Below are 144,179 nucleotides of genomic sequence, written 5' to 3'. Positions count from 1 at the left end.
ATACCTGTGGGTCAGAGGGTAGATTCTAGAGCTGTTCCAAATGGGAGTCACAGCCCAAATTTCAGTGGGATCCATACTACTCCCTAAAAGAGACAGGGTCTGCTCAGCAGAGACGGTCACCATGCCCTGAAGGAGGTACAGTTCAAGCAGTGGGTACCAGCAGGTTAAGCAGTGGGTACCCGCAGAATGGGGAATGGGACTGGACCAACCAAGCATCACTGGACACCCAAGCGTCAACACCAGGCCACAGCCCCTTGCCCCCTCTCATGCCATGAGGTTTCGTAAGCCATCTGTCCCCAACAGAGATGGCATCTTGGAGAGTTGTTGAGGTGATGTAGAACTCTGACCATTTTATCTAACAGATAATGGGATTTATTTTAAAAAAAAAAAAAAAGATTCACTTGTTGAATTGGACTCAGGTTAGACTTAAATATAGGAGTTTTCATATACTTGGTAGAATGGGGATAATAATATCATATTAGTTGTAAAGAAAGATACTACGTTTTCTTGCATATATGAGTGTAATAGTGTGAAGTCTGCAACCTTGATGTAAAAGATGTTTTGGGAATTAAAGTGTTGAAAATGCCGAACACGTAAGTACTCAGTAAAAAGTAGATAATCACTATTAGTATAATTTCACCGTCCTCATCATCATTACCACAATAACTCACATAACCCAAAGCAATTCGATTCTCTTGGGCATATTAGAATACCATCTCCCAACATGTTTTTCTAAGAGTTTGTGTTTGTTCCCCTTCAAGGAGCAATTAATGATGGCTGTGTTAACCCTACAACCTTCCCAGGCTCCACCTTTACCCACAGCCCTTCTTCCTTTGCCTTCCACACCTCTAACTCCTCAGTCCAAAGCATCTTGGCTTTCTTCTGGGGAATGTGGTAGTCTACAGCTAGGGCACTTCACTCAGTTAAAGAAAGAAACCAGAGGGCTCCAAGAAAGGGGAGCTAGAGAGAGATGTTCCTTTAAGGTATGTGTGTGTCTGTGTGTGTCATTACCAAGGCTTCCAAAGCGTCAGCAAGTGCAGAAAAAATGATGTTAAATTACTTTTAAGCATTAATGATAGCTGAAACCCAGAAAATCTTTAATCATCTGCAACTACATTGAGCTTAATGTATATATTTCCTTAAATAAATCATTGCATACGTTACCTGGATTATCATGCCCTCCTTTCCACTCCATCATTGAGCATCATAAATTTGTAATCCTTCTCTCTTTTTTTTTATTGCAATATAGTTGATTTACAATGTTGTGTCAGTTTCTGGTGTACAGCAAAGTGATTCAGTTATACAAATATATACATATTCTTTTTTATATTATTTTCCATTATGGTTTATTATAGGATATTGAATATAGTTCCTGAGCTATTCAGTAGGACCTTGTTGTTTATCTAGTTTACATATAGTAGTTTGTATCTGCTGATCCCAAACTCCTAATTTATCCCTCCCCCACCCCCTTACCTCTTTGGTAACCATAAGTTTGTTTTCCATGTCTGTGCAAACTCTTTCTCTTTTGCCTGACCTTTGAAGGTTACCAAATTTCTATTCCCCTTCCCCCCTTACCACCACATTTGCTGGGATGCAGTATAATTCACTTTGGCAGATCCAAAATCACCTATTCCGTATATCCCTCTTAAAGACACTTCCACTTCCTGTGCCTAGGGTTGCCATATGCTCAGGATTTTCCAGTACAACCCCAGTGTGGAATCTCTCTTCCATCAGTCTTGTGAATTCACTCATATTTTCCATACTACCCCAATTTGGGGTTCTGAAAACATGGTCCATACTCACTCCAAAAGAGGCCGGCGCAATTTTCCCATACAAAGAAAAGGGATGGATCTACAGAACCTCATCACAGGTCTCTGCTATTCCCTAGGGTGGATGTTGAAAAGCCCACTTTGTGAACCCAGCTGGTCAGAAAATCAAACCAAGAAACCAGAGTATTTAATTTACTGAGGTGTGAACTGGAGCATAATGAATTACTTGGTGCTTTTTGGTTACCCACAGACAGAGCTGGACTCAGCAGACAAGACATCATCCCTCGCTAGTAGCTCCTCTGTGAGCAATGGAATATTGCACCAGCTGACTTTTCTTTTCCGTCAAATGGGGCCAACACGGCTGTTATAAGACATAATTGCTATTTACAGAGAACCTCAGCATCTTCAGTAAAAGGTGTCAGAGCCGGGTAAAGCTTGTCCAAGACGAGCTACCGCTTTGATTAGTGGAGCCCAAGGAGGAAAACTATACCCATGTCATCTGAGAATTATCCTGCCTGCTGGGAGAAGCAAGGTTTCACTTTACAGAGGACTTGCAGGGATTTTTTTGTTCTCATTTGAATAGTGTTTACAATCCTTGAATTTCACTCCAGGCCTGAGGTTAGAGGATATCCTCCAACACAAAGGGAAATCCAACTCATTAGAACCATAAGGCATTCAAATCATTCTTTCCATGTAGCCAAGCACAGAGTAAGTGCTCAGTAAATATTTACTACATGGCCCAATAAATTACTTTCTTTACTCAAATCTGTCCTGACATCCATGAAACAGGTCCCGAGAACCAGCTTGGCCTGACAGTTTCAAATCACAAAAAGATGAAGAATCCTACGAAATTACATGATTATTTTGAGTTATAGAAAATGTTCATGCTCCATTAAGAATAATTTAGAGAGCCACACATGTACTCCTTCAGGCTGAAGAGGGTGTGCAAACAACAACAAGCTGATACGTGGTTCAGATTGTAGTATTTGTGTCTAGAGACGCTAAGTCATGGGACAGATGTTTAAACAAATCCATCCAAACTTACACATCCTCATGAGTGCAAACCTGAGGAGTCTACCGTCTTCTTCCAACAACAACACCATTGCTCAAAGCATTTAAAAGTTCCTCTTCAGAAACTTTGTATGGAGCCTGAGGCCTAGTCTTTTTAGTATCTGTTACTGTGACAAATCTTCATATTTGGAGGGTAAATTTGATTCTTTTAGACAGGTAAAAGGCATTAGGAACGGATGGGTGATTGAGTATTCTAGGTTTAAAGCCAAAAGGAGAATGTGATTACCATGTAACGAGACAATTTTCTAACGTAGCTGATAAACTGGCCCTAAAAGCAAATCTCAAGGAGCAGGTCCAGAAGTGGTTTCTGAGGGTTGATTTAGTCAGTCTACTGACTTCCAGAGAGCGGACAAAACCAGAACAAAGAACACATCATAAGTGTCATTACACCGAATACCCATGTGTTAGGATTTATCATTTACCATGAGCTTCAGCATAACAGACCCTCCTTCACCCTTCTTAACTCCCCCTGTCCCAGGTCTCAGTACAGGTCTGTGATGTGTACAGCCTCGAAAAGCATCTAGGAAGTATAATATTAATACCATTTTTTGTAACGTTCTACAATTAGTAAAGTATATTTTTAAATACTTAACAATGAAAATGTATCAATAGTCCTCAATTTTGGTGAGTCCCTCTAGCAGCTAAGCAAGTCCCCCCAAACCCACAAGAGCCTCAAGGTAAAGTATGTAATTTAGAGGTAAAGGTGGCAACTCAGTAGCAGGAACAGGGATGTGATCTTTCAGCTAGGTTATGTAGGCGTGAGTGAAACCTCCTTATCCCACACAAATGCTAAGCCAACAGAACAAAAGGGGAAAACAGGAAGTTAAAATACCACAAGAAATGTAAAACCCTAATTCCAGATTATCTTTGTTACTATCATTAGACTCATCTCTTTTTTTTTTTAATATTTATTTATTTATTTATTTGGCTGCACCAGGTCTTACCTGCGGCACGGGGGATCTTCAGTTGCGGCATGCGGGATCTAGTTCCCTGACCATGGATGGAACCCAGGCACCCTGCATTGGGAGCTTGAAGTCTTAACCACTGGACCACCAGGGAAGTCCCGAGTCATCATTTCTTAACAGCTCTTACCTCCCATCCTTTTCACCCAGACATAATTGTGGCATCAAATATCTACAACCTACAAGATACCTGTGAGCAACCAGAAGAACTTCTAGGCCACCAACACTCCCCGAGGACAATTTTGGAACCTATTGGAGGTGAGGATTTAAGTAGTGTTTTCTGGTGGCACCAGGTAGACTGGTGCACATGGGAAAGTCTATGGCACTGGGTTAGTATTACCTTGAAGAGACAAGTCATTCCCCAGTGGTCGTCAAAATACACACCAAGATCAAAATAGTAGCTCTCTTCGTGCATATAGCCGTTTGCACGTGGAATTTAAATGGCATCCATTCCTTTTCCATGAGTGATAGGACATAAATGTCTCCTACTGTGACTAACTGTCCCCGTTTGCCAGAAACTGTTCTGGTTTTAGCACTGGAAGTCTCACATCCCAAGAAATCCCTCAATTCCAGGCAAATTAGAGCAAATCATTGATCACAGGAAATAGGTGCCCATCTGAGGCCATAAGATATATTACACCTGCCCATGAGGAATCGAAGACAGTTCTCCTGACATCATCTGTCAGGTCATCTTGTCTATTTGTCTGGTGCTCACCTCCAAAAACTAATCTTCCCAAGCTTGTGACCTAGCAGGTTAAGAGAAGAAAACGAAGGCAAGTTCTAGGCCCCAACTTCACCGTGATGCCTGGGCCATACCGCACTTGCCACCCTGGGCCTCAGGGCCATCAAGTGTAAGTAAGGAACTTACACATCATAGTTTTCAAACACCAGACAATAATGTGATTTTCATGGGTCATGAAATCAATTTATTGGATTACGAACAGCATTTTTTTTTCTTTTCTGGAACTATTATTTTTTTTAACTTTATCGAAGTAAAGTTGATTTACAAGTTGTGTTAATTTCTTCTGTACAGCAAAGTGACTCAGTTATACATATATATATTCTTTTTCATATTCTTTTCCATTATGGCTTGTCACAGGATATTGAATATAGTTCCCTGTGCTATACCGTAGGACCTTGTTGTTTATCTATCCTATATGTAATAGTTTGCCTCTAGTAATCCCAAACTCCCATTCCTTCCCTCCCCCACCCCCCACCCCCTTGGCAACCACAAGTCTGTCCTCTATGTCTGTGAGTCTGTTTTTGTTTTGTAGATACGTTGATTTGTATCGTATTTTAGATTCCATATATAAGTGATATCATATGGTATTTATCTTTCTCTTTCTGACTTATTCACTTAGTATGATAATCTCTAGGTCCATCCATGTTGCTGCAAATGGCATTATTTCATTCTTTTTGATAGCTGCGTAATATTCCATTGTATATATGTACTACATCTTCTTTATCCATTCATCTGTCAATGGACAGATTGTTTCCATATCTTGGCTATTATAAATACTGCTGCTATAAACCTAGGGGTGCATGTATCTTTCTGAATTATACTTTTGTCTGGGTATATGCCCAGGAGTGGGATTGCTGGATCATATGGCAACTTTATTTTTAGTTTTTTGAGGAATCTCCATACTGTTGTCCATAGTGGCTGCACCAATTTACATTCCCACCAGCAGTGTAAGAGGGTTCCCTTTTCTCCACACCTTCTCCAGCATTTACTTGTAGACTTTTTAATGATGGCCATTCTGACCAGTGTGAGGTGGTACCTCACTGTAGTTTTGATTTGCATTTCTCTAATAATTAACGATGTTGAACATCTTTTGAACATCTTTTCATGTGCCTATTGGCCATCTATATGTCTTCTTTGGAGAAATGTCTATTTAGGTCTTCTGACCATTTTTCGATTGAGTTGTTTGATTTTTTATTGTTGAGTTGTATGAACTGTTTGTATATTTTGTAAATCATTTGCAAATATTTTCTCCCATTCCATAGATTGTCTTTTCATTTTATGGCTTATGGCTTCCTTTGCTGTGCAAAAGCTTGTAAGTTTGATTAGGTCCCATTTGTTTATTTTTTGTTTTTATTTCTGTTGCCTTGGGAGACTGACCTAAGAAAACATCAGTACGAGTTATGTCAGAGAATGTTTTGCCTGTGATCTCTTCTAGGAGTTTTATGGTACGAACAGCACTTTTAATTTTTTTTAATAAAACAGAACAAAACAAGTATTGGATTGGCCAAAAAGTTCATTCGGGTTTTTCCATAAGATGTTACAGAAAAACACGAACAAACTCTTTGGCCAACCCAGTAGAAACTACTAGAGGACATTGCACATGGCAGGGAAGTGTTGTTTGTAAAGCATGTTTCAATTATATATGTCCTTGTCTACCAGATCTCAATGTCGAATTTATTGCTTGATGTGGGTTGCAGGCAAACATTTAAAGCCAACAGATTAGATCATCTCTAACTTTCCTGCTGACTCTAGAATTTTGCAGTCCTACAGAAGTCATTTTTTTTAATGTATATACATATTTTATTGGATCTCATTTTCCTTTTTTTCACAATTCATTTTTTTAATATTATTTTACAACCTACTTTAAAAAAAATATTTTTTTATTTTTGGCTGCATTGGGTCTTCATTGCTGCTCGTGGGCTTTCTCTAGTTGTGGCGAGCGGGGGCTACTCTTCGTTGTGGTGCATGGGCTTCTCATTGCGGCAGCTCCTCTTGTTGCAGAGCATGGGCTCTAGGTGCGCAGGCTTCAGTAGTTGTGGCACATGGGCTCAGTAGTTGTGGCTCACGGGCTTAGTTGCTCTGCGGCATGTGGAATCTTCCCGGACCAGGGCTTGAACCCATGTCCCCTGCATTGGCAGGCGGATCCTTAACCACTGTGCCACCAGGGAAGCCCCAGAAGTCAGTTTTGTAACTGGTTTTTCTCTTTTATTATTGTAAAAGATCCTAGAATAAAAGTTATTGTTGCCCTATTCATAGCACCCAGCACGGGGCCTTACAGTTAGTTCACTCCCAATAAATGTTTCTTATATTCCAGCACATTCAACAAGAACACACTCCAACATGAACTTTGGTGCTATCTTTCATCTCCAACAGAAGCGGAAGTCCCAGAGCTGGGTGATTGTACCAACCAGCAGGAAAATAGCCTCTTGAATATCCTTGCCTTTCAGCTTGAGAGAATTCAGAGAGCTCCATAAATGCCACAACCATGCTGGCAGCAGCCTCTGAAGATGCAGACTTTGACACTGAGATACACTCCTGGTTTCAGGAACAATCTGGTTCAATTTCTGGAGGGATGAACACTCTAGCAAGGGAAGTGGGGTGGGGGAAATGGGGAACAGATACATTCTAGAATCAAAAACAGGTGTGCACTAACTACACATCAGCAATCACTTCTAGGAGCATGAAACGTGACAGGTATCTGCAAACTGCTAAGGAAAAGAACAAGTATAATTTTATGGATTGTCACTTTGCAATAGCAGGATATAGAAAGCATGAAAGTTAGCAATTTTTACATCAGAAATCACAATTAGGGAACCATTTTGTTTTCTAGTCCCCCCTACAAAAAAAAAAAAAGCTGTGCCAGAATTTTTACATAATTAGGGCTTCAAGTAAAAATTTCGGCCTCCTGAAAGAAAAATGTCATTTCCTTTTTTTTTTTTTTTTGCGGTACACAGGCCTCTCACTGCTGTGACCTCTCCCGTTGCGGAGCACAGGCTCCGGACGCGCAGGCTCAGCGGCCATGGCTCACGGGCCCAGCGGCTCCGCGGCATGTGGGATCTTCCCGGACTAGGGCACGAACCCGTGTCCCCTGCATCGGCAGGCGGACTCTCAACCACTGCGCCACTGCGGAAGCTCTGTCATTTCCTTTTAAATCACATTTCTTTCCTCAGTTAATTCTGATGTTAGATGAAAAGATGGAAATAGAGAAGGTCCAGTCTTTAAAAAATTAGGAAGTGATATTTCTTTTCTAAAAAGCAAGAATGGATCAGAAATTAAAACTTAACATTTTACTCTGAAGTCTAAATATAGGCTACCTCAGGAGCACGGCTGGTCATGGGATAGACTCCTCAAATGAGGCGCCTGAGACCCTGGGGCCACGCCCCACACAGGTGAGGGCAGTCCATCTGAGTAAGAGCAATAAAGTAATACGGAGAGTGCTGACTGAGGTTGGGGGTCATCCATGCAGGTAGGGAGGGATGCGCAGTATAGACACAGGTGAGATGCACTGGCTCAGGGTGGCAGTCAGGTGGGCTGAGCTAGTCAGGACTTGTGGTCCTGTCCACAACAAGGCATATGGACAGGACACACATGCTCAGGGTCCCAGGAAAGGCAGCCAGATCTCAGGACGTTTAGAATTGCCACAACTGAGAACTGGCCACTCTTCTTTCTACTGTCTGTCCTTTTGATTATATTCCTCAAATCTAGGCATAAATTAAACAACTTCAAAATTAATCCAACAGATCTACAAAACTGGCACCGAAGTTCCTCATGGTCTGTGATGACGCTAGACTCCAAATTCCCAAGAACCAGCTCATCTCTCCCAGCAGCACACACCTCCAGCCCAAGCAGAATGGTGTCCTTGAGTCACTTATCCAATGGGCCGTGGCTGAAGAGAGAACGGAACCCGTGGGACTGGCGTGGCTCTTTGGCCAGTGGGGCTCAGGACAGGCAAGTTCCCCAAACCTGAGAGACTCCTGCTGCTTCAGGAAATTCGATCCCAGAGGAACAAAGAGACAAATAGCACAGATTCTGGCCCAGGGGAACAATACAGGTAGCCAGTGAAAAAACCAGGGCACAAGAGGGAGGCTTAATTACAGGAAAAAGACAGCAGTAGCGCAGTGTGGGGCGTACAGTGAGGGGAGGACTGGGGACACGGTTGAACAATCGCCTCTTGCAGAGACACAGCCCCAGAGCCCTGCGTGGGGTAGCCAATCAATAAAGATTGGCTGGCTGTTTAATTAACTCAGGAGCTTATTTAGCTAAATCAGATCTGCCTGTGCCTTCAAGGAAATGGCCCTCCCGCATTAGGATCACGTGGGAGCCTGTTTAAAATGCAGATACCAGGCTCCAGAAGAGCCAGAAGGAATCCTGAGCTCTAGGGTTGGGCCCAGGAATCACCCTTTGGGCTGCACTGCTGTGGATGTGGGCCATCTTGATCTACTTCAGAAACTGTTGCATCCTGGATCCTGTTTGCAGGGAACGTCCGGTTAAAATGAATTCTTCTCCAGTTGAACAAAATAGAGGCACTGACAGTCTTCATATACAGGTATCTGGTGTGGTTTGTCCGCTGTTCACTGAGATGTGGTCTATGGGTGGAGGTTCTCTCGCTCCCTGCCTGTACCCTGGACGGGTTTTCCCAGACTCTGTCTTACACACGGGCCCCAGCTGCAGGGCTAGCACTCCCAGTTTCTGCCATAATCCCAACGGCAGGATCTCAGCCCCACCTTCTACCCGTGGTGACTGATAATTAGGTCATCCTTTCCAGACCTGACATCCTGGGCCCAACCAGCCCAGCTCCTACTTGTTCCCTGAAGATGCCCCAAGCCAGAGTGCCAGAAGTGAGCCCTGTGGGTCCACCGATCTCTTAAGTCCCAGCATCTTACACACCTTGCCATATCGACCCAGACCACAGAAATGGCTATTGCCTTCATTTCCCTTACTAGTCTCTTTTCCTCAATCAGACCAATATTTATTGAGTACTTGCTGTATACCAGGCACTGAGTAACCAAAGTGAGAAAGTCCTTGGACTCCCAAGACTTCAGTTCTCCAAATGAGTATTGGTGGTGGTTGTTTTTTTCAATTTTCTGTTTTCATTTTGATAATCTTTTTTTAATTGATATTCTGCCATATAGAGTTTATATTCATAAATATATTCTCATCAAGTGAACGCCAAATGATACTATGTTATGATGAACAATGAAGGATCCAAAATAATTTGAATAATCTAAGTAGTTAGAATGCCAAGTGTTTTGGTGTCCAAACTGAAAGAAAGCTTGTAGTAGTGAGAACCACATTCTCATTCTGTTCATAGAGTCTGTTTTGCACCTGCGAGTTTGTAAAAGTTCATTTATTGTGAATGTAGCCGTAAATGAACAATGAAGAACTTTTCTGTTCCTCACTGTGGCAATAATGCAATTAGACATTCACTTAATGCAGATTTCCAGGATGTGGCAGTGCTAACCTTACCTATGAATGAATGAGATGATTCCACAGAGTTATCAAGTGGCATTTCATTAAAATTGGCATTTCAGGAATGCTCAAAGGGTAGAATTTTAATTAACTATGAGGTCTAATTATCCTGCACTAGCAAATAAGGCCTGGTTAACTGGCATTCTCTGCTTTAGCCTTGAACCCAAAGGCCAAAATAAATACAGAACTGGACCTCAGACCACATGTTTCTACTGTTAAACCCAGCACAACCAGTTAGTTTCAGAACAATAGCAGCATCTGTTATGTTAAACGACCATGGCTTACTTGAATAATATTGGTTTTGCAGATGTGTTTGTGCTTCACTCATACATGGGCTCTTTTTTTGTGATAATAGCTAGTACTTCTGGAGAGCTTACTGCAGGCCAGGCACTGTGCTGAGCACTTTACATGGGTTAGCTTATTTAAGCCTCACAACAACTCTGAGATGGGTCCTATTACCCACATTTTACCAATAAGTCGACTGAGGCACAGAGAGATTGACTTGCCTAAGGTTACCGCCAAGGAAATGGTGGCTCTTGGATTTGAATCCAAGTGGGTCTGGCTCCAGAGCCTGTGTTCTTAACTTCCTGAGTGACGAGAGGTGGGCACAGTAACAGCCAAGTGCCATCCTGGTCCCTGGGGCACAGCTGTGGGACTGAGCTCTTGAAGTCAGCAGTCCTTGTGATGGTCCAGTGGTCCGCCTTCCTGATGGTGACACAAAAGGCAGGCCTGTTTGGAAGTGTGTTCCAGAGCCATTCCTGCAGCCTGGACCCTGCTGCTCTAGCCTTTCATTGATTTTTATGTTCCTAATTCCATGCATCAAATTCCTTTTCTGCTTCAAATATGCAGAGTGGTTCTTGTTTCCTGACAAGAGCTCTGCCTGATACACTTGCATTGATTCATGTAACAACCCTGTGAGGAAAGTACTATTATCCCCTGCTTACAACCTGAGGAAACTGAGGCATAAGGAGGTTCATTAGCTTAGAAAGTAGCAGAGCTGGGTTTCTCACTCAACCTAGCTCCACAAACAATACTCTGAAGGCTACACTGCTTCCTCCATATGCTACTTTAAGTAGTGGGAATTAATGGTGCCTCACTGGACTTGAATTGATTTCCTGACCTGATGTCATTTTCACTCATGATCCAAACTCCCAGAAGAGTCTGATTGGCTCACTTGGGTCTCAGATCCTGCCTCCCTACCACCCTTGATTGACAGTGGGCAGTGGAGGAGGGTAGATCCCCCCAAAAGCGAGTCTGGTGGTGAGACAGATCACCTGCAAGTGATAAATGAGCAGCAGGACCAGTCATGCTGGTATAAACTATAACCATGGTGGCAGCCTTGGAAGCTCCAAAGGGGAATCCCTCCTTAATTTCATGCTCAGAGTTGTGCCCAGCCTTGCTGTGCCAGAAACTCAATTCGTTTGCTTGGAAATGCCAATAAGAAGTCCTCCCTGACTTGCTGTCTTAAATGTCTTAGCTATGTGTGACCTTGAGCCTGGGTACTTCCCTTCTCCGTATTGGGCATTAAAAGGAAACAAGAAAATATGTTTCCTCTTTTCATATCAGGATTTCAAAAACAATTTATTTTGCCACCTCTTTTTAATTTTTAAATAAAATATACTGATGTAATATGAATATTAAAAAGATGTTTGAGGAAAACCCATCACTTTACCAAATTGCTCTACCAAAGCTACTTTATCAAATTATTCCTCCTTTTATTTTTGCAAAGTTAAAATCATATTGTATATGTGATCTGTTTGTCTGCTCTCTTCACTTATCATTATGGCAGGCATTTTCCCGTTTCAAGTTTCATAATCATAATTTTTGCAAAAGCGTATGTCATCATATTGTTGGCCCTAACTTAGTAATTCATTTTCCTTTTGTTAATTCAGGTTGCAAGAGCCCCTGTTAGCACAAAGCCAAAGAAGCTTCCATTTTCTATTAAGAATGGAATTGGGAATTCTATTTGGAGGACATTTACTATAAAAGCTCTACATGACCCCCCGAGAGTGAGGCCAACTCAGCTGGAATAAGCACCCACTGCAGAGGGCTTAGGGGCTTGTGGAAAATTCCAGAAGCTGGAGCTCCATCCTAGAACTGGGACTAAGGTAAGAGGAGAGAGGTGCCCACCTCACGTGCAAAAACAAAACAAAACAACAACCAAAAAGCACAAAAACCTCTACATGACAAATTTGACCCATAATGAGTTATGATTAATATTGCTTATCCTTCGCCTTTTAGTTACTAGCATTTAAACCTTTTACATGAACAAAATTTTTTTTCTTTTTTTTTTGGCCACACTGCATGGCTTGCAGGATTTTAGTTCCCCAACCAGGGATTGAACCCCGGCCTGTGTCAGTGAAAGCAGCAAGTCCTAACCACTGGACTACCAGGGAACTCCGTTTTTTCTTTTAAAATAACTTTAATCATTACTTTTTTGTTATTTTTTTTCATTGAAAAAGGAATAATGCTTGTATTTTTTTAAAAAAAATTGAAACACAGCATATTATCTCAAATCCCCAAACACATATCCTTCATCAAAAGCAGACATTTCTGATAGTTCCTTCCACGTCCTTCCAGAATTTTCCTTTGTATATACATGCATATTGATATGTGCATGTCCCTTTTTCTTGTTTACACGAATGAGGACACACACTATATTGTGCTTGCCGCTTTTACTTGATTTCAGACGGCAGATTGAGCCATCTTGGCATATATAATCTACTTCATTTTTTTTTAAGAGGTAAATCATTTTCCACTATATGAAAGTGGTATAATATATTTAACCATTTCCCCATTGAGAGACATTTTCACAGTTTCTAGATTTTTGTTTTTGTGCTGTATGACAAGTAATGTTGTCACCATAACATTTTTTTGATAGATTCAGGGTAATCAGAAGTCTTAGATTTCCTGGGCAATCTTATTTTAATATAAAAAAATTATTTTAATAAATAATTTATATAGATTCCCGAAAGGCATTTGATAAAACTTAACATTTTATGTCCAATTTTTAAAATTCTCAGTAAAGAAAATAAAGTTTCAAAATTTTCTTATTTACTAAGGAAATAATAGAAGTTTTCCCATTAGAGTCAGGAAAAAGACAAAGACACCCACTCTCCCCATTATGGTTTAGTATTGCTCTAGAATTAGTAGTCATTGAAAAAGAAAGAAATAGAGGTATTAAAACTGGAAATAGGGCTACCCTGGTGGTGCAGTGGTTGGAAGTCCACCTGCCGATGCAGGGGACACGGGTTCGTGCCCCGGTCTGGGAAGATCCCACATGCCGCGAAGTGGCTAGGCCCATGAGCCATGGCCGCTGAGCCTGCGCGTCCGGAGTCTGTGCTCCGCAACGGGAGAGGCCACAACAGTGAGAGGCCCGCGTACCACAAAAAAAAAAAAAAAAAAACTGTAAATAAGGAGGTAAAATTATCCTTATCTGGGATGATGAACTGTAAAACTGGAAAAACACAGAAACAGAAAATCAACAGAAGAACTATTACAGACAAAAGAGCATTCAGTAAGGTGACTCTCATATGCTCTCGGTGACTGGTAAACTGGCACAACCCCCAGAGGTGAGGGGGCGGCAGTTTGGACCATTTCTAGTAGATACATTTATTTTCATGAAATCCTTGATCTATAAATAGATGGATGAGCTTTGTTCTGTAAAGAAAAGCCTATTGATTGACAGGAGGGGGAAAGAAACAACACTGTAGTTTTTTTAGTGTTTTTGTTGTCACTGTTGTGCTTGCTCTTGTTGTGTTTTTTTTTTTTAAGTGTATAATTCAGGAGTTTTTATTCACAAGGTTGTGCAGACATCACCACTATCTAATTCCACCATATTTCTTTTTTTTTTTTATACAGCAGGTTCTTATTAGTCATCGATTTTATACACATCAGTGTATACATGTCAATCTAATCTCCCAATTCATCACACCACCACCACCACCACCCCCGCTGCTTCCCCCGCTTGGTGTCCATACGTTTGTTCTCTACATCTGTGTCTCAATTTCTGCCCTGCAAACTGGTTCATCTGTACCATTTTTCTAGGATCCACATATATGCGTTAATATATGATATTTGTTTTTCTCTTTCTGACTTACTTCACTATGTATGACAGTCTCTAGATCCAACCGTGTCTCTACAAATGACCCAATTTCATTCCTTTTTATGGCTGAGTAATACTCCATTGTATGTAGGTACCACATCTTCTTTATCCATTTGTCTGTCAATGGGCGTTTAGGTTGCTTCCATGTGCTGGCTATTGTAAATAGAGCTGCAGTGAACATTGGGGTGCATGTGTCTTTTTGAATTATGGTTTTCTCTGGGTATATGCCCAGTAATGGGATTGCTGGGTCATATGGTAATTCAATTTTCATTTTTTAAGGAACATCCATACTGTTTTCCATAGTGGCTATATCAATTTACATTCCCACCAACAGTGCAAGAGGGTTCCCTTTTATCCACACCCTCTCCAGCATTTATTGTTTGTAGATTTTCTGATGATGCCCACTCTAACTGGTGAGAGGTAATACCTCATTGTAGTTTTGATTTGCATTTCTCTAATAATTAGTGATGTTGAGCAGCTTTTCATGTGCTTCTTGCCCATCTGTTTATCTTCTTTGGAGAAAAGTCTATTTAGGTCTTCTGCCCATTTCTGGATTGGGTTGTTTGTTTTTTTAATATTGAGCTGCATGAGCTGTATATATTTTGCAGATTAATCCTTTGTCCGTTGATTCATTTGCAAATATTTTCTCCTATTCTGAGGGCTTTCTTTTCATCTTGTTAATGGTTTCCTTTGCTGTGCAAAAGCTTTGAAGTTTCATTAGGTCCCATTTGTTTATTTTGTTTTTATTTCCATTACTCTAGGAGGTGGATCAAAAAAGATCTTGCTGTGATTTATGTCAAAGAGTGTTCCTCCTACGTTTTCCTCTAAGAGTTTTATGATGTCCGGTCTTACATTTAGGTCTCTAATCCATTTTGAGTTTCTTTTTGTGTATGGTGTTAGGGAGTGTTCTAATTTCATTCTTCTACATGTAGCTGTCCAGTTTTCCCAGCACCATTTATTGAAGAGACTGTCTTTTCTCCATTGTATATCCTTGCCTCCTTTGTCATAGATTAGTTGACCATAGGTTCGTGGGTTTATCTCTGGGCTTTCTATCTTGTTCCATTGATCTATATTTCTGTTTTTGTGCCAATACCATATTGTCTTGATTACTGTAGCTTTGTACTATAGTCTAAAGTCAGGGAATCTGATTCCTCCAGCTCCGTTTTTTTCCCTCAAGACTGCTTTGGGTATTTGGGGTCTTTTGTGTCTCCATACAAATTTTAAGATTTTGTGGGCTTCCCTGTTGAAGTGGCTGAGAGTCCACCTGCTGATGCAGGGGACACGGGTTCATGCCCCGGTCTGGGAAGATCCCACATGCCACGGAGCAGCTAGGCCCATGAGCCATGGCCGATGAGCCTGCGCGTCCGGAGCCTGTGCTCCACAATGGGAGAGGCCACAACAGTGAGAGGCCCGCGTACTGCAAAAAAAAAAAAAAAAATTTTTTGTTCTACTTCTGTAAAAAATGCCATTGGTAATTTGATAGGGATTGCATTGAATCTGTAGATTGCTTTGGGTAGTGTAGTCATTTTCATAATATTGATTCTTCCAATCCAAGAACATGGTATATCTCTCCATCTGTTGGTATCACCTTTAATTTCTTTCATCAGTGTCTTATAGTTTTCTGCATACAGGTCTTTTGTCTCCCTAGGAAGGTTTATTCCTAGGCATTTTATTCTTTTTGTTGCAATGGTAAATGGGAGTGTTTCCTTAATTTCTCCTGCAGATTTTTCATCGTTAATATATACGAATGCAAGAGATTCTGTGCATTAATTTCGTATCCTACGACTTTACCAAACTCATTGATTAGCTCTAGTAGTTTTCTGGTGGCACCTTTAGGATTCTCGATGTATAGTATCATGTCATCTGCAAACAGTGACAGTTTTACTTCTTCTTTTCCAATTTGTATTCCTTTTATTTCTTTTTCTTCTCTGAGTGCCGTGGCTGGGACTTCCTAAACTCTGTTGTATAATAGTGGTGTGAGTGGACATCCTTGTCTTTTTCCTGATCTTGGAGGAAATGCTTTCAGTTTTTCACCATTGATAATGATGTTTGCTGTGGGTTTGTCATATATGGACTTTATTATGTTGAAGTAGGTTCCCTGTATGCCCACCTTATGGAGAGTTTTTATCATAAATGGGCGTTGAATTTTGTCAAAAGCTTTTTCTGCATCTATTGAGATGATCATATGGTTTTTATTCTTCAGTTTGTTAATATGGTGTATCACATTGATTAATTTGCGTATATTGAAGAATCCTTGCATCCCTGGGGTAAATCCCACTTGATCATGGTGTATGATCCTTGTAATGTGTTGTTGGATTCTGTTTGCTAGTATTTTGTTGAGGACTTTTGCATCTATATTCATCAGTGATATTGGTCTGTAATTTTCTTTTTTTGTAGTATCTTTATCTGGTTTTGGTATCAGGGTGATGGTGGCCTCATAGGATGAGTTTGGAAGTGTTCCTTCCTCTGCAATTTTTTGGAGGAGTTTGAGAAGGATGGGTGTTAGCTATTCTCTAAATGTTTGATAGAATTCACCTGTGAAGCCATCTGGTCCTGGACTTTTGTTTCTTGGAAGATTTTTAATCACAGTTTCAATTTCATTGTGATTGGTCTGTTCATATTTTCTATTTCTTCCTGATTCAGTCTTGGAAGGTTATACCTTTCTATGAATTCTTCCATTTCTTCCGGGTTGTCCATTTTATTGGCATAGAGCTGCTTGTAGTAGTCTCTTAGGATGCTTTGTATTTCTGCAGTGTCTGTTGTAACGTCTCCTTTTTCATTTCTAATTTTATTGATTTGAATCCTCTCCCTCTTTTTCTTGATGAGTCTGGCTAATGCTTTATCAATTTTGTTTATCTTCTCAAAGAAACAGCTTTTAGTTTTATTGATCTTTGCTATCGTTTTCTTTGTTTCTGTTTCATTTATTTCTGCTCTGATCTTTATGATTTTTTTCCTTCTGCTAACTTTGGGGTTTTGTTTGTTCTTCTTTCTCTAGTTCCTTCAGGTGCAAGGGTAGATTGTTTATTTGAGATTTTTCTTGTTTCCTGAGGTAGGCTTGTATAGCTATAAACTTCCCTCGTAGAATTGCTTTTGCTGCATCCCATAGGTTTTGGATCGTCATGTTTTCATTGTCATTTGTATTTAGGTATTTTTTTATTTCCTCTTTGATTTCTTCAGTGATCTCTTCGTTAATTAGTAACGTATTGTTTAGCCTCCATGTGTTCGTGTTTTTTACGTTTCTTTCCCTGTAATTGATTTCTAATCTCATAGCGTTGTGGTCAGAAAAGATGCTTGATATGATTTCAACTTTCTTAAATTTACTGAGGCTTGATTTGTGACCCAAGATGTGATCTATCCTGGAGAATGTTCCATGTGCACGTGAGAAGAAAGTGTGATCTGCTGTTTTTGAATAGAATGGCCTATAAATATCAATTAAATCTATCTGGCCTATTGTCTCCTTTAAAGCGTGTGTAACGTTATTAATTTTCTGTTTGGATGATCTGTCCATTGGTGTAAGTGAGGTGTTAAAGTCCCCCATTATTATTGTGTTACTGTTGATTTCCTCTTTTATAGCTGTTAGCAGTTGCCTTATGTATTGAGGTGCTCCTATGTTGGGTGCATATATATTTATAATTGTTATATCTTCTTCTTGGATTGATCCCTTGTTCATTATGTAGTGTCCTTCCTTGTCTCTTGTAACATTCCTTATTTTAAAGTCTATTTTATCTGATATGAGTATTGCTACTCCAGCTTTCTTTTGATTTCCATTTGCATGGAATATCTTTTTCCATCAACTCACTTTCCGTCTGTATGTGTCCCTAGTTCTGAAGTCGGTCTCTTGTAGACAGAATTTATATGGGTCTTGTTTTTGTATCCATTCAGCAAGCCGGTGTCTTTTGGTTGGAGCATTTAATCCATTCATGTTTAAGGTTATTATCGATATGTGTGTTCCTATGACCATTTTCTTAATTGTTTTGGGTTTGGTTTTGTAGGTCCTTTTCTTCTCTTGTGTTTCCCACTTAGAGAAATTCCTTTAGCATTTGTTGTAGAGCTGGTTTGGTGGTGCTGGATTCTCTTAGCTTTTGCTTGTCTGTAAAGCTTTTGATTTCTCCATCGAATCTGAATGAGATCCTTGCTGGGTAGAGTAATGTTGGTTGTAGGTTCTTCGCTTTCATCACTTTAAGTATATCATGCCACTCCCTTCTGGCTTGTAGAGTTTCTGCTGAGAAATCAGCTGTTAACCTTATGGGAGTTCCCTTGTATGTTATTTGTTGTTTTTCCCTTGCTGCTTTCAATAATTTTTCTTTGTCTTTAATTTTTGCCAATTTGATTACTATGTGTCTTGGCGTGTTTCTCCTTGGGTTTATTCTATATGGGACTCTCTGCGCTTCCTGGACTTGGGTGGCTATTTCCTTTCCCATGTTAGGGAAGTTTTCAACTATAATCTCTTCAAATATTTTCTTGGGTCCTTTCTCTCTCTCTTCTCCTTCTGGGACCCCTGTAATGCGAATGTTGTTGCGTTTAATGTTGTCCCAGAGGTCTCTTAGGCTGTCTTCATTTCTTTGCATTCTTTTTTCTTTATTCTTTTCTGCAGCAGTGAATTCTACCATTCTGTCTTCCGAGTCACTTATCTGTTCTTCTGCCTCAGTTATTCTGCTATTGATTCCTTCTAGTGCATTTTTCATTTCAGTTATTGTATTGTTCATCTCTGTTTGTTCTTTAATTCTTGTAGGTCTTTGTTAAACATTTCTTGCATCTTCTCGATCTTTGCCTCCATTCTTTTACCGAGGTCCTGGATCATCTTCACTATCATTATTCTGAATTCTTTTTCTGGAAGCTTGCCTATCTCCACTTCGTTTAGTTGTTTTTCTGGGGTTTTATCTTGTTCCTTCATCTGGTACATAGCCCTCTGCCTTTTCATCTTGTCTATCTTTCTGTGAATGTGGTTTTTGTCCCACAGGTTGCAGGATCGTAACTCTTCTTGCTTCTGCTTTCTGCCCTCTGGTGGATGAGTCTCTCCAAGAGGCTTGTGCAAGTTTCCTGATGGGAGGGACTGGTGGTGGGTAGAGCTGGCCTTTGCTCTGATGGGCAGAGCTCAGTAAAACTTTAATCCACTTGTCTGCTGATCGGTGGGGCTGGGTTCCCTCCCTGTTGGTTGTTTGGCCTGAGGCGGCCCAACACTGGAGTCTGCCCAGGGCTCTTTGGTGTGGCTAATGGCGGACTCCGGGAGGGCTCCCGCCAAACAGTACTTCCCAGAACTTCTGCTGCCAGTGTCCTTGTCCTCTGGGTGAGATAGAGCCACCCCCTGCCTCTGCAGAAGACCCTCCAACACCAGCAGGTAGTTCTGGTTCAGTCTCCTGCGGGGTCACTGCTCCTTTCCCTGGGTCCCGATGCACACACTACTTTATGTGTGCCCTCCAAGAGTGGAGTCTCTGTTTCCCCCAGTCCTGTTGAAGTCCTGCAATCAAATCCCACTAGCCTTCAAATTCTGACTCTCTAGGAATTCCTCCTCCTGTTGCCGGACACCCAGGTTGGGAAGCTTGACGTGAGGCTCAGAACCTTCACTCCAGTGGGTGGACTTCTGTGGTATAAGTGTTCTCCAGATTGTGAGTCACCCACCCAGTGGTTATGGGATTTGATTTTACTGTGATTGCACCCCTCTTACCATCTCATCGGGGCTTCTCCTTTGTCTTTGGATATGGGGTATCTTTTTTGGTGAGTTCCAGTGTCTCCCTGTCGATGATTGTTCAGCAGTTAGTTGTGATTCTGGTGTTCTTGCAAGAGGGAGTGAGAGCACATCCTTCTACTCCGCCATCTTGAACCAATCTCTTCTTGTCATGTTTTAATGTTTGGGTTTTTTTTTTTTTGGCTGTGTTGGGTGTTCATTGGTGCGCATGGGCTTTCTCTAGTTGTGGCGAGCAGGGGCTACTCTTTGTTGCAGTGTGCGGGCTTCCCACTGTGGTGGCTTCTCTTGTTGTGGAGCATGGGCTCTAGGTGTGCAGGCTTCAGTAGTTGTGGCACATGGGCTCAGTAGTTGTGGCTCCCAGACTCTAGAGCGCAGGCTCAGTAGTTGTGGCTCACGGGTTTAGTTGCTCCACAGCATGTGGGATCTTACCGGATGAGGGGTCGAACCTGTGTCCCCTGCATTGGCAGGTGGATTCTTAACCACTGCGCCACCAGGGAAGCCCTTTTTTTTAAATTGAGATAATTGAGTGTTTTAGTCTTGAGAGCTTTGAAATGGTCTGACTGTGTCTCTACTCATCGAGTGACTTTACAGGTCAGTATTCTTCAAGTCCTGTGTCCAGGTACCAATTCATATCACTGAATATGGTGAATTCCCCTGGCACATAACCTGGGACCCACCTAGCTTTCCTGAGGATCTTTAGGGATCCAGTCTAATGGAGCAACACTGACCCGAAGAGCTTAATCCAGCAGGAGGGAGAGAGAGAGCCCACGAGGTGGCTGTTCCACTTGTTTGGGCTGCCTCCTCACCCACACTGACTACTGCCAGTGACAACACGGTTCCACTCTGAACCTCATTCACCTCCTTTATCCTCCTCCTCTGAAGTTCACTTCTAATATACTGAGGGGTGCTTGAGTAATTCCAGTGAACGGGAAAATGCAAAGAAATAAGGACATGTGTGCTACCAGCAGAAAATTCTACATTTAAAGTCAGTAACATTTTAACCTTAAAATTACCCAAGACTAAACTGTATTGATCAATTCCCAAACCCTAGTCCATCAAGAGGGGCTTGGCTACTGCCCCTGAATCACTGGGGAGCATCTTTAAATGGAAGAATGTCCCAGCCGCACCCCCAGAAATTCTGATTCACTGGCTCTGGGGTGAGACCTGGTAATCTCTATTTTTAAGATATTCCCCAAGGGACTTCCATGGAGGCGCAGTGGTTAAGAATCCGCCTGCCAATGCAGGGGACACGGGTTCGATCCCTGGTCCGGGAAGATCCCACATGCCGCGGAGCAACTAAGCCCGTGCACCACAACTACTGAGCCTGCGCTCTAGAGCCTGTGAGCCACAACTACTGAGCCTGTGAGCCACAACTACTGAAGCCTGCACACCTAGAGCCCATGCTCTGCAACAAGAGAAGCCACCGCAGTGAGAAGCCTGCACACCGCAATGAAGAGTAGCCTCTGCTCACCGCAACTAGAGAAAACCCGCACGCAGCAACAAAGACCCAACTCAGCCAAAAATCAAAAAAATAGTTATAAGATACTCCCCAAGAGGGACTTCCCTGGTAGTCCAGTGACTAAGACTCCACACTCCCAATGCAGGGGGCCCAGGTTCCATCCCTGGTTAGGGCACTAGATCCCATATGCCGCAACTAAGAATTCGCCTGCCACAAGTAAAGATCCCGCATGCAGCAACGAAGATCCCACGTGCCGCAACTAAGACCTGGCACAGCCAAATAAATACATAAAAATGAATATTAAAGAAAAAAATATATTCCTCAAGATAATTCTGATGGGCAGCCAGGCTTGGCAAACACAGGCATAAATTATTCAGTTATATCCAGATTATTGTGAACCATGTAACAGTCTAATAAATTTGGATGTGACCCTTTGGGCGAGAAAAAAAGTCCCGGGAAAAATTGCCATCATAAAAGAATTAAATTAATCCTCGAGAGTGAGTAAATTAATCCCAGTAAACACATTACAGTCACTGACTGCATTAAGTAAAAATTTTGTCTGCCTAATCAATAATGAAATAAGCAGAGAGAGGACATTTTAAAGCCTGCAGGAGACATTATAATTCAAACAGTAGCCTAGATCTGTTAAATATTTTATAGACAGTCAATTTTATTTCATTCTACTTGAGAAATGCATAAGGGCCTACGTTCCTATTTGGCAACATCAGGTTTTTTGAATTGAATTGGAAGCATACAAGGTTGGTTAAACTGATGTGAATTTCCTCCTCAAGGTGAGTGTTAGCAATCTCTTAACTAAAAACACGAGGGCACGTTTTCTCTCCGGGGTAGGCCACTTCATGTGGTCTTCCGGCTCTGGCTCCCACGCGCAGTTCTGCGAGTCTCTTTTGCTGAGTCTTGGTCCTGTGAAATGTCCGGCTCTCCAGAAAAGGCCACGTCTGTAGATCTTGGGTGCAGGCAGGAGAGAGTTCAGGTCCTTCTCAGTTTCCTCCTGCAGAAAACCTTGCAAAACCTCAGGTTCTTCTCTTTCATCAACTCATCAAGACCACCACAAAAACTATCTGCAGACAGTAGGTGAGTTTATGAAAACGCATCCATGCAGTGTGGATGTTTCTTATGGTTTTTTTTTCTCCCATCCTAAATTGAGTAAGATTTTTTGTAAAGGATAAAAAAATCAAGTCAGCCTAGAAAACCTGGATTTGACAAACTTATGGAGAGATTCATACAAACAAGGAATCTAAATTGAAAATTAGGCGTTTGGGCATCTCAGAAAATTTTGGGACAGGGCAGACCAACTTCACGCGAAAATGTACTAAAGAAACTGGGAGCTGTCCAGAGAAACTGGTTGTCAGAGTTAAGGCCAAGATTTTTCTTCTAAGCGAAACAGCGACTTTGAAACGTTTTCCCCATTTCCCTGACCCATTTCACCACGGGCTCCTTACGCTGGGTTTTTCATTTGGCGTCAAGATGTAGTGAGAACCTCCGCGGGATTTAACTGGCATGCCACAGCAGGCCTCTAGAGGGCGCAGTGCATTAAAGACCTTGGGCTTCCCGGGAGGAAAGGGAAGGGTGTTGGGGATCAAAGATCAAGCCCCCAGACCCGAGGTTCGGCCCCTGAAAGCCACTCTTTTGGAGAGTGTCTCCAGAAGAGAGAAATCTAGGATACAGGAAATTTGAAATCTGTGTGCTTTATTTCAAGACAAAGGAGAAAGAGAAAGACACTTGCATGGGGTGTGTCCTGCCACTGCCCCCAGCCCAGCCCCTTGGAACAGTGATCACGTTCGGTGCAGACTGTCCACTGCTGGCTGAGAACACTGTTGCTTGAAAAGAGTGTCCTTCTATTTTGGGGTGGAAAGAGAAGGGTCTCTGAGCAGGCTCTATCTCAGAGTGGAGCCACAGAGGGGCAGTGACACCGACATGACAGCTGACCTGCCCCGGGAATTGTGCTCGGGACCCGCAGCTGACGATGAGGCAGGGGAAGGGGGAATGGAAAAGAAAGAGCAATTCTTGAGATTCTTCTAAGGAAGAATTTGCAATCAAAGACAAAAAAAGGGAAAAGTTTAAGATGCTAAATCTACAAGGTTTTTCAAAGGGTGTCCTCAAGCATCAGAATCTTCTCTGGAGCTTGTTAAAAATATGGAGCCCAGGGAACACCTGCTGAGCCTTGGGAATGGCCAGGGAGTCTAAATTATTTTTTACAGCCCGAGAAGTTTATTAGAAATGTTTTTACTCAGTTATTAAGTGTTTATAGATTGTGGCACAAATGGACCTACCACCTGCTGATCCTCTCCCCTGTTTTTTAATTGAATTATAGTAGATTTATAATATTGTGTTAGTTTCAGGTGTACAGCAAAGTGATTCAGTTATTTTTTCTGATTATATTCCATTATAGGTTATTACAAGATATTGAGTACTTCCCTGTGCTATACAGTAAATCCTTGTTGCTTTTCTATTTTATATATAATAGTGTGTATCTGTTAATCCCATACTCCTTATTTATCCCTCCCCCGCCTTCCCTCTCCCCTTTGGTAACCATAAGTTTGTTTTCTGTGTCTATGAGTCTGTTTCTGTTTTGTATATAAATTCATTTGTATTATTTTTTAGATTCCACATATAAGTGATATATTATTTGTGTTTCTCTGACTGACCTACTTAGTATGGTATTCTCTAGGTCCATCCATGTTGCTGCAAATGGCAATATTTCATTCTTTTTATGGCTGAGTAATAGTCCATATATACATGTATATATATCACATCTTCCTAAAGCAACCATCTGTTGATAGACACTGGGTTGTTTCCATGTCATGGCTATTGTAAATAGTGCTACTATGAACACTGGGGTGCATGTATCTTTTCAAATTAGAGTTTTTGTTTTTTCCAGATATATACCCAGGAGTAGGATTGCTGGATCATATGGTAGGTCTATTTTTGTTTTTTTAAAGAACCTCCATGCTGTTTTTCATAGTGGCTGCATCAATTTACATTCTCACCAATGGTATATGAGGGTTCCCTTTTCTCCACATCCTCTCCAGCGTTTATTATCTGTAGACTTTTTGATGAAAGCCTTTCTGACCGGTGTGGGTGATACCTCACTGTGGTTTTGATTTGCATTTCTCTGATGATTAGCAATGTTGAGCATCTTTTCATGTGCCTATTGGCCTTCTGTATGTCTTTGGAAAAATGTCTATTTAGGTCTTCTGCCCATTTTTCAATTGGGTTGTTTGTGTTTTTTGATTTTGAGTTGTATGCGCTGTTTACATATGTTGGATATTAACCCCTTGTCAGTCATATTGTTTGCAAATATTTTCTCCTATTCTGTAGGTTGTCTTTTTGTTTTTGGATGGTTTCCTTTGCTATGCAAAAGCTTTTAACTTTGATTAGGTTCCATTTGTTTATTTTTGCTTTTATTTCTTTTGCCTTGGGTGACTGATCTAAGAAAATATTGCTACAATTTATGTCAGAGAATGTTTTGCCTGTGTTCTCTTCTAGGAGTTTTATAGTGTCATGTCTTATATTTAGATCTTTAAGCCATTTTGAGTTTATTCTTGAATGTGGTGTGAAAGAATGTTCAGATTTCATTGATTTACACGTGGCTGTCCAGCTTTCCCAACATCACTTGCTGAAGAGACTGTCTTTCCCATTGTATATTCTTGCCTCCTTTGTCATAGATTAATTGATCCTAGATGTGTGGGTTTATTTGGGGCTCTCTATTCTATTCCATTGATCCATATGTCTGTTTTTGTGCCAATATCACACTGTTTTGATTACTGTATCTTTGTAGTATAGTCCAAAGTCTGGAAGAGTTATACCTCCAGCTTTGTTCTTTTTCCTCAGGATTGCTTTGGCAATTCTAGGTCTTTTGTGGTCTTTGTGATTTTTCTTGTTTCTTGAGGAAGGTCTGTATCACTATGAACTTCCCTCTTAGAACTGCTTTTGCTGCAAAACATAGATTTTGTAAAGTGGTGTTTTCATTTTCATTTGTCTCGAGGTATTTTCTGATTTCTTTGGTTTTACTGCTGACCCGTTGGTTTTTTTTAGTAGCATATTGTTTAGTTTCCACATGTTTGTTTTTTTCTCATTTTTCTTTCTGTGGTTGATTTCCAGTTTCATTCCATTGTGGTCAGAAAAGAAGCTTGAAATAATTTCTACCCTCTTAAATTTGTTGAGGCTTATTTTGTGACCTAGTATGTGGTCTATCCTAGATAATGTTCCATGAGCAATTGAAAAGAATGTGTATTCTGTGTTTTTTGAATGTAGTGTCTTGTAGATATCAATTAATTCCAACTGGTTTATTGTATCTTTTAGGACCTCTGTTGCCTTGTTGATTTTCTATATGGATGATCTGTCCATTGATGTTAGTGGGGTGTTAAAGTCTCCTATTGTTATTGTATCATTGTCAATTTCTGCCTTTATGTCTGTTAGTATTCGTTTTATATATTTAGGTGCTCCTATATTGGGTGCATATATGTTAACGAGTGTAATATCCTCTTCTAGTATTGATTGCTTTATCATTATATAATGCCTTCTTTGTCTTTCTTTATGGCCTTTGTTTTAAAGTCTATTTTGTCTGATATGAGTTTTGCTACTCCCACTTTCTTGTCATTTCCATTTGCATGAAATATATTTTTCTATGCCCTTACTTTCAGTATCTGTGTAACTTTTGCCCTGAAGTGAGTCTCTTATAGGCAGCACATTGTAGGTTCTTGTTTTTTTATCCAATCTGCCATTCTGTGTCTTTTGATTGGAGCATTTAGTCCATTGACATTTAAAGTAATTATTGATAGATATATACTTACTTCCATTTTAATCCTTGTTTTCCAGTTGTTTTTGTAGTTCTTCTTTTTTCATTTCTTCTTCTTTTTGTTTTTCTTTTTGTGATTTGATGATTTTCTTTTGTATACTTGAGTTCCTTTCTTTTTTGGTTTTTGTGAAGCTATTGTATGTTTTTCATTTGTGTTTACCATAGATTTCAAGTATGTTGACCCATAACTATATCTACTTGCTTTAAATGGATAGTCATTTAAGTTCAGACACATTCTAAAAGATCTACATTTTATACTCCCCTCTCCTACATTTTGTGATTTTGACATCCTATTTTACATCTTCATGCTTATCCTTTTACTGTTTATTGTGGTTATAACCTCTTTTATAATTTTAATTATTTTTTAATCTTGGTACTGGCTTATTTAAGTGATCTTCAATCCTTTCATATATTGCCTTTTCTATTGTGATTTTCCCTTTCTTATAGAGTCTTGCTTCTTTCCTTTTTTTTTTTTTTTAGGACTGATTTGTAGGTTTAATGAGATTATATCAACATACTTTATAATCTACAAAGCATAAATTTATATGATAGCTACTTTGTATTGAGCGTCCTCAAATTCTACTACCCTACAATTCTAGGAATAGTAGTGGAAGCTTTACATATATAATTAATAGTATCTCTTAATCCTCAACACAACCCCCCACTGTTGTTATGATTATATTCAATATATAAATCAGTTAATAATCAGCTCAGAGAGGTTGGTTGGATTGGTTTGCTAAGGTCAAACAAATAGAAAGGGGAAGAGAGTCAGGATTCAACTTAATATTACTTCCAAATAGAGGCCTTCCTTTCCTTTTAGCATAGAGCTAGGAAAACATCTTATGTACTTAAGAATAGCGGGTGTGATTAAGAAAAAGGGGAAATGGGGTTGGTGGAGGGTGGGTGGGGGTTGGGGGAAGAACCACTGAATAACCTGCCCCTAGAGCAAAGCTAACAAAGAAAACACCCTGATAAAACTTGTGCCTGCGTTTTACAACAGACCACCTGAAAATCCCTGGACTTCATAATGCATTGTTTTTTTAATGTATCAAATATAAGGTGCAAAGTAAAAAATAGATGTTTTTGAAGCTAGAAGAGCCATCCCAGCCAGATCCCAACTTAGTTATCACGCACATACACAAGTCAAAAATGACATGAAACAGGAAAAACCGGACTTCCTTTGCTTTCAGAAAAGCCAAGAAGCAAAGAAAATTCTTTTTAGAAATTCAGAAAAAAAATTTTTTTCATAGTAGCTAATATGCCTTTCTTAGGCATTAAGACACATTTCTGTTCATAACCTTGATATTGCCATATTTTTACTCTTTATAAAAATCAGGTCTCGCAGTAAAAATGGTATTTTACCACACTAATCTTTAAATTGCATCACTGAAAATGTAATACACACCAATTTCTAACCTCTTGGAACATTCTGCAAAATGGATTTTAGTCACTGGAATGAATAATTGCTCAGAAAAGCAGCACTGCCTGAACTGTGGTATGATTTGGTAGGCAATATTCTTGTTTTCCAGTAAAAACTAGATCTCGTAAGCAGAAACACTGGACTCCTTGTGGTTCCATTGATCGAGAGAACGTTTCTGAGCAGCTTCTAAGCAAACATTTCTTGACAGGTTGATCACAGATCTGGGGTCTTCACTCCTCATAATGACACTGCCAGATACAATCACGTTAGCTCCTGCCTCTGTGCATTTATGGATGGTGTCAGGACCTACTCCACCATCAACCTCATTGTCCAAAGACGGGAACTGGGTCCTCAACTAGTGAACCTTTGGCATCATATCTTCCATGAATTTCTGCCCTCCAAACCCAGCTTCCAGTGTCATAACCAAGGCCATATCTATCTGATGAGCCCATGGTGCCAAATACTCAACTGTAGTTCCTGGTTTGATAGCAAGGCCAACCTTCATTCCATTCTCCCGAATGTCTTTGATCAAAGCCGCCAGGTTCTCAGTAGCCTCGAGATGAAAAGTATATTGATTGGCTCCTGCTACAGCCATTGGTTTTACCCACTGTTCCGGCCTGGGCACCATCATGTGCATGTCAAAGAAAGGGTCCTGGGCTTCCCTGGTGGCGCAGTGGTTGAGAGTCCGCCTGCCGATGCAGGGGACACGGGTTCGTGCCCCGGTCCGGGAAGATCCCACATGCCGCAGAGCGGCTGGGCCCGTGAGCCATGGCCGCTGAGCCTGCACGTCCAGAGCCTGTGCTCCGCAACGGGAGGGGCCACAACAATGAGAGGCCTGCGTACCGCAAAAAAAAAAAAAAAAAAAGAAAGAAAGAAAGGGTCCTGGCCTAGCTGCTTTAGGAGGCTTTCTACCACAGGGTGACCAGAGGTGATGTTGGGAACAAAATGCATCCAGGTGCGGGTAATCGGCCCCTAAACTGTCCAGGTTGCTGTTGAGGATGGACAGGCCAATCTTGCAGCCGGATGCCCTTCTTTCCTATTTAGAGAAGACCCTTCAATATTTCTTTTAGTGTAGATTTAGTATAGCTGAATTCTTTTAGTTTTTGCTTGTCTGAGAAACTCTTTACCTCTCCTTCTATTCTAAATGCTAATCTTGATGGCTAGAATATCCTAGGTTGCAGGTTTTTTGAATATATCATGCCACTCCCTTCTGGCCTGCAAAGTTTCTGCAGAGAAATCAGCTGATAGCCTTATGGGGCTTCCCTTGTAACTGACTCTTTGTTTTTCTCTTGCTGTCTTTAGAATCCTCTCTTTAACATTTGCCATTTTAATTATAATGTGTCTTGGTCTTTTTGGGTTCATCTTGTTTGGGACTCTCTGTGCTTCCTGTACCTGGATATCTGTTTCCTTCTTTAGGTTTGAGGAGTTTTCAGCCATAATTTCTTCAAATACATTTTTTGATCCCCTTCCCTCTCTCTTCTCCTTCTGGAACCCCTATTATGCATAGGTTGGCATGTTTTATATTATCCCATAGATCTTATATGTTGCTTTCTTTCTTTTTTTTTTCATTTGTCTTTCTGTCTGCTGTTCTGATTGGGTGATTTGCATTATCCTATCTTCCAGATCACTTATTCATTCTTCTGTGTCATTTAGTCTGCTATTCATTGCTTCTAGATTGGTTTTTATCTCAGCAATGGAATTGTCTATTTTTTATTGGTTCATGTTTATAGTTTCTAGTTCCTGTTACAGTGATCTGTGTTTCTATTGATAATCTTTCTTAGTTCGGTTAGCATTTTTATTACCACCTTTTTGAACTTGGGGTCTAGTAGACAGATGAGCTCTGTTTCATAATTTGTTCTTTCAGAGGATTTCTCTTGTTCTTTTGATTGGGTGTAGTTCCTCTGCCTTTTCATTTTACTTAACTTTCTCTGTCTCTATGAATTTAAGAGAAACAGTTATCTGCTGTGGTCTTGAAAGGGTGTTTTTATGTGAGAACATCCCTGTGTAGACTACGTATGTCCCGCGTTTTCATGCAAGGGCTGGTTTCAGTATGGACACCAGTCACGTCTTTCCTCAGGGTGTGCTGGCTGTTATCCCCTGGACAGGGGGTGTGGTAGGTGTTGTAGTATCTAGAGCCTGTGCAGGATATGAGATGGGGCTTCCTCTCTTGCCACCCTGGCAGGGGTGGGGTCTGCCCCCCCCCCAGTTGTTGGATTAGAAGCCTGAGGGTTGGGTTCAGTAGGATCCATTGCCTGTGAGTGTGAGCCCTGCCTCAAAGGAGGTGATGCTGAAGCAAGTAAGGACCTATGCACTGCCCACACAGGCAGCTTCAGTTCTGCTCAGAAGCTGCCCAACCCTTTCTCTGTTGTGTTTGTCCCAGATCTAGTGCAAGGCTCTGGTGTGGAGTAGCCTGGGGCTGGGGGTCGGGGCATAGTGGCTGCAGGAACTGAGGTGGCTGTGCTGCCCCCTGGGATCTGGGCTGCCTCTGTGGCAAACTTCTCCCAGGACGCGTCTGCCCCAGACCTAGCGCTAAGCTGTGGTGTGGAGTGGGCGGAGCCAGGGCTCTCCAGCTGGGAGAGAACCCATGCAGACTCCTGAGCACACTGACAATGGCCATCACTGCAGAGGGAGTCTAAATTTTTAACAGGCTCCTGGAGGGACTCTGATATACACTGCAATTTGAGAACTATTGAATTGTACTTGTTCCAGAAAACCTCCTCACAAGCATCTGTATTTCCCTTCTTGCAAATATAACTCTTTGTCCCATCTGCTCTAAATGGCAAACAGTATGCACCATTAGCTTGTAAGAATACTTCACATACGTCTTGGAAAATCTTTTAATCACTTTACTTTCTTTTCTCTGAGCACTTCTTTTTATCTTTGAGCTTTGGAGTGCCAAACTGAGGTCAGTCCTAAATACATTTTTGACCAACATTAACATCAAAAGGACTTCACTGTAATCCAGCTCATCTAAGCCATTTTCACCATTTATCTTCAGCCCAGTATTAGCAAGGAGCTGGTCAGTGGATTGAGAACAGTTTATCACACTGACAAAAGATCAGAGTTCACTGAGCCACCAGACATGTTTGGGGGCCACAGGCACTCAACTTCTCCTGCCTGTTCCCTGGAAAAGGTGGACATGAGGAATCCCTCTAAGTCTTTGGGCAGTGAGGGGGGTCCTGAGTGAGGGGACACTTGCCCCTGACCTAGAGAAAAGCTTTCGCATCTCATGCCTTTTCCTCTGAAGTCTAGTCTGCCTGGGATGGCCATCCCCGCTTGCTGTGCCCATAAACTCCTATCCACCCTTCAAGTCCCAGCTCAGAAATGTGTAGTGATAATAAAAACACTCATCATAAATCAGGTTTCCCTCTTCTGTTCTGTCCTAGCATGCTATAATTTCCCTTTATAGCACTCATCAAATCTGTAATGATATATTTGTGTGAATATTTTATAAGCATATGTGTATCCTGGTTGACCAAAAGCTACATGAGAGCAAAGACTATTTGCCTTCTCACACTTGTACTTATAGCCTATTACCATGCCTGGCACATAGTAGGTACTCAGTTAATATTATTGGATGAATGAATCGATAGGTGTACATTTATTGAGTACTTCCACTGTGTCAGGCCCTGGGCTAAGTGCTCCTGATATATGGTTTGTTTTAATGTTCCCAGCAACCTTCTGAGGTAAGTATTATTATTACCTCTGTTGAATAGACAGGAAGTTGAGGCTCAACGATGTCTTGAGAATTTTTCAGGGTCACACAGCTAGTAAGTAGGAGCACTGGGATTTGATATTAAATTTGTGCACCTCTAGACCTCAGCTCATTTGACATGGTCACCCCCCTGTTACCTTCTTGGACACCCAAATACTAGTTAGTTGTTTCTTTGCTGTTTTTTTCTTATATCATGTCAGCTATTCCTCTATTACCGCACTTACCACGTTACATCATTGGGATTTAAATATGTGTATCTTTGAGCTCCATGAGTGCATGGACTTTATTCAACTAGCAGGCCAATTCCAACCACCTCGTCCATAGCCAGGTGCAATTACAATGCCGGAGAGTAAGTGCCCAGTTAACCCAGGATCAGTCTCTCTCAATACCTTATTGTCCCCTCCTGATAAAGAGAACAGATGCCATTAACGTAGGTTGACAAAGTAACCAAATGAACAAACAGCTCAGAGGCAGACCAACCATATATGGAAACTTGACATATGAGATGGTGGCTTTGGGAAAAGGATGGAGCCAGGACACTTGGTTATCCACATAAAAAGGAGTGAAGGGCTCCCCTGGTGGCGCAGTGGTTAAGAATCCGCCTACCAATGCAGGGGACATGGGTTCGAGCCCTGGTCCGGGAAGATCACGCCACAAAGCAGCTAAGCCTGTGCGCCACAACTACTGAGCCCAAGAGCCACAACTACTAAAGCCCACATGCCTAAAGCCTGTGCTCTGCAACAAGAGAAACCACCACAATAAGAAGCCTGCACACCGCAATGAAGAGTAGCCCCTGCTCACTGCAACTAGAGAAAGCCTGTGCACAGCAACAAAGACCCAATACAGCCAAAAAAAATAAATAAATCAAAAAAAAGAGTAAAATTAGATTTCTATCATACACCATACACAACAATTAATTCTTTTTTTTTTCTTTTTTTTTTGCGATACGCGGACCTCTCACTGTTGTGGCCCCTCCCGTTGCGGAGCACAGGCTCTGGACGCACAGGCTCAGTGGCCATGGCTCACGGGCCCAGCCGCTCTGCGGCATGTGGGATCTTCCCGGACCGGGGCACGAACCCGTGTCCCCTGCATCAGCAGGCGGACTCTCAACCACTGCACCACCAGGGAAGCCCCCAAAATTAATTCTTAATGGATTAATGACTTCCATATGAAAAACGAAACTTACAAACATGTAAAATGAGTAATTGCAGTGGTAATTAGGGAAATAAAAATTAAGACCATGATAAAATAATCATTTTAAAACCATTAAATTTGCCAAAATTAAGAAATCTGATAATAGTGTTGGCAAAGATTTGGGTCACTGCTGGTAGGGGTGTGTGTGTGTGTGTATATATATAATTTTAGAAAAAAGTTTGGCAATATCTAATAAATTGTTATAATTATACTATAGCATATGCAGTAAAAAAAAAAATGATCATGTGCAGTTCCTGTGGAAAACAGCATAACAGTTCCTCAAAACATGGGATTACCATATGATCCAGCAATTCCACTTCTGGGTATATACCCCACGGAAATGAAAGCAGGGACTTGAGCAAATATTTGTACAGCCATGTTCATAGCAGCATTATTCACAAGAGTCAAAGGTGGAAGCAATCCAAGCATGCATCAATGGACGAACAGATGGACAAAATGCTGTGTGTATATATGTATATATACAATGGAATATTATTATCTCTTTTAAGACCATTGGTTAACTGATACCAGCTAGTGCTGGACCTCCAGGATGGTGAAAGTTCTGGAAACTCTGAAAGGGAGGAAAGGCTGAATGAGATGGGATGCTGGTCTAGAAAATGCTCATGGGCTTTTTGGACAGTCTGGTTTAGAAGCACAGCTACACAAGCTTTGCTTGGCTGAAGCACTCTTCTCTTCTCTCCAGGAAGTTCATTCTCTTTGGTTAAGTGAGCCACCTCACGAAGGATCCAGATCCACAGAATCAGCCTGAAAAAGGAAAAGCCAAGTTGGAAGACACCTGAGACCTAACTTCAGGTATTAGCAAACCTGTCTTATAGACATGCATTCGCTGTGGGCCATTCAGAGAGGAAGCTGGGTATTTAGAGGCGACAGGGAAACCGTGTAAGCTTAGATCTGGGCAAGCATCCACGAGGTAGGCTGCCTGTGAGGTCCTGGGCAAGGTCAACCATATCGGCTGTCAGAGGTTCCAGGACTGGAGGCTGGGGAAAAGAGAGAAGATGACAGCTAAGGTCCTCTCTCACTCTGTGACGATAATTCAAATGCATCCAAATGTTAGACACCTCACCCGCCAGTAAAAATGCTCAGTCCTAGAACCACTCGGTCGACATTTATTTTGAGTTGAATTTTCTCTCTAATTGTTCCGTAACCCATTCTGATCTTACCATGAACCATCTTAGCCCTTTGAACATAATCTGTGCTCCTTGGAGAATTAAAACTGCTGCCAAGGCTTAGGTTTTACTACTTATAACGTAAGCCATGCATTTCACTAATAAAAAGCTGCTTAAAGCAGATGCATATATTTTTTTTTCTATGTTCCAGAAAGGTCAGTGTTTGCTACCTCTTCTATAAACGAGTCTACCATCTTTTCAAGGTTTTCTCCCACATGCATTTATAAAGCACTGCCATATTCTGCCAACAAAAGTTCTGGAAGCTCACAAGATACTGAACTTAAAGATTTATATAAACAGCCACAGGCAGGTCTTTTTTGTGTGTGTGTGGTACGCGGGCCTCTCACTGTTGTGGCGTCTCCCGTTGCGGAGCACAGGCTCCGGACGCGCAGGCTCAGCAGCCATGGCTCACGGGCCCAGCCACTCCGCGGCATGTGGGATCTTCCCGGACCAGGGCACGAACCCGTGTCCCCTGCATCGGCAGGCGGACTCTCAACCACTGCGCCACCGGGGAAGCCCCAGGCAAGTCTGTTTTGATACTGTCCAAGACACAGTAATGAAGAGGGGATCACAAATAAGTCAGCTAAGTACAGTCACTTTAAAACCACGAATGGAAACGAGAGGCCACTGCAAGGTTTTGATCAATGCTGATGCCAACTTGAACACCGTGAGAAATGTGATGCCGATGTCTTTTCCATCTGGCAGTTTCTTTTCTTAGCAGTAATTAAATCAGTGAAAATTGAATATAGTCATGAGAGTTGCTCACATTTTTTTAGCAGCAATCATGAAACCCAAACCCCATTGATACACTTTGAAAATCTACAGCTGACGAATTTTTAAATGTCAGGTCCATGCTAGTTTATTTTGCAGGCTACTCCAGGGGAGCCAGGCATCAGCCCAAGTCTTCCCTGCAGGCAGGAGGAAGGCTTCTCCTCCAGAGCTGCAGGCAGAGCCCACTGGGCTCTGTGTCCCTTTCCTGGCACCATCTGGGTGGTGTCACCATGAAATTTTCTGCGTGTGCTGCCAGCACTGGCATCCTGTCAAATCCTGGCCCAATACTTCAAGTGTGTATACGTATAGCTGATTCACTTCATCATACAGCAGAAACTAACACAACATTGTAAACCAATAATACTCCACTAAAGATGTTACAATTAAAAAAAAAGTACTTCAAGCGTGTGCTGAGTCAGAACAGGTGCAGGAATTAAGTAACCGCTTTGTACCCACGTTTACATATTGCAGCTTGTGAGCAAGCTGGCTCAGGTGTGCTTCCTCCTTTCTTTGGCCATTGGTTTCCCCTGCCCAGGATCAGTTGGCTGCCAGGCGTGACCTGAAGGGTTACTGCATCGCTGTCATTTGATGAGTTACTGACAGCATGTTTGAAGTTGTCCTTTCATTCTTGTGAGGCCACTTCTTTCTGTTGTGGAATCACTTCTCCCCTCGGAACATACAAACCTACACCACCTACACGTGCCCCTGAACCTGTGTCTGGAGACCCTCAGGAAAGGGGAGCAATCATGACTTTGGTCTTAGGAGCATCTCACTACCTTTCTCCTCACCCAGAGTGTGAAGCCAGGAAAAGAAGCAGAGGCCACCTTTAGAGACGGAGTAGGGAAAGTAAGGAGCTGACTCAGACGCACAAAGAACTTAGCAGTGAGTAGTGCCGACGTTAGCACCTCGTGCTGAGTGGGCAGTGCCAAATAGGGACCTACTTTTGAAAGTTAATAGTGATTATGAAATAGGGGCTGGCTCTCAGTGTGACACAGAGCCTGAGGCTGCTGCTGACGAGGGAACATCAAAGCAATGTATGGGGAAACCTAGATGCCAGTGAGGTTTGCCCTTAACATACCAAGCTGCCGTGTGACCCCAAAACAGAAAGGTCTGAACCAAGGGCTGGGGTCCACCGAACTGGTCCAGAGGTGGTGCTGAGAGAAGACCTAGATGCCCAACGTCCAGGATGCTTTCATGCCCAAACACAAGGCTGAGGACACGACCTAGAGAGGAAATGGCACAGGTAAGAAACAGAGGCAGGAGGGTGCTGGCAAAGTTAGAGAGTAAGGCGGTCGCATAGATATTCTTAGAAAACAATGTTTAAACAAAACCAAATGTATATTTCTGGACCCTGAAGTGGAAAGGACGATCCTTCCAAAACAAAAATGGGAGTGGGTAAGATCAGGAGGCAAAAGGGCTGTTAAAAGCAGTGACTTGGTCTAGTTTTAGCTAATTATATACTGAGATGAAACAGATCCCACGTCACCATGGGGGGATGGAGCTGGAGCCCCCCACCAGGCTGGCTGTTGGGGGCCTGGTTCTGAAAGCTGGGCCAGTGAGCACGCAGAGCCCCCTGGAGCCGGTGCCGACAGGCCAGGTAGCAGGGGACACGGGGACACGGAAGCCTCTGGACACTGACGTGTGGACAGTCAGCTCTACTTGCCTGGCAGTTTCCGCGCACTACCCCCTCCCCACCTTCACCAGGCTATTATCAAGAGAAAGGAAGGCTGTGTTCAGTGATCCTAGGGAAGGTTTTCCCTTTTCTCATGCAGAAAATAAAAAGGAAAAGCAAGCTGAGTCATCAGGAAAAAGAATTATAACCTGATACTAAGTTCAGTTGAAACTTTTGTGACTGTTCTAAAGAGAACAGATGAGCGACACATGGGAACCACTGGAGAAGGAGGCCAGGAGGGGAACTCAGGTAACCTAGGGACAGGGATGTGAGCATGGCCATGACCCCCTTTTTCCTAGGGAGACAGGAGCAAACTGTGATCTGGGCCTATTGGCACAGAACAGGGCTCTGCAACCTTCCCTGTTCCAAAAACGGTGGGGTGTCTGGTGAGTTCAAGATCCAGCTCTTCCCTCCCTGGCTTGCCCACAGGCAGAGTCCCTTCCCTCTCTCCTTTGCTCCTGCCCACCTGCCCTGGAGCCCCCCTCCTCCCCACTACTTACCCAGCACCCCAGCAGCTCTCAGTGCCCAGCAGCTCACGGATCTGTCCTCTAAGCCCACCATTTAATCATAACAGGTAAATCTCAACACTTTACTAGGTGCCAGGCATGGTTCTAAGTGCTTTTGCATATCTTAACTCCTTTAATCTTCATAAACAACCCTATAAGGTAGGTCTTACTTTTATTCCTCCCTGGGAAGACAGGGGCACAGAGAGGTGGAGTGACTTGCCCAAGGTCACACAGCTAGTGAGCAGCAGAGCTAGGATTTGAACCCTGGAAGTCTGGCACCGACATCTGTGCTCTCAACCACTCCATTATCCTGCCTCTCAATGCCAGCCTGTCCTAGGATGCTGGATGTTAGGTTGTATAAGTTAATTTTTAGGTTAGGCCAGTGAGGCCTCCCGCAAGCATACTTGGCCCTGCTTAACTCCTGAGCCCATTAGAACCAAGGCAGATGACTTCCAGGGTCCTGGCACCCTGCCCAACTCTGGCCAGGCCCCTTCCCCTGTATCCCCAGCAAATCTCTGACCTGGAACCACTCTATACTCCGGCTGACCTTCATTACCGCCTCTACCTAGAAGCCCCAGTTACAGCACACACTTCACAGAGCTGGGTCCTCTCTCTAACAGTGAAATGGCCCAGGGTTTCCACTTTCCCCGCACTGGATTGCTCACTGCTCTTCCTCCTACCAGCTCCTCCCACTCCCCACAAGCCCCTGCTACCCTGCTGAGCCCACCTAAATGGTGAGGGCAGGCACCACCTTTGTGCCATTCTTCTGGCCTCAAAGGTGCAGATCACAGCATTTTGCATGGCTGCTTGACTGGTTAAAAACTTTTAAAAACAAACTAGTAAGTGAAATGCATTTAAGTGACCACGGGAAAGGAGCTCTGTCAAATCCCTGACCTTAGAAAGTCAACCAAGGAGTCTGCTAGACCCTCTCTCCACATGACCTCAGTGTTTAGCATTATCTAACCACACTGACGTGTGGGTGGTGGGACAGAGCCCCCAGCAGTGTGACCCAGGGAAACATGAAGGGGGACCTCGGCATGGTTTGGGGGCCGTGCAGAGTAAAGCAATGAAGAGCAGAGAGGAATGATAAGCAGCTCTGGCTTACACATCAGTATGGTGCTTCTCTAAGGTTTATCACAGGTGTCCATCAAACACTTAAGATGGAGGTGATGGGTGAAATTGATATTTGCTTCTTTGACTCAAGCATTCATTCCCAAGGACATAATCTCAATTCAGAGTTTCCAGGTGAAACTTTGCCAGAAATATTGCCAACTCTGCTGTCCAGGGATTTTGCAAGAATATGGTTAACTTATGGCCACTAAGTGATAATAGAAGATTCTGGGGACTGTCAGGTCAGTTCCAAACAGCTAAGAAACACATAGGTATAAATTAATTAGTAGTATTTTAAGTAACCTAGACTCTAAAACAATATTCTCCAAAGCATGTTCCAATGGATAATTAGAATAAGTGTAGAGAAAAAAATATTCATAGTCAAATAAACTTGGGAAATACAGAGTTAAAGCTAAACAGGCTTTTTGACTACACAGCTTCCCAGGGGCCTTAGCATGTGAGTGAGCACTGCATGTGAGCAGCAAGGGCATCCATCATATGCAGCTTTTCTCACACTTTTTGGTCACCAGCCCCCCTGCCCCCCATTTTCTTCCCCTCATAGGAATGCATGAACTTTGTTGCCCAGAACAGTGCTGCTTTAATGTTAACTGAAAGTAAAATGGTTAGACCACCTTGACCTCTATGAGAAGTGTGTTATTGGAACCCTATTGGAACAGGCAGTGGTCATCAATAGTGGCTAAAATCAATAGATGAAAGGCCCACAGGGAACATTATCATATATGGATCAGGCTGAGGCCAACTGAACCCACCGATGAGTCCTAACACCACAAAAAGAGAGGCACTCCTAGGGGTTAAAACAGGTGTTCCAGCAAAATGGTACGTGTATGTTCACAGCATCACTATTCACAGAAGTCAAAAGGTGGAAACAACCCAAATGTTTATCAACTGAGGAATAGATAAATAAAATTCCACACAATGGAATATTATTTAGCCATAAAAAGGAATGCAGGGGACTTCCCTGGTGGCGCAGTGGTTAGGAATCTGCCTGCCAATGCAAGGGACACAGGTTCAAGCCCTGGTCCAGGAAGATCCCACATGCCACGGAGCAACTAGGCCCGTGTGCCACAACTACTGAGCCTGCGCTCTAGAGCCCGTGAGCCGCAACTGCTGAGCCTGTGTGCCACAGCTACTGAAGCCCGCGCACCTAGAGCCCGTGCTCCGTAACAAGAGAAGCCACCGCAATGAGAAGCCCACGTGCCATAACAAGGAGGAGCCCGCGCTCACCACAACTAGAGAAAGCCCACGCGCAGCAACAAAGACCCAACACAGCCAAAAATTAATTAATTAATTAATTTCAAAAAGGAATGTAGTACTGACACGTGCTACAAACATGCATGAGCCTTGAAAACATTATACTAAGTGAAAGAAGCCAGATACAAAAGGCCACGTATTACATGATTCCATTTATATGAAAAATTCAGAGAGACAAAAAGTAGATTCATGGCTACCAGGGGCTGGGGAGAGGGAGGTGGGGAATGACTACTTAATGGGTACAGAGTTTCTTTTTGAGGTGACGGAAAAGTTCCAGAATTAGATAGTGGTGGTAGTAGCACAACATGGTGAATGTACTAAATACCACTGAATTGTACACTTCAATGTGGCTAAAAGGGTAAATTTGATGTTATGTGTATTTTACCAAATATAAGAGATAGAGAAAGCGAGGCAGGACATACCTCCTGATAGGGTGTAACAGGAAGTTCACAGCACCTCCCATGAGGTAGTCTTGCCAAAAAATCCAACTTGGTTATGCCTCTAGAGCCAACTACCAGTTTACAGGAAAAACAAGGGGAAAGAGGAACATATTCACAACTCCGTGGGGAGGAATTCAGCAAAATCCAAAATGAGGGACAACTAAGGAACAAAAGACCAAGTTTCTTCACAAATAAATGACAAGAAAACAAACAGGAAGGACGAATAGTCAGATTTTAAAAGATTTACAAGACCTAACACCCAAATGCAACGTGCATGTCTGGATCCCAATTTAAACAAATCAACTATTTTTAAAAAGCATTAACGAGATAACCAGGAAAATCTGATGACTGACTGGATTTTTTATGATCTTAAGAAATTACCATTAAATTTGTAGGTGTGATAAGGGTCTTATGGTAAAGCAAAACAGAAAGATTTTATTTTCAGAGCTATGTACTGAGGCATTCACAGACGAAAAGATATGTCTGGGATTTGCTGTAAAGTAATTCAGTGTGAGGAGGGGGAGGAAAATAGTAATAGAGAAGAAACAACATTAGCCATTAATTGATAATTGCTTGAAACTGGGTATTCTATCTAATTTTGTATTAAGTTTGAAAATGTCCATAATAAGAAGTTTTTTAGAAAATAAATTGCCAAGGAGACTTCCCTGGTGGCGCAGTGGCTAAGAATCTGCCTGCCCACACAAAGTAGTGTGTGCATCAGGACCCAGGGGAAGGAGCAGTGAACCCAGGGGAGACTGAACCAGACCTACCTGCCAGTGTTGGAGGGTCTCCTGCAGAGGCAGGGGGTGGCTGTGGCTCACCGAGAGTACAAGGACACTGGCAGCAGAAGTTCTGGCAAGTACTCTTTGGCGGGAGCCCTCCCAGAGTACGCCATTAGCCCCACCAAAGAGCCCAGGCAGGCTCCAGCGTTGGGTTGCCCGAGGCCAAACAACCAACAGGAAGGGAACCGAGCCCCACCCATCAGTAGTCAAGCAGATTAAAGTTTTACTGAGCTCTGCCCACTGGAGCAACAGCCAGCTCTACCCACCACCAGTCTCTCCCATCAGGAAACCTGCACAAGTCTCTTAGAGACACTCAATCCACCAGAAGGAAGAGAGCAGAAGCAAGAAGAACTACAATCCTGCAGCCTGTGGAACAAAAACCACATTCACAGAAAGATAGACAAGATGAAAAGGCAGAGGGCTATGTACCAGATGAAAGAACAAGATAAAACCTCAGAAAAACAACTAAATGAAGTGGAGATAGGCAACCTTCCAGAAAAAGAATTCAGAATAATGATAGTGAAGATGATCCAGGACCTCTGAAAAAGAATGGAGGCAAAGATGGAGAAGATGCAAGAAATGTTTAACAAAGACCTACAAGAATTAAAGAACAAACAGAGATGAACAATACAATAACTGAAATGTAAAATGCACTAGAAGGAATCAATAGCAGAATAACTGAGGCAGAAGAACAGATAAGTGACCTGCAAGACAAAATGGTGGAATTCACTGCTGTGGAACAGACTAAAGAAAAAAGAATGAAAAGAAATGAAGACAACCTAAGAGACCTCTGGGACAACATTAAATGCAACAACATTCGCATTACAGGGGTCCCAGAAGGACAAGAGAGAGAGAAAGGACCCAAGAAAACATTTGAAGAGATTATAGTCGAAAACTTCCCTAACATGTGAAAGAAAATAGCCACCCAAGTCCAGGAAGTGCAGAGAGTCCCATACAGGATAAACCCAAGGAGAAACATGCCGAGACACATAGTAATCAAATTGGCAAAAATTAAAGACAAAGAAAAATTATTGAAAGCAGCAAGGGGAAAACAACAAATAACATACAAGGGAACTCCCATAAGGTTAACAGCTGATTTCTCAGCAGAAACTCTACAAGCCAGAAGGGAGTGGCATGATATACTTAAAGTGATGAAAGCGAAGAACCTACAACCAACATTACTCTACCCAGCAAGGATCTCATTCAGATTCGATGGAGAAATCAAAAGCTTTACAGACAAGCAAAAGCTAAGAGAATCCAGCACCACCAAACCAGCTCTACAACAAATGCTAAAGGAATTTCTCTAAGTGGGAAACACAAGAGAAGAAAAGGACCTACAAAACCAAACCCAAAACAATTAAGAAAATGGTCATAGGAACATACATATTGATAATTACCTTAAATGTGAATGGATTAAATGCTACAAACAAAAGACTCAGGCTTGCTGAATGGATACAAAAACAAGACCCATATATATGCTGTCTGCAAGAGACCCACTTCAGACCTAGGGACACATTCAGATGGAAAGTGAGGGGATGGAAAAAGATATTCCATGCAAAAGGAAATCAAAAGAAAGCTGGAGTAGCAATACTCATATCAGATAAAGTAGACTTTAAAATAAAGAATGTTACAAGAGACAAGGAAGGACACTACATAATGATCAAGGGATCAATCCAAGAAGAAGATATAACAATTATAAATATATATGCACCCAACATAGGAGCACCTCAATACATAAGACAACTGCTAACAGCTGTAAAAGAGGAAATCGACAGTAACACAATAATAGTGGGGGACTTTAACACCTCATTTACACCAATGGACAGATCATCCAAAATGAAAATAAATAAGGAAACAGAAGCTATAAATGACACAATAAACCAGATAGATTTACTTGATATTTATAGGACATTCCATCCAAAAACAGCAGATTACACTTTCTTCTCAAGTGCGTATGGAACATTCTCCAGGATAGATCACATCTTGGGTCACAAATCAAGCCTCAGTAAATCTGAGAAAATTGAAATCATATCAAGCATCTTTTCTGACTACAATGCTATGAGATTAGAAATGAATTACAGGGGAAAAAATGTAAAAAACACAAACACATGGAGGCTAAACAATACGTTACTAAATAACCAAGAGATCACTGAAGAAATCAAAGAGGAAATAAAAAAATACCTAGATACAAATGACAACACACGACAATCCAATACCTGTGGGATACAGCAAAAGCAGTTCTACGAGCAAAGTATATAGCTATACAAGCCTACCTCAAGAAACAAAACTCTCATATAAATAATCTAACCTTACACCTAAAGGAACTAGAGAAAGAAGAACAAACAAAACCCAAAGTTAGCAGAAGGAAAGAAATCATAAAGATCAGAGCAGAAATAAATGAAATAGAAACAAAGAAAACAATAGCAAAGATCAATAAAACTAAAAGCTGGTTCTTTGAGAAGATAAACAAAATTGATAAAGCATTAGCCAGACTCATCAAGAAAAAGAGGGAGAGGACTCAAATCAATAAAATTAGAAATGAAAAAGGAGAAGTTACAACAGACACTGCCGAAATACAAAGCATCCTAAGAGACTACTACAAGCAACTCTATGCCAATAAAATGGAAGAAATGGACAAATTCTTAGAAAGGTATAAGTTTCCAAGACTGAACCAGTTGAAATAGAAAATATGAACAGACCAATCACAAGTAATGAATTTGAAACTGTGATTAAAAATCTTCCAATAAACAAAAGCCCAGGACCAGATGGCTTTACAGGTGAATTCTATCAAACATTTAGAAAAGAGCTAACACCCATCCTTCTCAAACTCCTCCAAAAAATTGCAGAGGAGGGAACACTCCCAAACTCATTCTATGAGGCCATCATCACCCTGATACCAAAACCAGACAAAGATACTACAAAAAAAGAAAATTACAGACCAATATCACTGATAAATATAGATGCAAAATCCTCAACAAAATACTAGCAAACAGAATCCAACAACACGTTACAAGGATCATACACCATGATCAAGTGGGATTTATCCCAGGGATGCAAGGATTCTTCAATATATGGAAATCAATCAATGTGATACACCATATTAACAAATTGAAGAATAAAAACCACATGATCATCTCAATAGATGCAGAAAAAGCTTTTGACAAAATTCAACGCTCATTTATGATAAAAACTCTCCATAAGGTGGGCATAGAGGGAACCTACGTCAACATAATAAAGTCCATATACGACAAACCCACAGCAAACATCATTCTCAATGGTGAAAAACTGAAAGCATTTCCTCTAAGATCAGGAAAAAGACAAGGATATCCACTCTCACCACTATTATTCAACATAGTTTTGGAAGTCCTAGCAAACAGCAATTAGAGAAGAAAAAGGAATACAAATTGGAAAAGAAGAAGTAAAACTGTCACTGTTTGCAGATGACATGATACTATACATCGAGAATCCTAAAGATGCCACCAGAAAACTACTAGAGCTAATCAATGAATTTGGTAAAGTTGTAGGATACAAAATTAATGCACAGAAATATCTTGCATTCCTATACACTAATGATGAAAAATCTGAAAGAGAAATTAAGGAAACACTCCCATTTACCATTGCAACAAAAGAATAAAATACCTAGGAATAAACCTACCTAGGGATACAAAAGACCTGTATGCAGAAAACTATAAGACACTGATGAAAGAAATTAAAGATAATACCAACAGATGGAGAGATATACCATGTTCTTGGATTGGAAGAATCAATATTGTGAAAATGACTATACTACCCAAAGCAATCTACAGATTCAATGCAATCCCTATCAAATTACCAATGGCATTTTTTACAGAAATAGAACAAAAAAACTTAAAATTTGTATGGAGACACAAAAGACCCTAAATAGCCAAAGCAGTCTTGAGGGAAAAAAAACAGAGCTGGAGGAATCAGACTCCCTGACTTCAGACTATAGTACAAAGCTACAGTAATCAAGACAATATGGTATTGGCACAAAAACAGAAACATAGATCAATGGAACAAGATAGAAAGCCCAGAGGTAAAACCACATACCTTTGGTCAAGTAATCTATGACAAAGGAGGCAAGGATATACAATGGAGAAAAGACAGTCTCTTCAATAAGTGGTGCTGGGAAAACTGGACAGCTACATGTAGAAGAATGAAATTAGAACACTCCCTAACACCATACACAAAAAGAAACTGAAAATGGATTAGAGACCTAAATGTAAGACTGGACACTATAAGACTCTTAGAGGAAAACATAGGAAGAACACTCTTTGACATAAATCACAGCAAGATCTTTTTTGATCCACCTCCTAGAGTAATGGAAATAAAAACAAAAATAAACAAATGGGACCTAATGAAACTTCAAAGCTTTTGCACAGCAAAGGAAACCATGTTTAAGACGAAAAGGCAACCTTCAGAATGGGAGAAAATATTTGCAAACGAATCAATGGACAAAGGATTAATTTCCAAAGTATATAAACAGCTCATGCAGCTCAATATTCAAAAAACAAACAACCCAATCCAAAAATGGGCAAAAGACCTAAACAGACATTTCTCCAAAGAAGACATACAGATGGCCAAGAAGCACATGAAAAGCTGCTCAATATCACTAATTATTAGAGAAATGCAAATCAAAACTACAATGAGTATCATCTCACACCAGTTAGAATGGGCTTCATCAGAAAATCTATAAACAACAAATGCTGGAGAGGGTGTGGAGAAAAGGGAACCCTCTTGTACTGTTGGTGGGAATGTAAACTGATACAGCCACTATGGAGAACAGTATGGAGGTTCCTTAAAAAACTAAAAATAGAATTACCATATGATCCAGCAATCCCACTACTGGGCATATACCCTGAGAAAACCACAATTCAAAAAGACACATGCACCCCAATGTTCATTGCAGCACTATTTACAATAGCCAGGTCATGGAGGCAACCTAAATGCCCATTGACAAACAAATGGATAAAGAAGATGTGGTACATATATACAATGGAATATTACTAGCCATAAAAAGGAATGAAATTGGGTCAATTGTTGAGACGTGGATGGATCTAGATAGAGACTGTCATACAGAGTGAAGTAAGTCAGAAAGAGAAAAAGAAATATCATATATTAACGCATATCTGTGCAACCTAGAAAAATGGTACAGATGAACCGGTTTGCAGGGCAGAAATAGAGACAGATGTAGAGAACAAACGTATGGACACCAAGGGGGGAAAGCGGCGGGGATTGGGGGTGGGGGGATGAATTGGGAGATTGGGATTGACATGTATACACTGTTGTGTGTAAAATTGATGACTAATAACAACCTGCTGTATATAAAAAAAAGGTGCTAATAGGGAAGGACTCTAAGACACATCAATAAGTAAGAAAAATACGGTGTAGAATGGAGAGTTATGCTGCATTTGCATAAAAAGTAAGAATGATTTTTCTGCTTTTTGAAAAAAAAAAAAGAATTCGCCTGCCAATGCAGGGGACACGGGTTCAATCCCTGATCCGGGAAGATCCCACATGCCGCGGAACAACTAAGCCCGTGCGCCACAACTACTGAGCCTGCGCTCTAGAGCCCACAAGCCACAAGTACTGAGCCCACATGCCACAACTACTGAAGCCCACACCCCTAGAGCCCGTGCTCCGCAAGAAGAGAAGCCACTGCAATGAGAAGCCCACACACTGCCACAAAGAGTGGCCTCCGCTCGCTGCAACTAGAGAAAGCCCATGCGCAGCAACAAAGACCCAACGCAACCAAAAATAAATAAATAAATTTTAAAAAAGAAAGAAAGAAAATAAATTGCCAAGCAGCAGATGAAAAGAATCTAGTCTTGGACATGAGGTAATTTTCTAATCATCAATCCTCTTTGTAAATGTAGGATGTTAAAATTGGACCTAAAGTTTGTAAGATCAGGATTTTTCAATATTAATGAGGTTTTTTCTTCCAGTTTTATTGAGATATAAGTGACATACAGCACTTATACAGATAAGCTTAAGATACGTAGCATAATGATTTGATTTACTTACATGGTGAAGTGATTATCACAATATGTTTAGTAAACATCTCATATGAATACAAAATTAAAGAAATAGAAAAAAATTTTTTCCTTGTGATGAGAACTCGTAGGCTTTACTCTCTTAACAACTTTCATCTATAACACACAGCAGTGCTCATTATGTTGATCATGTGGTACATTACATCCCTAGTGCTTATTTATCTTGTAACTGGAAGTTTGTACCTTTTGACCATCTTCCTCCAATTTCTCCTCCCCTCACCCCGGCCACTGGTAGCCACAAATCTGATCTGTCAGATCAGGACTTCTATCCTTTGTACCATATTTTAGGCTAAAAATTATCATTCTCATAATGCAGAATGGAGGTTAGTTACCTTTAGAGTCAAGAAAAGTAAAAACAAAAGCTAGAATTTTCAGTACTTACTGTGCACAGTGTTTGAAGTGTCTTACATGTATTAATTTCTTGTTCACAATCTTCTGTTGGCTTCCCATCCCACTCAGAGTAAAATACAGAATCTTCACCATGCTATCATGTCCAGCGTGAGCTGGCACCGGATACTGCTCTCCCTTCCTCCGCATGGCCTCCCCTTATTCCTTGAACACAGTTGGTGCTCTTCTGCCTCAGGGCCTTTGACCTTGCTATTCTCACTAGCTGGGTTATGCCTTTCCCCACTGAACTGCCTGGTGCTCTCCCTCACCTCCTGCAGGTCAGACTTTCCATGTCTCCCTCCTTATGTAACACGGGTGTTACATAAGGGCACCGTACACCCACCATCACTCTCCTCCCCTTCAACCCTTTTTCCCTGCTTTATTTATTTATTTTTGTATCACCCTCTGATAAATTATTTATTGTCTGTCTGCCCCCAGTGGATTACAGACTCCATTAAACCTGGCGCTTTGTTTTATTCACAGAAACATGTTCTCAGAACAATGCCTGATGCATAGTAATGTTCACTAAGTATTTATTGAATGAATGCATAAATTTAGTCCATATAAAAAGCCATTAGAGAAACATACCCATGTATCTTTGGGGGCTGAAATATATGTTTCCATAGTGGCCAAGACCCTCTGGTTTAGCTGGATCTAGTTAACCTGGGCCAAGATGTCCAAGATGCAGAGCAGTGTGGGAAGATCTGCCCTCCTGGTTCATTCCAGCCTACAGCAGGGACAGCTAGAGGCGGTGGCCTACAGCCCTCTTGGGGCTGGGATGACTGCTCTTTTCCTGAGAAGAATGAGATTAGGTGAAGGTCCCACTGAGGGCTGGCAGCATCTGCTGGAAATAAACTTGGAAGAAGTGACATAGCTGGATAAAGTGGGGAATCATAAGAATGTTATGGAATGTTCGAGGTTCCCAAATAAATGTGTTCTCAGGGGAGAGCTGGACACTACACAGATGGACTGAAATTCTAAGTGGCAAACATCCCACTGAGCAGTGCTCTGGAGGAGGACTGGGCCCTGAAAGCCGTCGAATGTATTTTGAAGAATTTCACTCCAACCTGAGATGATCTCTTCAATTATTCTTCAGGTTGCTGTTCAAAGGAATCTGGGTTTTCTCCAAAGGAAGCCAGGTGACCAGGTTTCCTTTGGAACCCGAGTCAGGCAACTAACCATACTTCAGAAGCTGGACTCTGTGTCTTATGCCTCCACCCTAAAACTGCAACAGAACTGAGCTTCCATATATCGTAGAACAAAGTAGGGAGCTTATCTGCTTAAGAAGCAGCATGGTTGAAATAATGAGACTCTGAGAAGGAAGCTGTGTCTCATCTTACCAGCTGCTTACTTCCTGAAAAGCTGTACAAGAAAATAACATGTTCATGACCGGAATGTTTAAGTCAGCTAGGTGATCGTGCTGATTAAAAGATTCCTATGGGAAATATTTTGGTAAAGTAAATAATCCTTAGTTTATAGATTCAAAACTGAAACACATTTCTAAACTTCCCGTTTTCACACAGCAAAGTCTCTCTTTATCGGCCTGTTTCACCTCTGAAAGCCACCTTGCTGAATTTCAGTATCAGTTATGCCAAATAACCATCTCTTGGCTGTGAAAGGATTTTCCTGCAGCCTCTCAAAGACAAGGACAGATGGCGTTCCATTGGGGGTAGTCCCAGCTCTTTGTTTTAGCAAATATTGACACTTCTGTAGGAAACAGATCCAGATACTGTTTCTTCCTAACTCATTCTGGCAGTTCTGAAGGTTTGGAGATATTTAGTGCAACGGAATTGGGAAAGTGCACTTACCACTGAATTAAGAAAGACATACATCAGGGTGAGTCATGTTCATAGTTAATTGATGCTTGTAAGAGTCACAAAGTAGTAAATAACACACTGTGATCACAAAGCACTTTCAAACAGAAATAAGACAGAAAGGGAGAAAGGAGACAACTGAAGGAAAATGCACTCCAAAAAAATTCCAGTTACTGTATGAAACTCTTTTTTTTTAAGATCCTTTCTAATCTAGATGTTAGTAACAGCAAGGTTATGATAGTTTTATTCAGAAAATTAGGGAATATTTACTGTAACTCAAAATTAGGATATATTGATGAAAAGGACTGAAAGTCATCATACATGGTCCTTTCGGGAGAGTAATTGGCAGACTATATCTAACTCCTCTAAAAGTTTATATTCTTTCACTCAAAAATTTGGGGGAATTCTTGCTATAGAAATAATCAGATATGTGCCCAAAATTAGGTCTAAAAGAAGTTTATTGTAAAATTGTTTATAATAGTGAAAATATATGACAACAACCTAAAATTTATCAGTAGTAACCTCTAACTAAATCAAGGCACATCTGTGTTCTGGGATATTTTGCAGCTTATAAAGATGACAGTGTGGAACTGTATTTGCTTATAGTGGTTTTTAAAAAGCAGTTACAAAAACAATTTGTTACAAAAACAAATTATTTTTATAAAAATTGTTATATAACTTACATATGGTATTATATAAATTATAAAAATTATTTTAATAAAAATAATATAAATACAGGTGTGTATACTATGTTGGGTGGGGAAATTCTAGGTGATTTCAAGTTCCTATTTCCTTTCTCTCTTATCTGTTGGTGTTGTTTTACAAGGAGCACGTATTACTTCTATCATCAGGAGGAAAACTGAAAGTTATTTCAAGTTTGTAGGAAGGAAGTCACAGATAAGTTTTTATCAACTTCTCTTACAAAAGCCTGATGCAGTGTTTTGCTGGGGCCTCCCAGCAGGTGAGAGGTGGGGGACAGGACAAGAGTCAGTGCAGATGGAGCCTTGAAGGTAAGACACAAGGATGAGGCCCAAGGTTCAGGTGGTTTCCAAGACGAGCCACCCACCCATCTGCCCTTCCCTGAACAGGCCTCCTGAGTGCTAATGTCGTAACTCCTGTTTCAGCGACGCTCCTTCCTCTATCCTGCCTCTGAGGTTGCCATGAACGTGACAGTACCCAGAGTATCCCAGTCTTTACGCAGGGACAAAAATCGTTCTTCTATAATAACAAGAACAAAACAAAAAGAGAAGGAAAATTGTAAAATTATGTGTATTCCATTCCTAGAAATGCCCTAACAAATGACACAAAAACCTGGTGGCTTAAAACAACAGAAATGTGTTCTTTCACAGTTCCAGGGACCTGGAAGTCTGAAATCAAACCGCGGGCAGGCTGTGCTGCCTCTGAAGGCTCAAGGGGAGAATCTTTCCTGCCTTCTTCCAGCTTCTGGTGGCTTGTTCAGCATTAACTCCAATCTCTGCCTCTGTCTTCGCATCACCTCCTTCTCTATAGGTGTGTGTGTCCTTGTCTGTCTCTTAAAAGGACACTCACATTGGATTCAGGGCTCATCCTAATTCAGTATGATGTCACCTCAATCCTTACCTTAGTTACATCTGCAAAGACCCTATTTCCAAAAAAGGTCACAGTCTGAGGTTTTGTGTGGTGACATGAAATCAGGGGGGTCTATCCAACCTACTACAATATCATAGACAACATTTGGTCAGCAAGCAGAAACTATGACTAGTATATACCTTTTTAAAAGGTGGGCGAAGGCAGGCAGAGGTTGGCAGGGGCTCAGAAGCAGATCTAGATGGCCCAGGAAGCCCCGCCTTCTGTTCTTGCATCAATAGTTTGGCAATCAGAAGGCTGCTGCTGAGTTAAGATCAGATAGAGATTCCAGAATTCAGGAAGATAAAACTAGGAATTAGAGAAAACCAGCAGGGACAAAGAAACAGTTAGGCAGGAACTGGTTAATGATGTGAATCAGTAAAGAGAACATTATAGCTGCTATCAAAACTACAAATATGCTTAAGGGAGATGATTAAGCAAATGAGAGAGTTCAGGTGCTAAACGAAACCTCCGTTAGGTAATTTTTAAAAACCGTCAACCTTATGGAATAATGATCAGGGTCATGGCCTCAAAACGAGTTTCTTATAGCAAAGGAGCAATACATCAGTCCTCTGTAAACTGTACCTATATTAATTCTCAATGGTGGTTGCTTGGGTTTTCTACTTTGTGAATGATCAGTGACTTGCCCCACAACCCAACTTATGTGCTGCTTCCCTATCATCAAATAGTGTAAAGTTGGAGAGTGAAGATCAATTGGAGCGTTAGACTTTCAGAATGTCATCAGACGGGGCATGTGCAAAAAAAGTAAGGAAGATGCATCACAAAGGTGCAAACTTGTCAGAGAGAGATGCCTTTCAGATTCTTCTTCTAGTTGGAGATGGTTAAGAGTGGAGTGTATTGTCTTTTGCTTTCTTTTCTAAAGTTGTGCGGTGGTGCTTTAGGTCTGATAGCCTCATAGTTAAGTGAGAACACAGACCTGGTAGTAATTTTTTTTTCAGGTTTTAAAACTTTTTATTTGCATATTTAAAAAAATTGTGCGTTCCACTAATTAAAATCGTTTGAACAACAACAAATGGCACTCTGATTAAACTGCATTTTACAGCCCTCAGGACACTGTGGACCAGCTTGCGCTTTACTCCAGATTTCACTGTCGTCCCACCCAGCCTCCTCCTTCACCAACATGCAAGTTCTTTTCCTTCCCTGCCAGCCAGACAGGCGGGCGGACGGGAGAGGCAGGCGCGGCCTTTGTTGTTAGTAGTTCTCCATTCTTTGATGTGAAAAGGGGCAGCACAGTCATTTAAACTTGATCCAACCTATTTGCATCTTACCAAGTTAAACAGCTGAAAGAAGTAAAATAAGGAGGCAGTGCTTGTGGAATGTACAGTGCATATTGGCGGCGCGCGCCTCATTTACGACTCACCTGCTTGCTTCTCCTGTTCAATCGTTTCTTTTGAAGGCAGTGGATTTTTCTCTTGCGTTTCTGTTTTCTTCACCTTCGACTTATTGAATTTCTCAGTCTCACCCATATCGGGTTTGTCAGACACGGCTGCAGAGGAAGCAGAGTGAGTTGCGAGCGAGCTGAAGTCCGGTCTGCGCGGTGGTCGCTGCCGAGTGCCTGAATTTAGTAGTCATCTAACATAGTCATCAGTGGTCACCAGGACTTTCAGGGACACTCAAGGTGAGAAGGGAACTTAGAAACCTGGCCAGTTCAAGTTCTGACTGTGCAGGTGAGAGGTGCAGCGTCCAGAGATATAGGTGCCCTTCCCAAAATGACTTGCTTGGGCCAAACCGGGATTAGACTGGGGAATCCCAAGCTCTCGCCACATACGTACCATCGGCTTTGACCATTCTCATCAGGCATCATTTCTGTTTTCTTTTAAATTTTATTTTATTGAAGTATAGTTGATTTACAATGTTGTGTTAATTTCTGCTATACGGCAAAGTGATTCATACATATATATACATTCTTTTTCATATTCTTTTCCATGATGGTTTGTCACAGGATATTGAATGTAGTTCCCTGTGCTATACAGTAGGACCTTGTTGTTTATCCATTCTATATATAATATTGATAGTTTGCATCTGCTAACCCCAAACCCCCTCCCCCTTGGCAACCAAAAGTCTGTTCTCTATGTCTGTGAGTCTGTTTCTGTTTCGTAGATAAGTTCATTTGTGTCATATTTTAGGTTCCACATATAAGCGATATCATATAATATTTGTCTTTCTCTGTCTGACTTACTTCACTTAGTATGATACTCTCTAGGTCCATCCATGTTGTTTCAGTCAGCATTTCTTAAACACTCAGACTGTCAGTGTAAAGTGCTGCTCTGCCTTGAACAAGCCATTCTAGTTTTGCATTTGTGTGCTAATTGCCTATGAGTGGCTAAAATAATATTTTTAGTCAAAAAGAGCTAGATACCCAGTAGTGCTGAGTAAATGGTTTCTGAATGAATAGAATGCAAAATAAGACCAAGGGACAGATGTGGCAAAGACAGGTATCCACCCTTTCCCTTTGGTCTTGGGAGGACAGTTAGGCCCACCTCCCAAGCCTCCATTGCACTTAGGTGAGGCCACATGGCCAAGTTCTGACCAATGGCATGTGAGCGGAAGTCATGGGGGCCACTTCTGGGTTTGGCCCATAAAATCCTCCTCTGCTTGCTCTTTACTCTCTTTCTCCATATGCCAGCTGAATGGAGAGGATGCTGAGGACCCAGAGGAGGACAGAGCCACATAAGAAGAGGGCCTGTGTCCTCAAATGACCCCAGAGAGCACAGACTCCCCTTATCCTAAACCCTCTTCTGGACTGTGAAATAAGAAAGTAGACTTTCATTGGGTTAAGCCACTGAGTCTGGGAGTTGTTTATTATAGTGGTTCGCCACACTGACTAGGTTTGTGGTTAAACAGAACAGGCCCACGATAGCTTAGGGGTCCAGCATTCTGGATGTGATAGACAGGACGAGGGTTGGCAATGGCAGTTCCCCTTTGCTCCCAAATGTCTCTACTGCAAACTTGTTGTAGATTTCTCATTCCCTGCCGACCGGCCTCACTCCAATGTCCCCTAGACCTCTCTTCTTAATTTCCTTTCTGTCCCTGCAATCCCCTTACACACACACACACACACACACACACACACACACACACACAAACACACACACACACACACACACACACACACACACACACACACACACACACACACACACACACACACACACACACAGCAACTGCAGACTTTGGAAGCTTGACCTGAATGTAAGAATTCACACCATAGAGACTAGGTGGCGGGCAGCAAAGCTATTTAGCTTGTGCGTTCCCTGGCACAGGCCTGGCCTTAAACATACTTCTCACATGACGAGTCTTATGCCTCCAGGTCAGTGGCATGCATTTCACCCTGTGCACATCCTGCTTCCCTAATAAGACTGTAAGCGCTTGTCTTACATGTCTTTGTATCCCAATGACTGTCACCAAACGGGTGCCTGCTTTGTCACTGACGGTAATTGAGGCTGACGTGGATCCAGAGGAGTGAAAACTGTGCAGGGATCACCGAACCGCACAGGCTGCTCTAAATCCAGAGATGGTTATTTTTGTGTAAAAGATCAAGAAGGTGGAGCATCGTACGGAGAGACAAAACCAATACTTCAATTCCCCTGAAACTCTGCAGAGAAGATAAACTGCGAGCAGATTTTACACTTTCAAAAGCTGTGGGAAGAATGCAGTGATTGAGGAAGGGCATTCTCTCCTGCAGGAGCAGGAGGTTGAGTCATGAATAAACAAGCCAGACAGCACAGAGGAGGTGTGAACTGCAGTGGAAAGTGGAGAGATTGTGCATTTGAATTCTGACTCTGCCATTTACCACCGGCATGTCTGTGGGCACAGGGTATCATGAGGCTGAACCTCAGTGTCCTTATCTAGATAATACAAAGTGGAGGTAATACGTACTTCATAGAGTTGCTGTGACTAGTAGATGAGATCGTGCCTGGAAAGGTCCCAGCACAGAGCAGGGTTCAGTACGTCGCAGCTCCTCCAATGACTGCCATGTGTGAACACACAGATGGTGAGCATCACCATCCCAAAGTCCAGAGCAACTTTCAGAAGATTATAGACTGATAAGAGAATGAGGATAAACTCTTCCTCTTCACGAAGTATCAGTTGATTCATCATCACCAAGACTGTTAGATATTAGATCGCAAATTAGGCCATTCATGAACCTATTTTGCAGAAGCCTTTGGCAAAATGTCTCAACAGTTGCAGAGTCATTTAAATTCTAGTGACTGTGCCTGTTTTGAAACTAGCTATGCTTAATTCTTCCTCCTAGATAATATGACTTATATCTTAATTTATGTCTTAGATTTTTAATATGCTATTAATCCTGGAATTTTTTTTTTGCTTAACCCTGGAATTTCTACCACGAATTTAAATTTCTTGTAGCTAATATTAGCAGAAACTTTCTAAAAGAAGGATGCCAATGTTCGGACCTGTTTTCTTTCTTGCTTATTTTGTTTTGTTTTTATTTTTTGTGGTATGCGGGCCTCTCACTGTTGTGGCCTCTCCCGTTGCGGAGCACAGGCTCCGGACGTGCAGGCTCAGCGGCCATGGCTCACGGGCCCAGCCGCTCCGCGGCATGTGGGATCTTCCCAGACCGGGGCACAAACCCGTGTCCCCTGCATCGGCAGGTGGACTCCCAACCACTGCGCCACCAGGGAAGCCCTCTTGCTTATTTTGGATAGATAAAAGCGATTGCCATGGGAGAAGATGCTGATGCTTGTGGTCACCTCACAGCAGCCGACAGTGCCAGTGTTTTAGTGATATCTTTCATGCCAAGTTACAATCTTATATTTATAGGGGTAAGCCAAATTATTGAAGGACCCAGAATGTACTACTGTAATGTTACTTCACAGTTACAACTGATTCATGGAGAATGTCACTAACCATACTACACAACTGCAGTTGCATTTTTAGTTTTTCCTTCCACTTGTCTGATGTCCACTTCTGACACAGGTTGTTAGTTAACTAGGCTGTGTAACAAATTAACTCCACAACTTAGTGGCTTGAAACATTTATTATCTTAGAGTCATTTCTGGGTCAGGAATCCGTGTGCAGCTTAGGTACATCCTTTGGCTTGGGTCTTTCACAAGGCTGCGATCAAGGAGTTGGCTAGGGCTACCATCGTCTCAAACCTCAACCAGGGAAGGATCTGCTTTAAGCTCGCTCAAATGGCTGCGGCAGGCCTCAGGTTCTCACTGGCTGTCGGCTGAAGACACCAGTGCCTTGCCACGTGAGCTCCTATATAGGGATCCTCACAGCACGGCAGCCCTCTCCAAGAGGGAGAGAGCAAGAGATGGAGAGAGAAGGTAGTGCTGTGTGAATGCTTTTATCCCCCCGAAATTCATGTGTTGACACCTACCCTCCAAGGTGATGGTATTACAAGGTGGGGCCTCTGGAAGGTGATTAGGTGATGAGTACAGAGCCATCATGAATGGGATAAGTGCCCTTAAGAAAGCAGCTGAGAAAGCTCCCTTGCCCCTTCCTCTCTGTGAGGATACAATCAGAAGCCAGCAGTCTACAACCCAGACAAGGGCTCTCACCAGAACCTAACCGTGCCGGCACCCTGACCTTGTACTTCCAGCCTTCAGAACTATAAGCAAATTTCTGCTGTTTGTAAGCCACACAGTTCTATGGTATTTTGTTATAGCAGCCCGACTAGGATAGTAAGCAAGACAGAAGACGCTGAGTCTTTTTGTAACCTAATCTTGGAAATGACATCCCATCACTTTTGCCATATTCTGTTTGTTAGAAGCAAGTCACCAGGTTCAGCCCACACTCGAGGAAAGGGGAGGACTAGAAGTCATCTTGGAACCTGCCTACCTCACAAGAATGCATTAAGTGCATCTCAAACTAATCCTGGTGAAGGACCAGCTTTTTTTCCCCAATTTGTTATAGGTCAGTACTTCCGTACAATTAAAAAAAAATTCATTTCTAGAAAAATTAAGTAACAAAAGTATACAAAAGCAAACCCACTGATCATGGGTTGGTTGTTACAACAATGTCAAATTACTATAAACATTTCTAAATACTCTCAATTCTATTACTCTCCTCATCTGAACCAGAAACAAGCAGTTTATGGACTGATCCCAGTTTTGGACTATCCTTTGAGTAGCACTGATTTAAGGATTTTAATAAACATAGATAACTTTTCAAGACTTTTACAAGGCAATGGTGGAGGTATTCTAGAAAAAAAAACAAAAAAGAAACCCCAACCAAACAAAAAAACCCATTCTCACTCCACTCTCTCTGCCTTCCTAAAAATGGGACCTTTTGTTATGTTGAAGGTCAAAGGTGTGTAGCACTGATGATGAGTCTCCTGTTTCATATTTGGCCTCAAGGTCCTTTCTGTGCCCCCCTTCTCACCAGTCCATAATCCACACATTTGAATTGAGCAGTCTGACAGATACTGTGATTATCAGCTCACATTTTAAAGGTGGAGGGTCAACCTCTATCGCCAACCACATTAGCAAGGAAGTTTGAAGGTCCTTCCTGTTCCTAGTCTATTAGGATCCCTCAAAACGCATCTCAAGTGTAAATGCCTCAATTCAACTGAAAAAAACATGTCTTGAGCTCCGACTGCGTGCAAGGTTCTAGGAGATACCACCTTAAAGAAGGTACCATCTCTGTTCTCACCTGGGTTACGGCACTTCCTGTATAGTCATTTATATCTCCAAAATATTTAGGCATTTGAGAACATTCTTTCCATCCCTAATGAAATCATATCCTATCCTTCACAGTGTTAGGCAGCTCAGTGGGTCCTCAGTAAAAACTGAGGTAAATATCTGAATTCAGCAGACGTTAACCAAGCCCAGAACCTGAATCCCTGTCCAGGGACTAAATGCTGTGAACAGGGCTACTGTCCCAAATCTCACTAACCCCGCGAGTGTCTCTCTTCCAGCCTCTTCACCACCCCATAACCCCACCCCCAAGGCTTAAAGCGGAAGCGACTTTGAAGAAGTCTGCTTCAGCTCCCCTGGTTCTCACGGGGCAAACTGACATCTGGTGTGAAGTTCTCATTACAGTAGGCCCAAGACAGAGGAGAAAACCAGGTGGAGGAAGGGGCCTTTAGAAACAAGTCTTGGGTCTTCCCTGGTGGCGCGGTGGTTGGGAGTTCGCCTGCCGATGCAGGGGGCACGTGTTCGTGCCCCGGGAGGATCCCACATGCCGCGGAGCGGCTGGGCCCGTGAGCCATGGCCGCTGAGCCTGCACGTCCGGAGCCTGTGCTCCGCAACGGGAGAGGCCACAACAGCGAGAGGCTCGCGTACCGCAAAAAAAACCAAAAACCAAAAAACAAATCTTGCTCAACTTCTTACACAACTGCCAACCCTCAGGTAGGCATCACCACCTTCTGCCTCTCTGCCCTCCCCACCCCGCCCCGGAAGGAAATGGGAGTTAGTAAAACCTACAATGGCAAGGCCCAGTGCTGGGTACCACGCGGGCACAAAGGTGAGCCAAACAGGTTTTTTGCCCTCAAGAATTCATAATGGGCAAATCAGAACAATTTCAACTACAATGCAAAGTGAAAAGTGCCAAGTGTTGCAATGTTGGCATATGGAGAAATCACTGTGGGAGAACAGATGGGGGAAGAGAATCACAAATGGTGAAAATTCAGAGGATGTTATCTTTGGGTTAAGCCTTGGAGGATAGGTAGTACAAATAATGGGTAACACTCAGAGACTGCTTCCTACCTACCAGGTACTGTGGTTGGTGGTATACATACAGCTCATTTGGGGCTCACAACAGGTGTGCTGAGGGGGTGCTCTTATTAGTCCCATTTCACAGTGAGGAAACTGAGGCACAGAGAGTGACCAATTTGTCCAAGGTTCCAGGCTAGTAAGAAATGGAGGGGGCTTTGAAGTCATGCACGATAACTCTAGCGCTGGTGCTCTTAACCGTCACTTCAGGAGCAAAGGAGACCATGAGGGAAGGCATAGCCTCATGCAGGGGTAGCCCAGGACACAGGGAGGAGTCTGTGAGGCTGGAGCACAGGGTCGGGAGTTGGGGGAGGCGGGAGGGAACGGAGAGCAGTGCTGTTTGATCCTTACGGTAGCAGTGGAATCTATATGTCAAATTCTGGGCTTTACATTTAATATTTCCTCTGACTTCACCACATCCCTATTGGACAGGTACTACTATCCCCATTTTACAGATAAGAGAACTGAGGCACAGAGAAGTAACTTATTCAAGGTCACACGACTGGTAGTGGCGCTGGGATGTGAACCCACTGTGCCAGCTCAGTGTTCTCATGTGGGTGGAAGCCCTTTGCATGCTGCCCAGTGCCTCGACTCCCCCCCTCCTCGCCCCCCCCCCGCCCCCAGTCTACACATCCGGTCCATTCCCACCCACCTTTACCGCGGACCCCCTACTCCCACCCCGCGCATTCAGCCACAACCGCCCAGCCCACAGCCACAGGGTTGGGGGCCACTTGGCGCTCAGAACAACTTCTGCTCCCAGAAAGCTTTGCGTTCCCCCCAAATAAAGAGCCTTTGAGCCCGGGAGCCCCGCCCCACGCAGGCCTGGGGCGGCAGTGGGCGTGTCCCCGGCGGCGGCGCCCGCGGCCCGGGGCGGGGCCTGGTTGCAGCGCGCGGCTGCGGGGCAGCGGGGCGGCTAAGCTGGCCGGCTCTGCGCGTAGGTAGCTCCTCCTCCTCCGCCTCTCCCGAGCCGCAGGCACCTGGGCGGCTGCGGTGGAACTGTTTTTGTGCCCGGCTCCGGGGGCCCGCGACGGCCGCTGCACGCCCGGGTCCATTGTTTCTGTCTCTTCCGGGCAGGTGCCGGCGGCGCGCAGGGGCCGCACGTGCCCAAGCGGCGGCCGGCGCGCAGGGACCCGCGGGCGCCGGCAGGGGCGTCCCCGGGCGCGCGGCGGGGGATGAAGTACCTGAAGCCGTGGTGGTCGGACGGCGGCAGCCTCCTGCACCTCACCATCCTGCTTAGCTTGGCGGGGCTTCGCCTGGACCTGGACCTCTACCTGCTGCTCCCGCCGCGGACCCTGCTCGGAGATGAGCTTCTGCTCTCGGGCGGCCCGACGAGCCCTGCCTACGCGCTCAGCCCCTTCCCGGCCTCAGGAGGGTGGAGGCGCGCCGAGCTCCTGCACCCTAAGGGCCGGGAGCGGGACCCCGTGGCGCCGCCGGAGAGCCAGCTGCTCCGGGAGGTGCGCGCGCTAGGGGTCCCCTTCATTCCCTGCACCCGAGTGGACGCGTGGCTGGTGCACAGCGTGGCTGCCGGGGAAGCCGACGGGGCCCACGCGCTGCTCGGCGCCGCCGCCGCCTCTTCGGCCGGAGGAGTGGGCGCCGGCGTGAACGGCGTTAGCCAGGCTGCGCCGGGTAGCGGCGGGAATCCCAGAGCGGCTCCGAGTAGCCCCTTGGCCGCCGGGGAGGAGGAGAAGGCTCCCGCGGAACCGACGGCTCAAGTGTCGGACGCCGGCGGACACGCGAGCGAGGTAACAGGAGAGCGGGACGCGAGCGGGGTGCTGGGGGACCTGGCCGGGAGCCCTGGAGGGTAGCGAGGGACCTGGGGGGGCACCCCTGCGTTCTTCCACTCTCCACCCCCGGGGGACTGCGGGTTTGCGGACGACTGTGCGCCTCACTTTTTTGTGAATCCGAACGAAGCCTCTTAGTGCTGTCGCTGTGGCTCTTAGGCTTTTGGGAATGAAGTGCGTGAAATCATCCGTTAGGTTTTAGAGAACACCTTTCAGCTGTGTTTGACGGTGATCAAGGGTAGTTCGGGGGTGGGGAGGGGAGACGGTATGCTGGAAATTTTCTGGCCCACTCTCTTCGTTCGGTACCTCGTGTAAGCTGAGATGTCTTTTTCTGGAACCGAAGGAGGCCTTGGCCCCCGGGAGAATGCACGTTTCTCTTAAGAACCATGCACCCGGCCCAACACGGTGGCCCCTCTGGATTTTAACCCATTGCAGTTCGTGTTTTGATGCGTCCCTGGATTAAGCAGCTGTGGTGAGTGTCAGCTCCGAGGCTAGCACACAAACGGACCTGCTCGTACCTAACCATGCCCCACACCTAACAATCCTCCAGCCCCCGGAACTCGTGTAACCCCTTTTTAGCATAAAGAAAACAGGTACCCTGACAGTCACCTAGTGACTAACAAGTCCCCTTTGGTTTGTAGGTTCAAACCTTTCAGTGTAACTTTCTTTTAAAACAAAGTTCACTGAGATCTGTTGACTGAAGCATCTGGTGCTACCAATGGCCAGTTGGAGTCTAAAGACGCAGCACAGCAATTTCCACAAAATGGGCCTTATCCACAGTTCCCTCAAAGGGGCCTTTTTCATTCTCTCTTGGCCCAAACCTTAGTGTTAACAGTCGGTAGTGATCAACAAGGGTTCCTCGGACGTTGTTTTTTGTGGACTGCAATCTTATGCAAAATGGGAATTGGGGCCAGACTGGTTTGTTTGCTGCTCTTCAGAATTGCCCTGTTTGTGTAGGCAGTTGCCAGACGAGCTTCTCCACCCTCTCCTGGAGGGGTCATTGTGCCGAAGTGCTGGGTGATTCAGTGTTATGCAGATCTGATCCCTTCCTCTTCCTGGGGCCGGAACTAATGGCGAGGGGGTTGGTGAGAGTCTCGGTGGGCTCCTGTCTGTTCAGAACACCAGGAGGGAAAGATTCTTTCAGCTCACTCGTCCAGTCTCTCTCTACCCTGTGGGGTGGTCTCACCTGCATCCCCTGCCCCTGCAGGAGTGGTACGCACTGCACTGCTACCTTTCCCGATCCTGCGACATACATGGATGAAAGCCAGTGCGGGCTGCCGACCCAGGTGGCACCCTGCCCTTATCACTGCTGAATGCCAGCCGGCCTGCAAAATGTGCGGTGAGGGAGATGAGGCTGTTCGCTCTTCAAGGACTTCCCTCCCCGGCCCAGCCTCTCCTGGTTGATACCTAGTTAGACCAGCAAGCCTGCCTTGGGGGAAGCTCTGAGGACCTAGGCCCAGCCAGACCTTGGATGCCCTGAGCCCAGATTTCCTGGGGGAGAGGGTGAGGTTCACGCTGGGCCATTCTTCTGGTGTTGCCTTCCCCAGCTGGCATGTGTGGACCTGCTGGACGTGGTAGCTGCTGGGATGACCTGATTTTGTTCATTCTGACGATGATCAGCTGTCGAGCATCTTAGAGTTTTCGCAGCCAATTCACCTTTATTGGTAACACCTTTTACATGCCCTTATGAGGTCCACAGGCCAGGCATCCTTATATTCAATTCGTATTTAAGGAAAATAGAGGCCCACCGAGGCTGGGGGGCTTGGCTAAACCAACACAGTTAATGAGTGCCAGAAGTGGGTCTAGACCCTGAGCTCCCTGGCTCCCGGGCTGGCACATTAAGCATCTACGCTGTACTCAGGTTTTCTGTGCAAGCTTGCAGCTGGAATGGGGCAATGCGCCCCACTCCTGACCCTAGCACCACTGCTCTCCGATGCTGGATTGACTTTGAAAAGCAGATTGCACCATCCGTAATGCCAAAGTTACAGTTTGAAACCATGACTCTGGAGAACATGAGCTGAAAAAACAGCACTGGTTTTTGCAGTCAGCAAAGCTGCCTGTTGGGGCGTCACATAATAATCTGCCCTCATTATAGGTTACTTTAATCTCCCCTAGTCTCAGTGTTTCATCTGTTGAGTCGGAAAGTAATGCTTACCCTCAAGGGTGTGCCAGTGAAGTAGGAAAAGCACGTGTGAGGTGCCAGCCCGGTGCGTTGTTCTTCTTTTGTTCCCATCCTCAACCCACCCTCCTTAACCTGTCCCCACTCACATTATTCCCTTTTGTCTTGTTTGTCTATATGTCTGGCTTGGTTGTTTGTTTGTTAGTTAAGGGGGTGGAGTGTGTTGGAGCCAGACTGCCTGGTTTGGGATCCCAGCTCTACCACGCATTGCTGTGTGACCTCGGGCCATTTCTTAAGCAGTCTGTGCTTCATTCGCACCTGCACAATGGGAATAATAATGGTGCCTACCACAGGGGGTTGTTGTGAGAATTAAACAGTTCATTCCATGCAACAGGCTTAGAACTGCACCTGTCTCATCTTAAATGCTCAATAAATGTTAACTTCCAAGAGTGAGTGCTGTGCCCCATAGGAACGTCATAGTTTGTTTTGTTTTAAAATAGATAATTCTGGTGGCTTACATTTGAGCTGTAGGAGATTCCAGTTTTATAGTGTAACTTTCCATAATTTTTGTACATGTGCAAAAATATTTTGGAGTAGGGGATTTTCCAAGTATCAAAAGAAGTACTGCTTTGGTGTCACTTCTTAGTGGGGCTAATCATTAGCTGCAAACAGTACGCGGAATTCCCCAGAGTAGACAAGCTTCCCTTCTTAACCACAGCCATTCACTCCCAACCCGTGAAGCGCATGTTCTTCAAAGTCATGCATGGGTTCAACAAAGAAATGAACAGTTGTTGCGGAATCGTGTGTGTGAGCATATATGAAGATGGGGTGACTGCTAAAAGCCAGTATCCGTATTTCAGAGAACTGTTGCCACTTTACAACTGAGAGGGGTTGTGGTCATCTTGATGTGGTTTCATGCCCTGGGACAGACCGGGGACCCTCTGCTGGGAGAGTGCTACAGCAGGACATCAGATTTACTGTCCTTTGGACTTGGTTTCTTCAGGTCACAGGAAGAATCTGATACAGTCAATATTTGCTTCTAAAAGTAAAGGGAAGGGAAAGAAGGTCCTTGATGATAAAGTAAAAGTTGGTTTTTGTTTCAAAATCAAAGATAGTCCCTGATGCCCGGGCAATTGGAGATAGATGAAATATCAAACACTTGCCAGTTTTCAGCTCACAGCCATGGTACAGAGATAGTCTTATATGTAATTACATCCGTTGCAGTACAAGGTTTCACAGTAGACTTTGTTTTACTTACTAAAATATGCAGTGAAGATGCACCTATGGTCGTCTTATTGGAAAAGATGGCATGGGTCACTGCGTTAGTGTCCTAGGGCTTCTGCGACGAAGTACCACAAACCAGGTGGCTTAAACAACAAGAAATATATTGCCTCACTGTTCTGGGGGCAAAAAGTTGGAGATAAGGTCTCAGCAGGGTTCCTTCGCTCCTAGCTTCTGGTAGTTTGCTGGCAATCTTTGGCAACCCTTGGTTTCTACTGCATCACCCCAGTCTCTGCCTTCTGCACGTGGCATTGTCCCTGTACGCATGTCTGTAGCCAGATTTCCCTCTTTATAGGACACCAGTCATATAGGATTAGGGGCCCACCCTACTCATCCTAACTAATCACGTCAGCAACGACCCAGTTTCCAAATAAGGTCACATTCTGGGGCACTGAGGGCTGTGACTTCAACATATGAATTTCAAGGGACTCAAGCCAATCTGTTATGCAGTCACCATCTCTCTTTCCTGGCACCTCTTGGGGTGTTCGGCTTGCTTATCAAGTATATACTCCAGTTGTTGAAAACGAAGTCAGCCGTCCTGGAAGCAGCTAGGCTATGCGTAGTGGCATTTGCAGAAGGACTTGGTATAAGTTCATGAGGAAATCGGGGTTTTTTGCTGGCTTGATGTGCCACAACTCCCAGGAACCTTACTCCAGACTTCTTCCCAGTCAGCCCCCTTCACCCGAAGTGGTAGGTTACGGAGAGGTCATCTCTGCGGTGTATGAGTCTCCTCTTTGCTCCCCCTGCTTCTCAGCTCAACTCAGAATCTGCACCGGCGAGCAGACCCCGGCAGGCTGTTCTAGTGGTCAGTGTGCCGGGCCTGGAGTTAGACCGGCTTGGGTAGCTGTAGGTCTCAGCTCACCGCTGACTCATTATATGACCCAGAGCACAGTTGTTGACCTCCCCGTGCCTTGGTTCTCATATCTGTAAAATGGGATGGTAAGAGTACCTTCAGGAGCTGTCGTGAGGGTTAAAAGAGATCACGCAGGTTCAGCAGGGTTGGTACGTGGTAAGCCCTCGATAATGTTAGCGGCTGCTGTCAATTCAGCGGGGCCTCTCTAATGCCCTTTCCCAACTTATTCCTGTGCGTTCCGTTGCCACGGGACGCAGGTTTCCAAAGCACGCCTTGGTCCTTACCATTTTCATCTGGGGAGCTTCCACTAGGTCCCCGTTACCTACCAATTTGATATTTTGTCATTCAAGGCTCCCCGTTTGGCCAGTGTGGCTCCCCGAGCTGAGCTCATCTCCCTCTGATCCTCCACCTGTAGCCTACTTTCCCGCTCTAACTTTCTCCCTTCCTTTCCCCCAGACAGCAGTGCTTTCCTGCCATTTACTTTGTTGCCTTTGCCCAGAATGCCTCCTTTCATTCCTCTCAAGTCTTTTACTGTTAAATTCTGACTTCTCTCCACTATCACCTCATCTACAAGCACTTCCTGTTCTTTCCTTTGAGCCCTATTGCACTTTGTGACATTTCTTCTGTGGGACTTGCATCCTCTACTTTGAACCGCAGTGTCTTGAGTGTGGAAACTGGATCTTTGCTTTTAACCTGCAAATGGCGCCCAGGGACGGGGTTGGGAGCACAGGCCAGTTCAGCCAGCGTCTGCTGAGCGCCCCTCATCCGTCCTCCACGTTGGCTCTGCAGAACTGCCAAGATGCTGTGAGCTTGAATATGTCTTGGGACCTTCACGGCCAGAGTCCCAACCAGAAAGTAGGTCATATCCGAAATCCAGATGGGCCATCTGACCCCTTAATGCCAATTTGAACGGATGGGGCAGTGGCAAGCAGACTTGCAGGTTGGCATCATCATTAATCAGGTGGTGAAACTCAGGATTGCCTAAAGTGATATAGCAAGTTAGTGACCTTGCCCGGAATACACAAGTCACTGTTCTTAAGCACTGAGTAAACCATGCCTCCCTCCCACCCACTACAAAACTTAAAACGTAAAAACAAGCTTCTCCCATTTGTGGCAGCCTTTCGATATGAATAATTTATCCTCAAAATCTAGTTAAGGATCTGCATTAATATTCAAATACACTTCTGGAGAGCTGGAGCAGGCTGGGCCTCAGGTACGTAGCTGGGTGGATTTTGGTTGAGTTGCAGGTGGTGGTTGGCAGAGTATGGGCAGTGGCTAGAAGCAAGGCATGGCCTTTTGAGATTGGGTGGACCCGGGTTCCCATTGGCATCAGCCAGCGTTCTCTAGAGCACACAGCCAGTATGAGGGGGGTGGGGTGGGGTGGGGTGTGTGTGTGTGTGTGTGTGTTTAAGAGACTTATTTCAAGGAATTGGCTAGCGTGTTTGTGGAGGCTCGGGGAAACCTCACTTTTGCCCTTAAAGACTTTCTTTCAACTGATTGGATGAAATAAGGCCCACTCAGATTACAGAAGTTAATCTCTTTTACTGAAAGTCACCTGGTTGGTTGCAGCTGTTAGCCACATCTACAAAATACCTTCACAGCAACACCTAGGTTAGTGTTTGACTGACTTCTAGGTACGAAAGCCTGGGCACGCTGACACCTAAAACTCGTCGTCACCCCATCCCAGCTCCGTCTCTTCCTGGGCAACCTCCATGAGCCGTGGTATCCAAATTGTAAAAGGAGAATATTAACCTCTTTCTGGGAGAGTTTGAGGATTAAATAATGCTGTATGTTAAAGGACTAGGTCCGTTCCTGGCATGTTAATAAATATTCAACTGATGATTTGCTCTCAGTGCCCCTGAGCTGGGGGTTGAATCCCCAGGAAAGTCCTGTCTTCCAGAGGACATAACGGAAGACTGCTAGGTCATGAAGGAGGCCTTGGGCGTGTTGGGGAGGCAGAAGCCTGAAGGCTCATCTGAAGGAAGAGCTTCTCAGCCTTTCTTAGAGCTGAGTTTCTCATCCCAGTGACTGTATCAATTACCGGGTTGCTTGTTACAATGTAGATTTCAGGGCCCACCCCTGACTGTCTGAATCAGAGCCTCTCAGGTGGGGCCTGGGTTGGGTTCTGCAGTTTAGAAGACCTCCAGGTGATACTTGTGCTGCCCAAGCTTGACCTCAGCCACGGTGTTCCTCCCCCAGGGCCTTTGACTACCCGGCAACGTGTGAATGGAGGGGGTGCCTGGCTGAAAACTGCCTTTCTGTGAATTGAAGGCCCAGAAGAGCTCATGGACTGGGCCAGAGTTACCTGCTTCGGCAGCAGGACCTGGGCTAGTGCCCTGGTTTGCCAGCTGTTGTTTTCTTTTATTATTTTTTTAACATCTTTATTGGAGTATAATTGCTTTACAGTGTTGTGTTAGTTTCTGCTGTACAACAAAGTGAATCAGCTATATGTATACGTATATCCCCATATACCCTCCCTCTTGCGTCTCTCTCCCACCTTCCCTATCCCACCCCTCTAGGTGGTCACAAAGCACTGAGCTGATCTCCCTGTGCCATGCAGCTGCTCCCCACTAGCTATCTATTTTACATTTGGTAGTGCATATATGTCACTACTACTCTCTCACTGCGTCCCAGCTTACCCTTCCCCATCCCCGTGTCCTCAAGTCCATTCTCTGCGTCTGTGTCTTTATTCCTGTCCTGCCCCTAGATTCTTCAGAACCTTTTTTTTTTTTAGATTCCATATATGTGTGTTAGCATATGGTATTTGTTTTTCTCTTTCTGACTTCACTCTGTATGACAGTCTCTAGATTCATCCAGGTCTCTACAAATGACCCAATTTCATTCCTTTTTATGGCTGAGTAATATTCCACTGCATATATGTACCACATCTTCTTTATCCATTCATCTGTCAATGGGCATTTAGGTTGCTTCCATGACCTGGCTATTGTAAATAGAGCTGCAATGAACATTGTGGTACATGACTCTTTTTGAATTATGGTGTTCTCTGGGTATATGCCCAATAGTGGGATTGCTGGGTCATATGGTAATTCTATTTTTAGTTTTTTAAGGAACCTCCATACTGTTCTCCATAGTGGCTGTATCAGTTTACATTCCCACCAACAGTGCAAGAGGGTTCCCTTTTATCCACACCCTTTCCAGCATTTGTTGTTTGTAGATTTTCTGATGATGCCCATTCTAACTGGTGTGAGGTGATACCTCATTGTAGTTTTGATTTGCATTTCTCTAATAATTAGTGATGTTGAGCAGCTTTTCATGTGCTTCTTGGCCATCTGTATGTCTTCTTTGGAGGAATGTCTATTTTGGTCTTCTGCCCATTTTTGGATTGGGTTGTTTGGTTTTTTAATATTGAGCTGCATGAGCTGTTTATATATTTTGGAGATTAATCCTTTGTCCATTTATTCCTTTGCAAATATTTTCTCCCATTCTGAGGCTTTTCTTTTCGTCTTGTTAATGGTTTCCTTTGCTGTGCAAAAACTTTTAAGTTTCATGAGGTCCCATTTGTTTATTTTGTTGTTATTTCCATTTCTCTAGGAGGTGGGTCAAAAAGGATCTTGCTGTGATTTATGTCACAGAGTGTTCTGCCTATGTTTTCCTCTAAGTTTTATAGTGTCTGGCCTCACATTTAGGTCTTTAATCCATTTTGAGTTTATTTTTGTGTATGGTGTTAGGGAGTGTTCTAATTTCATTCTTTTACATGTAGCTGTCCAGTTCTCCCACCACCACTTACTGAAGAGGCTGTCTTTTCTCCATTGTATACTCTTGCCTCCTTTATCAAAGATAAGGTGACTGTATGTGCATGGGTTTATCTCTGGGCTTTCTATCCTGTTCCATTGATCTATATTTCTGTTTTTGTGCCAATACCATACTGTCTTGATTACTGTAGCTTTATAGTATAGTCTGAAGTCAGGGAGTCTGATTCCTCCAGCTCCGTTTTTCTTTTTCAATAGTTTTGTCTGTTTGGGGTCTTTTGTGTTCCCATACAAATTGTGAAATTTTTTGTTATAGTTCTGTGAAAAATGCCATTCGTAGTTTGATATGGATTGCACTGAATTTGTAGATTGCTTTGGGTAGTATAGTCATTTTCACAATGTTGATTCTTCCAGTCCAAGAACATGGTATATCTCTCCATCTGTCTGTATCATCTTTAATTTCTTTCATCAGTGTCTTATAATTTTCTGCATACAGGTCTTTTGTCTCCTTAGGTAGGTTTATTCCTAGGTATTTTATTCTTTTTGTTGCAGTTGGTAAATGGGAGTGTTTCCTTAATTTCTCTTTCAGATTTTTCATCATTAGTGTATAGGAATGCCAGAGATTTCTGTGCATTAATTTTGTATCCTGCTACTCTACCAAATTCATTGATTGGCTCTTTTAGTTTTCTGGTAGCTTCTTTAGGATTCTCTATGTGTAGTATGTCATCTGCACACAGTGACAGTTTTACTTCTTCTTTTCCGATTTGGATTCCTTTTACTTCTTTTTCTTCTCTGATTTCTGTGGCTAAAACTTCCAAAGCTATGTTGAATAACAGTGGTGAGGGTGGGCAACCTTGTCTTGTTCCTGATCTTAGAGGAAATGGTTTCAGTCTTTCACCACTGAGAACGATGTTGGCTGTGGGTTTGTCATATATGGCCTTTATTATGTTGAGGAAAGTTCCCTCTATGCCTACTTTCTGGAGAGTTTTTAATCATAACTGCGTGTTGAATTTTGTCAAAAGCTTCTTCTGCATCTATTGAGATTATCATCAGTTTTTATCCTTCAGTTTGTTAATATGGTGTATCACATTGATTGTTTTGTGTATATTGAAGAATCCTTGCATTCCTGGGATAAATCCCACTTGATCATGGTGTATGATCCTTTTCATGTGCTGTTGGATTCTGTTTGCTAGTATTTTGTTGAGGATTTCTGCATCTATGTTCATCAGAGAGATTGGCCTGTAGTTTTCTTTTTTTGTGACATCTTTGTCTGGTTTTGGTATCAGGGTGATGGTGGCCTCGTAGAATGAGTTTGGGTGTGTTCCTCCCTCTGCTGTGTTTTGGAAGAGTTTTAGAAGGACAGGTGTTAGCTCTTCTCTGAATGATAGTATTCGCCTGTGAAGCCATCTGGTCCTGGGCTTTTGTTTGTTGGAAGATTTTTAATCACAGTTTCAATTTCAGTGCTTGTGATTGGTCTGTTGATATTTTCTATTTCTTCCTGGTTCAGTCTCAGAGGTTGTGCTTTCCTAAGAATTTGTCCATTTCTTCCAGGTTGTCCGTTTTATTGGCATACAGCTGTTTGTAGTAATTTCTCATGATCCTTTGTATTTCTGCAGTGTCGGTTGTTCCTTCTCCTTTTTCATGTCTAATTCTATTGATTTGAGTCTTCTCCCTTTTTTTCTTGATGAGTCTGGCTGATGGTTTATCCGTTTTGTTTATCTTCTCAAAGAACCAGCATTTAGTTTTATTGATCTTTGCTATTGTTTCTTTCATTTCTTTTTCATTTATTTCTGATCTGATCTTTATGATTTCTTTCCTTCAGCTAACTTTGGGGGGTTTTTTGTTCTTCTTTCTCTAATTGCTTTAGGTTTACGGTTAGGTTGTTTATTTGTGATTTTTCTTGTTTCTTGAGGTAGGATTGTATTGCTTTAAACTTCCCTCTTAGAACTGCCATTGCTGCATCCCATAGGTTTTGGGTTGTCATGTTTTCATTGTCATTTGTTTCTAGGTATATTTTGATTTCCTCTTTGATTTCTTCAGTGATCTCTTGGTTATTTAGTAGCGTATTGTTTAGCCTCCATGTGTTTGTATTTTTTTTACAGTTTTTTTCCTGTAATTGATATCTAGTCTCATAGCATTGTGGTCGGAAAAGATACTTGATACGGTTTCAGTTTTCTTAAATTTACTAAGGCTTGATTTGTGACCCAAGATATGGTCTATCCTGGAGAATGTTTCATGAGCACTTGAGAAGAAAGTGTATTCTGTTGTTTTTAGATGGCATGTCTTATAAATATCAATTAAGTCCATCTTGTTTAATGTGTCATTTAAAGCTAGTGTTTGCGTATTTATTTTCATTTGGGGCGATCTGTCCATTGGTGAAAGTAGGGTGTTAAAGTCCCCTACTATGATTGTGTTACTGTCGATTTCCCCTTTTATGGCTATTAGCATTTGCCTTATGTATTGAGGTGCTCCTATGCTGGGTGCATAAATATTTACAATTGTTATATCTTCTTCTTGTATTGATCCCTTGATCATTATGTAGTGTCCTTCTTTGTCTCTTGTAATAGTCTTTATTTTAAAGTCTATTTTATCTGATATGAGAATTGCGACTCCAGCTTTCTTTTGAGTTCCATTTGCATGGAATATCTTTTTCCATCCCCTCACTTTCAGTCTGTATGTGTCCCTAGGTCTGAAGTGGGTCTCTTGTAGACAGCATATGTACGGGTCTTGTTTTTGTATCCATTCAGCCATTCTTTGTCTTTTGGTTGGAGCATTTAATCCATTTACATTTAGGGTAGTTATCGATATGTATGTTCCTATTACATTTTCTTAATTGTTTTGGGTTTGTTATTGTAAGTGTTTTCCTTCTCTTTTGTTTCCTGCCTAGAGAAGTTCCTTAGCATTTGCTGTAAAGCTGGTTTGTTGGTGCTGAATTCTCTTAACTTTTGCTTATCTGTAAATGTTTTGATTTCTCCGTGCAATCTAAATGAGATCCTTGCTGGGTAGAGTAATCTTGGTTGTAGCTTTTTCCCTTTCATCACTTTAGATATGGTCTGCCACTCCCTTCTGGCTTGCAGAGATTCTGCTGAAAAGTCAGCTGTTAACCTTATGGGGATTCCCTTGTATGTTATTTGTTGCTTTTGCCTTGCTGATTTCAATATTTTTTCTTTGTATTTAATTTTTGATGGTTTGATTAATATGTGTCTCAGTGTGTTTCTCTTTGGGTTTATCCTGTATGGTATTCTCTCTGCTTCCTGGACTTGATTGACTATTTCCTCTTCCATGTTAAGGAAGTTTTCAACTATAGTCTCTTCAAATATTTTCTCAGACCCTTTCTTTTTCTCTTCTTCTTCTGGGACCCCTATAATTCGAATGTTGGTGCGTTTAGTGTTGTCCCAGAGGTCTCTGAGACTGTCCTCAATTCTTTTCATTCTTTTCTCTTTATTCTGCTCCCTGTCAGTTATTTCCACCATTTTATCTTCCAGCTCACTTATCCGTTCTTCTGCCTCAGTTATTCTGTTATTGATTCCTTCTAGAGTATTTTTAATTTCAGTAATTCTGTTGTTCATCACTGTTTGTTTGCTCTTTAGTTCTTCTAGATCCTTGTTAAATATTTCTTGTATTTTCTCCATTCTGTTTCCGAGATTTTGTTTGTTTGTTTTGCGGTATGCGGGGCCCCTCACTGTTGTGGCCTCTCCCATTGTGGAGCACAGTCTCCGGATGCACAGGCTCAGCGGCCATGGCTCACGGGCCCAGCCGCTCTGTGGCATGTGGGATCTTCCCGGACCGGGGCACGAACCCGTGTCCCCTGCATCAGCAGGCGGACTCTCAACCACTGCGCCACCAGGGAAGCCCTGTTTCTGAGATTTTGGATCATCTTTACTATCATTACTCCGAATTCTTTTTCAGGTAGGTTGTCTATTTGTCTTCATTTATTTGGTCTTATAGGGTTTTACCTTGCTGTTTCATCTGTGACAAATTTTTTTGTTATATCTTTTTTTTTTTGATGGTGGTGCTGTATTCCTGTCTTACTGGTTGTTTGGCCTGAGACATCCAGCACTGGAGTTTGTAGGCAGTTGGACAGAGCCTGGTCTTGGTGCTGAGATGAGGACCTCCGGGAGGCCTCACTCCGACTGATATTCCCTGGGGTCTGAGGTTCTCTGTTAGTCCAGCGGTTTGGACTCGGAGCTCCCACCACAGGAGCTCGGGCCCGACCTCCGGCCTGGGAACCAAGATTCCTCAAGCGCACAGTCCAGCAGCAGCTCCAGCCTCCTCGCTCAGTCTCTCACTGCGAGACGCCAGCTGTTGTTTTAAAGTTAAAGCCAGATCTCTTTAGTTCCTTGCTGGGGTTGGGGAACTAGCTTGCCCCCAAAACTAAATATGAATGCAGAACTAACTTGCAAATCAGTGCAGTTTAAAATTAACTCGTGCTTAAGTTCTAGAACAGGTGATGCTAAGGTAAAAATGTAAGAATAGCAGAGAACTTTCTGGGGAGGTAGAAATGTTCTACCTCACAGTTGAGGTGGCAGTTAAATGGGTGCCTGCTTTTGTCAGAATTGTACAGCTAAAGTTTATGCATTTCTGGCCGGTGTAAATCCTGCCTAAAAACTGAAAGAATGATTGAGTGATGGGGACGGGGTGGCAGTATTAGTGATATAAGAATGGCAGGTAATTGTTGCCACTGGGTGTGATGGGCACCTGGAGGGCTTACTGTATTCTGCTTTCTGTTTATTTTCTGTGCTTGAAATTTTCTATTATAAAGAAAATACAAAAACATCATGCATTTTGAAAGCCAGTTGGCCTGTCCTGACTGCTGGAGTAATCTAGCCTTAAATGAATCATAAGTGAATCTCTGTTGCTCCCCTGCCCCACCCTCTCCCGGTCCCTCAGCCCGCACCAGGGGTGACTTGCAGGAGAAGCAGCTTCTTTTAAAATCAAAGCCTGCAGGTTGGCGTTCATGCCCTTGTGTCCTAGGTGTTGAGGCTCCTGTTTAGAAACTGGTTATTTTCATACCCAGCTTCTCCTGGTGGGCAGTCACATTGCATGGCTGTTTCGACCACGTGGAGGACGCCTGCCAGTTTTCTAGCTGCCTCCCTGTCTTCTCCAGGGAACTTCAGAAGTGAGTTTAGTCTATATCACATGTTATGGTGGAAAGTTTCCAGCACATATAATAAGGGGAGAGAATGGAGATTCGATAATGGAGTCCCATCCCTGTCACCAGCTTAACAGTCTTAGCTTATCGTCACTCCCCCGGCCCTCCCCCCGTTATTTTGAAACAAGTCCCAGACATCATTTCTTGTGATTCTTATACCAGCTCTTTGCAGGCACTTAGCCAAGAGAAGAGGAAAGCCTGGTTTTGTTCCTCTCTCACTCTTCCCACAACCTTCATCAACTCCCAAAATCTTTTACAAATATTTTAGTGTATATCCCTAAAATATAAGGACTCTTCTAAACATCACCACAATGCCATTACCACATCTAAAAAAGACAACAAAAAATTGTTATCACCAAATATCCAGTCGGTATTTAACCCCAATTATCTCATGATACGTTTTTTCTCAATTGGTTTGTTGGACCCGCAATCCAAGTAAGATCAGCGCCTTGCACTGTTGCTAGCTGTTCTGCCTGATGAGGTGCTATTCAGACAGAGAGGAACTTGCTTTATTTGGGCGGCATGAGCTCTTCCCACCTCTGCTGTTCTCAACTGTGTGAAGCAAGTGGGAGCCAGCATGGGTGGTTGTGCAGTCGGCATCCCCGCCGGAGGCACGCTTCACCCCAGTGGCTCAAATGAAGAGTCTTCAGTGAATGACTCCTCACAGGAGCGGACCGGGATATTGGGACACCCGGTGACTACCGGAGCCCAGCATACGGGGAGGAATGCCCAGGCTTCTCCCCCCTCTCCCCAGCCCCCTCCAGTGTCCTGCTGCAGCCTCCCATTGGTGAAACTTGCTGGGAGCCCCGGAGTTTGCAGGGGTCAGCTTCTGGGGTACACGCGGGGACCTGGAGGGGCAAACAAGAATCAGTACAGTGTCCAAGCACTGGCTATCAAGTAAAAACACCTGCAGCCAAACCCTGGTCCTGTCACTTACTAGCTCTGTGACTTAAAGCAAGTTGCTTAACCTCTCTGTACCTCAGTTTCCTCCTTTGGAAGAGGACATAACAACAGTACCTACCTTACAGGGATGCCAAGCAACTTAAGTGAGATCGTGTATGTGTTGCCTGGCCCACAGTGAGTGCTCAGTAAGTGTGAGCTCTAATTATTATAAACTGCTGCTAGATGCCACCCTGGCCAAACAGGTCACAGTCTCTCTTTACCTGGCTCCTTGCTTCTCTCTAGACCTGATGACTCCAGCTTGCCTCCAGCCTAGAGATGGGCCTGAGAATTCTTTGGCCTTCACCCCTGTCCCTCTGATGTCATCCTTCTCATAGGCCCTGCACTGTTGTTTGTCTTTGAAGGTTCATCCAGCCCTGAAGGTCACAGCAGGTCTCAGTCCTTCCTACCGCAGATGACTAAATGAAAGGCCCAGCTAAGCCAGCTGGGACTGTTCACAAAGAGTGTTTTCAGGGTCAAATTCTCCATCATACTATTCAGGTCCCGATACAGTAGAGTAAGCACAGACTCAGACATCATGTTGTCAGTTATCAGGAGCTTCAGAGACTTGGCAAAGACAGCAGAAAAGCCCGGCTTTGCTTCTTTCTTCACCTTCCCACTGCCTTCATTGTCTCAGAAAACCTTCATGCCAGGCTCAGCTCTGCTCCCTGTGTTGGTGGCAAAGGTGACTTCACAGCTGCAGGACAGGTGTCAGAAGTTTACAGCCCTGGTTACCAGGGGGGAAGGGTGGGGGGAGGCATAGTTAGGGAGTTTGGGATTGACATGTGCACCCTGCTATATTTTAAATAGATGACCAACGAGGACCTACTGTATAGCACAGGGAGCTCTGCTTAATATGCTGTAGTAACCTAAGTGGGAAAAGAATTTGAAAAAGAATAGATACATGTATATGTATAACTGAATCACTCTGCTGTACACCTGAAATGAACACAACATTGTTAATCAACTATAATATATTGGGTTGGCCAAAAAGTTCGTTTGGTTAATGAATATGTTCGATAAAGTTCTTGGTGAAAATGAAGTGTGTTTTATTTTTACCTAAAACCAAATGAACGTTTTGGCCAACCCAATAAAATAAAAAAATTTTAAAGCTGTTTATAGCCCAGTAGGAAAGAAGAGACCCAAATAGTTGTAATTTTACGTAGAGTAGAAGAAATGTCTTAGGAGAAACCCTAGAAGCCATGGGATTTTAGAGACAGAAGAACCCAGTTTTAGCTAAGGGGCCCAAACTGAGAAGGTTCTGTATCCATGCAGAGGATGGGGTGGGTCAGCTCCCAACAGCCAGGGCTGTGGTGGGCAGGGCCTGCCTTACCAGCAGCTGCCAGTTCAGTACAAGTCCCTGGGTGTTTAGTTGTGATGAAGCACCCCAGCTCACAAGTTTATGATGGCTTCCTGTGGTGAGCGTGGAAACTTTCTTCTTCTCCTTTTTTTTAAATTGAGTCCCAGCCCCACGAGAGTAAAAATCACCTACCTACACACAAATAAAAAGTAACCTAATAATGGGTTTAGCTAACCCATTCTTTAAGGGCATGGGCCATAAATCTCCAGTATATACAACAGTGCTAATAAAACACATGCACCGTCTATTTCAGCTCCATGTCGCTGAGTTGAGGAAGACAGGAAAAGAAGAGAGCGAGGAGGTAGTAATTACTGGCTCCTAAGGGCTGGACTCACTTTCTCTTGGGGTTTTGATTGAGTTGTCACCAGTTAGTCATTAATTGCAACTCTTCAGAATCAAAAAGCAGTAGAAAGGAGTAGTGATTAATGTCTATATAGCATCTTAAAATGTATAAAATGCTTTTCCTCAACGAATTCCTTAAAATGTGAATTAGAAATATTACCCTTTCACATCACAGACAAGGAAACTGAGGGTCAGAATGGCCCCAGGTCACATAGCTGGGCCTCTTTTACTCAGCCTGTTTTGGACCTGAGCCTTCCTAGCCGCAAGGCTTTCGTGGGGCCTTGCAGACTGTGCAAATTATACTATAAGTGCAATAGGCTGTTTTCACTTTCTAAATAGAAATATTATAATGTTGGACCCTCCACCCCTTCCTGCGTTGAGATCCTGGTGTCTGCACCCCTCTCCCCCCTGCAGATTACTGACTGTCACAAATTGGGTTCTCTGGGAAGGGGACTCTGAGCCCAAGTTTAGTGGGCAGGATGTTTCTAAGGGAATACCTTTGGGATTTACAGCTGTGGAAGGAAGTATAAGAAAGCACATTGGACAGAGGCAGAAGTGAAGCTGCGGAGCAGGCTGACAAAGCCAGGAGCTGTGGGGCTAAAGTGGCATATCACAGTTATCCTGTGATAGGCCGAGGTGGCCAGGCCTTTGGGCCCTCCCTGCTCAGTCCTTGGATGTGGGTGCCTTGGGAAGTGTGTGGCCCTAGGTGAGGTGGCCCTGGGTAGGCGAGGCATTCCGTAAAGGCCCAGCTGAGGGCTGTCTGGGTTGCACAGCACCATATGCGTTACACTGACCTGGGGAAATTCTCGTCCGTCACTTCTTACTACACCTGTTTCTGTTGGCTTTATAGTAGGCTCTCAGTAAATGATTGTTGAATGAATAAGTGAAGGACTAGCTAAAAAAAATACTCACTGAATAACTAAGGCTGTGCAAGTTAAAGTATCTGTCTTCCCCAGGGCTTTGGCATTGTCAGTGCTTTTTATTCTTCCACCAAGATTCTTGACAGTCACGCGGTCGTCTTCCCCTGTGCCCTCGTAGGTAGGGTGGCCATTGGGACAGTCTTGGTTTATTGCCTGTTGTCCAGCTTAATTGTTAATAGCACCCTCTTACCTTCTCAGAAATGGACTGGTTTGGGTGATATATCATATAGCCACTTATTCACGGACGCTTGGAGTGTCAGAAAGGGCCCTCTTCTGAAACCAGGCTTTCAGCACTGGTGTGACTCGCCCCAGCTCTCACGCTGCCTCTTCTGCCCCTTGCTGTGTGGCTGCAGAGGAAGCTCAGATTCCTGCTCTGACTGTGACTTTCCTTCCTTGGCCCGTTTGCTCCTCATGCCTCCATCCTTAGGCGTACTCAGGCATTCTCTCCCCTACTGTCTTCATAGTCACCACTTGTTTCATATGTGCATCGATCGGAGACTGAATGGGAGAAGGTGAGTAAAAATTTTATGCTACTACTGATCAAGACTAAGACCCGGATAGGAAAATGGAAAAGACCACAAATAGTTCACAGAAAAGGAAATAAAAATGCTTTCAAACTTGTGAAAGATGTTCAACCTCATTCATAATAAGAGAAATAGAAATTAAAACTACAGTGAGATGCCAGTTTTCATCTATCACACTGGCACTTTTGTTGGTAGGATTATTGTAAGTTACCACAAACATTCCATCAAATGAAAAATACAAGTTATCTGTTGACCTAGCATACATTCTAGGAATTTATTCTACTTGCACATGAACGCAAAGTAGTATGTGTGAGGATATTTTAGTATCTTTTTTTTTTTAAGAAATGACTGGAAACATCTAAATATCCATCATTAAGAAACTAATCAAATACGTTATGGTAACAGGAATGTATTCATTTCTCTCCTCTGTACCCAGCTCTTTCTCTTTTTTTAGATCTCAGCTAAAATATCACCTCCCCTGAGAGGCTTTCCCTAACCAGTCTTTTAAAGGAGGGCCCCCTCTTCTCTCTTTCACTTGCCATAACTTGCAAATTTTCTTAGTTCACTTGTATTTTGAGCTCCCTCTCCCTTTAGAATGTAAGCTCTGAAGGGGCAGTCTAGAATTCTTTTTTCACTATTGTATCCCCAGCATCTATCAATAGCATAGTATTGGGTTGGCCAAAAAATTTATTTGGATTTTTCTATAACATCTTACGAAAAACCCGAACAAACTTTTTGGCCAACCCAATATTTGGCACTTAATATGTATTGATCGAATGAACGACTTTAAAAAAGACTGTTGAATCTCAAATAAAACTGCATGTTATCCTTATTGGTGAAACATTAAAATAAAAATAAAGAATGTCAGGTGTGGTAATGTGATTTAGTGTGTATCTGGTCCTCATCTCCCCCCCAGTCCCCATTTGGCAGAGCTATCAAAGACCTTGGAATTACCTAAGCATTAAGAGCAATGCGAGCAACTTTTGTTACAATATTTGGTCTTTCAGTCCTCAGTTCCTGAAATAGCTCCAGAGCCATAAAAGTGAAAGGAGTGTCTTCCTATTCATAACATGCCCCTTCTAACCACACCTGACTTATGTTAATGAGGTGACTTTTGGAGAGCCCCCTAAGGATGGGGGCTGGTTGCCAGGGGAACCAACCAAGTGATGAGAGGGTTGGAATTTTAAACCCCACCTCCCAGACCTCTGGGGAAGCAACTGAAGACTGAGTTAAGTCACTAATGGCCAATGATTTGATCAACCATGCCTGTGTAATGAAGCCTCCATAAAAAAGCGGAAGGGTGGGGTTTGGAGATCTTTCAGGTTGGGGAACACGTGGAGGTGCTGGAAGAGTGGTGCAAGGCATGGAGGCTCTGTGCCCCTTCCCACAATCCTTGCTCTTAGGCATCTGTTTGTTCCTGAGTTTTGTCCTTTTGTAATAAGATGGTAATCTAGTAAGTAAACTGTTTTCCTGAGATCTGTGGGCCACTCTAGCAAATTAAACTGGAGGAGGAGGGATTGTGGGGACCTTTTATTTATAGGCACTTGGTGGGAGGCACAGGTGACAACCTGGACTTGGAATTGACCTCTGAAGGGGGAGGTGGCGTCTTTGAGACCGAGCCCTTAAGCTGTGGGATCTGATATTATCCCCAATTAGATGGTGTCAGAACTGAGTTAAATTATAGGACACCCAGCTGATGTCACAGAATTGCTAGGTGTATGGAAGACCCACACATCCGGTGTCAGAAGTGAACTAGTGAAGTAGTAGACTATTGAGAATAGAAGGGCGAAGAGTGTTCTCTTTTACGTCAGGTATCATCATTGTTATTGAAGAGTATTCTGGAAGCATGATCAAAGCAACTAGACAAGAAAATGAAATAAATTTAAATGTTGGGAAGGAAGAGGTGAAAATAATTAGTAAAGCAGTTGATATGACTATATATACTTTGGGGGAAAAATAAAGATGAACAGAAATTATAATGGAAGAATAGTTTTCCTGAGTCTACCTTTTGCTGTTGCCCTGGCCAAAGTGATTTTGCTATGTGTAGGGATTTTTGGGATAGCTTTAATCAGATATAATTTCAAACTTTAAAGTTGCAAGAATAGTATATATCCCTTACTTAGATTTACCTGTTGTTTACATTTTGCCCCGTTTGAGTTACCTATTTATAATTACATCTCTATACACATATAATTATTTCATTCTGAAACATTTAAGGATGAATTGAAGCTATTGTGTATAGTATTTCCTACAAAATGATTTTTTCTATGACCAATGAATCAAAATCAGGAAAATTTAATATAAGCTTAAGACTATAATCTGTTGTCCATATTCAGATTTTATCTATTGCCCCAGTAACGTCCTGTGTAAACTACTTTTTCTCCTGGGTCTGCATCTAACCCAGGATCACACATTGCGTTTAGTTCTCAAATCTCGTAAGTCATCTTTAATTTGGAAAAGGTATTTCAGTTCTTTACCTTTAAGTTTTGGAAGAGCATCAATCAGTTATTTTGTAAAGTGGCTCCCAATTTTGATTTATCTGATGTTTCCTCATTACATTGAGATGATGAATACTACAGACGTGGTATTGTATCCTTCATATCGTATCAGGAGGCATCTTGGTTTATCGCCATATTGTGATGATAGATTTGACCACTTGGTTTAGATGGTGTTTGCCAGGTTTCTCCTAAAGTGTTATTATCTTTTTCTTTGTGTTTAAAAAGTAATCTGTGGAGTGACGCTTTGAGACTGTTTATCTTATTTTCATCAAATTTTTATTCCCTAATTTTAGCGTTCATTTATGATTTTTTTTTTAAATTTATTTTTTGGCTGCGTTGGGCCTTTGTTGCTGCGCGCCGGCTTTTCTCTCTAGCTGTAGTGAGCGGGGGCTGCTACTGTTCATTGTGGTGCGTGGGCTTCTTATTCTGCAGTGGCTTCTCTTGTTGTGGAGCATGGGCTCTAGGCATGTTGGCTTCAGCAGTTGCGGTGCATGGGGACACTAGTTGCGGCGTGCAGGCTTTAGGGTGTGCGGGCTTCAGTAGTTGTGGCTCACGGGCTCTAGAGCGCAGGCTCAGTAGTTGTGGCGCACAGTCTTAGTTGTTCCGTGGCATGTGGGATCTTCCTAGACCAGGGCTCGAACCCGTGTCCCCTGCATTGGCAGGCGGATTCTTTACCACTGTGCCACCAGGCAAGTCCTTTAACTGCTTCTTGCCATGTGATTTGTAGTCGTACAGAATTTCTCTACCTTCCGTTCTCCTCTTCCCGAGTTTTTAGGCAGGCCCATCTTACATACTTTTGTTACCAAACTCTCATACACTCTAAAAGTTTGATCAGTTTCCTTATGGGCTTGATCTAGTTGTGTATTAGCCACCTGTTCCCTCTGTTATTGTTTATTTATGTATTGTTAAAGATAACATTCTGTTTGCAAGTTCATGTGTGTCTCCACATGTGTTAACTCAAATATTACAGATTAAGAGGACCCTGCTTCATGGCTCTAAAATAGATCATGTGAATTAGAGATAAGCAGCTCCAGTGCCCACCAACAGCAAATTTATTTGTAAACAAAGTTAGCTGCCTCAGGAATCTAAAATTTTGAGTTAGATTTTCTTAAGGTTTAACAAAAGAAACCTTCCCTTGGCAAAAGACTGAGGTTAAAGAGTGGTGACCAGTCTACCTTTTCCTTTCTTCCCTGAATTTAGATAGGAATCAGTGTTTTAATTGCAGGAAAGAGCAAGACTGTGGTATCTCACCCATCAGAAATCAGATCCCTACCAAAGTCTTAGGGTGTTGTGTTTGGGAGTTCATCTATTCAACAGCTGTTACTAAGGGTCTACTGTGTGTCAGGCTCAGGGGTAGGCAGTGGGCATACAGCAAGAACCAAGCAGACAGTCCCTGCCCTCAGGGAATTTGCATACTAGTCGGATAGACAACAAATATATCAGCTGGCGCTAAATGCTATGGGGAAAAAAATAAAGCAAGATAAAAGAGACTGATATTAATGGGAGGGGTGTGCTTTTTTATAGAGTACTTAGGAAAGAAAAGTGAGATGGTGATATTTGAATAGGGACCTGAAGGAAGGGGGGCCGGGGCGCTGGGAGGGGTAGAGATGGGGGGAGGTGAACAGAGGGAGCACCTTACAAGCAGCAGGAACGGGGAAATGGGGGAGGAAGTTGAGCGAGTGCTTGCTGTGCCTGAGGCTGAGCGTTGGGGCATTTGCCATGTTTATATGGTGAAGATGAAGAATCAGCAAAGGAGAAGTAGTCGGTGAGACAGGAGAGTAGAGAGAGAAGGTACTTGGATGCCAGGTGAAGAACCTGTTTCCAGAAAAAGGGAGTAAACTCAGTGAAATGTTGCTGATGGGTCAAATAGGTTGAAGACGGAGAACTGTAGCCTTGCGGGACTCTGATATGCTGCTTCAGTGGAGGGGTGGAGACAAACCCTCATTGAAATAGGTTCAAGAGAGAATGCAGAGTCCGGATGACTCTTTAGAGGATTTTGCTCTCCGGAGGAGCAGAAAAATGGGATGGGATCTAAAGAGTAATGTGGGACCAAGGGAGGAACTTTTCAAGATGGGAGGTGTTAGTGTGTTAGTAGGCTGATGGGAATTAGCTGATAGACAAGAAACGACGCAGAAAAGAGGATAGGGTAGCAGAAGCAATGTTCTTGAGCACACGAGCTCCTTGTGATCAAGTACTTGAACGGAGAGATCATTTGAGGCAGGAAGACTAGCATCCACAGTGTCAAGAGGGAGGCTGAGTTTGTTGTATAGTTTGGTACAGTGAACAGAGAAGCAAGTAAAATCAAGTGGGCCACCAGCACATCAACTTCCTTTTCTGCTCTTGCTTTGATTTCTCTCCTTGTTTCTGGCATCTGTGGATTTCCATTTCTTTGACCTTCACTTTTTTTGTTTTTAAGATGAACATTTCTGTGGTTTAGAGTGGGGGGCAGTGGTGCTGTCCTTGAGTTATTAGTCCAGTGTGTTTTGTTGCTGGAAGAAATTAAAAATAGATCCTTTGAAAGGATTTAAGAGGCCTTGATGTTATGTTATAGGGGAAACATTATACAGAGAACTTTTAATATAATTGAAAGTATCAGAATATACAGTATATGCTAAATGATAACTATTTGAATGTTCAGAAAAATTCTCTTGCCTTTTGTCTCCTCAGTTAAAGGTGGAAGGACTCATCTGCGTAAATAAGCATAGTTGAAAATATCAGAGATGCTAGTTTAAGCTTTATTGTTAAACTTTATTTTTTCAAAATAAAAATATATTTACCTTTCTCCTGATTGTAAAAGAAATACATGTTTGTTGTAAAATATTCAAACAGTACAGAAGTGTATAAAGTGAAGTCAGCTCTTCTAACCCACCCTGAAGTCCAGGGGCTTTATAAATGCATATAATTTTAATTATCCAGATCAGAGCAGCCTGTCTCACAGTGAGTTCTTAAAAAGGACAGGACACAAAACTGACCTTTGTTTCAGAATTAAATGTTTGATAATGTAGCTTTTGACTTGTGGGTTTTCCTGATCACTGAGCAGTTAAGTACACAACGGTTTTAAAGATCTGACTTAATTGATGAAACGCGGATTTGTACTTAGCACATTCTGGGGTCCTTTTATAGGAGAATGAGGTACTAAGAGCTGTGGATCACAGTTCCCAGCATGAGGAAAATGAGCAAAGAGCATCAACCCAGATGGAGACATCACTACAGCAGAAGAATGAAGAAAATAAAGTAGCAGATAAACCTGCCTGGGAGGCAGAAAAGACCTCTGAACCTAGAAACGAGGTAAGCAAGTTAGAATATCCTGGCCGTACCATTTTGGCTTTAAGGTAGATTTTACGGCTTTTGATAGTTTGTGTTGAGAATGAATTTTGTGTATGTGTGCCTTACCGTTAAGTAAACCTGATATATGAAAATACATGTTTTTTTAAAACTGTGGATGTGGTTATTTGGTTGACAAAGGAATCAGTCCACAGAACATTGTATCTGGTTAAACTCACAGACCCCATCCAGAAACTTGCTAGCAGGTTTTGCTGTGTTTGCAAGGGATAAAGAGATGGCTGGCATCCTGAACCCAGGAATCCTCAACCAACCAACCAACCAACCAACCATTTGCAGAAGCAGCCAGGTTGGCCCCTGCAGGCATATCACCCTCAGTCAGCTGGGACTCGGGCGCAAGTCCTCACTCAGTCTCCTGGTATGCCATGCTGAAGGGGCAGTCCAGGAGCCCACTTTGCATCTTTGACCAGGCCGAGTAGGATAACCTCCTTGGCTCCTCTCTATAACCACACTCATCAGCAGTGAAAAGGGTGTGTAGAAAGATGAACTCCAGAAGCTAGGCTGAAGGGAGGGATTCTTCCTGTAGCCTGTGCTTCCTCCCTTCTTTCACCTGGAACATAATTCTGCTCAGCCCTGCTGAGGTCCTAGCCCACAAGCCTGGCAAACAAATGCTCCAGACGGGTCTGGAGGTTCCACAGACCTTTAGCCACTTGACACTTCCCCTGGCACCCTTGCAGGTTTTTCTTGCCCTGATGGGTCTCTCTCAGCCCTGAACTGCCCCAGGTGGCATTTAGGCCATGCCTTGGCCCTTCTCAGACAGCCCACCATCATTGTAGCCTTATTACCTATGTAACATCACACCGAACATCACATGATTGACAGTGGAGTCAGAAAACAGCTCTGCTCCCTTTGCCCACCCACCACGCCCCCACCCCCTCCAGCCTGTTCTAAGCTGTTCTAGGGAACTAGTTCTTCCCCTACACGCTGGGTGAAACCTGGGACAGACCCTGTGACTTCTAGATAATCAGACAAAAATTTCTCTCCCGTCATCCCAGTGCAGCAGTTGATAAATATAGCCAGTGTTAATTCTCAAAAACTGAACTGAAATTTAGTTCTTCCCCTCCTATCCCTGCTGCAGCCTCAAAGCCTGGCTGAGTGGAAAGGGGTGTGTGTGGCCAGCTTCTCTTTTTCCCCCCTTTTTCCTCCCTTGCTTGTACAGCCAGCCGTCTTGGAGCTGAGGGTGTGATGGGTGGTAGGAGCTTAGGAAAGGTGTTCCTTGACTGGTGCCAGCCTGAAACTGTTTTCCCTGGACTGTAGGATGTTATTTAAAACTGCTTCTCTGTTGGATGGGCTCTTTCACTTCACAGGTTCTTTGGAGACCCCACCGCCCAGCTGGGAGTCCTTCACCTGCCCTTCTCTTCACAAGGACACATACACCTCCACCTCCAGGTGGCCTCTCAACCACGTGCTGGTCCTGGAAACCTGCACCTCACCTCCTTTATCAGTCCAATCACTTCTCTAACAAGCCCTTGCTTGGCCTCTTGCCCTCATTTTTCAGGCAAGCTCTGGATGCATATCTGCTGTGTTCCCTAAACACACCATGTTTCTATGTGGTTTCTAAGTCCCTTTTTGCTAGTCTCACAGTGGGGAGCTCACCCCAAGGAACCCTCCCATTTTCACTTTACCTCTCAGGCTGTTCAACACTTTTATGACCTACAGTTGAGGATCCCATTGCAGCCTGGCATTTCACTGTGAAATGCAGGTGTTTCCATCTGCCTCTGCTCTTACCCACTGTTGTTCTCCCCAGGCCTTGTGTTTTCCTTGTAATTCATGTACCTTCCTGTGGCTTTACCACCTGCTTATACACACACATCAGTGCCAGTGAACACTGAAAGAACCGTATTTGTTTTGAAGGAGACATTTCAGCTCACTTTCCTGAATGCCTCCCAAGTTATCTTTTTTGAGGCAAAAGATGTTTTTTTACCAGTCTCTTTACCACTTCACTGTGTATAGATTTATGCTCTTGGTTCATTTTTCTCTTGGGTATGTCTTTGCAATTACACCCCTTCACCAGACTTCCCAGAAAAGTAGCAACTGTGTTCTCTAGAATTACCTATAGTAACTAAGGTAGTTACTATCACTGCTAGGTAACAGGCACTGGTTAAATAATAATGAAGAGATAGATGAAGTAGGGAGCTTTCCTCAGAATTTAAAATTTGACTTGAGACAAACATCAATTTGAACAAAACCTTCTAGAAACACATCACTTAGAACATGACATGACAATTACACACATTTCTTGTAGAAGCGTCTAACAACGCGTCTGCTTACTGAGATATGTTACTTAGGAGGGAGTTGTCTGTGACCAAAGTGAATCACTAGCATTTGAAAATACCTAGGATGACTGACATAATTCACTCTTTAACAGTAAGTTCTTTCTAGCCCCACTGCAAGCCTGGACTTGGCTAGCTGTTAATGAAGTAAAATACACAGTATATATAGGAATATATATATACTGCTCTGAAGATACTTTCCTCTCACTAAAGACAAGCTGAATTTATATATTGCCTCATCTTTTAAAAGGTATAAACTCCTAGTGATCTCTGTTCAAAATGCAGTGAATTCTTGACGAAAAATAGAACTGTTTGTATTTTATGTGAAGATTTAGGAGGGAGGATGACTGCAAACAGAATGCTGTCCATAGTTAAAGCCCTCAAGTAGAAGACATCCAGCCCGTGAGATTCTGAAGAGAAGTGAATGAGATTTTTTTTAAGAGGTGAAGGCAGGTTTAAGGGAAACACAAAGGAAGAGGGAGGCCCCCCCATGGACTAGCAGTTACCTGAAGCCACCACAGCCAATACCACCCTCAAGAGCAGAAAGGAACCTGGGGAGAAATACAGCTCGATGAGGTGTCTAAGGGACTCTGTCACACCTTGCACCCTCCCATCTCTTGCCTCTGTCTCCTGTGGATCACCCAGGGGGCTAGCTCCTCAGACCTCTATCTCCAGGGGCACTGAAGAGGAAAACAGGTATCTAAATAAAACACATCTTTGACTAGCTAAGAATGATCTTCATACATCATATTCTGCATATTAAGGGTTTCGGGTTTCTTTTCTACAAAGTGTTATTTACCTACAGTTAAGGATTGTTTTTGCAGGAATGCAGATTTGTGATGTTGTTGTTATTCATTCTCACACACTTGTGACCATCAAGCAGATTTTGGTCAATGGCTAGCCAGGACTGATGAATCAGGTTTATGAAATTTCTTAACTAGGAATCATTTTAAATAATCCAACTGGTGAAGAAGTCTGCTACCCACTAAGAATGTGTCATTTGCCAGTTAAAGAACAACAAGAAATCTTATTATTCACCAGTTTACCTTAAGTAAGTCCTATAGCATCCATAGAAATAGAAGCCTTGAAAACATGGCTTCATAGAACCCAAGGTATTTTGCAGAGAGAAACCCCTAAAGTAAAAAGTTGGGGATGGGAGTTACACACAGCACAAGTCAGGAATTTGAACTTGCTAACATGTAAAGACATCCCTTTGACACATCAGATGCACAAATCCTGGATAAGACAGAATGGATAGTATCTGCAAATGTATAAGGGACTCAAAAGCAAGACACAGAACTCTACAGATACAAGCAGCAAAGAGGGAACTCAAATGCAGAATTTAAGACAATCAGGCACCAAGGCTGAACTGTATCCAGATGCCATGACAGAGGCTGGAGTTGGAGAGTTCCCTGCTTTAAAGCTCAATGTTTAAAGCCTTTTCTGGTTCAGGAAATGAATAGAACAATCCTAGCCACCAGCGAGGAGACAGAGCAAGGAAGCTGTCCATCCAACCTTTAGAAATCAAAACACTAAATGGTGTGGATTCCGACTACCATCACCATTAGGAATCCTGAGTCAAGAAAAGGTCTAGAAAATGATACAAAAACTGGTCCTTGCAGAGAAAAGTATAAAACCTAGTTCATACTAACCCTTGGTATGTGTCATTGCTATAGAAACTGTTCTCAAAGACGAGCTCACCTTTACATAAAGAAAGAAAAAAGTGATTGATAGAATATGAAAATCTAAATTATTTCTAATAGGAGTCCCAGGAGAGGCAGGGAAGTATGAAGGAGAAGCAGTATTCAAAGAGTTTATGGCAGAATATATCCAAAATTAAAATGATCTTATGTCTCAGATTAGAGGAATACAGAGTCCCAAGCAGAGTAAGTAAGTTAAATCCCAGACATATCACAGTGAAATGGCAGGGCAACAAAGACTAAGAAAAAAATCTTCAAAACTACCCAAGGGAAAAAAAGATTAGCTGTTGTAAAATGACAGACCGATAGCATATTAGTAATAAATGCCATAAGACAGGGCTGAGGGAAAACATTAAGCGTGAGAGATAAACTATCACTTAAGCATGAAGGCAAAATAATTCCAGGTTACAAAGACTAAAGAGTTCCTGGAGCCACTCTAGAGAACTATCAAAGTAATTATTTCAACAAACTTAAACCCTTAAGGCAGGAGACAAAGCAATAACAAGTTGATAGAATTTTGGTAACTCTAAATATCTTGTAATCAATTTGGAAAGTTGGCTGGAGAGGGACAAATAAGGTGGAACTAAGATATAAGCTAAAGACATAAGATGAAGAACGGTTAGGGCAGGAATGGAGAAGTCATCAAGTTAAAAGGTTGTTTACAGCAGGATGTTAAAATACTGAGTACTAAAAAAGGAATAGAACGTAAAAATTTAAAACTAGAGATAAAAATCCAGCATGGATATAACACCTGGTTACCCTTTCCAGATTAAGCCTAAAAGCCCGAGTCAACCACTTCAGTCTTAATTTAAGTGAACGATGCACCTTCTTTTTCTAGATACATCGAAATGGAACAGACACAGTTTTCTCTCTGGAAGACTTATTTCAGTTGCTTTCATCACAGCCTGAAAATCCACTGGAGGTAATGGCAATCTTGGCTTTTATCCTTGCAGGAAAAATATCTGCAGTGACCTCTCTCTGTGAATAAACACAACCTTATTACCTAGGATACACAGCAGTTTAAACTAATACTTAGATAACGGTTTCTAGTGCATTATTTAAGCACAGACTTAAGATTTACTTCTTATAGAAACACTTCTTTGGAGAATTAGCCAAATATGTATAGTTCCCCCTTCCAAATAATCACAAAGATATAATCAAATTCATAAAATCCATATTGAATCAAAACGGCAGTACACAACTTGACAAACTAAGGCACACCTTAGTTTTTCTGGCAGCATTACACTTTATGCTGGTCCAATTTGCTTTTAGATACCTCTCCCCCTGCAGTTAAGACTGTTTCACTAGTAAGATATTAGAATTTTTGAATAACAAGACCTGCTTTCACACTAACATAAATCTTTCTAATTTCCCATGATGTTCAAAGAACAGGTCTTTCCTGACATAGCATATTCTCACCTGGGCTCACATCATGTATTCTATTGCCTGCATTATTTTAACTAAGGGAAGTTATTCGTAGCCAACAGCATATCCTTACTTACATAGAGGAATTAACACGAGAAGAACAAGTACTGTATTAGGTACTAGAACTGCTATTAAAATAGTTTTATGTTATTTATAGTGCTCTTTTTTCCTTTCCTTTTTCAGGGCATCTCACTGGGAGACAGTCCTCTCCCAGGAAGTATCAATGATGGCATGAATTCTCCTACACATTATAATGCAAATTATAGCCAGGCTGTAAGTCACGATGTAAATCTCCATGAGGCCATGTTGTTGTGTCCTGACAATACATTTAGAAGGGATCCAGTAGCAAGGACTTCACAGCCACAAGAACTATTTCTGCAGTTAAATTCTCCTCTTACCAATCCTGAACAGACCCTTTCTGGAACTAATTTGACAGGATTTCTTCCATTTGACAATCAGGTGAGGGACCTAACAAACCAAGACCTTCTGTATGACCTTGATGTAAACGTATTTGATGAGATAAATTTAATGTCTTTGGCCACAGAAGAAGGTTTTGATCCAATGGAAATTTCTCAGCTTTTTGAAGAACCAGATTCTGATTCTGGGCTTTCCTTAAACTCAAGCCACAATAGCACCTCTGTCACCAAGTCTAACTCCTCGCACTCTATATGTGAAGGTGCTTCACTTTCTAGTAGTGAATCTCTTTCCCACCGTGACTTAGAAGGGGCTGTAGGAGGCTACTACCCAGAGCCCACTAAACTTTGTCACATGGATCACAGAAGTGATTCTCATTTTCATGGGGACTTTGCATTTCAACCTGTATTACATAACCACACTTACCACTTACAGCCAAGTGCACTAGAATCCACTTATGAATCTTTTTCATGGCCTGGGAAGTCACAGAAAATAAGGCGTGGGTACCTCAATGACACAGACAGAAACTTAAGCCGTGATGAACGGCGTGCTAAAGCTCTGCACATCCCTTTTTCTGTGGATGAAATTGTCCAGATGCCTGTAGATTCTTTCAACAGCATGCTAAGCAGGTACTATTTGACAGATTTTCAAGTGTCGCTCATCCGTGATATTAGACGAAGAGGGAAGAATAAAGTTGCTGCTCAGAACTGCCGTAGGCGCAAACTGGATGTAATTTTGAATCTGGAAGATGACGTATGTAACTTGCAAGCAAAGAAGGAAACCCTTAAGAGAGAGCGATCCCAGTGTCACAAAGCTATAAATATAATGAAACAGAAACTGCACGATCTCTATCATGATGTTTTTAGTAGGTTAAGAGATGATGAAGGTAGGCCAGTCAATCCAAACCAGTATGCTCTTCAGTGCAGCCGTGATGGAAGTGTTTTGATTGTACCCAAGGAATTGGTGACCCCAGGCCAAAAAAAGGAAAACCAAAAAGGAAAACGAGAAAGTGAGAGAAGAAATTGAAGATGGATTCCATCCATACGCATAAAGTCGTAATGTTCAGAAACTGATCAAAAACCATTGAATCTGCTTCGAAGTTTAGCTCAAGCGTTATCTACTGCTACTTGAATCACTCAGTTAAGGCTACATTTTGAAGCTTATATGGACCAGTTTAGGACTTCAATATCAGACTTGGGGGCCTGTTTCATGAACTAATGTAGAAATAGGGTGACGTGATGGTCCCTTCAAAGAGAGCAAACACATTTCAAAACATGTTTTTATGATTTAAAATATTTTCATTTAGAGTTTTCAAGAACTGTTTTAGCTTAATTGATGAAAACTTATGTAGCTTTTTCTGTGGAAATAAATTTTGTATTTGATTTTATAAAGTACTAACTTTCCCCTTTTATACAGAAATCCTAAGCAAACTTCTCTTCCAAAATACCCACATTTAAAAACACAGGTGAATATCTAGCAAATCAGGCAGCAGTGTTAAATTTTAAAAACTACACAAATTGATCAGACTCAAGTCAAACCGAATATAGTCAACACTGAACTGACAAGTGAAATCCCACCCCCCCCTTAGACCTAACACATAAAACATGACATGAAATAGACCAAGCTCTACACCAGGATGCCCAAACAAAACAAAATAAAAATAAAATAAAATATTACTGCATTAGGCTTTAACACCTGAAGACAAAGAGCGTCCCTGCCTCCCATAACTAGAGTTGCCTGCATATACAAAAATAGGACTAATTCCCTGACAGTAAAAGCCAGCCTGTAGGGATAGCTCCACATCTAGAACACTGACAGCTCACACCAAAAAAAACCCTAACTTGCTTAAATATGTAAAGATTTAATCAAGAATGTACAGGAGGCCCTACAAGAACTCAGACCACCACTAAGGGATGATAAGCACAGACTTTGTAAAGAAATGAAAATACTGAAGCAAAATGAAAGATATACAGAGGCAAAAAGCCATTTGATAAAAAGGACAATAGGAATGGCACTTGAAATGAAACCTCAAGAATTTTCTGAAGACAACTGCCCTGTCACGGTTTGAGAACATTAACATGAATAGTCTAATATCAAAATTAGAATCAAGGTTGTCAGATGTTTTCTGCGGTTATAACTGCCCCAAAACGTAAATGTCACAAGTCAAAGTTATTTTGGGTTACAGAAATGCAGGGTGTGGGTTTTTATAGTAAACCTTTATACTTCAAATTGGAGCTAGCAATTTGTTCCAAGCCCCACGTAGTAGCAAAATGCTTCTAGATGCAAGTTTCGCTCTTCTAACCAGTTTTGTGCAATAACCACTTTTTCGATGGTGACAGGCTGGCTTTTTGCAAGGGAGCCCACCTCAGATGTCTTAGCTTCTTAAATACAGAGCTTCAAGGCACATTCTTTCAAGTCTACATACAATGTAAAATGCCACAACCAATTATAAGTTTTGAAACTGCAGGTATCCCAATTTGCTCAATTTCAGTGCTTGCTCTTGTCAGGCTCAGCATTCTCCCCAATCCCTGAAAATATCCAGAACATCAAACGGGCAAAAAAGAGGCGCACAGCAGAGACAGCTGGGATTCAGAACATTCGCAGCAACTGAAAATTTGAGATCCATGAGGTATTTGGTGCACTAGTGACCAAAGGTCAACGAATGCAGCTTTCACCAGCCAGTTTCATCTCATTTGCCATAGTCTAGTTTCTGGACAGTCCCTTTGAACAAATACCACACTGCTTTCCATCACTGATGTCAGCAGTGAAATTTTCACACCACTATTTTAGCCTAAGCTCCCTACTTACAGATTAAGATACACCAAGATTGAATATTCTGCTAGTTCAGTAGTCTTAAAAAAAAAAAGCCAGGTTTTATCAGTTGAAAGGAATAGGTGGAGTGTTGAGAAATTTTGATTCTCAAGCTTTTATAAACAGATCAAAATGTCAAGTTCTAATGGAAGCCATATGCATTTTAATTTTACTGACTGTTGAACAGCTGTTAGCTATCTGACCCATTCCTTAAATAGTGAAATCACTCTTCAGCTAATCTGAACAAGACATGGATAAACAGTCAAGACTTACTTGAATTGAGAAACAGTTCCATCAATCAAGGTTAGGGGGATGATAAACTTAAGTTCCCAAGTGTCTCGAAGTATTTGGGGGTTTAAATACAGACTGTAGCCGCAAAAGGACCCACAGAACTAGGTAAGATCAGCAGTGTTTACACCTGTAAATCTGGTAGTCTGTATAACTGGCCTTCGGCCTCTTTGAAGCATGTTTTTTGCTAGGCATCATTTTCCCTCCTGATTTCAGTGGACTGGCCCAAACTTACATTTTTTGCTACTCCCAACATAAAAGCAGTCTTACCTTCCTTACCTATAGAAAATACTGTTATTCCTGAAATCATCCCTTTGTCATAGAATTACATCAGTTGAGAATTAAAAGTGAAATCTGGTTCCGACAGGCGCTCAGCATCTCATTTGTCCTTTTCCTATTAAAACCTTATTTACTTTTCGTAGCTAACAACAGGCCATGATGAAATCCTCACAGGGAAATAGAACTATTGCGTGTAATCTTCAAGCAACGTGTGCTCAATATGATTTGGATATCTGGGTTCCATTTCTAGGCTGGCTCCAGTTCAGCACTGACCTTTAGAATACAGGAGCAGTTAAGAAGTCAGCCCAGCTGCCAGAACAACAAAGTGAACAAAGTCATCCTATGGAGTACATATTAGTGCTTAATAATTTAAATATTTTTCACTTAAATAGTTTAGTTGCAGTAATAGCAGAGCAGCATTAGAATCATTGGGTAGGGGGACTTCCCTGGTGGCGCAGTGGTTGAGAGTCCGCCTGCCGATGCAGGGGACACGGGTTCGTGCCCCGGTCCGGGAAGATCCCACATGCTGCGGAGCGGCTGGGCCCGTGAGCCATGGCCGCTGAGCCTGTGCTCCGCAATGGGAGAGGCTGCAACAGCGAGAGGCCCGCGTACCGCCAAAAAAAAAAAAATCATTGGGTATACCACCTGAGAATATTTGTTCCAAACTTTAGACTGATTTAAAATATAACTAAGCCACAATGTAAACACGCACTTTGGGTATACTGAGATTAGTGATGTTTTCTACCTTCTGCAAAGGCACCACATATCCACACGTTTGAACTAGTAATTGTCATTACTAAGGAACCAAGACACGATTCTTTTAAAGCCTCCCTTAATTGCCTCAGTACTTTTAAATATTAAGAATCACTTCAGACCAACTTTAACATACTCATGCACTTAATCGCAATACTGAAAACCACACAGAAGATCCAATTTCAAAAGCTTTTACCAAAGAGGAAAACACTCCAGGTATGGGAGCCATCCCCCAAGATGGCTCCCAATATCGTGCTTTTTGGTCGTCATGTGAGTAAAACCCTCCCCTCCCACACTGTGATCACACGATAACTTACAAAAACACTGGTTGTATTTCGAAGATTCTTTTGTTGCTTCACTATGGGTAAAGGAAATAGCCAGTACCAACCTTCAGTCCTGTCAGCAGGCCATTTTGGATTCAAATATTCCAGCCCAAGTCATGTTTTCCCTGACTTACACACAACCCTAAGTTTCAGCTAGAAATCGCACAGCTAAGCTGTTTCCAAACTGCTGACCTACAAAAACAGTGAGGTGAAAATTTTAAGTTCTCTAAAATATTTCCTTTTAGAACAAAACCGTCCTTAAATCTCAATTTCTAAAAGAAAATTAGCAGCTCAACACACACAACATATACACACACAAAATACTCAACATTACCTATTGCATGTTTCAATAAACTATGTCATTTCGCCCCGTCAATACGTAATACAGATGTCTTCCCCTATTTGTGCTAGTGTTAAATGCTGGGTATTTTAGGGTTGTATTATACCAACTTGATTTATCTTCAGAAGTTAACTTCTTTGAAGAGCTAGACATTTTTAAGACATTAAGAATTATTTTTTCCTAGTAAACCCACAGGCAAATGTAAACAAATTTATAGCTGACAATGGACGCAAAGCTCATCTTCCGTTAGCCATCATTAGTTTGACTTACCTGTGAGATACCTCGTATCAAAACCAAAAGAGATAGTTAGAACAAGTCAACTTTACTTTGTCCCCTACTATTTTTCTGGTTTTTCATCATTTCAGGTGAACATCCAAGTAAGAAACTCACTGCTTGCTATTAAATTTTATCCACCATGTTTAACCCTTCAAGACAACCACCTGATACTAAGTGTATAACGAAACAGAGCTAATTCACATTTGAGAGAAACTAATGACAGATTTTGTCTCAGTGCCTTTTGCATAGCCACTTAAACTTGGTTGGACCACTTTAGCTGGTTAGAATCTGTAATGACTTTTAAAACACCACCAGCAATGTTAAACATACAAAGCAAAGCCAGAAATCTGTAGCATTATTCAAACCATGTATATACAGTGTATAAAGAATGGCATTTTATTAGGGACAGCCAATAATGTCCACAGTGCTTTTCTCGTTTGTCTATCCATATTGAAAGGAAAATGGCAATATGCATTGCTTTGTGAAACTGCTTTAGAAATCTAGTGGATGGCAATCCTTTAGACAACTTAATGTTCATAGAACAAGATTCACATTTTATGTGTAAACATTACACCAAGTATTTGAATACAAAAGTATTTATTTTAATAAACTTTATATTTAAAATAGAATTTTAATCTGTCTACTCACAAAACCTAATTCAAAACACGATACATTTCTCTCTCTAGCTGAACTGATGTTACTCTGTTACAAACAATACTCAATTTGTAATTGTTTTATATTAAGAACCTGTACTAAATGAAGTCTGTTATTTTATCAGAAAACATTTCCCTTTAATCTTAAAGAGTGCTTTTTAAAATGAAGGCACCAACAAGAACTACTTTCAGATGGTACAGAATTTCTTATTTCTTGAAGATTCTGTGGTTGACCACTTCTTCATTAGTTACCTGCAGCAAGACACCTTCCTGCCAAAGGAAAAAAAAAGTATCTGAAGAAGTTTATCATGTTTGTCCAAAGAACCTAAATAATTTCAGTGGTGGTCTTAGGATCAAAGAAGACTCACAGGTGCATACAGTAGAATATGCCCTGATTATCACATTCCTGAAAAGGCAATAAAGCCAGGCAATCAATCTCTGATGACATCTAAGAAATGAAACTTCAGCAGCCAACCTACCTCTCTCCTATAGGTTAGGGATTGGGAAAGAATTACCACATTTAAACCTAAGTATTTAGAATTGGATATATACAAGATTTATAATGTAGACACTTTTATTCATAAATATAAATTATCTGAAAGTAGATTTAACCATCTTGCCCTACCTTCTCCTTAGCCTGATCCTGATAAGCATGTAAAGCTAGAACCGTATCAAAATAACAGAAGAACAAAACGTCTTTATTTTTAATAAAAAAAAATCCCTAGTTCACTCAAAACGCTTGATCCAAGAAATGTGAATACACAAGGGTGTAACGATGGGAAATTTCATGATTCATTCAACTTGCAGCCTAACTTTTACCTACCATTTCACTACCAACACCACTGAAGGAACCAAGAAAAGCTTTATTAATGATCACTTGGCTTGCCTCAGCTGTTGAAATGAAGCACTTTACAGTCTTTGTGGCAGCAGAATATACGTGTCCATGGTTCATATCAATGCTAAAATTCCAGCAGGGAAAAAAATGATATGTTAAGCACCTGAATCTTCATAGAGGGGGAGGGGGATGGGAAAGAAGGAAAAAAAGGGGAAAAAAAACAACCAAAATAATTTAAGTAAATGACAGATTGGAAAACAGGGTTTATAAAATTATTCTCTTGAGTTTATAAATTGTTAAACTCAATTTATAGCTATGTTAAACTACATGAGAACCACTATACTGAAAGACCATTAAAGAGTATTAGTTTATCTTTTGGGGAGGAAAATTAAGAAAGGAAAAGTAAATGAGATCTTACCTAAAGAAGTTTAACTGAAGCTTAGAACTATTTTGCTCTACACCCTCAGCTTTCGTTGGCATCCTTATAAACTACTGTAGTTAAAGCTTTGTAGAAACAGCACAGTTTCTTAAGACTGGCTGAACTTAGTAGCCGTCAAGAGTTCTCTTGTACTAGACCTGTATCCCTGAAGAGTACCTCGCTGGGGTTATTTCCTTTCCTTGCATTGAAGAAGCAGCATCTAAAAGATCTAAAAAGGTGTTTCTCCTTGCAGAGATATCCCTTAAGTTATCTAGATAATTTAATCCTGATGAATTGCAGACAACACACTTGTATCTGACCAGCATTTATCTTACACAAATATAACAACAGCTTTGCAATGGACCTTAATTATACTACCCACTCCTTAACTTATTTAAAATAAAAAGTCTATAATTACACAATTTCCTTTAGAATTATTTTATTAAATCATAAATGTACAACAGCTTCTTAACTCTACACACGCACTTAAATTTTTTTTAAAGGAAAAACGTTATGTCTTATTACACCATGATCCTGGCTAATAGCTTTTCAAAACTTTGAGAAAAATCTTAAAAAAGGTTTCACATGTCACCTGAAACTTACAAATTTAACATTATCAAAGAAGGAATGCTTCTACACTCTTACAAAGACCACTAGAAAGAAACAACAATTAAAAAGCTAAGAAACTGTCTCAAAGGCATTTTTTTTTTTTACAATCCTTCCTCCACAGTAAGGTAATGTTATTAAATAATCCAATCCATTCACAAAATGGCTCTCTGCATCTGCTCTGGTGTCTTCTGCCATATCACTGCATATTTATGCATGACTGAGATAAGAGTTTCCTTAACATTGTTATTTCGATAACCTGAAGCTGTTCTGTTACCTCTGGGCTCTCATCCTCTCCTATTTATACAGTGAAGCCTGTTTCAACAGAAGTAAAGAGTAAAAAAAAAATAGGTTATGAAATTATCCATCTAACCAGATTTTAAGGAAAGATAACATGATCCTAAAAAGCTTTTAACTCCTGGCAGCTAGGTCTCCCAAGACATTAATAACGTGAAACTTAAAAGCTACTTACCCATGGTAAATAGGAAGAAGCTCAATATCGGCTTCTCCCTCCATAACCCCCACTTCCTCCACTGCCTCCTGGACCATAGTTTCCTAGAATTATTAGAACAAGAGAAAGCAAACTTATTTTGATTTCCCAAGTTCTACAGTTGATTTTATTTTACAGCCATACACTCCCTAAAACATGCAGATCAGAGACCATACTTGTTTCTAGTTAGCATCGTTAACTCAAGATTAAATTATCCAGATTCACAGATTTTTCAATTTTTTCCTTTAAACTTGAAAACATTTTACTACTGCTTCTCCTTTAGAGGGCTCTCTTCCATGATCATTTAAATGATTTTTTAAGAAAGTATACCCAGCATAAACATAAGGAATCTATTTCTGTCCCACTAACAACTCTCAACGATGATTTGAAGGAAAAGTTCAGATTTACTAAATTAGCTTTCTAAGAGTCATACAAAATTTACACCACTTGCAATATGCTCAGCAATTTTATCTGGCTTTTTCTTAATCAGCCAAAGCCACTGAAAACATCTAATCCACTTCACTAACCCCAAAATATTTTATATCACTGAACATCCCACCACAACAATCCCCCCCCCAGTGATGTTACATTTTTCTTTTCCCAAAAATTTACTCTCAATAACACTGTATTTGATGGGAAGTGTTACCCAAGCATAAATAAACTTGAAAGTTATCTTTCTTCAAAGTCATGGAACACTTAATATTTTCATCACAAATTTGAAAAATCTAATAAATTACCTCCACCATATGGTCCTCCCATGTTTCTGCTACCACCAAAGTTTCCACTCTTCATTGGACCGTAGTTAGAAGGTTGCTGGTTATAATTTCCAAAATCATTATAATTTCCACTTCCATAATTTCCTGTAAAAAATTTGGAAATTTCTGTACAATAAACCCCATAACACAACCAAATATTAAACCAGTGGTACATGCTAAGTACTTAAAATTCCCACAGAAACAAATCAGAATAAATGCAAAACACCTATCTACAATTCTACATTTTTTTAAAAAGACAACCATCAACAACAATGAAATGAAAACTCTCACGTGTTGAAAATCATTAATTCCAATCCAAATTCCCACATAAAGATGCAGGTGAATTTATTACCTCCTCCATAGTTGTCATAACCACCTCCGTAGCCCCCACCCTGGTTGCCATATCCAGGTCCTCCACCACCATATCCTCCTCTTCCTCCTCCATAACCAGGGCTACCTCCAAAATTGCCACCTATTATAAAATAAGCCTTTAAGTAATTACTTAATATTTTCAATGCCATTTGAACACCCACTTCCAGCTTTCCAAAACACGTATTTTTTAAGTAAGATATTCGTTCTACAAAATCTCTAAAATCCTCAAGGGCAGATTCTAATATCCATCCTTGGTAAACGGTTGGGGGTGGGGAGTGCCTACCCACTAACAACTGGATAAAACCTTTAGAAACAAATACCTGTAATGCCACAGGTCTCCCCTAAAACTAAAGACACATCATGGATTCTCTGGAAGGTATCCTGAAATCCTATTTATGTTTTGTGTAAGGTTGTAGGTGGGGTGGGGCAGACAAGATGTGTAGACTGATGGAACAAAGTAGAAGTACCACATCTTCCTGCTGGTCCAAAAGATTAAGTTCCCAACTCATGTTTCCTTGTGAATTACCATGTCTCTTAAATAAAATGCCCACCACCCTTCTCCTGAGTAGAAATGGGGGGGAGGACCAGAAATTAGCAAACTTGCACATGTAATTAAACTTAAACTGGTATTCTCAGATTGCTTGCAATAAGTACAAAAACTCATCTTTCTCAAACCAAATCAATATTTAGATTTCAAAGCAATATTGGAAATAGTGAGATTTATGTGACTCCTAAGTCATGCCTAATGAGATCAAAACCAGAAATAAGGCCTATTATTTAGATCAGTTTTAAATGTCTTGTTCCTTTCTATTAAGACATTTGTCAGCAAGTATCACTCTTTTCTGTACTTCAACAAAACATACCACTTGATAAATTTAACAGTGGCTCACCACCTTAGCTAGACACAGAATCACACTTGTGTATGTTTTGGAAAAGTTCCTTCGGGGACTTTTGGAACATTATCCTCCTGGACTCATCTTGGTAAGAGCTAAGACAACACAGGGCTCTTATATACATTCCCCTTACATGTTGATCTTGCTCGTAACCACTTTTCTATACTTTTTCAGGAAAACAGTATACAAAATATCACATCTATCTCCAATTCTCTTGCTTGAAAAACAACAGGACAGCTTTAAACAGCATTTTTAAATTCTCATTTAATATCTACCCAATTGATTTTGCAAAAGTACAAACACCTACAAACAATATTTTTCCGTTTATAATTTACAACAAGTAAGATGCAAATCAGAATAAAAATCCAAATAACAGAACCATTATCACCTAATCCCTTTACAAAAGGTAAAACATTAAGAAAAATTTCATGTATACACTCAAAAACGGACAACACAGTGTGATTAAACCTTAAGACGCGTAGAAGAAACTGACCTCCAGGTCCTCCTCCATACCCATTATAGCCATCCCCAAATCCACGACCACTTCCATATCCATCTGTTATGGGCAGGAAAAAGAAGATTATTTTCCTGTGGTTCATGCCACTCAATTCCTTACCCTCCCTTCCTCCACGTTATCTATTAGTATCTATGAATAAGAATTATTAGGAACCCATTCCCCTTAAGCTGTACACTGGTGTTACTGTATATTTTATGCTGTATTTTAGTGTTAAAAATACAGTAAAGTACGTGATTCCATTTCATCATCAGGATAACTGCCTGATTTGGGGCTTGCACTTGGCAAACCTCCACTTAAGATATTCATTTATGAAAAGGAATGACAATGGACAGGGGCAGTATTTCTGTTGGCACCCCACTTCTTTAATTCAGATTAACCTACATATAAAGCCCAAAGCAAAAAACAAAGACACAGACCTCTTCAAACCTACACATATAAGCCTCTACAGTATTTCCACCGACTATTCAGGAATACCTCATAAATTTAAGATGGCTGCACTATCTTAACTTTTCCAGAAACTGAAAACCATAAAGGATCTATGCAATTATTTGCCCTTGACTATAACTACAGGACTTTTAAAATGTTACCTCTTGCCTAGCCAAATCAGAATATCCCATCAGGACAGAACCTACATTAGACGTTAAGAAAAACTTTTTAAAAATTAGGCTGGATTTCCTAGATTCTAATTAAAACTCACTCATAGTTTTCAAGCACATTTACCCTTCTAAACTTAGAAGACGGACTTACCAGATCCTCCTCTGAAGTTACTTCCTGGTCCTGGTCCAAAATTTCCACCACCACCGCGAGAATCTCCAAAACCAAAGTTGCCTACAATAAATACCCTGGTTAGTAACAAACACTTATACAAATAAATCTTAAGAAAAAAATGGAATTGAAGTTACCTCCTCTTCCACTTCTAGAACTTTGGACTTCCTGCATTTCTTGTCTAGATAAAGCCTTCCTTACTTCTGCATTATGACCATTGATAGTATGGTATTTCTGCACTGGAATGAAAAGTTCAGAGTCCATTAAGTCAGCATCCTATAATATTAGCCAAGTTACAAGTTAAACTTTAACAAAGTTTTAGGTGTTAACATACTCAAAACTTAAAATGTGAAAAAGCCACACCCCTAGCACTTATGGACACTTACACACAATCTTATCCACAGGATCATGGTCATCAAAAGTAACAAACCCAAAGCCTCTTTTCTTTCCAGACTGCCTATCGGTAATTATCTCAATGGTATCAATTTTTCCATATTCCTCAAAGTAATCTCTAAGATGATGTTCCTCAGTATCTTCTTTAATTCCACCTACAAACAGCTTCTTCACAGTTACATGAGCCCCTGGCTTTCCAGATTCCTGAAACAGAAAAAATCATCCTGACTGAAGAAACCACAAACATAAACGAAGGCACACTATCTGAGTAACACACATGGCTTCTACCCTATGACCAAATACTAAGGCAACTTATGAATAAGAACCTAATCTTTGAAATAACTTAAGTCTAGGAAATTATAAGTACAGAAACCCAACGAAGCTCTATTAAAGAAACAAGACCACCTTGAGCTAAATACAGATAACTTTGTTCTTTCAAAAGTCACTTTCTAATCTTGAGCAAGAACGAAATGGAATTTTCCTCAAAACTGTTTGAACAAACAAGTTATGTATTTGCTCACCTCTCTTGCAACAGCACGTTTTGGCTCAACCACTCTCCCATCAATTGAATGAGGTCTTGCAGCCATGGCAGCATCAACCTCAGCCATGGATGAAAAAGTTACAAAACCAAATCCTCTTGATCTTTTGCTTGCAGGATCCCTCATTACCTTTAAATCCAAAGGAGTGATGTTACCATTTAATCTCATCACTTACAGCATTTTAAAATAATAAATATGAATTTTAAAGTGATTTTCTCCATGATTCACTCATTTTAAACAGAGAAACCCAACACTTGAAGGACTACTATCCCTAAGCACTTCCACACTTAACGTACCACACAATCTGTAAGTTTTCCCCATTGCTCGTAGTAGTTCCTCAAACTTTCTTCTGTAGTTTCAAAGCTCAAGCCACCAATAAAGAGTTTACGGAATTGTTCCTTTTCTCTCTGCAAAGGAAAACATCATTTCAATTTTTATTTACATTTTCTCTTTGTATGCAGGAAATTAAATTCTTAAATATGAGGTGACCTGCTGGCAGAGTACCTTTTTCCTCTCCAAAGGAACAGTTTCTAAAGTTTTCTGGGGGGGAAAAAAAAAACTTACATCAAATTTAAACCATATGTTAAACTGCATTAGTTGTGTTACACCAAAAAAATTGCCTCAGCTGAACTACACAAGTTTCAAAATCATTAACGCTTGATCTAAATTTACTTCACATTAAATTATTTTAAACAAATCTAGCATAACTTAGTTTAAAAAAAACTTTCTGAAAAAGGAGATCTACTCCCTGGTGACTGAAAAGTTAAGATTCTTATCAAAATCTGCATTCAATCCTATAACCCAGAACAGAGAACTTTTAAATATTCCGTTTAAATATAAATTTTTAAAATATAAAAACTGTTGCTTTTTTATAACCAAGAGTTGCCATTTATTTCAGGATTCAGTTATTTGAAAAGTGAGTTTCTCTTCGTTGCTCCCTCTGGTGGTGATTCTAATGCAACGCAATTTTCAAAAACCTAGTATTGTTCTCTTCCCATATACCAACTCTCCATTACAGAAAATTTTAAGCGTTCAATGTAGGTACCAAAATATCCGTAAAATTTACCTCTCTTCTGACCAAGGCAGAATAACTTTCATAATTAACGGTGTCTAAAACTTAATAAAGTTTTAACATAGCTAGTTTTTGACATGTAGACAACACAGAAACAATCTGAACCGTTACTGAGCTTAAAAGCTGAAACATAGTTAAGACACTGTGATCATCTCACTTTTCAAAGCCATAAAAATATTTAAATGACCACTGTGACTATCCCGTAACTACAAAGTACTACAATTTACACTTCACCATGTTGACCTTAGTGGTCTTCTGGCAAATTACACAGCATAAACAACTTTCACATGTGAAAAGAAAAAGAGCCTGGGCTGAAAACTCAATCCTTACAAACCAGCAAGCAAATAAGTTGCATTAACAGCTCTGTATTTGGGGCTATGAGTTAAAGCAGGCTGGGTCATTGTTTTCAGTTGACTAGGTTAAAAAACTAAGAATATTCAGAAACGAAAGTTAGTCACAATGTCCGTGACCAACTGTTATCAAACAGCATTACAACTTTCAACCCATAGTTCTATGAAGTTCCTCTCTCCATGCATGACATTCTCCCAACAGCTCAGAAAATACAGCGATAAGCAATTCAGTTTTTTCCCTATATAGTTAACTTTTCAGGATTCTGAAAATTTTGAAAACAAATTATCAAACTAGCTCCTGAGACACTTAAAAAACAATTATAGAAGTTACTTAGCATACTGATATTTGGACTCTTAAGCAAATTTTATTTACTCCAAATATTGTCAGTTAATAGGCCTTTTAAAACCCAAATAAATTAAATAGATTAAAAAATACATCTACAACAACTTCTACAAATCACTAACAAAGGCAAAAACTCATTACTTACCTCATTTTCCAAACTTACCCGCTGTCCACTATCGATTACAAACAAAGTTATTTTATAAGCGTGCTTAGGGTCAAGGAAAATACCCAGGTAGACCCCCTTCGCTTGAGACCTTATGCTTATCAATGTAATCATCAACCATGATTGCAAACATAAACGAGAAAAGCAAGTGACAAAGTTCAAAAACATAGCGGCCCAGCCTAAAAGTTTTGTATATAGCAATACACGCATTGAAGGACTGAACCATGTTTTAACCAGAGTACAACTATAAAGTTATTTTTATTTCATTTTCATCATGATTTCTAACTTATCACTAATAAATACCTGTGGTCTTGCCCAGTAAAGATTAAATTTCCCAGTAAAAATAATATTTAAAATACAAATACTACGTTTCAAAGAGAATCCTTCAGGAAAATAAAGGATTCTGAACCAAATACCGCCCCCCACAGACCTCCTTCCCCCACGGCCTCCCACACAGTCGGTAATAAGCTGATGGCTCTAAATCTGATTCTTCATTTCTTAAGTTTCCTACGATTCAACTGCCTTTTTAGTTACCGCAGACCCAGATAAAACCGTTACTCAAATAAACAAGGGGTGGAAAACAAAATGTGGTCTTCATACTACCGCTCGCCTTAAACCGGGCCCGACACCCTATACGGTTTTACCTCCTAAGCCTTGCGAACCCGCCCTGGAGAACGCCGCCCCCTCCCCCCGCCCTTCGGTGCGGCTCCTGAACGCAATGGCGCCATTTCATCGAGGGGAAGGGAGCGAGCCTCTAATGAGGTGCGCAAGACTTTAAAGACCCGAGCTCACAAGACACTAGGAGTCCACCTCGAAACGGCATGAAAACAGTCCGAGAAAAAAAAAAATAGTTAACCAGTTCTAGTCTTTGTTAAAAGAGTCTAACTAGTTGAACTTAGAGAGTTAAAAGGAAAACACTGCGAGGAAGGAGAGAAATGAAAATGGCGGCCGCCAAATCCGGTTCCCGGGAGGGGGGAGGGGAAGCTCCGCAGTCCCGCTCGCGAGGACCCGAGGCCCGCCGAAACGCTCAAGCGCGGAGACGCCGGGGCCCCCAAACCAGCGTGCTGTAAAAAGGGAGTAAGAATTCCTGCCTCCGCGCCCCATTTTCACTAAAGTGGGGCTGCGTCCGCCATGTGGAAGCTCCCCATCCCCCACCCCCAGCAAAGGGAAATGGCGCCGGGAGACTGAGGGTGGGGAAAGCGCTGTACAATCAGGCCTCCACTAACGACCCCGCTTCAAAAACATCCTGAGACCAGCCGCTTCTGAAGTGGCCCAATTTCGCTGCCGCTCTCCCACGGAGGCGGATGGCCGACTTCCAATGAGGCGCCAACGGCCTCGCCATGCCCTTTCCAACAACTCATTGATTTCAAACCCGTTACCTCCATCGCGGACTCAGTCGCTTCAGCCCGATTTCCCGCAGCCGAGCGAGATGAGAGAGATCTCCGCGGACGAACACGAACCGGACTCGTCCTGGCGCTGTAGTGAGAACTGCCGCTGGTCGAGAAACAACACCGCTAGGAGCACCTCCACTCTGGACCCGGCGCTGCTGCTACTGCCGCTAGAGCCGCTGCCGCCGCTTTTCTAGAACCTTCCCCCCGACTAACGCGTCCTCCCCTACGTCAGGCCGTTGCGTAAACGCCCTAACCGCCGCCAATGGCGGGAACGCTCTACGACCTCCTTGCGCCAACTACGTGCCCCTCCCCCTTGCGGCCAGTAGTGGTGCTTGACGTCAGTTGCGTAAAAGGGCTCTGTGAATTGTGGAAGGCTCGAGTTCTGCGTATTTGACTCTCGGAACTGGGTCCAGCCCCCGCCTTAGCGCAGGGCAGGTGAGAAACGGTCGCGCATTTTGAAATTAACGCTGTTGGGAGGAGCTTAATCTTCAGCCCAGAGGTCCAGCCCCCTCAACCCCGGACGTGGTCTTTATAGCAACACTTTGATAATCTCCCCCCACCCTCGTCTTAAAAAAAACCTAGTAGCCTTCTCTACTGCCTTTTCCCTCCCCCACCCTTCCTCCTCTGCGCGGAGGACCGACTCGGCCCCTTCCGGAAACACCCGAAGCGGTTTCTAGTCAAAAAATTACACTTCACGCTCCACCAACCCAACCCTGTCCAACGCTTTTGGGGTCGACCTCGCGGGTAGTCGAAAGGGGCGCTCGTTTTTATTTCCCGATTCCCCCCCCCCGCCACCTACCCCCAGCGTTCGGAGGCACCCAACCCCAGGGGCAAGGAAGTGGGCGGAGTCCTGTTTTGGCGCCAGCCACTACTGCTGCAAACCAGGAAAAACCTCCGCCGAGACTTCGGTCACGGCCCTCAAACCCCCCCCAACCTTCCCTCTCCCTCCCCTCCCTCCGGGGATCCCCAGGCGCCACGCCACGAACGGTAAGCGCCACCGTCGCCACCCCCTCCCCCTCTCCCTCCCGGGCTCGGGCTCCCGGCGGGCACTGCGCGGCGCGCGCCCACCCCGCCCCTCGCGGCCGCCGGGCGTGGGCGGTGCCACCTTCCCCTCCCCCCGGCGGCGGCCCCGCGCGCAGCTCCCCAGCCCCCTCCCCTTCGGATGTGGCTGGAGCTTGAGGCGCGCAGGGCCGGAGACGGTGCAGACCCGGGACCCGGAGCAGCTCGGAGGCGGTGAAGTCGGTGTCTTTCTTTTTCTCTAGCTTTCACTCGGTGGTGTTGCTTAAGATACCATATGCGCCCCAGAGGCCCCCAGTTCCCCCGCTTCCCATCCCTTCCCCGCCCGACCCTGAATCAGGAGCTGGTGGGAAGGAAAGGAGAAGCGAACAGAGACCCCGCGGCGGGCCTGGCGCTGGGCCGGCGTCTGTAGTTGGTTTAGGGGACGAGACTCCTCCCCAAGGTTGAAAGCTGTGGCGACAACTGCCTTATTTCTAGACAAAGCGCATTTCTTTCTCCCCTCCCCCATCCCGGATCAAGAAGAGGGGCTCTCCTTCCCTTCCCGGCCTCGGTCGGCGACTTGGGCCTCCAGGGAGGGCGGTGCATTCTCCCGTATCCGCGCGGCCCGATGTCCGGAGGCTGCGGCGGGCGCTCCGTTACGTGGCCGCCGCCTGGTCGGGGGAGGCGTGGGCCCCGTGGCGCAGTGCCCTTGAGCCCCCGCGCCGCGGCCTTTGTTTCTCCCCGCGTGTGCGCTGACCACGAGGCCCGCGCTCCCGAGGGGGGGAGGGGGCGGGGCGGGGCGGGGGCCGGGCGCTAAGGCCTTGTTAAGCCGAGTGGGGCAGGGGCTTGAGGGGAGCGGATGAAAGTGCAGAAAAGAAGTGATTTGGTTTCAAAAGTGGCACGAAATGGGACTGGAACATCTCGGTGTGTTTTTCCTTTAATTTTTTAACTAGTGATTGGAAAGGGAGGGTTGCTAAGAAGAAACCAGGTTGGGATTACATTACATAGGCGACTCTTTGGACTGTTAAGTGTAGAGGAGAAATACACAATAATTGGTTATTGTGATCGTTCGGGCAGTCGTTTGATTTTGAACCAAACTATTTGGCCATTTTTTAAAAATTCTGACTATGGTTATAAGTGGGATTTGGACTGGGAAAAAAAAATTGTCTATTTTTTACCTAAAGCTTTCTCGGGTACTAACGTGCCCGGTAAGGTTATCTAGGTACACTTGGTTACAACACTGATATACTCTTAGGCATGTATCACTAGTTTGTGCAGAATCTCAAAACTGCTTCTCTGTGGATTTGTATACATGTTTGATAACGTGAGTTACCTAGGTGGGGGTTGGAATCCAAACAAAGCTTATGTTTAGCTAGTTTTTTGTGTCTTGCAAACTTTTTTAACTGTCATGCATTTTTCTAGTAATAGCTCTTCAAGTCTGCAATAAAAAATGGCGTCCAATAAAACTACATTGGTAAGTTAATGACAACCTAAAATATTTAAGGATCTAACACAAACTTTTTCTTCAAAAATTATAACTTTGCATCTCTGTGGTTGAGAAATTTACATCCATATATAGTTTACAGTCCCTTCTCTCCCCACTGTTATTATGGGGAGAGTTAGGAGCAAAAAGGAAATTACTACATTTAGATATTTATTGACTTGGTTTAATAGTGTCTTGATTCGTTTAGGGAAACCTAATCTTGGGAGAGTAGCACGAAATAAATTTTTACCAAGTATTCTTATCTTGAAATAAAGATACAAAAAGTTATGTGACCTGGAAGAATGTTAGAAGCATACACAGACAAAGCAATAAAGCCCTTGTTGATTGGCATACTATTCTCGAAATCACTCTACTGAATTCTAGAGAAAGCAGGTATTTTCAGCATTGCCCTGTTTAAAGAACGGTTACCTTGTACGCTTAGATGGAGACAAAAGTCATTGAATGTTTCGAATTGTTTTGGTCACTGTCGTATTTCAAACTTGCTTATTCTAAAATACAGAAGGGTCTTTAAATCATTGCAGTGTGGTTTTTTTAATACACGACATGAAAAAACATCACACATACGTCCAGGAAAGAGGAAACTAGATCTTCTGCATCTTCTCTCCAGCAGTTTTCTTAAACCCACAGTTTGCATTCTTAGGCTTCATTAAAACTTCTGTAAACCTGTAGACATGTATGTATTCAGCCATGTCAACTTTGGAGTTTTAACATAGTCATTGGAATATTCACATAAAAATCACGAAATTCAAAGTTATGGTTGCCACGGTATTTAATTCTAACACATTGCGTTAATAACAATTGCAAGTATATAAAGGTGAGTGTAAACATCTAAATAAAGCAAAATGGTTTTGGTTTGTGTATTCTCCCCTTGAGTTTTGCAATATAAAGGGCACGTTGGTGATTTTTATTTTGTTTCATCATTAGATTGCACTTTAAAGTCAAACATCCTGAGAAACATTTAAATATAAAGCCTGTCTGGTGGCATAATTTATTCCCATCAAAGCCATCAATGGAAAAAGCACAAAGCATAATCTGTGCTTCCTCAGGATTGAACTGTCCTTCAAATTTCATAATCAGTAAACCAAAATGTAGATAATTAAATTGGCTTTACAATCACCAGTATCAGAAGTATTGGATGGGAAACAAAATAGCTGTCCCTGAGACTGTGAGGATGAGTATAGATACAGAAAGCAAATAGATGCTTCTATTAAAATTAAATTGCTTTGCATACAGTTTGATAGTCTTCAGAATCTACCTAACTCTGCATTTTAAAATAATTTTGTTAGGTTTGTGAGATAATGTGTGCTATAATTTAAATGGGAAAGTGGGTGGATTTTCTTTTAAAAAGAAAAGGATGAGCATTTGAAACTAGTTTATGGGTGCCATAGTAGTAAATACTTTATTTCTTTGACCAAATTTTTTTTAGCTTTCATTTTCTGTGTTTGTTTTTGTTTTCCTGTTTACCCTGTTAGCCTCTTAGTTTCATGGACATACTTTTTTTGTTTTTCATTTAGGATCAGTGTCTGATAAGCTTTGGTCTATACCAGTTTTTCTTCACTCTTTCCACTACCACCATCATTACCTTCCTTGTACTGTGCGGAGGCAGAAGGCTATTTGACTGGGTGCAGTACCCAAGTATCTTGACTAATGAAAGTTATAAGACCTGACATGGGGAATGGTATCCAACAAAATCAGGTGTTTGCTGCATTATTTAAGTTTCAGAGGATTTTTATTTCTTACATGTGTGTGTACACCTCTAAATGATTACGTATTTTTAAATGTCCTTTGCAGTCTTGAGGCATAGCTGTTAATTTTTCTGCTTACATGCTTTAGGAGGGATGACTTTAGTGACTGAGCAATTAATTTTTTTTTTTAATAGCACCTGTTTTAAGGTGAAATGATTCCAAGATGAACATAACATGTGGGATTTCCCCCCTTAATCTCTTAATAACCATTTCCGGGTTTTTTTGAAAGTTTATCCATTTTCAATAACAAATCTGTTTTGAGTTATTTGTCTGTTGAGCTTGGTCTCCTGCTTCTCTCAAAGAGTGTTATACCAAAAAAAAAAAAAAACTAACCTAAAAACTTGTAAGTTAGTTTCATTGGCTACCACTTTAGAGTCTTTCTCTTGAGAAGCCAAGAAAAGGATTTTTTCACATTAGATAATTAAAATGATCCAGCATTTTGGCCTCTTAAAGTGACAGCCTTATAGGTTTGTTCCGAGTGGTCAGTGACATTATGTGCAGAGATTATGGGGAAATGATCTTGTCCTTTTTAACCTATTTATGGTCTCATTGGTTGACCCTGCAATTGATATCAGGGTTCTGAACCATGTTTTTGTTCTGCAGTTCTCTTTTCTCTTAAATTGTCGAGGCTTTTAACATCGGTGTTTCAATTGGGAAAGGCGGTCTTAGTGTTTGGGGACTGTAGTTTTAATGGGTCTATGGTTCACTAATAAGACCTGTCACTACTAGTTATTCTCCTTTGTATCATTCTCTAGTAGTTTCTAATAGTTGTTTGTTGCTATCCTGTGGTTAAAATGAGTGAAAACTCTACAAAAATTGGTCTTGTAGACTACATAGAAATAAGACCAGGAAAAGATAAAACAGTGCTTTCAAAGAATGTTTTTGATTGTATTATTTCAGTGAAGGGTGGTGGGTGATAGTTTTGAGTTAAACCCACAGAATCAAGAATTCCTTTATTTTATTATCTGTTAACTTTTACCTTTGCAGAAGGTATCTGCTCTGGGATATAGAAGTGGAAATTTAGGTGTCAAATGCAACGGTAATATAAGTACTCTAGCCTTTAAAATGTACTGAAAAAATCAAAAAAAGACATTTCTTAAATCTGTCTTGTTTTGTTTTAGCAAAAAATGGGAAAGAAACAGAATGGAAAAAGTAAAAAAGTCGAAGAGGCAGAACCTGAAGAATTTGTGGTAGAAAAAGTACTGGACCGACGTGTAGTGAATGGGAAGGTGGAGTATTTCCTGAAGTGGAAGGGATTTACAGAGTAAGAGATCTCAGTGCTTTTATTATATGTTTAACTGCACTTAAGTAACATTTAAAATTTGTTTTTAGTCTAAGATGTTTTTATCCATTTTCTGTAAGTTTCTTTAAATTTAAAAGCACCTTTAACCCAGGGTATCTTGTTTGAGGTATGTTTAAAAAGAGCCATCCATGTCTTTTGCCTGCAGTGGTAACCTAGCAGATTTGAGTCTAGTTGATTACCTTGGAGAGTCAGATTTATATAATATAGAGTACAGTTTGCTTTTTAATGTCTTTGGATACTGTACTACCAAGAATACCTAATGTACACGGTTTTCCTACAGAGGACATTAAAAAACAGTGAAGCTATGTAAGGTATACTAGTAGGTCTTAAACAGAAGTGCTCATCATAATTCAGATCCTACACTAGGTTTACTGTATCTTAATCTCTAAGAAGTAGAATCTGGGCATCAATAGACCAAGTTGTAATCAGAGGTTAAAAGTATCTTTCCTAGCATCTTTAAAATGATTTATTTCATTCTGTCTAGTTCTGTAAAGGCTTTCTGGATCAGAGCACACAAAGTTAGCAATCTTGTAACTAGTGGTGTAGGGTGATCTTACTTTCACATTTGGTAATTGATATTCATTTTCTTTCCAGCCCTTCTGAAAAACACATGGAAATGGTCATCTCTGCCATATATCAGGGATTGGCAGACTTTAATAAGAGTCACATAGTAGATAATCTAGGCTTTGTGGGCTTCTGTCACAGCTATTCAATTCTGAGAATGCAGTACAAAAGCAGCAATAGGCAATACGTTAAACAGATGAACATGGTTGTGTTCTAATAATGCTTTTGTTTATGGGCCCCAAAATTCAATTCCATATGACTTTTACTGTGACATTTTTTTCCCAACCAATTAAAAATGTAAAAAACAGTCTTAGTTTGCCAGCCATACAAAAGGCTGGATTTGACTTTGAGTTGCCAACTCCTGTTTTATATCACTTCCCAATTTGAGTACCCAGCAGAAATTGAAAATACTGTCTCACATTTGAGAGCGCCTCTGAATTGCTGTGTTTTAAAATACAGTATTGGAGGCCTCAACCCTAAGAACAATCTGATAAAGTAATTTGAGGTGGGAACCAGGAATCCACCTTTTTTAAAGGCTCTTCCAGAGGAATTCTAAAGTGAGTTGTCCGCATAACTTGGAAAAATATTGGTTCCAGTTATTCTGCTAGAGTCAGATTCAGTTAACCTTGGAGGTAATAACGTTGCCCACTTAGTACGAGCTGTGAAAGTAGACACAAAAGGAAGTATAGATTTCCTCAAAAGAATGTGAGGGGAGGGGGGAAATGATTAATATCTGCAGTACAGAGGACTTTTTGTCAGGTATGTATTAAATGGATCTGGATGATGGTGATGAACCATGTTTAATTGAATGAATTTTTTTTTTTTTAACTGAACACAGTGCAGACAATACTTGGGAACCCGAAGAAAATTTAGATTGTCCAGAGTTAATTGAAGCATTTCTTAATTCTCAAAAAGCTGGTAAAGAAAAAGATGGAACAAAAAGAAAATCTTTATCTGACAGTGAATCTGATGATAGCAAATCAAAGAAGAAAAGAGATGCTGTACGTATAAAACATTGGCCAGCAAACTGGCTTTTTGTAAAAGGATGACTTGATTTTTTAAATGCTTTTTAAAACTCAAGTACTTTAAAAATATCATTAAAAGGCCTTTGTTAAATACTTAATATTTAATATTTGGGACAGAAAGGATAGGCATGGTTTACCCTATATTGTGTAAATGTCTAGTAAGTGCTTACACCACTTAAAATTGTGCTAGTGTTACTTTGGATAGATTGATGAATTTGACTTCAGATCAGACAATTTCCTCTGATCTAGACCAGTTGTCTTAAGTAAAAACAATACAAAATTGATCATTGAAAATCCCTTACAATACAGTGAAAACAATCTACATAGCACATTTTGATTATAGATCATTAGTGAGTGGTAGTGACCAAAACTTTGGCACATGATCCTTGTATTGCCAAACAGTACTTTGATTTTGAAGTATATAATCTTGGATAATAATTTTTTTTATTAATTTTTATTAGCATAAAATGAGATAATTGGTTCATTCACTGCATGTGTATTTTGAGCCAATCTTTTCTTCGTTGATTTCTTTGTGGCTTTGAGCAAATTACATAAATCCTTGCTTTTACCCTCAACTTTAAAACATACTTGTCCTGCCTTTTGGCCTAACACGGCAATTTGGGAAAAGGTCTTGGGTCTAAATTACATCTAGGCTTAGGGACTAAACATATAATACAAATTTATTGATAAGGACTTTGGATTTAAAATTTGATCATTTGGGGCTTCCCTGGTGGCGCAGTGGTTGAGAGTCCGCCTGCCGATGCAGGGGGCATGGGTTCATGCCCCGGTCTGGGAAGATCCCACATGCCGCGGAGCAGCTGGGCCTGTGAGCCATGGCCGCTGAGCCTGCGCATCCGGAGCCTGTGCTCCGCAACAGGAGAGGCCACAACAGTGAGAGGCCCGCATATCGCAAAAAAAAAAAAAATTTGATCATTTGAACTAGATGCTAAGTACTTCGCAGTCCATTATTTATTTATTTATTTTTTTGGCTGTGTTGGGTCTTCGTTGCTGCACGCGGGCTTTTCTCTAGTTGCGGCAAGTGGGGACTACTCTTCGTTGCAGTGCGTGGGCTTCTCATTGCGGTGGCTTCTCTTGTTGCGGAGCACGGGCTCTAGGCGTGCAGGCTCAGTAGTTGTGGCACATAGGCTCTAGACCACAGGCTCAGTAGTTGTGGCACACGGGCTTAGTTGCTCTGAGGCATGTGGGATCTTCCTGGCCCAGGGCTCAAACCCATGTCCCCTGCGTCGGCAGGTGGATTCTTAACCACTGTGCCACCAGGGACATCCCAGTCCAATAACTCTTAATGACAGTTCTGTCAAGATCATAGGTATTACCCTCATTTTTCACAGAAGGGAAACAGAAGTGAGCTACAAATTTGGTTCTGAACACTTTAGCAGCCAAGGCAAAAAGGTAACAATCTTAAGAATCAGTTGTAAGTAAATTGGAAGTCAACCACATGCTCAACAGAAGCACTGTTTAATAACAATAGTCATCCTGTATTGAGCCCTCGTAATGTGCCAAGCAGTGTTCTAAATGACTTAATTTGCTTTTCATATACTTTAAAATTTCTATGAAACAGATAGTATTAATTGTATGTATTTTATAGAAAGTGAACCTGAATCACAAAGAGGTTAACTTGCCCAAAGCCACACAGCGAGTGAAGGTTAGAGTCATCATTATAACCTAGGCAGTCTGACTCCAGAGCTCGAGGTAATGATGTGAAAAGTCTCATGGGGAGAAAGGATTTGTTATGTAAGCACTTCTCTTTTTTGGTCTCAAGCCCCCTTTACACTCTAGAAAATTATTGAGGATCCCAAAAAACTTGTTTATATGGATTATAACTATCTGTACTAACTGCATTAGAAATTAAAGTAGAAACTTATGCAGTTTTGTATATTCAGTTAAGAATGACGAATACTATTACATGTTATTCATAACTTTTCATGAAAAATAACTTTAAATGAGAAGAGTGGCATTTTACATTTTTGCAAATCTTGTCAGTGTCTGTCTTAATAAGGCATTAGTCCTGTATTCGATTTGCTGTGCTATGTTGTTTGGTGGAAATATGCAAACACAATCTAAAGTCACAGTTACATGAAAAGAGGAGATCTTGCAGATAAACAGATACTCCAGAAGGTCTCAGGCATCCCCAGGAGTCCCTCAGGCCACAGTTTTGGTTTATACTAAGTATTTTATAAGGTTTACTGTTATTCAGATTGATTACAATACTGATTAGTCTCATTTTAAAGTTTTTATTACTTTGCTGTTGATAGTTTCTGTGTGCTTTAAAAAATAACGTGGGTAATTTAGAGGATTCCTAGAAGTAATTTGAAATACTGACTTTCAAGAATTTATAATTATTAATTGATTTAGAATTACCAGAAAAAAAGAGATTGGGGTTTTTTTCCTGCCTTTTGGTGTCTTTGAATGAAGAAAGTTTTGTCTGTTTTCTTAATTTATGATTCAGAATATTTTAGACATCCAGATTTGTTTTTTCTGCTTGTAAGTTTAATGGAAATTAATATGTGTTTTAGTACTAAGTATGGGCTCTTGCTCTGGTCATTTGTTTCACCATCAGAAGGTTTTTATTTAAAAGTTATATATCATGAAAACAAATTGGAAGTTAACATTGTTAGTTTGCTCTCTGAAAAAAATGTGTGGGAACATTTATGTAAATAATCATTTAACCTCTTTTAAATAGGCTGATAAACCAAGAGGTTTTGCCAGAGGTCTTGACCCAGAGCGAATAATTGGTGCCACAGACAGCAGTGGAGAATTAATGTTTCTCATGAAATGGTAAGTGTGTGGGTAATTTCTGTTATATTTTACAGTCAGAATAGATAATGTTTTTTTAAAACTTGTGAATTTTTAGAAAACATATCTACCTAGGTTTTATAAATAGTTGAGCATCATTAGGTAGAGAGTAATTATCTGCTAGAAGGATGATTCTAGTTACTTTGCTAAAGCAACAAGTGGCAAACTGTGGCCCGTTTTGGAAAATTAAGTTTTATTGGAACACAGCCACAAGTAACCACATAACCCTGAAGCAATACCTTTTGATTGAGTTATGATCCTTAAGTGAATGGTTATCAATTGACAAAAAACAGTTTAGACTTTTTAACTGAATTTTTTTTTCCCTCACAACAGGAAAGATTCAGATGAGGCGGACTTGGTGCTGGCAAAAGAGGCAAATATGAGGTGTCCTCAAATTGTAATTGCTTTTTATGAGGAGAGACTAACTTGGCATTCTTGTCCAGAAGATGAAGCTCAATAATTGTTTGCATTGCTTTTTATATATATTTATATATATATATAAAATCTGGTTCTTGGTTTTTTGATTTATTAGTGTGAAGAAATAACTACATTCTAATGAAAGTCAAGTTTGATATGTTCGTTTTGAAGTAGTATTGGGGAAGTTGTTGGGTTTTGGGGGGGTTTTGTTTTTGGTTTTTTTTGCATCTGTAGCACTGGTTACTTTGAACAAATAAAAGCTTTCTGTAGTTGCTTCCTTTAGCAGAAAAGAAAAGCAAGCTAAAGTTGCTTCCTTTAGCAGAAAAGAATAATATACCATGGTATATTATTTCCTCTGCATTAGAGAACAGCTTTTCTAAATGTTGCGGAAAATCTCCATAGTCATTACTCAATCAGAATTTAGAATTTGCATTTAACTCATATATGCCTAAGGACCATTCTGGGTTTTCTGTATGTGTATACATAAAATACATATGTAAATGGTTTGGGGGTTTTTTGGTTATTGTTTAAACACATTTACCAAAACAAAAACAGCCTTTCAGAACCATGGGTGAGCCCATGTTTCTGGGGTTCTATCATTTTGAGCAATATAAGAAATCACTTCAACTTAAATTGAAAATTTAAGTCTTAACCTTTCAAATTAAATAATTTTGTAATTAATGAGACAAATTAAACAATTTAAATTGGATAATTTTTTAAAGCAGCCCTATCAGAATCTGCATCCATATCTACCATCATATAAATGCAGTTTTATATGTAAAACCTCCCTGAAAGGAAAATTTTATCTCTGTCAACCCAAATGAAAAAAATAGAAAAATTCTGGTATGTTTTCATTAGCCAAGCAAGACTTAGTTAAATGGACATTTAAAGCTTCCTCTTGGCAAACTATTCTAAGAAGTTGAAATCCGTGTGCTGTATTTAATGAAAGACTGTAATACATGCAATGTCTCAGACTTGTTAATGGAAACCTAATCAGATGGTTAGAGATGTTGGCAGTTTAGGATCTGCAGGAATAAATGAGTGAACAAAGTTTTCTAATCTAAACTTCACCTGCATGTTTTTTCAAACTTTACCCCAACCCATTCCTTACATGTAGGCTCAGTCTTCTCAGTATTTTGGGTTACTGGTTCAGCAGAAGCCAGGAAAAACAATAACTTTGTAGTAATCAGAATGTTATTCAACTGTATATTGTTTACTTTATTGTAAATACTGGTGAACAGTGGTCAATAAATAGTTTTATATTCCTTTATGTGATTGATTAGACTTTTTTTTTAATCTGATGACTTTATAGTGGGAGTAGAAACACATTCACTGTATTAACTTCATATTTGTAAATAGTGTGATATCACTAAGGCATTAGAGTACCTGTTTTAGATCCTTTGAGTTTAGGAATTTCAAGTAGAACATGTATTAACACAAAAAGGTTTTCTTGTTAAAATGAGTTTCAGGGGACTTCCCTGGTGGCTCAGTGGTTAAGAATCTACCTGCCAATGCAGGGGACACGGGTTTGGGCCCTGGTCCAGGAAGATCCCACATGCTGCGGAGCACATAAGCCCGTGTGCCACAACTACTGAGCCTGTGTGCCTAGAGCCTGTGCTCCTCAACAACAGAAGCCACTGCAATGAGAAGCCCACGCACTGCTACGAAGAGTAGCCCCTGCTCACCGCAACTAGAGAAAGCCCGTGTGCAGCAATGAAGACCCAACGCAGCCAAAAATAAATAAATTTATTTAAAAAAATAAGTTTCAGGTGATGCCTAAGAGGAACTTGTTTCATTAAAGTGAAATTTTGATACCCAGACTCTAGTTTGTTGAAGCTGCCATCTTAAAAAAAAACAGGTATTCTGATAGGACTGATCCTGTTGTGATATATTTCTTCTAATTTCCAAAATCTATACAGAAAAAAGGAAATCATCTATACTAAGCTATTTATCAATTTTTTGTAGACCTAGCACTGCTCTCAACAGTGGGTTTGTAAATAATACAGAACCTTTTGTTCAGATGAGAAATTGATGACTGTACCTTGAATTTTAGCTTAGTGAGAGCATTTCTGGAAACTGTTGTCCATGTATTTTAATACCCCTTATGTTGTATCTGTTTCTTACTGGTGCTATAAAAAGTTGTCACAAACTTGAATGGCTTAAAACAACAAATTTATTTCTGGAGTCCAAAATACAAAGTCAAGGTATTGGGGCTTCCCTGGCAGTCCAGTGGTTGACTCCACACTTCCACTGCAGGGAGCACAGGTTTGGTCCCTGGTCAGGGAACTAAGATCCCGTACGCCATGCGGCATGGCCTAAAAATTTTAAAAAGTCAAGGTATTAGGGCTGGTTCCTAGAGGCCATCTATATTCCATGGTTCCTGGCCCCTTCCATCTTCAAAACCAGTATAGCACAGTCTCTCAACGAATTACTTCACTTCTCTCTACCTCAGTTTCCTCATCTATAAAATAGAGGTAAATCAAGATGAAATATAAGCATATGAGACACTTAAAACAATGCCTTGTATGTGGTAATAACAATGTGTGTTACCTATTTTTAGTAGGGACACCGTAGGCTGTTGTATGGAGGTTCCCCAACTTAATCAGTTGCTGGGTATGAACACTTAAGTTGTTTGTAGTTTTTTGCTGTTAGATTAATGTGAACATCCATTTCTTTGTGTCTTTTCAATTTCTTTCTCCAGTGGCATATAGTTTTCAGAGTACAGGTCTTTCATCTCCTTGGTTAGATTTATTACTAGGTATTTTTATTTTTTTGGCCATGCCATGAGGCATGTGGGATCTTAGTTCCAAGGATCTTAGATCAGGGATTGAACTGGTGCCCCTTGCGTTGCTAGCACAGACTCTTAACCACTGGACTCCAGGGAAGCAAGGTGGTGAACATTCTTTTACATAATACATAGTGAAACTTAAGTAGATACAGATGGATTTCCAGAAATTAATGAAGTCGGCCTTGTACTGGTGTACGATTCTTCCATCAGTAGTCATTACCCCATATCCTTAGTTGTACCGCAGATTAATAATACTAAGACTGATTTTGTTGCCAATTCAATGGCATCTTGTTTTAATTTGCATGTCTGTGATATTTTTATTGAACATTCTTTTCATGCTTACTATTTGCATTTCCTCATCTATAAATGAATTGCCAATTTTACAAATTTTTTAATTTGTAGCAGTTCCTTATGTAATTATTAATTTTTTGTGTTGCAAATATTTTCTGCCAATGTTTTTTGACATGATTTATGATAACCATTTTGTCGTACCAAATTTTATGTGGTCAACCCTTGTCAGTCTTTATGTCTTCTGGATTTCATGTCTTGTTTCAAAATACCTCTCCCATTTTGAAGTTACATGGATAGTCTTTTTAAATTTCTTCTATTTTCATTTTCTTCATTTCATTTCATTTTTATAGTCAGGTCTTTAATCTGAGATTTTGTTGAATATGTTTGTGAAGGCTTCTGACTTTTGTTTCCCGAGATGGACATCAGTGCCTCTGAAGAAGTAGATGTGTAGGTAGCAGTTTCCCTAATCTCATGGATCAAAGATAATCATTACGCCACTACAAAAAGACTTGGCCAACATATAAAACTGAAGTTTTTCTTTTTCGTAAAAGGCCTGAAATGTGTTCAATACCTGGACAAATATTGGCATCGAGCAAAAGATAAAAATCTCTAACATAAAGCTGAATATGAATAGTATATTTGTATGTAACCTATATGATACATAGACCCTTTCATCTTTTGTTGAAAAAATGAATTTGTACCTTTGAGTATTCACTGATCAAGGAGAGCAGTGTTAACAACTTAAAGCTCCAGTAGGTGATTTGGTATAATCAAGGAAATTGTAGCAGATGCCAATCTTCATAGCTTGATTCTTCTTATGGATGTAGTATCTCCTCTAAATTTGTTGCACTATTCAGATACATGACAGTCATCAGCATATCTGCTAATAGCGAATAAGGAGGGGGGATTTAGGGCTGTTGGGTTTTTTGGTGGGGTTTTAAGAATTTATATTACGTTAAAAGATTTCTGCAGGCAATCATGTCAGCTGGAAAATACAAAAATATGAAACTGTTCATTTGGAATCTTTATTTTCCCATTACAGCCCATGTTTTTACTGTAAAAGCAAACAGTATGAAAATCTCCATGATCACACATAAGAATTGTTTCATTCGTAGAATAAATAACAGTTGATGAATACTTTTTTATATTTTATTTCATTTATCCTCAAAATAGCCTTCTAGAGTAGGCATGATTGACCCCATTTTACAGGTGAGGAAACTAGGGCACAAAAAGGCTGAAGAAGGTCAAGGTCAGTTGTATGAACAAGAGCATTAACTACGGGAATAAAGAGAAGGGGACTCGTTTGAGGATAGGGTTTTGTCCATAGTAAGTCCCAAATATGTGCTTGTAGAATAAAGTGGTTTTGGATATAAAATGAGGTGATGTGGAGGTCAGGAAGAAAGGGATCCAGAATGACTCCCAAGTATTCATTTTTTCTGGGATGGATGAAAATGTGATTTAGTGAGAAAGGGAACCTAGGAGAAACCTTGAAGGGGAGGATATTAAAGTGGCTTTGGACATATACTGAGGTATTCCTTTGATTAGTATATTACTTAGTATGCTTACAACACATTACATAATTTGGCCAGAAGTAGGAGATACCCAACTCAAACCTGCTTTGATAAGGGAAATTACTGCTGGCCTAGAGACAAAATAACAGTGGTTCAGGACTTCCCTGGTAGCACAGCGTTAAGAATCCGCCTGCCAATGCAGGGGACACAGGTTCGAGCCCTGGTCTGGGAAGATCCCACATGCTGCGGAGCAGCTAAGCCCGTGCGCCGCAACTACTGAAGCCCGCGTGCCTAGAGCCCGTGCTCCACAACAAGAGAAGCCACTGCAATGAGAAGCCCATGCACTGCAACGAAGAGTAGCCCCCACCCGATACAACTAGAGAAAGCCTGTGCACAGCAATGAAGACACAATGCAGCCAAAAATAAATAAATTTATTTAAAAAATAATAACTGGTTCAGAGCATGGGCTCTGGAGTTTGACCCCATGGGTTTGCATCCCAGCTCAGCTATTTATTGTAGTTACTTAACCCCTATGCCTCAATATTTGCATCTATAAAACTAGGAGGATGATCTTGATGGTATTTATCTCATGGGATTTTCAAGGTTAAATAAAAAACACCCAGAGCTGAATCTCCAGTACTTAATAAGGACCAGATAAATATTATTACCAATCTCCACTGTAAACCTCAGGATGACTGCAACCCTGGACTGGCACAACCCCAAGACTTGCCATCTCTGGTTTATTGGCTCTCTTCTCTGGAACTGATCTCTGCAAATCAAAAACAGAAGTGCTGACAGCTCCCAGATCTCCAAATCTGCCTCTAAAGAAACGATGAGTTTTTCTTTCTCTGACGTCCAATTCAAAAATCCTTTAAGAGGTCTGTTAGGCTTGGGTCAGATGTCCTCCCTGGAACTATCAACTATAACCAAATGTGTGGAGAAATATAATTGGATCAATCACCGGAAGAGTGCTTTCCAGAAAAAAGGTGGATATTTTATATAAACAAAATGTATAACTAATGCAAAGGATTTCAGCCAATTTGAAAACACCTTCTTAAAATACCCTCTGTCCTTGCCTTTTAGAAAACTTCTAATGTGAATATTTTCAGTGTCTTAGAACACCCTGGAACTTCCTACCAACTCTACTTTTCAAATGAAGGTTGAAATCTGCCCTTTTACTTAAATTTAAGTATTGGGGGAAAAATTGACCTGAGAGAGTAGGACAAGAGCATTGATATTTAAAACTGCTCTTGTAGAGACTTCCGGGAAGATGGCGGAAGAGTAAGACGCAGAGATCACCTTTCTCCCCACAGATACACCAGAAATACATCTACGCGTGGAACAACTCCTTCGGAGCACCTACTGAACGCTGGCAGAAGACCTCAGACCTCCCAAAAGGCAAGAAACTCCCCACGTACCTGGATAGGGCAAAAGAAAAAAGAATAAACAGAGACAAAAGGATAGGGACGGGTCCTGCACTAGCGGGAGAGAGCTGTGAAGGAGGAAAAGTGTCCACACACTAGGAAGCCCCTTCGCGGGCGGAGACTTCGGGTGGCGGAGTGGGGGAGCTTCGGAGGCGGAGACTGCGGGTGGCGGAGACTGCGGGTGGCGGAGACTGCGGGTGGCGGAGTGGGGGAGCTTGGGAGCCGCGGAGGAGAGCACAGCAACAGGGGTGCGGAGGGCAAAGCGGAGTGATTCCAGCGCAGAGGGTCGGGCCGACCGGCACTCACCAGCGGAGAGGCTTGTCTGCTCGCCCGCCAGGGCGGGTGGGGCTGGGAGCTGAAGCTCCGGCTTCTGTCGGAGCGCCGGTAGAGGACTGAGGTTGGTGGCGTGAACACAGCCTGCAGGGCGTTAGTGCACCGCGGCTAGCCGGGAGGGAGTCCGGGGAAAAGTCTGGACCTGCCGAAGAGGCAAGAGACGTTTCCTTCCCTCTTTGTTTCCTGGTGCACGAGGAGAGGGGATTAAGAACGCTGCTTAAGAGAGCTCCAGAGACGGGCGCGAGCCGCGGCTAAAAGTGCGGAGCCCAGAGACAGACATGAGACGCTAAGGCCTTTGCTGCCGCCACCAAGAAGCCTGTGTGCGAACACAGGTCACTATCCACACCCCCTTCCATGGAGCCTGTGCAGCCCGCCACTGCCAGGGTCCCGGGATCCAGGGACAACTCCCCCGGGAGAACGCACGGCGCACCTCAGGCTGGTGCAACGTCACGCCGGCCTCTGCCGCCGCAGGCCCGCCCCACACTCCGTGACCCTCCCTACCCCCCGGCCTGAGTGAGCCAGAGCCTCCGAATCAGCGGCTCCTTTAACCCCATCCTGTCTGAGCAAAGAACAGACGCCCTCCGGCGACCTACACGCACAGGCGGGGCCAAATCCAAAGCTGAGCCCCTGGGAGCTGTGAGAACAAAGAAGAGAAAGGGAAATCTCTCCCAGCAGCCTCAGAAGCAGCGGATTAAAGCTCCACAATCAACTTCATGTACCCTGCATCTGTGGAATACATGAATAGACAACGAATCATCCCAAATTAAGGAGCCCTGTGGATGAAAGGCTTTTGGTGCTGCAGCCAGGAGTCAGTGCTGGGGCTCTGAGGTAGGAGAGCCAACTTCACGACACTGGTCCACAAGAGACCTCCCAGCTACACATAATATCAAACAGCGAAAATCTCCCAGAGATCTCCATCTCAAAGCCAGCACTCAGCTTCACTCAACGACCAGCAAGCTACAGTGCTGGACATCCTATGCCAAACAACTAGCAAGACAGGAACACAACCCCACCCATTAGCAGAGAGGCTGCCCAAAATCATAATAAGTCTACAGACACCCCAAAACACACCACCAGACGTGGACCTGCCCACCAGAAAGACAAGATCCAGCCTCATCCACCAGAACACAGGCACTAGTCCCCTCCACCAGGAAGCCTACACAACCCACTGAACCAACCTTAGCCACTGGGGACAGACACAAAAAACAGCAGGAACTACGAACCTTCAGCCTGCAAAAAGGAGACCCCAAACACAGTAAGATAAGCAAAATGAAAAGACAGAAAAACACACAGCAGATGAAGGAGCAAGATAAAAACCCACCAGACCTAACAAATGAAGAGGAAATAGGCAGTCTACCTGAAAAAGAATTCAGAATAATGATAGTAAAGATGATCCAAAATCTTGGAAATAGAATAGACAAAATGCAAGAATCAGTTAACAAGGACCTAGAAGAACTAAAGATGAAACAAACAATGATGAACAACACAATAAATGGAATGAAAAATACTCTAGATGGGATCAATAGCAGAATAACTGAGGCAGAAGAACGGATAAGTGACCTGGAAGATAAAATAGTGGAAATAACTACTGCAGAGCAGAATAAAGAAAAAAGAATGAAAAGAACTGAGGTCAGTCTCAGAGACCTCTGGGACAACATTAAACGCACCAACATTCGAATTATAGGGGTTCCAGAAGAAGAAGAGAAAAAGAAAGGGACTGAGAAAATATTTGAAGAGATTATAGTTGAAAACTTCCCTAATATGGGAAAGGAAATAGTTAATCAAGTCCAGGAAGCACAGAGAGTCCCATACAGGATAAATCCAAGGAGAAATACTCCAAGACACATATTAATCAAACTGTCAAAAATTAAATACAAAGAAAGCATATTAAAAGCAGCAAGGGAAAAACAACAAATAACACACAAGGGAATCCCCATAAGGTTAACAGCTGATCTTTCAGCAGAAACTCTGCAAGCCAGAAGGGAGTGGCAGGACATATTGAAAGTGTTGAAGGAGAAAAACCTGCAACCAAGATTACTCTACCCAGCAAGGATCTCATTCAGATTTGATGGAGAAATTAAAACCTTTACAGACAAGCAAAAGCTGAGAGAGTTCAGCACCACCAAACCAGCTCTACAACAACTGCTAAAGGAACTTCTCTAGGCAAGAAACACAAAAGAAGGAAAAGACCTACAATAACAAACCCAAAACAATTAAGAAAATGGGAATGGGAACACACATATCGATAATTACCTTAAATGTAAATGGACTAAATGCTCCCACCAAAAGACACAGATTGGCTGAATGGATACAAAAACAAGACGCATATATTTGCTGTCTACAAGAGACCCACTTCAGACCTAGAGACACATACAGACTGAAAGTAAGGGGATGGAAAAAGGTATTTCATGCAAATGGAAACCAAAAGAAAGCTGGAGTAGCAATTCTCATATCAGACAAAATAGACTTTAAAACAAAGACTATTAGAAGAGACAAAGAAGGACACTACATAATGGCAAGGGATCGATCCAAGAAGAAGATATAACAATTGTAAATATTTATGCACCCAACATAGGAGCACCTCAATACATAAGGCAAATACTGACAGCCATAAAAGGGGAAATCGACAGTAACACATTCATAGTAGGGGACTTTAACACCCCACTTTCACCAATGGACAGATCATCCAAAATGAAAATAAATAAGGAAACACAAGCTTTAAATGATACATTAAACGAGATGGAGTTAATTGATATTTATAGGACATTCCATCCAAAAACAACAGAATACACATTTTTCTCAAGTGCTTATGGAACATTCTCCAGGATAGATCATATCTTGGGTCACAAATCAAGCCTTGGTAAATTTAAGAAAACTGAAATTGTATCAAGTATCTTTTCCGACCACAACGCTATGAGACTCGATATCAATCACAGGAGAAGATCTGTAAAAAATACAAACACATGGAGGCTAAACAATACACTACTTAATAACGAAGTGATCACTGAAGAAATCAAAGGGGAAATCAAAAAATACCTAGAAACAAATGACAATGGAGACACGACTCAAAATCTATGGGATGCAGCAAAAGCAGTTCTAAGAGGGAAGTTTATAGCAATACAATCCTACCTTAAGAAACAGGAAACATCTCGAATAAACAACCTAACCTTGCACCTAAAGCAGTTAGAGAAAGAAGAACCAAAAAAACCCAAAGTTAGCAGAAGGAAAGAAATCATAAAAATCAGATCAGAAATAAATGAAAAAGAAATGAAGGAAATGATAGCGAAGATCAATAGAACTAAAAGCTGGTTCTTTGAAAGGATAAACAAAATTGATAAACCATTAGCCAGACTCATCAAGAAAAAAAGGGAGAAGACTCAAATCAATAGAATTAGAAATGAAAAAGGAGAAGTAACAACTGACACTGCAGAAATACAAAAGATCATGAGAGATTACTACAAGCAACTCTATGCCAATAAAATGGACAACCTGGAAGAAATGGACAAATTCTTAGAAAGGCACAACCTGCCAAGACTCAATCAGGAAGAAATAGAAAATATGAACAGACCAATCACAAGCACTGAAATTGAAACTGTGATTAAAAATATTCCAACAAACAAAAGCCCAGGACCAGATGGCTTCACAGGCGAATTCTATCAAACGTTTAGAGAAGAGCTATCACTTATCCTTCTCAAACTCTTCCAAAATATAGCAGAGGGAGGAACACTCCCCAACTCATTCTACGAGGCCACCATCACCCTGATACCAAAACCAGATAAGGATGTCACAAAGAAAGAAAACTACAGGCCAATATCACTGATGAACATAGATGCAAAAATCCTCAACAAAATACTAGCAAACAGAATCCAACAGCACATTAAACGGATCATACACCATGATCAAGTGCGGTTTATTCCAGGAATGCAAGGATTCTTCAATATACGCAAATCAATCAACGTGATACACCATATTAACAAATTGAAGGAGAAAAACCATATGATCATCTCAATAGATGCAGAGAAAGCTTTTGACAAAATTCAACACCCATTTATGATAAAAACCCTGCAGAAAGTAGGCATAGAGGGAACTTTCCTCAACATAATAAAGGCCATATATGACAAACCCACAGCCAACATCGTCCTCAATGGTGAAAAACTGAAAGCATTTCCACTAAGATCAGGAACAAGACAAGGTTGCCCACTCTCACCACTCTTATTCAACATAGTTTTGGAAGTTTTAGCCACAGCAATCAGAGAAGAAAAGGAAATAAAAGGAATCCAAATCGGAAAAGAAGTAAAGCTGTCACTCTTTGCAGATGACATGATACTATACATAGAGAATCCTAAAGATGCTACCAGAAAACTACTAGAGCTAATGAATGAATTTGGTAAAGTAGCAGGATACAAAATTAATGCACAGAAATCTCTTGCATTCCTATACACTAATGATGAAAAATCTGAAAGTGAAACCAAGAAAACACTCCCATTTACCATTGCAACAAAAAGAATAAAATATCTAGGAATAAACCTACCTAAGGAGAAAAAAGACCTGTATGCAGAAAATTATAAGACACTGATGAAAGAAATTAAAGATGATACAAATAGATGGAGAGATATACCATGTTCTTGGATTGGAAGAATCAACATTGTGAAAATGACCCTACTACCCAAAGCAATCTACAGATTCAATGCAATCCCTATCAAACTACCACTGGCATTTTTCACAGAACTAGAACAAAAAATTTCACAATTTGTATGGAAACACAAAAGACCCCGAATAGCCAAAGCAATCTTGAGAACGAAAAACGGAGCTGGAGGAATCAGGCTTCCTGACTTCAGACTATACTACAAAGCTACAGTAATCAAGACAGTATGGTACTGGCACAAAAACAGAAATATAGATCAATGGAAAAGGATAGAAAGCCCAGAGATAAACCCACGCACATATGGTCACCTTATATTTGACAAAGGAGGCAGGAATGTACAGTGGAGAAAGGACAGCCTATTCAATAAGTGGTGCTGGGAAAACTGAACAGCTACATGTAAAAGTATGAGATTAGATCACTCCCTAACACCATACACAAAAATAAGCTCAAAATGGATTAAAGACCTAAATGTAAGGCCAGAAACTATCAAATTCTTAGAGGAAAACATAGGCAGAACACTCTATGACATAAATCACAGCAAGATCCTTTTTGACCCACCTCCTAGAGAAATGGAAATAAAAACAAAAGTAAACAAATGGGACCTAATGAAACTTAAAAGCTTTTGCGCAGCAAAGGAAACCATAAAGAAGACCAAAAGACAACCCTCAGAATGGGAGAAAATATTTGCAAATGAAACAACTGACAAAGGATTAATCTCCAAAATGTATAAGCAGCTCATGCAGCTTAATAACAAAAAAACAAACAACCCAATCCAAAAATGGGCAGAAGACCTAAATAGACATTTCTCCAAAGAAGACATACAGATGACCAGCAAACACATGAAAGAATGCTCAACATCACTAATCATTAGAGAAATGCAAATCAAAACTACAATGAGGTATCATCTCACACCAGTCAGAATGGCCATCATCAAAAAATCTAGAAACAATAAATGCTGGAGAGGGTGTGGAGAAAAGGGAACCCTCTTGCACTGTTGGTGGGAATGTAAATTGATACAGCCACTGTGGAGAACAGTATGGAGGTTCCTTAAAAAACTACAAATAGAACTACCATATGACCCAGCAATCCCATTACTGGGCATATACCCTGAGAAAACCATAATTCAAAAAGAGTCATGTACCAAAATGTTCATTGCAGCTCTATTTACAATAGCCCGGAGATGGAAACAACCTAAGTGTCCATCATTGGATGAATGGATAAAGAAGATGTGGCACATATATACAATGGAATATTAGCCATAAAAAGAAATGAAATTGAGCTATTTGCAATGAGGTGGATAGACCTAGAGTCTGTCATACAGAGTGAAGCAAGTCAGAAAGAGAGAGACAAATACCGTATGCTAACACATATATATGGAATTTAAGAAAAAAAATGTCATGAAAAACCTAGGGGTGAAACAGGAATAAAGACACAGACTTACTAGAGAATGGACTTGAGGCTATGGGGAGGGGGAAGGGTAAACAGTGACAAAGCGAGAGAGAGGCATGGACATATATACACTACCAAACGTAAGGTAGATAGCTAGTGGGTAGCAGCCGCATAGCACAGGGAGATCAGCTCGGTGCTTTGTGACCGCCTGGAGGGGTGGGATAGGGAGGGTGGGAGGGAGGGAGACGCAAGCGGGAAGAGATATGGGAACATATGTATATATATAACTGATTCATTTTGTTGTGAAGCTGAAACTAACATACCATTGTAAAGCAATTATACTCCAATAAAGATGTTAAAATGGGAAAAAAAAAAAAACAAAACTGCTCTTGTTGCTCTATGAGTGCATAGAGAATTTTCACTTTTTTTTCCCAGCTCTATTGAGAAGTACTTACCATACATTACTTGTTTAAGGCATACAGCATGATGGTTTGATTTACATATATTGTGAAATCATTACCACAATAGGTTCAGCTAAAATCCATCTTCTCATACAGGCACAATAAAAAGAAAAGAAAGAAGAAAAAAATTTTTCTCCTTGTGATGAGAATTTTTTAAGATTTATTCTCTTAGTAACTAACCTATATATCCTACAGCAGTGTTAGCTATAGCCATCATGTCGTACATTACATCCCTAGTACTTATTTATCTTATAACTGGAAGTTTGTACCTTCTGACCCCCTTCCTCCAATTCCCCCTCACCCACCCTCCACCTCTGGAAACCACAAGTCTGATTTCTTTTTCTATGAGTTTTTTGTTTTTGTGTTTTAAGATTCCACATTTACATAAGATCATACAGTATTTCACTGACATTTCACTTAGCATAATGCCTTCAGGTCTATCCATATTGTTGCAAATCGTAGGACTTCCGCATTTTTTATGGCTAAGTAATATTCCTGTGTGTGTGTACTGTAGATAGATATAGATATAGATATCACATATGTATCACAACTTCTTTATCCATTCATCCATCAATGGACACAAACTGTTTCCATATCTTGGCTATTATAAATAATGCTGCTATGGGGATGCAGATTACTTTTTTTAAAATTTTATTTTATTTTATTTTATTTTATTTTTGGCTGTGTTGGGTCTTCATTGCTGGGTGCGGGCTTTCTCTAGTTGCGGTGAGTGGGGGCTACTCTTCATTGTGGTGCGCGGGCTTCTCATTGTGGTGGCTTCTCATGTTGCGGAGCACGGGCTGTAGGTGCAAGGGCTTCAGTAGTTGTGGCACACGGGCTTAGTTGCTCCACAGCATGTGGGATCTTCCCAGACCAGTGCTCGAACCCATGTCCCCTGCATTGGCAGGTGGATTCTTAACCACTGTGCCACCAGGGAAGTCCCCCAGATTACTTTTTGAGTTAGTGTAGTGTTTTTGTTTCCTTTGGATATATTCCCAGAAGTGGAAGTGCTAGATCATATTGTAGTTCTATTTTTAATTTTTTGAGGATCCTTCATATTGTTTTCCATAGTGGCTGCACCTACTTACAATCTCACCAACAGTGCACATGGGTTCTCTTTTTTCCACATCTACAACAGTATTTTTGTTATCTCTTGTCTTTTTGATGATAGCCATTCTAACAGGTGTGAGGTGATAGGTCATTGTGGTTTTTTTTTTTTAAACATCTTTATTGGAGCATAATTGCTTTACAATGGTATGTTAGTTTCAGCTTCACAACAAAATGAATCAGTTATATATATACATATGTTCCCATATCTCTTCCCGCTTGCATCACCCTCCCTCCCACCCTCCCTATCCCACCCCTCCAGGCGGTCACACAGCACCGAGCTGATCTCCCTGTGCTATGCGGCTGCTTCTCACTAGCTATCTACCTTACGTTTGGTAGTGTATACATGTCCATGCCTCTTTATTGCTTTGTCACCGTTTACCCTTCCCCCTCCCCATAGCCTCAAGTCCATTCTCTAGTAAGTCTGTGTCTTTATTCCTGTTTCACCCCTAGGTTTTTCATGACATTTTTTTTTTCTTAAATTCCATATATATGTGTTAGCATACGGTATTTGTCTCTCTCTTTCTGACTTACTTCACTCTGTATGACAGACTCTAGGTCTATCCACCTCATTACAAATAGCTCAATTTCGTCTCTTTTTATGGCTGAGTAATACTCCATTGTATATATGTGCCACATCTTCTTTATCCATTCATCCGATGATGGACATTTAGGTTGTTTCCATCTCTGGGCTATTGTAAATAGAGCTGCAATGAACATTTTGGTACATGACTCTTTTTGAATTATGGTTTTCTCAGGGTATATGCCCAGTAGTGGGATTGCTGGGTCATATGGTAGTTCTATTTGTAGCTTTTTAAGGAACCTCCATACTGTTCTCCACAGTGGCTGTATCAATTTACATTCCCACCAACAGTGTAAGAGGGTTCCCTTTTCTCCACACCCTCTCCAGCATTTATTGTTTCTAGATTTTTTGATGATGGCCATTCTGACTGGTGTGAGATGATATCTCATTGTAGTTTTGATTTGCATTTCTCTAATGATTAGTGATGTTGAGCATTCTTTCATGTGTTTGTTGGCACTCTGTATATCTTCTTTGGAGAAATGTCTATTTAGGTCTTCTGCCCATTTTTGGATTGGGTTGTTTGTTCTTTTGTTATTAAGCTGCATGAGCTGCTTATAAATTTTGGAGATTAATCCTTTGTCAGTTGCTTCATTTGCAAATATTTTCTCCCATTCTGAGGGTTGTCTTTTGGTCTTCTTTATGGTTTCCTTTGCTGCGCAAAAGCTTTTAAGTTTCATTAGGTCCCATTTGTTTACTTTTGTTTTTATTTCCATTTCTCTAGGAGGTGGGTCAAAAAGGATCTTGCTGTGATTTATGTCATAGAGTGTTCTGCCTATGTTTTCCTCTAAGAGTTTGATAGTTTCCGGCCTTACATTTAGGTCTTTAATCCATTTTGAGCTTATTTTTGTGTATGGTGTTAGGGAGTGATCTAATCTCATACTTTTACATGTAGCTGTCCAGTTTTCCCAGCACCACTTATTGAATAGGCTGTCCTTTCTCCACTGTACATTTCTGCCTCCTTTGTCAAATATAAGGTGACCATATGTGCGTGGGTTTATCTCTGGGCTTTCTATCCTGTTCCATTGATCTATATTTCTGTTTTTGTGTCAGTACCATACTGTCTTGATTACTGTAGCTTTGTAGTATAGTCTGAAGTCAGGAAGCCTGATTCCTCCAGCTCCATTTTTCGTTCTCAAAATTGCTTTGGCTATTCGGGGTCTTTTGTGTTTCCATACAAATTGTGAGATTTTTTGTTCTAGTTCTGTGAAAAATGCCAGTGGTAGTTTGATAGGGATTGCATTGAATCTGTAGATTGCTTTGGGTAGTAGGGTCATTTTCACAATGTTGATTCTTCCAATCCAAGAACATGGTATATCTCTCCATCTATTTGTATCATCTTTAATTTCTTTCATCAGTGTCTTATAATTTTCTGCATACAGGTCTTTTTTCTCCTTAGGTAGGTTTATTCCTAGATATTTTATTCTTTTTGTTGCAATGGTAAATGGGAGTGTTTTCTTGATTTCACTTTCAGATTTTTCATCCTTAGTGTATAGGAATGCCAGAGATTTCTGTGCATTAATTTTGTATCCTGCTACTTTACCAAATTCATTGATTAGCTCTAGTAGTTTTCTGGTAGCATCTTTAGGGTTCTGTATGTATAGTATCATGTCATCTGCAAACAGTGACAGCTTTACTTCTTCTTTTCCGATTTGGATTCCTTTTATTTCCTTTTCTTCTCTGATTGCTGTGGCTAAAACTTCCAAAACTATGTTGAATAAGAGTGGTGAGAGTGGGCAACCTTGTCTTGTTCCTGATCTTAGTGGAAATGCTTTCAGTTTTTCACCATTGAGGACGATGTTGGCTGTGGGTTTGTCATATATGGCCTTTATTATGTTGAGGAAAGTTCCCTCTATGCCTACTTTCTGCAGGGTTTTTATCATAAATGGGTGTTGAATTTTGTCAAAAGCTTTCTCTGCATCTATTGAGATGATCATATGGTTTTTCTCCTTCAATTTGTTAATATGGTGTATCACGTTGATTGATTTGCGTATATTGAAGAATCCTTGCATTCCTGGAATAAACCGCACTTGATCATGGTGTATGATCCGTTTAATGTGCTGTTGGATTCTGTTTGCTAGTATTTTGTTGAGGATTTTTGCATCTATGTTCATCAGTGATATTGGCCTGTAGTTTTCTTTCTTTGTGACATCCTTATCTGGTTTTGGTATCAGGGTGATGGTGGCCTCGTAGAATGAGTTGGGGAGTGTTCCTCCCTCTGCTATATTTTGGAAGAGTTTGAGAAGGATAAGTGATAGCTCTTCTCTAAACGTTTGATAGAATTCGCCTGTGAAGCCATCTGGTCCTGGGCTTTTGTTTGTTGGAATATTTTTAATCACAGTTTCAATTTCAGTGCTTGTGATTGGTCTGTTCATATTTTCTATTTCTTCCTGATTGAGTCTTGGCAGGTTGTGCCTTTCTAAGAATTTGTCCATTTCTTCCAGGTTGTCCATTTTATTGGCATAGAGTTGCTTGTAGTAATCTCTCATGATCTTTTGTATTTCTGCAGTGTCAGTTGTTACTTCTCCTTTTTCATTTCTAATTCTATTGATTTGAGTCTTCTCCCTTTTTTTCTTGATGAGTCTGGCTAATGGTTTATCAATTTTGTTTATCCTTTCAAAGAACCAGCTTTTAGTTCTATTGATCTTCGCTATCATTTCCTTCATTTCTTTTTCATTTATTTCTGATCTGATTTTTATGATTTCTTTCCTTCTGCTAACTTTGGGTTTTTTTGGTTCTTCTTTCTCTAACTGCTTTAGGTGCAAGGTTAGGTTGTTTATTCGAGATGTTTCCTGTTTCTTAAGGTAGGATTGTATTGCTATAAACTTCCCTCTTAGAACTGCTTTTGCTGCATCCCATAGATTTTGAGTCGTGTCTCCATTGTCATTTGTTTCTAGGTATTTTTTGATTTCCCCTTTGATTTCTTCAGTGATCACTTCGTTATTAAGTAGTGTATTGTTTAGCCTCCATGTGTTTGTATTTTTTACAGATCTTCTCCTGTGATTGATATCGAGTCTCATAGCGTTGTGGTCGGAAAAGATACTTGATACAATTTCAGTTTTCTTAAATTTACCAAGGCTTGATTTGTGACCCAAGATATGATCTATCCTGGAGAATGTTCCATAAGCACTTGAGAAAAATGTGTATTCTGTTGTTTTTGGATGGAATGTCCTATAAATATCAATTAACTCCATCTCGTTTAATGTATCATTTAAAGCTTGTGTTTCCTTATTTATTTTCATTTTGGATGATCTGTCCATTGGTGAAAGTGGGGTGTTAAAGTCCCCTACTATGAATGTGTTACTGTCGATTTCCCCTTTTATGGCTGTCAGTATTTGCCTTATGTATTGAGGTGCTCCTATGTTGGGTGCATAAATATTTACAATTGTTATATCTTCTTCTTGGATCGATCCCTTGCCATTATGTAGTGTCCTTCTTTGTCTCTTCTAATAGTCTTTGTTTTAAAGTCTATTTTGTCTGATATGAGAATTGCTACTCCAGCTTTCTTTTGGTTTCCATTTGCATGAAATACCTTTTTCCATCCCCTTACTTTCAGTCTGTATGTGTCTCTAGGTCTGAAGTGGGTCTCTTGTAGACAGCAAATATATGCGTCTTGTTTTTGTATCCATTCAGCCAATCTGTGTCTTTTGGTGGGAGCATTTAGTCCATTTACATTTAAGGTAATTATCGATATGTGTGTTCCCATTCCCATTTTCTTAATTGTTTTGGGTTTGTTATTGTAGGTCTTTTCCTTCTTTTGTGTTTCTTGCCTAGAGAAGTTCCTTTAGCAGTTGTTGTAGAGCTGGTTTGGTGGTGCTGAACTCTCTCAGCTTTTGCTTGTCTGTAAAGGTTTTAATTTCTCCATCAAATCTGAATGAGATCCTTGCTGGGTAGAGTAATCTTGGTTGCAGGTTTTTCTCCTTCAACACTTTCAATATGTCCTGCCACTCCCTTCTGGCTTGCAGAGTTTCTGCTGAAAGATCAGCTGTTAACCTTATGGGGATTCCCTTGTGTGTTATTTGTTGTTTTTCCCTTGCTGCTTTTAATATGCTTTCTTTGTATTTAATTTTTGACAGTTTGATTAATATGTGTCTTGGAGTATTTCTCCTTGGATTTATCCTGTATGGGACTCTCTGTGCTTCCTGGACTTGATTAACTATTTCCTTTCCCATATTAGGGAAGTTTTCAACTATAATCTCTTCAAATATTTTCTCAGTCCCTTTCTTTTTCTCTTCTTCTTCTGGAACCCCTATAATTCGAATGTTGGTACGTTTAATGTTGTCCCAGAGGTCTCTGAGACTGTCCTCAGTTCTTTTCATTCTTTTTTCTTTATTCTGCTCTGCAGTAGTTATTTCCACTATTTTATCTTCCAGGTCACTTATCCGTTCTTCTGCCTCAGTTATTCTGCTATTGATCCCATCTAGAGTACTTTTAATTTCATTTATTGTGTTGTTCATCGTTGCTTGTTTCATCTTTAGTTCTTCTAGGTCCTTGTTAACTGATTCTTGCATTTTGTCCATTCTATTGTCCATTCTATCTCCAAGATTTCGGATCAACCTTACTATCATTATTCTGAATTCTTTTTCAGGTAGACTGCCTATTTCCTCTTCATTTGTTAGGTCTGATGGGTTTTTATCTTGCTCCTTCATCTGCTGTGTGTTTTTCTGTCTTTTCATTTTGCTTATCTTACTGTGTTTGGGGTCTCCTTTTTTGCAGGCTGAAGGTTCGTAGTTCCTGCTGTTTTTTGTGTCTGTCCCCAGTGGCTAAGGTTGGTTCAGTGGGTTGTGTAGGCTTCCTGGTGGAGGGTACTAGTGCCTGTGTTCTGGTGGATGAGGCTAGATCTTGTCTTTCTGGTGGGCAGGTCCACGTCTGGTGGTGTGTTTTGGGGTGTCTGTAGACTTATTATGATTTTGGGCAGCCTCTCTGCTAATGGGTGGGGTTGTGTTCCTGTCTTGCTAGTTGTTTGGCATAGGATGTCCAGCACTGTAGCTTGCTGGTCGTTGAGTGAAGCTGGGTGCTGGCGTTGAGATGGAGATCTCTCGGAAATTTTTGCTGTTTGATATTATGTGCAGCTGGGAGGTCTCTTGTGGATCAGTGTCCTGAAGTTGGCTCTCCCACCTCAGAGGCACAGCACTGACTCCTGGCTGCAGCACCAAGAGCCTTTCATCCACAGGGCTCCTTAATTTGGGATGATTGGTTGTCTATTCAGGTATTCCACAGATGCAGGGTATATCAAGTTGATTGTGGAGCTTTAATCCGCTGCTTCTGAGGCTGCTGGGAGAGATTTCCCTTTCTCTTCTTTGTTCTCACAGCTCCCAGGGGCTCAGCTTTGGATTTGGCCCCGCCTGTGCGTGTAGGTCGCCGGAGGGCGTCTGTTCTTTGCTCAGACAGGACGGGGTTAAAGGAGCTGCTGATTCGGAGGCTCTGGCTCACTCAGGCCCGGGGGTAGGGAGGGGCACGGAGTGTGGGGCGGGCCTGCTGCGGCAGAGGCCGGCGAGACGTTGCAGCCTGAGGCGCGCCTGTGCGTTCTCCCGGGGGAGTTGTCCCTGGATCCCGGGACCCTGGCAGTGGCGGGCTGCACAGGCTTCCCGGAAGGGCGTGTGGCTAGTGACCTGTGTTCGCACACAGTCCTCCCGGTGGCGGCAGCAGCGGCCCTAGCGTCTCATGTCTGTCTCTGGGCTCCGCACTTTTAGCCGCGGCTCGCGCCCGTCCCTGGAGCTCTCTCAAGCAGCGTTCTTAATCCCCTCTCCTCGTGCACCAGGAAACAAAGAGGGACGTAAAAGTCTCTTGCCTCTTCGGCAGTTCCAGACTTCTCCCCGGACTCTCTCCCGGCCAGCCGCGGCGCACCAACGCCCTGCAGGCTGTGTTCACGCCGCCAACCTCAGTCCTCTCCCGGCGCTCCGACAAAAGCCGGAGCCTCAGCTCCCAGTCCCGCCCGCCCCGGCGGGCGAGCAGACCAGCCTCTCGGCTGGCGAGTTCCGGTCGGCCGGATCCTCTGCGCTGGAATCACCCCGCTTTGCCCTCCGCACCCCTGTTGCTGTGCTCTCCTCCGCGGCTCCCAAGCTCCCCCACTCCGCCTCCCGAAGCCTCCACCCGCGAAGGGGCATCCTAGTGTGTGGACACTTTTCCTCCTTCACAGCTCTCTCCCGCTGGTGCAGGACCCGTCCCTATCCTTTTGTCTCTGTTTAGTTTTTTCTTTTGCCCTAACCAGGTACGTGGGGGGTTTCTTGCCTTTTGGGAGGTCTGAGGTCTTCTGCCAGCGTTCAGTAGGTGCTCCGTAGGAGTTGTTCCACGCGTAGATGTATTTCTGGTGTATCTGTCCATTGTGGTTTTAATTTGCATTTCCCTAATGACTAGTGATATTAAACATCTTTTCATGTACCTGTTGGTCTTTCATATATCTTCTTTGGAGAAGTGTCTATTCAGGTCCTTTGCCCAGTTTTTAATTGGGTTATTTGTGGGGTTTTGCTATTGAGCTCTACGAGTTCTTTATATATTTTGGATATTAACCCCTTATCAGATATATAGTTTGCAAATATTTTTATTCATTCCATAGGTTGTCTTTTCACTTTGTTGATGGTTTCTTTTGCTGTGCAGAAAGGTTTTAGTTTTAGGTAATCTCACTTATTTTTTATTTTGTTGCTTGTGCTTTAGATGTTATATCCAAAAAATCACTACAAACACCATGTCAAGGAGCTTTACTCCTATGTCTTCTTCTAGGAGTCTTACGGTTTCAGGTATTACAGGATGGATTGCGAGTTTGGGATCAGCAGATGCACACTATTATATATAAAATGGATAAACGACAAGGTCCTACTGTATAGCCCAGTGAACTATATTCAATATCCTGTGATAAACCATAATGGAAAAGAATATGAGAAAGAATATATATATGTATAACTGAATCACTTTGCTGTACAACAGAAATTAATGCAACATTGTAAATCAACTATACTTCATATAAATTATACTTAAATAAATTTTAAAAAATATTAATCCCTCTCATTCATAAACACAGGATACCTTTCCATTTCTTTGTGTCTTCTTCCATTTCTTTCATCAGTGTCCTTTAGTTTTCAGAGTAGAGATCTTTCACTTCCTTAGTTAAATTTATTCCTGGTATTTTATTGTTTTTGGTGCTACTGTAAATGGGATCAATTTCTTTCTTCTTCAGAAAATTCATTGTTAGTGTATAGAAATGCTACTGATTTTTTATGTTAATTTTATATCCTGCAACTTTACTGAATTCATTGATTAAAGTTTTTTGGTCGAGTCTTTAAGATTTTCTATACATGAAATCATGTCATCTGCAAATAGAGACAATTTTGGGCTTCCTTGGTGGTGCAGTGGTTAAGAATCCACCTGCCAATGCAGGAGACATGGGTTCGAGCCCTGGTCTGGGAAGATCCCACATGCCGTGGAGCAACTAAGCCTGTGCGCCACAACTACTGAGCTTGTGCTCTAGAGCCCACGAGCCACAACTTCTGAGCCCACGTGCCACAACTACCGAAGCCCATGCGCCTAGAGCCGGTGCTCTGCAACAAGAGAAGCCACCGCAATAAGAAGCCCGTGCACCGCAACGAAGAGTAGCCCCCACTCGCCGCAACTAGAGAAAGCCCATGCGCAGCAACAAAGACCCAGTGCAGCCAAAAATGAATAAATAAAATAAATATATTAAAAAAAAAGAAAAACAGAGACAATTTTACTTCTTCCTCTCTAATTCTGATACCTTTCATTTCCTTTTTCTTACCTGATTGCTCTAACTAGGACTTCCAGTACTATGTTGAATAGGAGTGGTGGGAGTGAGCACCCTTGTGTTGTTCCTGATCTTAGAGGAAACTCTTTCCACCTTGCACCATTGAGTATGATGTTAGCTGTAGGCTTGTCATATATGACCTTTATTATGTTGAGATATGTTCCTTCTATGCCTAATTTGTTAAGAGTTTTTATCATGAATGTATGTTGGATTTTTGTCAGATGTTTTTTCTGCATCAGTTGAGATGATCATATCATTCTTTTCTTTCACTCCATTACTGTGATGGATCATATTAATTAATTTGCATATGTTGAACCGTCCTTGCATCCCAGGGATAAATCCCACTTGATCATGATGAATGATCCTTTTAAAATACTGCTGAAGTCAGTTTGCTAGTATTTTATTGAGAATTTTTGCATCAATATTCATCAGGCATATTGGCCTCTAGTTTTCTTTTCTAATAGTGTTATAGTGTTCTTTTCTGAGTTTGGTATCAGGATAATGCTGGTCTCATAAAATGAGTTTGGGAGTGCTTCCTCCCGTTAGATTTTTTGGAAGAGTTTGAGAAGGACTGGTGTTAATTCTTCTTTGAATGGTTGGTAAAATTCACCAGTGAAGTCATCTGGTCCTGGGCTTTTCTTTGTTGAGAGATTTTTGATTACTGATTCAGTCTCCTTACTAGTAATTGGTCTTTTCAGATTTTCTATTTCTTCCTGATTCAGTCTTGGTAGTCTTCCAGTTTTTTGGTGTATAGCTGTTTATGGTAGCCTCTTATGAACCTTTGAATATTTGTGTTATCACTTGTAATGTCTCCTTTTTCATTTATACTTTTGTTGACTTGGGTTCTTTCTCTTTTTCCCTTGGCTAGTCTAGCTAAGAGTTTGTCAATAATGTTTATCTTTTCAAAGAAACAACTCTTAGCTTAGTTAATCTTTTTTACTGTTTTTCTGTTCTCTGTTTTATTTATTTCTGCTCTAATCTTTATAATTTCATTTCTTCTGCTAACTTTGGACTCAGTTTGTTCTTCTTTTTCTAGTTCTTTAAGGTGTAGAGTTGGGTTGTTTATTTGGGATCTTTCTTCCTGCTTAATGTAGGCATTTATTGCTATGAACTTCCCTCTTAGAACTGCTTTTGCTTCAACACATTTTGTTCTGATGTGCTGTTTCCATTTCTCTTTGTCTCAAACTTTTTATTTCTCCTTTAATTTCTTCTTTGATCCTTTGGTTCTTCAGAAGAGTGTTATTTAATTTCTATGTATTTGTGAATTTTCTAGTTTACCTCTTGTAGTTGATTTCTATTTTAATGCCATTGTGGTCAGAGAAGATACTTGGTATGATTTCAATCTTCTTGAATTTGCTACGTAAGACTTGTTTTGTGGCCTAACATATGGTCTATCCTAGAAAATGTTTCATGTGCACTTGAGAAGAATGTGTAGTCTGCTGTTGTTCGATAAAACATTCTGTATATGTCTGTTAGGTCCATTTGGTCTATAATGTTATTTGAATCCTCTGTTTCCTTATTGATACTCTGAATGAGCTATCCATTGTTGAGAGTGGGGATTAAAGTCTCCAATTATTATTGTATTACTGTTTATTTCTCCTGTTGGTTCTGTTAGTTTTTACATATGTGTTCCAACGTTGGGCACACAAATATTTACTATTGTTATATCTTCTTGATGGATTGACACCTTTATCATTACATAATGACCTTCTTTGTTTCTTTTTTACTATTTTTAAAGTCTATTTTTTCTGACATAAGTATAGCTAACTGTGTTTTTTTGTTTGTCTGTTTTTTTTGTTACCATTTACTTGAAATGTGTTTTTGCATCCCTTCACTCCCAGAATACATGTGTCTTTAAGGCTAAAGTGAGTCTCTTATAGGCAGCATATTGTTGGATCTTGTTTTTAATATACATCAGCCATTCTCTGTCTTTTAATTGGAGAAGTTAATCCATTTATGTTTAATTATTGATATGTAAGGACTTACTACAGTCAGCCTTCTATATCCACAGGTTCCACATCCACAGATTGAACCAATGTGGATCAAAAATATTTGGAAAAAAATTTTCCATAAAGTTCCAAAAAGCAAAACTTGACAGTGGACTGCAACTACTGACATAGCTTTTACATTGTGTTAAGTAATCTAGAGCTGATTTAAAGTATACAGGAGTATGTGTTTACATTACATGCAAATACTATGCCAATTTTTAAAAGGGACTTAAGCATCTGCAGATTTTCATATCTGCAGTAGGTCCTGGAACCAACTCCCCATGATACTGAGGGACAACCTGTATTGCCATTTTATTAATTGATTTATTGTCATTTTGTAGATCCACTGTTCTTTGTTTCCTATCCAGTTGTCTTTCTTTGTGTGTTTTGATTTCTTTTGGTATAAGTATGCTTTGACTTGTTTATTATGTTCTTTTGGATAATTACTACAGGATTTTCCCTGTGGTTACCATGAGGCTTACATAAAACATCTTAAACTGATAGAATCCTATTTTAAACTGATAAAAACTTAACTTCACTAGAATTCATAAGCTTTGCACTCTTACTCCTCCTTCCCCTCACATTTTAGGTTATTGCTGTCACAATTTACATGTCTTTTATATTGTGTATCTGAAGGACATCTTCTTTATCTCTGACTTTGGGCAATTTATTGATAATTACAATGTGTCTTGGTGTAGCCCTATAGAGGTTCAACCTACTTGTGGTTCTTTGGGCCTCATGGATCTGAATGTCCATTTCTCCCTAGGTTGGGGAAGTTTTCAGCCATTATTGCTTCAAATATACTTTCTGTCCCCTTCTCTTTCTCTTCTCCTTCTGGAATTCCTATAATGTGAATATTGTTTCTTCTTATTGTGTTCCATAATCCCCATAGCCCTTTCTTCACTCTTTTTCATTCTTTTTTCTTTCTGCTCCTCTGACTGGGTGATTTCTAATGTCCTATCCTCAAGGTCACTGATTCTTTCTTCTGCCTGATTGAGTCTGCTTTTGAAACTCTCTATTGAATTCTTCAGTTTAGTAATTGTATTTTTTAACTCTAGGACTTCTGTTTTTTTGTTTTCTGTTTTTGTTTGTTTGTTTTATGGTTGCTATTTCTTGGTTTACCTTCTTGTTTTGTTCATGCCTTGTTTTCCTAATTTTGTTGTCTGTATTTTCTTGTAGTTCACTAAACTTTCTTTTTTTTTTAGTTTTTTATTTTTATTATTTTTAAAATTTATTTATTTCATTTATTTATTTTTGGCTGTGTTGGGTCTTCATTGCTGTGCGTGGGCTTTCTCTAGTTGCTGCGAGCAGGGGCTACTCTTCGTTGTGGTGCGCAGGCTTCTCATTGCGGTGGCTTCTCTTGTTGAGGAGCACGGGCCCTAGGCATGTGGGCTTCAGTAGTTGTGGCACACAGGCTCAGTAGTTGTGGTCCATGGGCTCTAGAGCACAGGCTCAGTAGCTGTGGCGCACAGGCTTAGTTGCTCCGTGGCATGTGGGATCTTCCCAGACCAGGGCTCGAACCCATGTCTCCTGCATTGGCAGGTGGATTCTTAACCACTGCACCACCAGGGAAGCCCCCACTAAACATTCTTAAGAGGATTATTCTGAATTATTTGTCCTACAGTTCATAGATCTTCATTTCTTCAGGGTCAGTTATTGGAGTTTCATTAGATTTCTTTGGAGGTGTCCTATTTACCTAAGTTTTCATGATCAGCCTCCTCTTTTAGACTTTACTGGTTTGCTCTGGCAGAGACCGTTCTACACCAGTCAGCTCAGTATGGGTTTCTGGGTATGCCTGCTGGTAATGTCCTTCGGCAGGTGGGACCTGCTATTATGGTCTGTTTTGGGGCAAGGCAACTGTTCAAGCTCTGAGGATGGGGGTGGGGTGTCTCTGGTGAGAACAGTTGAATAGGGCTGCTGGCTTGGTTCCATACCCAAGAGATGCTGCAGCATGAGCTCTGTGGCTGCCTGGATTCTCTGGTCAGGCTTACTACATGGTTGGGACTGGGCACTATATTCAGTAGTAGATGGGCTATGAATTAGCTTCCTTGCCCTTGCAGGGCAACAGGATAGGGTCCAGCTCATTGTTTGGGGACCTCAATCAGGCCAAAGTGTGCACTGAACTCCCTGGTTGGGTGAGGCTACTGGTTTTGTTCTGCAGACCAGGGAAGCCATAGGCTGTGCTTTCTGTTCAAGTGCCACAGTACACAGGGCTGCTGAATGGCCTATGCAGCTAACTGTGTTAGGTTCCCTGGTCAAACAGGCTGAAGGCTGTATTCAGCAATGAGTGGGGCTGTGAATTAGATTCCCTGCCCAGTGCAACACGAGAAGTAGCTCTAAAGCTGAGGAAGAGTTTTGTCTGTTGTCTTAACTTAAGCCAACCCAAATCCCAAGTTCCCTGGCGGGATAAGGCCACTGGCTTTACTTGGCAAACTATCTGTTCTGCCTGCCCTTCTCTGGGCTCAAGCACTGCTGGGCCACACAGCTTCCAGGAGTTGTCACCAGCCCTTCTGGTCAGGGGGCCAGAAGACACTCTCCACAGTGAGTGGGACTATGTCTCAGCTTCCTTTCCTGGGTGTGAGGGGGAGGGGTTGCTCCAGGCTATTCTCAATTTCCCAAACCAGCTCTCTGGTTGGAAGGGGCCAGGAGCTACCCTTAGCCTTGGCTACGGATTAATCTCCCTGCCTACTCATAGCATGGGAACCCTCCCTGTACTGGCTTTTGCTCTGGAGGCAACTGACTGTGCTCCCCGACCTCTCAGCTCCAACAGCACTGGGACACAGTTTCCGGAAATTGTCACCAGCCCCTCTGGTCAGATGCAGCTGGAAGACTCTCTTCACAGTGCATGAGGCTCTTTGCCTGGGCATGGGCAAACCAAGCTCTACGGCCAGCAAAACTCCTCATTTGAGGATCCAAATCAGGCAGAGCTGCACCCTGCTGAGTTCCCTGGTCAGAGTGCACCCTAGACTTGGTTCTGCATATGAGCAAAGCTGCTGGTTGGGATTACTACTTGGGCACTTCAGGTTTGAACTTGGTCTGCCAAGATCTGTGTACTGGTTATTGCAAGCCCTTCCCTCTTCTCCATCACAGATTCCCAGTGGTTGAGTCTCACAGTTGTTGAGCACTCCTCGTGGAGTGAATCAGAGTTGGGGGTCCCACAAAGCAACCCAAGGCTAGAGGGGTTAGCTCCCTCCACTAGCTCCCTGGGTTCTTTTTTTCCACTGCAGGAACTAGAGGTTCAAGGGAGACCTCTCAGCATGGCCCTCTGGTGCAGGGGCCTCACCCTTATGTTCTAGGATTCTCTCAATGATGTCTTGTTCTTGAATGGTTGTTAGTCGTTCTTCTCGTGAAGGGGACCAAAGTCAGGAATGACATATTCTGCCATCTTGGTGACGTCATTCCTCACTTTTTAAAAATAAAACCATACATTCAACATTTTATCCTTATTCAGAAGTCCTGCATTTTACCTTCTTAAAGGAGAAAATAATGACACTGAAACTAATATTGTGACCTTGCACAGCAACCTTTTTCATTATTGTGATATTTCAGTGTGACTATACAGATCAAGCTCATTGGTATCCACCAACTCCTACCTACCTCTTCCCCTGACGCCTTTATTGGATACTGATAACACCCTAAAACAATGTCCTGAAGAGGTTGTTGTATAAGTTAAGCTTATATTTTTAGAGCTCCAAGGTCACTTTTAGTATCTCAAAGCTCTTAGCCATTTTGATAAGCAGTAGGAGAGAATCAAGTGGGAAGAGAAATGAGGGGCAGATATCCAGGGGAAAAATCTAGGTGAGAATGGGCATGGAGAAATTTGAGAATGAGATTGGTAAGCCAAAGAAGATTCATATTACATTCAGGATCCAGGCTAGCACTTAACAAGGCTTTTTCGGTATTTCAGAAACTGAATACCTTTGGATAGATCCCAAGGTGGACTCACTTTAAAGTGAATTCATCTTTCTAGCAAATAGTGTCACAATGAGGCTCCTATTATACCTCCTCACTCCTATGGTCTCTCTATTTAGCTTTCATGGATATCTGATTCCTCTACACCAGGAAAACTTTTGGAGTACTAGAAACTTATCTCTGCTGTGCTGAAAGGGATAAGTGTTTGTAAATTTTGCAGAGCGAGTGCTGTAGCTTTCTTGCACTTTGCTATACAGAGTGGTAACATAATGAAAAACTCAGTTTTACTCTGAAATCTCAGTTGTTCTCCAGAGAAAGCCACTCTCAGCAACCTTCTAGCACCAGAACATTACACCTAACAGGAGAGGATTCTTAAATTACACTTCTCTCATACTATCATAGATAAATAGAATATTGATCTCTCTACAGGTGGGTGTTATGCAGCTGAGGGCAGAGGAGGACTCTGAACTTTTACTTTCTCCCTTCTAGAATGTAAGTGCTATGGGAGCAAGTACTTGTTTTTTTTTTCACTGTAGTGTGCCTAGTACCTACAAGAGGGCCTGGCATCAATTTGAGGAAGGGAGTGATGGAGAGAGAGAGGGCCCTGGATTTAAATTTGGGCTTGTAATATAGTGTTTTTACCATTCAAAAACTGAAAATGGATCTGCCAAAAGAGTAAACGCGTAAACTAGGTGTGGAGAAAAGGGAACCCTCCTACACTGTTGGTGGGAATGTAAGTTGGTGCAGCCAGTATGGAAAACAGTATGGAGGTTCCTCAGAAAACTGAAAATAGAACTACCATATGATCCAGCAATCTGGCATATACCCAGACAAAGTTATAATTCAAAAAGATACATGCACCCCTATGTTCATAGCAGCACTATTCACAATAGCCAAGACATGGAAGCAACCCAAATGTCCATTGACAGATGAATGGATAAAGAAGATGCAGCATATATATACAATGGAATGCTACTCAGCCATAAAAAATAATGAAATAATGCCATTTGCAGCAGCATGGATGCAACTAGAGATTACCATACTAAGTGAAGTAAGTCAGAAAGAGAAAGACAAATACCATATGATACCACTTATATATGGAATCTAAAATATGGCACAAATGAACCTATCTATGAAACAGAAACAGACTCACAGACGTAGAGAACAGACTTGTGGTTGCCAAGTGGGAGGCAGGGGAGGGAGAGGGATGGACTGGGAGTTTGGGTTAGGACATGCAAACTATTACATTTAGAATGGATAAACCACAAGGTCCTACTGTATAGCATAGGGAACTATACCCAATCTCCTGGAATAATGGAAAAGAATATAAAAAAAGAATGTATGTATGTGTATAACTGAGTCACTTTGCTGTACGACAAAAATTAGCACAACATTGTGAATTAACTATACTTCAATAAAGAAATTTAATTTAATTTAATTTTAAAAAGGCAGGGACTTCCCTGGTGGTGCAGTGGTTAAGAATCCACCTGCCAATGCAGGGGACACAGGTTCGAGCCTTGGTCTGGGAAGATCCCACACACCACGGAGCAACTAAGCCCGTGTACCACAACTTCTGAGCCCGTGAGCCACAACTGCTGAAGCCCATGTGGCACAACTACTGAAGCCCGCGTGCCTAGAGC

The 144,179-nt window shown here is 41.6% G+C and overlaps 4 protein-coding genes and 1 pseudogene across 9 annotated transcripts; 2 read left to right on the top strand and 3 right to left on the bottom strand.

The window, feature by feature from the left end:
• Window positions 1-27,617: 27,617 nt before the first annotated feature.
• On the bottom strand, window positions 27,618-28,155 carry LOC115853751 (ribulose-phosphate 3-epimerase pseudogene; annotated as a pseudogene).
• A 23,093-nt stretch (window positions 28,156-51,248) lies between these two features.
• Window positions 51,249-51,542, bottom strand: LOC115853752 (thymosin beta-4). Its single transcript, XM_030857386.2, has one exon. The coding sequence runs from the start codon at window positions 51,513-51,515 to the stop codon at window positions 51,399-51,401; it is 117 nt and encodes a 38-aa protein (XP_030713246.2). The 5' UTR covers window positions 51,516-51,542; the 3' UTR covers window positions 51,249-51,398.
• A 7,102-nt stretch (window positions 51,543-58,644) lies between these two features.
• On the top strand, window positions 58,645-96,109 carry NFE2L3 (NFE2 like bZIP transcription factor 3). Its single transcript, XM_030857374.2, has 4 exons — window positions 58,645-59,470; window positions 82,331-82,495; window positions 87,361-87,444; window positions 88,131-96,109. The coding sequence occupies exons 1-4, from the start codon at window positions 58,901-58,903 to the stop codon at window positions 89,385-89,387; spliced, it is 2,076 nt and encodes a 691-aa protein (XP_030713234.2). The 5' UTR covers window positions 58,645-58,900; the 3' UTR covers window positions 89,388-96,109.
• On the bottom strand, window positions 93,805-104,221 carry HNRNPA2B1 (heterogeneous nuclear ribonucleoprotein A2/B1). Of its 5 annotated transcripts, none has more exons than XR_009565062.1 (13): window positions 103,975-104,219; window positions 101,172-101,207; window positions 100,964-101,074; window positions 100,650-100,796; window positions 100,122-100,332; window positions 99,873-99,974; window positions 99,718-99,798; window positions 98,947-99,009; window positions 97,541-97,660; window positions 97,171-97,293; window positions 96,416-96,498; window positions 94,908-95,043; window positions 93,805-94,354 (listed from the first exon to the last, which is right to left on the bottom strand). XR_009565062.1 is itself a non-coding variant. In XM_030857380.2 (12 exons), exons 1-11 carry the CDS (start codon window positions 103,978-103,980, stop codon window positions 96,437-96,439), a joined length of 1,062 nt encoding a protein of 353 aa, XP_030713240.1. In that variant the 5' UTR covers window positions 103,981-104,217; the 3' UTR covers window positions 95,760-96,258; window positions 96,416-96,436. The 5 variants fall into 5 exon arrangements, 3 of the variants coding, with proteins under 3 accessions (XP_030713240.1, XP_060160498.1, XP_030713241.1); XR_009565063.1 differs by having other exon boundaries at window positions 94,971-95,043; XM_030857380.2 differs by lacking the exons at window positions 93,805-94,354; window positions 94,908-95,043 and adding an exon at window positions 95,760-96,258 and having other exon boundaries at window positions 103,975-104,217.
• An 858-nt stretch (window positions 104,222-105,079) lies between these two features.
• Window positions 105,080-115,624, top strand: CBX3 (chromobox 3). Of its 2 annotated transcripts, none has more exons than XM_030857382.2 (6): window positions 105,080-105,224; window positions 106,405-106,456; window positions 109,353-109,495; window positions 110,937-111,099; window positions 113,825-113,919; window positions 114,271-115,624. In XM_030857382.2, exons 2-6 carry the CDS (start codon window positions 106,433-106,435, stop codon window positions 114,395-114,397), a joined length of 552 nt encoding a protein of 183 aa, XP_030713242.1. In that variant the 5' UTR covers window positions 105,080-105,224; window positions 106,405-106,432; the 3' UTR covers window positions 114,398-115,624. The 2 variants fall into 2 exon arrangements, with proteins under 2 accessions (XP_030713242.1, XP_060160499.1); XM_060304516.2 differs by lacking the exon at window positions 105,080-105,224 and adding an exon at window positions 105,835-105,906.
• The last annotated feature ends 28,555 nt before the right edge of the window (window positions 115,625-144,179 follow it).

The sequence above is a fragment of the Globicephala melas genome, chromosome 9 (assembly GCF_963455315.2).
Source record: "Globicephala melas chromosome 9, mGloMel1.2, whole genome shotgun sequence".
NCBI lineage: Eukaryota > Metazoa > Chordata > Mammalia > Artiodactyla > Delphinidae > Globicephala > Globicephala melas.
The sequence above is the reverse complement of the archived record's forward strand: the minus strand, read 5'-3'. Positions and strand labels throughout refer to the sequence as shown.

What these genes read in the sequence shown, in the direction of transcription:
- CBX3 (XM_030857382.2), top strand. Translation starts at nt 106,433, where the DNA reads ATGGCGTCCAATAAAACTACATTG. An exon ending in AAGTGGAAGGGATTTACAGA is followed by an intron (nt 109,496 to 110,936) that starts GTAAGAGATCTC and finishes AACTGAACACAG; the next exon opens with TGCAGACAATACTTGGGAAC. An exon ending in TTAATGTTTCTCATGAAATG is followed by an intron (nt 113,920 to 114,270) that starts GTAAGTGTGTGG and finishes CCCTCACAACAG; the next exon opens with GAAAGATTCAGATGAGGCGG.
- NFE2L3 (XM_030857374.2), top strand. Translation starts at nt 58,901, where the DNA reads ATGAAGTACCTGAAGCCGTGGTGGTCGGACGGCGGCAGCCTCCTGCAC. An exon ending in CCGGCGGACACGCGAGCGAG is followed by an intron (nt 59,471 to 82,330) that starts GTAACAGGAGAG and finishes GTCCTTTTATAG; the next exon opens with GAGAATGAGGTACTAAGAGC. An exon ending in CCTCTGAACCTAGAAACGAG is followed by an intron (nt 82,496 to 87,360) that starts GTAAGCAAGTTA and finishes TTCTTTTTCTAG; the next exon opens with ATACATCGAAATGGAACAGA.
- LOC115853752 (XM_030857386.2), bottom strand. Translation starts at nt 51,515, where the DNA reads ATGGGTGAGACTGAGAAATTCAATAAGTCGAAGGTGAAGAAAACAGAA.
- HNRNPA2B1 (XM_030857380.2), bottom strand. An exon ending in TTCCTTTGGAGAGGAAAAAG is followed by an intron (nt 101,075 to 101,171) that starts GTACTCTGCCAG and finishes TTTCCTTTGCAG; the next exon opens with AGAGAAAAGGAACAATTCCG. An exon ending in GGGAGGACCATATGGTGGAG is followed by an intron (nt 96,499 to 97,170) that starts GTAATTTATTAG and finishes TAATAATTCTAG; the next exon opens with GAAACTATGGTCCAGGAGGC.